Genomic DNA, 116,644 nt, shown 5'->3' with positions numbered 1-116,644 from the left:
AAAAGTTTCTAAAAATTTTGCATGGCCTAGAATAGCAACAGCAATAATTTTTCCAAAGTCTATTTTATTGTAATCCCCACTACCAGTGCACCTCTTAGCTTGTCCTCCATCTTCTGGATTGCTGGACATAATAAGGCTTTTTGCAAGCTGATATTGATGCCTAAAGATTTTAGCATTTTGTATACATCTGTAGTTTTACAGATTTTAATGTGTAGCTGTATAGTTTCTAACTCTTTGTCACTTTAACATAGTAACTGCACTTTCCAAGATAATATGGAATTCTTCTTGGAATTCTGCTTAGTCTTGCTTTTTAGACTAGCAAGAACATTTTGTTTTCCACTATAACTTAAAAGACAAAACAAGAAAGCCCCTGCAACAACTCTATTGGGGCAGAATGCAGGGGAAATTACCTAGTCAAGTGTTCTTCTAATTGGACAATATTTGATAGGTATACAAATCAACTAGCCCAAAAAAAATTGCAGAAGGATTATGTGTGCATATTGTGCACCTTGAAAGCCTTTCAATTAAGGATTTGCTTATATATAATCATTTTAATGCTGTTTGGGAAAGATATATGTTTTATTCCAGGCAACAATAAAGTTTTCCATAGTTGCCTTGTAGAGGTAAGGGGGAGCAGGAGCATTCATCTCACTGTGGCAGAGAAGGTTCAGACAAACATACTGGTAATGACAAAACCTTGAGTAGAAGTCCTAGAAAATGGTACCCTTGGAAAGGAGAGGGAAACTCATTGTGGAGAAAACAATGACAAGACATCCTTATGAGATATACTCATTTACTCACGTAAATGGTTTGTTTCTGGAGTATTGATTGTTGCAGTGTCTGGCAAACTCTTTGTTTACAAGGAAGAGGGAAGAACAATGAGCTTTCCTTGCCTTCCAGAGGTACTAGAGCCACTATTCAAGAGCTTAAATACTTACTTCTAAATACAGCAAAGTAATCCACTTTTCAGAGCAGTAACCTGTTCACAGTGCATTGCAAGAGCTTCAACAGAATTTAAAAGGCTCCTTAAAAGAGATTGGATGGGTATTCTCAATACCTAAATAAGAATGTCTCACCATTACTTTCACTCCAACTGTGAAAGGTTTCATCTAACAACATGAGACAGCAGCTACTGACTTTGGGCTGTTCTTCATCTGTCAGATCTATGACTGTTAATGGGAACTTCAAGAAAGGCATATAGAAGATAAGGGCACGTATTCCTCAGGAGCCATCCAAAAAACACTCTCAAAAAACTTGAAGGGCTCAAAGTCCTTCAACAACAATGTACTGTTAAGAGCCTAGACAGATTTGGCTTTCTTGCATTAGCTTTTCTTCATATTTCCTTATGTCATTCTATAAAGCCTGGTGTGTATGTTTGTCAACAGAATGAACTGAAGCCCTTGGGAGCAGTACAGGATGGGTGGTGGATTTGCTCTTACTAGTGATGCCTTAGGAGGCTGACCTGGAATGAAGACTAGACAGAGATAAAAGAATATATTAGGTATTTATTAAAAGGCCTCAATAGATACACCATGGGCAGTACAAGAGCCTGCCCAGGACTACACCCAAGATGGACCCAACATGGTCACAAAATGGACAACCAGTCACAAGTCTCACACTTTTATATAAACTTTATAATGTTTCGGTCCATTTACATATTGGGGTTAATTGTCCAATTATGGGTTTTTGTCCAATACAGCTTCAGGTTGTGAAGTCCCATCCTCGTTTGATCTCTTCAATTCACTGTTTATGCTTTCTGAGCTTGAGGCTTGTCACAGTTGTCCTTGGTCTCAACCTGGAAAAGGATTGTTTTGTCTGCCTGCCCTGTGAAGAGAACCTGCTAACACTTAATATGAAATTCAGAGTTACACACCAAGGCAACACAGAATCTGAAAAATAGGAAAGATAAAACTTAAGGTATCACAAGCATTACCCAGATTTGGTCCTTTTTTTTTCCTGGTAGCCTCAACCTGACCGATTCCAAAGAAGACTTTGCCAAATAATGGTCAAAAGGAAAAAACTAAAATGTTGATATTATCTACTGTAGTATTTTCTCTATTTTTTTAATAGGGAAATTCTAGACTTTAAATAGAAGTAGATTTACTTTCCATAAAGCCTGCTCCCTAAAGTTCCTTCAAACTATTCATGCCAAGGGGAAGAATTCCTTTTCCACATCTGAGTATATTGCAATAACTATAAAAATATGATTTTTTATCTAGCCATTGCTATTCTGATCTATAAAGACTTTGTCCTTTGTAGATCTTTAAGGATTCAATAAAATGCTAAAAATGTACCAAATTTGTTTCTGCATTACAAGTTACCTTCACCCCCCTCCTTATTCTTTAAACAGTCCCTAAAATAACAATAGGTGTTTCAGCTGCATCTAGATTTATTTCTTCTCTGAGACAAGGTCTTTGGTCTGTGCAAACATCTCCCAGAATCCTACAACACTGAAATCAGGCAAAAATGGCTTCTGCACTATGCTCATTTGTATGTGCTTAGGCAAAAAAAGTATTTTTCAAAGTCTTTGACTCCCAACTAAAATTGCATTAGGTGACCACAATTGGTGAACTGCATTCTTTTCATGCTCTGTGCTTTCCCAGATACATTTGTTATAGTTCTACACAAATCCAGTCAGGTAGTTTACTCATTAGCCATCCAAGAGAGAGAGAGCCTAATACCTGAGAACTATTTGACTTAGCTGCTCTAGTAGTCAATTAAAAAAAACCCCAAAAAACAAAAAAAAAAAAAAAAACCAAAAAAAAACCAACAGAAAAAACCCCAACCAAACAAAAAACCCCCCACATTATCTGACAATCATGAATCTACCAAAGAAAGCTTCCAAATTGAACCAAATTTGATAATGCTGTCCAAAGCAGAGGAGAATGGTAATTCTTCTCCTGGTTTATTTTGGTAGGGGAGATGGAAGAAACCAGTTTTAAAAATACAAGAAATCTTCCATTTGCAGATTATCTTTGTAAATATCGACATTTCAGAGAAAGGAAGTTGAATGCTAAGGTGCTGATACAAGTGACTGAGGAACTATTATGGTGACTCTGGGAACCCTTACTGTTGTCTTTGTAAAACTGATCTCATTTATAATTCTTGGAAGATTCTCTTATGCTTACATGCCTGACATGGTTTCAGCTAGGGTGGAGCTAATTTGCTCTCAGCAGCTGTTACAGTGCTGTGTTTTGGATTCAGAATAAGAGTGGTGTAGATAACACATGCTTTGGGTTTCTGCTAAGTCATGCTTATCCTGAGTCAAGGAATTTTTGTTTCCTGTCTCATGCTCTGCCACTTAGGCCATACACAAAAGAAACTGGGAGAGAGCACAGCTGGTACAGTGGCCTGAATTCACCAAAGGGATATTCCACACCAGTATATAAACTGGGGGAGTCACCAGGAGTCTGTGTGTGGGAACAGGGTCTGGCATCCATCATAGGGAGAGATTAGAGGTTGAGCATGCAAGTGGCTCTGTGTTGCTTAATTTCCATCCGGGCTTAAACTACAACAATGCCACAGAAAATTAAGAAAAAACAAAAATCAAAACACCAAAACACCTGCTACTAAGTGTCTTTTTCCTGATTGTGATAAAATAAGACCATGTTGATGGTATCTGTTCTGTCTGATGGCACTGTTTCTGGCAAAACATGTTCTAATACACAGTTGGTATAATTCTGAGCATATTACTTTATCAGGGACAAGAAACAGGCACTAACCTCCTTTTTAGTCTACATTATGGAAAGAAATAGACCAAACTACAGAGCCTTTTGATCCAATTTTTATGGAGCAAACAGAAGAACATGTGCAGAGCTGAAGGATCACCAGACACTTGTGTGTGAAATGGTGATCATAGAAGCACTACCATAAAGTCAGTACAAATTAGGCAGCCACTAATGATACAATACAGAGCACAATACAAATATGACAGGCCTCTTTCCCTAAGTAAGAGTATGAATGTGTTACACTTGTATATTACTTGTGCAGTGTAGTCCTCAACTGCTGGTAAAACCATATGCTGCAATCAGATAATCTCCTGCTTTTGACAACAGTTAGTGGCCCACTGTTAGGTGTGTATCAGTCAGATCCATTTCTGGCAATGCATAAGATACAAAGGTCTCTTTTATTATCAGAGATGGGCTCGTGGGGCTTTGTTCGCAGCACAGAAAAACACTGCCTCTCGGTGGGTTGCAACTTGAGTTTTATATACATATGTCTTCTGAAGACACTCATATATAGCTGTAGAATCAGTAAGATTATTCAGGGTGAGTATTTTGTTTTAACCAGTCTTAGCCCTGGTCACTTCCCCACAAGTCTAGGTAGACCAGGATTGAGCACATAGGACTCCCATGGTGATGCTGGCATCACCTGTGGGGCCTAAAAACTGTCAGTGAAGGCAAACTTTCAAAGTTTGAAAGTGTTTGTAAAGGGAGAGGATGGGAGGCAATTTTGTCTGGAGGTTTTGTTTGCTTAATTTATAACTAGTCAGCTTGATAATGACCAAAAATGAACGAGTATCTTGATTTTGCACTATCTTGCTCAGCTCTGTGCTACATTGGTTCTATGACTGGTCAAAGAGGTGTAGAAGGCTCTGTGCTAGATCTCTACTGTAAATCAATTTAGGTGCTGCCCTTAGAGCTCTTCTGAAATCAATGTCAGAAGTTATGGAGCTGCCCTTGCTGGAGCACTTCAGCCCACAAGCCCAAAGGAAGTGGTATATTCTTATTATGTGGCAAGGTTTTGGTAGTGAGGGGTTGCATGTTCGACCTTTGCAAGAAAAGACAAGGGCTGTCCACATGTCAGACAGCAAGGTCCAAAATGGACCCACCTTGAAGTCCACATATTTTGTATATGAAAATACCTCCACAGAATGTCTATGTGCAGCTATGGAAAACATTCAGGTTATGAAATTGGTCTGAGTGCCCTAGCAGACTGGACATGAAAAAGAAAACGGTAAACAAATTCCAAGTGCTGTCTATTAATAAAGAGTTAGAAATAACATAAACAAATCTAATGGCAATATTACACTTTATACTATCCCTCTGTCTCACTAGCAATACAGAACAAGCCAGTTTAACAATATTATTTAACAAAAAAAGGGCTACATTAACCAGTCTGACCCCTCTAATTAGTGTGATCATAATCTATGCTATTTTGAGTCTTTAAGGATAAAGTTCTTTTTTTTTTCATTTCAGCTACTTGAGTTGCAATGTGTTCTTGAACGCTAAAACCTGCCTAAAACCTGGTAAAGTCTAAAGAAGGAAAATGACATCTGCAGAGGCAGGCTTTGTTTCTATTCCTGTAGGCATTTCTACAGAGCTCACAGAATTGTTAGGATTGGAAGGGACCTCTGAAGATCACCCACTCCAACACTCCTGCCTAGGCATTTCAATCATGCTGGCACCAGGGCTGCCCTGTGGTTCCACTCCCAAGAAGTTTGGGTGCAACCACAATAGAAGTGACCAAGCTCAGAGCTGCCATGCTGCTGTGAACGTGTTAGAAGAGTTTGGGGACAGTTTTTCAAGCATGTCTCACTTACAGGCAACTTTTATATGCTCATCATCAAACACTTTGCACACTGGCCAGAATGGCCAGAGAGGTCAGAATCCAGAGTCTTGTACATCTGATGCTGAAAGGGGATTTGCACCTCTCCCAAACTGTGTACCAACAGTGTTCCCTGGGTAAGCTTGTCAGAAGACTTTCCATGGAGTTTAGGCTTGTGAGCTGTGGTGGTCTCTGTTGTCAGCCAAGGGTTTTTTTCAAATGTACCTTCCTCATCAGCATTTTTCTACTTAAAAATGGCTTTAAGGTTGCTTCAGTCTGCCAGAGCATTGGAATGCTATGATTCTTCCACAAAGATATGTCAGGAAAGAAAATAATTTTAGAAAACAGCAAACGACCAGCAAGGATGGCATGGGGCATGCAGGATTGAATGAGAAACATTCCCCGGGTTGAGAGGTCCATGTGTACCGCTCATCCATCAGTAATAAAGTATCCTAAAGTATCCTGAAGTATGCCTACTACTCTAGGTAGAGAGTACTGCCTATTTCTCTGGATTTCAGCTCTAGTCAAGGACAAAGCAGCAATTCACAGGATTTCTGGACGAAATGTAAAGCTTTATGCTTTACAATGGAGTTTATTTTAATTATATGCTCTCAATAGATGAATGCTACAATTGAAAAGTCTGAAATTTTCATACTGAAGGATCCTAACCACTAACCCATCATGTGTATGCTTTTAAGCTGTTTCTAGTCATCATTTACTACTCAGATCTGAAAAATCCCCTCTATGCTGTTTACACTGTGAGACTGCAATGATCCATATGGCATTGGTGACATACTGACATATGTTGTAGCATATGTTGTGAAGGCTTCTGAGCATCAATCTTCTCCTGAGGAGTAAGAAGGTGAGGATGCATTAAAGAATGTGCATCACCAAGCACGGAAAGCATAGACGCCTCCTCCTACTTTAGTGTTTGTGGTTTTGGCAGATATTACTTTAAGTCTGTGTCATCTTTTTAAAATTTTCAAATCTCTTTTTTTCCTTCATTTCTGCTCTGACCCTTTGGTGAAGGAGCTTTCCAAAGGTCAGTGGACTCGCTCCCCACCATCCGTGGAATAGGGACTTCCCTGATCCTCTCTCCATTCTTCCTCTGGCCCTTGTCTGTTTCTTTTCTGTTCTCACCTCTGTGGTTCCCTGTGTTTCCTTGTCTCTTCAGAGTGCAGAGTGTGTTGCTGCCTCCCAGTTGACTGCTTTCTCTCTGGAGGACAAGAAGGAGGGCAAAGGGTGCCACAAGGAGGAAGGGGTGTAGGGAAAGGAACTGTGGGACACATGGTGTGGGGTGGGATGGAGGTGAGGGCTTTGACCACATGAGGAGCACCCAATTTCAAAGCTGTCTTTGCAAAACAAGAACCTAAACACTGCTCATGAGCTGAGGACTGTCATACTCCAACAGGACTTTCAGTACTCTGGAAATATGCTGAAATACCTTAAATTTCTCACCAGCCCAAAGGTAAAAGATGGCAGCAGTTAAGAAACCCTGGGAAGTGGACCTGAAATACAAAATTCAAAATAGTAGGAAATTAAAACCTCTGTATATTTTCCATGCAACTATTATTTTCTGAGACAGATTTTTCAGAACACACTTTGGTTTTCCATATGATGGCTGAGACCATCACTCATTTTTTTTTAGTGTTCTGTGTTTGGACTTCCCAACCTGCCACAGTTATTATGTGTTAACAACTGACATATGACATATGATGATTCCTACTAATCAACCAATTTGTTTAAAGCTGTATTTTTTCTGACACAGATGATGGCAAAGGCTTAAATTTAAAATTAGCTTTCGGACCACATTTTAACAATGTGCATGTCCAGAAAAATGTGTAATAACTCCCATCAATGTTGAAAATTTGACACCTCCATCTCTTATTTGTGAATCTCATTGTGAATGTATATATTTAATTTTGTTGTCTGATATTTTCCGCAGTTCTTGTGTCACCTGGTTTCCAAAATATAATTTAAAAAATTCAATAATTAAAAACAGAGGGGTGACTGGAAATGTTTTTCAGAGCTGGAGTTAATTTTTACTTTGTCAACTTCTTTATTTCCTGGATGAGTGTTTGTCTTTTTGTTTATTTGTTTTGTCTACCACAACACCTCTTCACACAGCTAGAGTGTATTTACTGTGATGAGAAACACTCTAGAAAGAGAGGCTTGAAACTGGCTTGTATCCACGGGCCAACCATTTGGTGGGAATGACTGCTCTCACTTTGAGCTTCCTGTTATTGAATTGTAAGTTTTCTGAGCTCGGGTTTGCAAAGCATCAGAGAAGTGACAAGCACAACATTTGAGAGAAGATGACAGAATAGTAAGTACACTCACTTTTCATCAAGTGAGTTTTCTGCAGTAATCATTCTTGAGCCCAAAGAGACCTATTATTTAAAACACCCATCTCTGGAAAACTCTGGACTTCAATGTGAAAATGGCATATTGCAACACTCCAAATTTTGTGTAGACTTTCACAGAGGCATGTTTGCTTTTTTGTCACCTCATCATCTCTGGCTGATAGAAAACTCATCTCTAACCTCTTCATTCTCTGAGAATAATGGGAATTTCATCTACTTTAGAAACTTCTGCCATCTTCTAAAATGTCCTCTTTTTTAAACTATTGCTTCCTTGCTTCTTTTTGCTGGTTTAAGCTGGCTTTGTTCCACTCATGTCCTACTGATTCAGCTGTGTGCTGTTTCTGTAGTTCTCCACTTTTAAAAATACTTTTCTGAGCCCATCAGCTACACTGCATTCTATTTTCTAGTCTCTTCTCACAAACCTGTTGAACAGTTCAGCCTTTCTGACAATTAAGCGTATTAGGACCATCCAGTCACAGTCATTCCTAGGTTCTTGGCTTCCCTCACTCATTGCTGGATTTCATCCTTCTCCTGTTTTCTAGTCTATTTTTGAATAGGGAACAGCTGTAAATATATGTAATTAAATGTCCATGTAACTAATATCTGAGCATAAAAGGGGGAGAAGGCCATGCCAAGCATTAGGAAGTTTTCCGGTCTACTGTTCTGTGAGAGAGTCACACAGTGTAGGCCTGTTTAAAATGCAAGCAGAGTCAGAGGAAGTCACAATAATTTCAGAGTACTTTTGAGTTTGACAGTAGCTGAGGTTATTGTTATATGTTGTAAAATGCTATTGTAAAATGATGAACTAATAGATCTGTATATGTAAAACATTGATTAAGTTACCTGTCATTTTATAACCTGAAGCACATGAATGGAAAAAATATAATGTATGTGAGTTCTTAAGATGCCACTGTCAGGGGAAACTGATGGGAAGGAGATTGCATGTAACAGATACTGTGTAGGCTTAGATGTTTGACACAGTCTTTTCAAGGTCATTCTGAAGTGAGATTGAAAATATCAACAGTAAATATGTGTTCATACAGGACTAAGCAACTAACAAGTTCACTTATATGATTTACATCTGAATTAATGAATGAAACCCTTGGATTTTGCCTCTTTTTCCCGGAAGAAACTTGGAAGAATGACATCAATATCTGAACAATGAAGCTTTTAAAGCTTAAGAGATGCCTATCTAAGGATTTTCAAATGAAATTTTTTCAGAGCATTAATTATATTTTATTGAAAGAGAAAAATCATTACTGGGAGCTGTAGTAATGTAAAATTATACTGAGTTGATTACATGGCAATCATGAGTGACTCTCAAGTGGTTTGCCACATTGGAACCCTGAGGGGCTGAATGTTAGTTACTACCCTCAGTGGCAGTGCAGTTCATGGATTTATGAGTTTTGTCATCCTTGAAAAAGAAATACTTTTCTGTTTTGGTTTCAGCTGGGATAGAGTTAATTTCTTTTCAGCAGCCGTTACAATGCTGTGTTTTGGATTCAGAATGAGAATGGTGTCAATATGACACTGATGTTTTGGTTTTCTACTAAGTTGTGTTCATCCTGATTCAAGGACTTATTCAGTCTCATGCTCTGGTAGTGAGTAGGAGCACAAAAGATACTGGGAGGGAGCACAGCTGGAATAGGTGACTTAAACTGGCAAAGTGTATCATGCCCAGTGTATAAACTGGGGGGACAGAGTATAACTGAGTTACCAGGAAGGGCAGCAGATCTGGGTGTGGGAACAGGGTCTGGCATCCTTCAGTGGTCAGTGAGCAATTGCATTGTTTTTTTCCTTTTTACTACTATTATTATTAACCATTATTACTGTATTTTATTTTCAATTTATTAAATTTCTACTCAGTTAATTAACTGTTCTTATCTCAACCTATAAATTTTACCTTGATTCTCCTCTCCATTTTACAGTGGGAGAGCGAGGAGGAGAGAGTGGAGGCTGAGCAAGTATCTGTGTGGTTCTTAATTTTCAGCAGGGCCTAAAACCACATCTCCCCTCTTCCCTCTAAAATGAGAATGTGAGCTGTAGCTATAATTTCCACAGGTTGATTCATTTGTCTTACTGTACTTTGCTCTTGCTTTCATTTTTAATTCTGTTTGCCAAAGAAACTGAACAGTCTGCTGTCATTTGGGCAGAGATTAGAAAGAAAGGGGTGAATGGATAAGAAACAAAGTAGATGGAGTGAAAGAAAGGTTGCAGAACTGAGTAGAAGCATTGAATTTATAGAACCAGGATGATGAAGTGGAAATAAAAATCAGAGAAGACCCTATTAGGACATTAAATAATTCAAAACCCCAGGAAAGCATGCAAATGCAAGCCACAATTACAGATACCAATTTTTTCCCTATGCATTAAACCTCTTTCTATGGTATATTTCCCTGTGAAGAAAAAAAATGACAAAAGGAGAGCAGATGATCCAGATTAAGAAAATATTGGGCCAGTTCTGGCCTACACAAAGTGGATGAAAACCTTCAGTCCCTTGCTATGAGCAATCTATAGATCTGCTAAGTAAGAAGGCCAGAAGGAGCTGCTTGCCTCAGAGTAACAGAAGTATCTTTCTAAACTGTTAACTGGGAAATACAGTGAAAGGGTTCAGTCTCGATGCCCTGCCCTTCAACTTGGGGACATATTGATTATGGTCGATTAAAGTATTTCTTTGGCATACTTCCTACAATCTATTAAAAACGCCACTATAACTAGTATTTTTCAGACTCAAGAAAAATACTCAATTTTGCATCTTGAAGAGACTTTTCTGATAGTTCTGAAACTTCTCCAAACATTTTTTTGAGCTCAAGAATTTGTTGAAATTATTGTTTCCTCAAAAACATTTTTTTGTTTGAGAAATTTGCATTTTATGGGGGGAAAAGGATGCTTTGAATAATTCCAGGCTCTATATACTTAAGGAACAAAAGCTCTTTTGAAAAATCTAGTGCAATTTGCTAACATGGATGTAGAACCTATTTACCACTGTTTCAAAGTTAAGACTTTGTAACCAAATATTCATCAGTAATGATTCTTGTTACTCACTTTGACTAATACAGGAAAGCCATAAATATGTTTATTATTAAATAAATAATGTCTGTTTAAAAAATTTATCTACTTGTGGTTTTCAGTAATGGGGAAACACAGATTTAAGTCCTCTGGAAATACCTTTGCAGATAGATGACAAGATGTTAGATATGTACAGTCTCAATAAGGATCATGCCAAATGTCTTGGCTTGTCACCATGTTCAGGACCATGGTGAATGCTGCACAGTAAATGGAACTCAGAGTTTCTTTAAATACTTTATAGAATTTATATCGGAAAACATCCAATCCAGCTGTTTTCCTATAATTCAGTGAATTAATGGTCTCCTCAACTAATGCTCCTCAATGTTTGTGTATATAGGCATGTGGGGCACTTGGAGGCTATTAAGGAATGCATTAATTTTATTTTTATGTGCATCAGAGTAGTGATTTTTCAAGTATATATCACCAGAGACCTGCTTAAAGGCTTTATCTTTTTTATTAGTTCAAGTTATTTCTTTTTATCTTGAACTTAAATGGACCTTGCTTTATTATTGCTGCTTTGTTTTCTAAGCGCTGCTGTTTTAAATGCTAATGTACAGCATATTCTACATTGGGACTGGAGACAATTTTTCTGTAGAAGCTATAAAATAGGAGATTTGTCCCTCCACTACAATAATTTGTCCTTGGGTTTTACAATTCACAAATCACAATTTGAGATGGATCAATAATTGTTAGCATTTCTATAACATCCTACATTTCAGGAACTTAAAGCACTTAAAAAATCCCCACGATCAGAGGCCTGAGAATGCCCTGAAAATGTTAGTAATACTGTTATTACTATGGTATGTTATTTTCTCCCACATGCAGGGCTACATGAACTTACTTTAAAACTGAAAGCAGCACAAACAACTCTTTGTACTTTGGCTGCAGTACTAGAACTGGAACAGAAAATGCAGACGTGGTTGTCCACAGCTCCTGAACAGCACCTAAAGAAGACTGAAGGGGTTCATTTGTGGGATTCAGGGGGAGAAGGGATTTACCTGGGTCGGATGAAGAGTTGAGGTTTTTGGATCAGATTTATTATATAACAATAGCAGGGTAAGGAAAAGCAGTTATAGGGGGAAAAAAGCTTGTTATTTGTTTGAACAATACTAATGCAGCAAAAATCCTTGGATTAGACCTTTCTCATTATGTCTATCAATGCAATATGTATGTTATTTTTTAAGGCTCGTCTCCTTTCACTATTTTTTTAGATGCAGCTTCAAGTTACATGGCATTTCTATTTACTTATTTAAGCTCCAAAAGTTTCATTGGAGGCTTTCAAATGAAAGCTGATCCACTGACAAAAAAAAATATGGCTGGAAAAAATCCCAAAAACAAAAACAAAAACAAAAAACACCAAACCAAAACAAAACAAAAAAAAAAAAAAGTAAAGGGAGGAAAAGGTTTTCTTTTTTTTTTAGTTTAAATCCTTGATTTGAAAACAGTTGCTGAAAATATGACTAATAGGGTTCAGACACCCCAAAAACAAAAGTCCTTTTTTGAAGTCTGAGAGACTTGGAAAATCCTGCTGGAATAATTTATTTCATGGTCGTACTTCTATACTTTGAATGATTTAACATATCTGGAATAGAAAGCAGTTGATGAGAAATGTCAGCCCTAGATATGGCAAATAAAAGAAATTAGGATGTTTGCTAAACTGAACTTAGTGATTATGTTCAGGAAATTCACACTTTTGCATTCAAATATATATATTTGCTTCATCCTAATACAAACTATCCTCAATATCTGTTGCTGAGGCTTCTAGGGCAATAATTTCTGCAGCCTTTCTGCTGAACTGAGTTTTCCCTGGAGAATTTACTTGCTTTTGGTACTTGTGCTCCTGCAACTTTGCTGCAGGATGTAAATCAAACAGAACAAAGAGCAAATCTCCAAGTATTTCCTGTGGGTCCAGTGTTTATACACTCCCTGATTTTCTTCTCTTTCAAATAGTACTCTAAGCTGCATCCAGTACTAATACTGACATTGTTCATTCCCCCTTATGAGAACTGTAAGACTGAAGGTTTATCCTCTGTATATTTGTTTATCTGTCAAACAGGGAGATCATTCTCTCTGAAATATATTTTGTAACAACCATCATGCAGGAGAAGCTGTATTTAATGAACCCGCAACTAAGGAGGGACTGAGAAACAGATTACTAAACAAACAGCATCTTGCAAAAATAAAACTTAAAAAATGGAGGAAATTACCACTTTCAAATACTCCACTTCCCAGGAAAATTCCAGCTTTTGATGACTCTTTGTCCAGTAAAATCCATTTACTAAGCAGAGGAGGAGTCTCTCTGCATGCTGTGGCTGTCTATTCCAAATGGCTGACTGCCAGCAGTTTTGCTGGGAGTGGAAGCCATCTGATATAACAGCACAGAGAAAAAGAGTGAGTGCATCAGCAGGACATGGGGATCAGAGAACCAAATGGCATTCAGAGCACAGCCTGTGTTTTCTGTGCAGTTTGAGAGACAGCATAAGTTGAACGAAAGCATGATTTCGTTGGTAACCATCTTTTATCCAATGGACAATTTTTAAGCTCTAAAAAGGTAAAAGATGCACTTGTTAGCTATAGCTTGTTAAATAAGGGCTTGAACAGCTCCAATCTCAGTCAAACAGTCCTTCAACACAAGAGGAAAGAGAAAGACAGAATCACAGAACTAACTAGGTTGGAAAATCACTGCATCCTATGAACCAACACCACCTTGTCACATAGACTGTAGCACCAAGTACCACATCCAGTCTTTCCTTAAACACCTCCATTCCAATGTCCAGCCACCCTCTCTGTGAAGAAGCTTTTCATAATGTCCAACCTAAAGTTCTCCTGATGCAGCTTAAGACTGTGTCCCCTTGTCCTGTAAGTGATTCCCTGGGAGGAGAGACCATTCTTGACCTGGTCGCACCCTCCTTTCTCTAAAGAGACCTTACACATCTTTCTGATGAGGGCCTGTGATGCTGTGTGTTAGCCCCATGTTGCACTTTCCTCAGAGCCAGACTTCAGCACAATGCGCCCACAACACTCCATATTTTCTGTCCTAGATGTACTTTCCAAGTCCACTTGTCTCTGTCTGAGCAGTAGCACAAAAGCTAGCAGAAACTTCAGCCCTACAAACATTAATTGCCATCACATGAATTATCCCTGATAGGCAGTTAAGTACCACACGGCTGTTTTCTCACTTTGCACCCTCCCCCAGTGGAATGGGGGAGGAGCAAAGGAAGTGCATTGGCAAAAAGCCTTTCAGATCCAGCTAAAAATTGTTCAGTAAGTGAAGGAGTGGAAGAAGAAAGGAATACACTGAAGCAAAACAAGTGCTGCAAAACCACTCACCACCTCTCACAGGTAGATTGTAGAAAAATACGGCCAATGTCTCGAAACCCTCTCCTCTTTATTTCATTGCTGCCTGTGGTGTGACACGGTGTGGAATATGTTCTTGGTAAACTAGCTCATCTGCCTTATGTCCCATCTCAACATCCTGCCCACTCCCAGTCCCCTCACTGATATACAATACTGATACTATGCTATCAGTATTGTATTGGCCACAAATCTAGAGCACAGCACTGTGCAAGCTGTTACAAGACCATTAACTATATCCCAACCAGACTCAGTAGTCTTGGGTTTTTTTGTATTATCTCCACTGCAAATTTCCTTGACTGATTTTCCATAGCTGAAAAGGGAGGCACCAACACGTGTTCTCTGACTATAAGGGGATTGCAGTACAAACTGCTTTGGTTCCTCTAGAAGTATGGCACAAGTCCTGCAGTAGCCACAAGACCAAGGCCATGAACAGTAAAACCCATATCATACTCAGAGCTACTTACAGTTCCACAGAGGGTGAGGGATTGGAGTGCAGTGAATTAACCCACAGCTGGTCCCAATCGGCTCAAAAAAACTGAAATGTGCTTTCTGCTGATAACAGCACCTCCAGATTCAGAAAACACCATGTCATTCCCTGGAGGAGGTAGGCCCTGACATAAAGCAGACATTGCTGAACAGTCAGTCTCTAACAGGCAGTAAGAACATCTATTTTCTGTTTAACATAGTATCTTTTATGAGATCACCCCAAGCTGCCAACGTCTGCACACTTTATCAGTGTCATCCCCACGGCTGTTTTCAAACAGGACAAAACCCAGAGGAGAGCATAGTTGCTGGCTGGAGGTCCTACACAAGCATGGGTGGAAACATGTTTAAATATGATAACTGTTTCCCATGAGGAAAGCATCCTTGCAAGAAGGGCCCCAGTAACCTGGACCATTGAGGTGTTTTGTAAGGGCATTCAAGGTTACAAAATTTTGTGCCAAAGTACTAGCCTGTATCCTCACCGTACTGTTGGTCTAATTTTGTTTTCTTTTATATATTTGGTATGAATTTGCATTTTTTTTAGTGAGACATTATCATTTAGGGAGTTTTTGGAATGAAAGCTGAAATTACATATAATGAGGTGGCACTAACAAATGAAAGATGACCCATCACTGAAGCAAGGCAATGCGAGAGTATTCAGGCTCTAGAAATATGTGCTCAGGTAACAAATAATAATACTACTAATAATTACAGTTCGAGAACTTTTGTCTACATTCATCTTAAGTTTTATTTATGTGTCTGTGTGAGTTAATAGGACATAAATCAGTAAGAGTGGCATAATTCTGTCTTCAAATGATTGAATTTGTGTACATATATTCTGCTGAAAGAGACAGAGACAACAAACTTAAAAAAAATGAGCTGGCTTAAATATTGCTTTCAAATTCACTCAAATAATGCCTAGGCATTCATTATTTTATTTGTGACTGACAGGTAGGTGCTTGTAGACAGTTTTGGATTTGGTTTCTCTTCTTAATCAATGAAAAATCATGTTAAAGGCAGAATAAAGAGGATAATTTCAGTGTTTCCATTGACCAAAAAAGCTAGCACCCGCTGATAAGAGAAAAAAAATGGGAGTCTGATTTCTTAAGTACATCTAAATGAACACAAATCACTTAAGATTGGGCCATCAAACACCTTATCAAGTTTCCATACTTTATACTTTTGAACACTAATTGTTGTTAGTATGATACAAGACAGGTTTTCCAAAACTGACCAGTAGGCTATACTAAGGTTTTTCTATTTTGCAAAACAAATTGCTAACATCAACTATTCAAAATGTACAAGTCACTTCATAGTTTCAAAATTATAGTGGGATTTGTGACTTCAAAATGACAGATTTATAAACATAAATTCTCCCAATTTCAAACATGACAAAATGGTTAAGTGCTTTGGTTAACTCTAGGAAACGCTTAGTTTTTCTTAAATCAAAGCCTAATACTATTAGTATCGGATCTTGGTTTTGTTTTTCTTGCAGATGTTTCAATCTGATAAGGAAAGGCAGTTAGTGCCTAACCTTCTGTTCAATTACGATGCTTATCCCCAGTTACCTTTTCCTATTTATGCTAAAAACCAAAATCCTAATAATAGTTTTTGAAACATTATTATATTCCTAAGAGCCAAAGTGAGGTCTATTTGAGTTTACTTTGCTCCTTTTTGTTTGAGAGCACGTGTACATGCTGCATAATTGTGAAACACAATTATGCAGCATGTACACAGCTACTGAAAGAAAGATCATCAGCCTGGGGTTGAAATGGTCTAAAAACTCCAAGTTAGCAACGTGTCTTGTATTTTCACCTTCATTGGCATATATTAAAAGCTACACATACAAAACAAATTCCCCTTTGTGGAGAATGAACTATGTAAATGCAATTTATATCTTAAATTTGGAGTTGAAAATTTAATACATTCAAACATAAAAAGTTTTTCATGCACTGAATATTCCTGAGGTGGTTTAAAATGCTTAAAATAAATATTGAGCAGATGACAGAAAAACTTGTCCTCCATATCACAAAAGCTGTTTTAAAACAATAATTTAAGTGCCTAATGAATATTGACTGCTCTGGGATTCTAAATTATTAATTGTGCAATCTATATCAGTGGCAGGCATTGGTGGAAATAGAATGCAAATGGGCAGGCAAAGATATGTTATAAATTTTGCTGTATTAAGAAGTACTTGCCATGAAACAAAAGAAATTGATACAAAAGAGAGTTTGTTCCGGGTCTTCAGTTCCCAAATTTCCTGAAGGCAAAGGTTGTGTAATTTGCTCAAAAAACCTTTTGTTTGAAAGGATTGTGTCAGTCATACATGGTTAAATGCTTGTTCTCCAAGAGACAAACATACTGTGAGATTGCCACACTGTAGCTGTTTGGGATTGTGCCTTTCTTTTGACCATTAGCTGTTCCAGCTTCCAAGCTGACCCATACATCAGAACTTGTTCAACTCTGCCAGAGGGAACTAACCTGTCTCTATATTTTGTTTTAAAGTTCAAAAAAAAAAAAAAAAAAGCTGGAGTGGGTGAAATAAGGTAAACATCTCAAACAAAGTGTATACCAATTTGTTTTCTAGATAAATGAGGCAGAGAGAAGGAAAAAAGCTCATATCTCTGTAATTACAAGTCCTCTATGATTTTCTGAAGTGCACTTTAGTGTATCTCAGGGATTATAACATGCTCTTATACAATTGTTCATCTTGCCTTACTTTGGCCACTACTCCTTATCCTCAGTAATGGATTAGTTTTCATCTAGACTATAATCAAAACCCTCATGTTATTTTTCTGAGCACTGTATTTACTAAAAATTGTGTTTTGCAACTTCAGCTTAATGCAAAGCTAGTAGCTGCATGATGTTTAACCTTATTATGTGTCCATCCAACTGAATGTGAGTGAGAGGAAATCAAGACCAGAAACATGAGATCCAGGCATAATGAAATTTAACCAAGCTACTGGTGGGGTGACTTTTGTAACCTGATGATGATGCTTTCCAGGCTGAAGGTGCTGGGTCTGCTCATAAAGGAAATTAATTTATTTGAACCAAGGGTTCTGCCATGACCACTGAAAAGATTAAATATAAGAGCTAGAGTGTGGGTAGAAGGTCTGTTAAGTGTTTGACCATCTGGCATTAGCATGTAATGATGTCAGGGCCTGAAGAGAAGAAAATGCTTTGGAAACTTCTTCTGACCTGAAGGAGTGGTCCCGAGGGACATGGTGTATCAGCATCAGTTTGTCTGTATTTATGCACATAACTGGTGCTTCAAGCCAGGCTGAGTGTGGCATGCACTACCAAAAGCTAAGAGCCAAGAGAATTCTCACACTCTCAAGGTATTGATTATTGATTAGTATTGATTGGCCTGACAGTCAAGCTACTATTAAAAATAGAAAGGTGTTGAAGGCAATCAGTGATTTTTAAGTAAATACTGTAGTAATTACCTATATACAGTATGTTCACCCAAGTGTATTAATTTAAAAGAATTAATTTAATATTTTTATTGCACATTCTAACCACAGAAGGCGCATGTGATCTGAAGGTGCAATCATTCATAAACTCTTAATCTCTCTTATTTAGAATGGAAGACAAAAATTACCTGCAGAGGTAATTGTTGTACATTGGCAGCATGTTCTAATTTTCATGCAGTCTTGCCAGGAGGCATAATGTTCCTGTTCCCATATTATTAGATTTGTTTCATATTTCTTGTAAACATAGAAGTTATATAAGTAAACTGCAACTACTTAATAGCTGTTTAGGCTTCTAACACATTTAAGTCAAATCCTGGGTTTTATGTAATCTGTGAAAAAGGAAGAGAAGAAAAGTATTTTCTTTTAAAATGTTTAAAATTTTTAGCAGAAGGCTGTTCCTCACTGAAATAATTTAAGGCTTACTAAATTACTCTTCTGGTAAAACTAAAGCAGAACTTCGTGATTACTCATATTGAGTTTGGATAGGAGCTATAGCAGCTATTGAAAGAGCCTTTTAGTGCTCCAGCAGTGAATTAATTAATTGATAAATTAATTATTTTGGAATAGGGAATTTGCATCTTGCTGAAGTTTTTTTCTGAATCACTGTTGGCTATCTTTTAAGTGGGATTCTTGTTGTATAGGCCACAGTATTTAGGCAAGTTCTGAAAATTCTAGCAAAGAGCATTTTCAAAGACTTTGTAAGTTTACTAACTCTCAATATTTTTAACTACTATTATGTTATGGTAACCATATACTTCTTCTGTACAATCTGTAGCAGGACTGTAATATAGGAAAAATGAGGGAAATTAATTCTAGCAAAGCAGTTTTGTATGCAGCCTACCTTATTTCACTGGTGCAAAAATAAATGGTAATGATACAATGGCAACCAAGTGCAGTGAAACCCAATTCAAGAAATGTTACCAGCTGGCTCTTGAAAGAGTTTCTAGGGTATACATTTCTCCATGTTTTCTCTTTCTGTCTCTGACCTCAAAGCCAATTTTTACAAAGGAGGTTATGTGGTGTAGCTCAGCAACCTTTGGCAGCTCAGACCCTTTCTTCTCCAAAGAGCCTGGGAAGGCTTTTGCTGATAATCAAGAAGACTCTGGTATCCCCTTGTGGCTCTTTCAGTTAAGCATGGGAATAACTGATAGTGGCTTTAAAGATGCCTAGGACTGAGCCTTTTAAGATAATGACTATGAGGAGATGCCACATGATTCTGTTATAAAAATGATCCAGAGTGACACTACAGAAGGTATCACATGGAGAGAAAGCTGGAGTATTAGTTGTCCTCAGTGATGACCTCTAATCCTGCTGGGCTATTTCTTCTGTGGTGAGACAAGGGAGGGCAGAGATCACACATGTCTGTGGTAAACAGGGTCATCATCAGGAGCTCTTGGTGACAGGACAGCAGGATGCAGTGGGGGATACCAAAGAGCAAGACCTCATCTCTGAGTTACAGCCTGTCATGGGAGATGAGGAAACTGATGGTAGGATGGAGGATGAGCACAGTCACAGCAACTAAGTGGAGACTGGGAGACTATTCAAGGGTGAGAGCCCACTCTTTGCCCCAGGGAGGGGGGCGTGCTCACAGAAGGAGTGTGTGAAGGGAGAAAGAAGGGGTTGTCATCATGTTTCTTTTAACTATTACAAATCTGACAATTTTCCTTGTGCAAGAAGGAAACAGATTCTTTCACAGAATGGAACCACTAAGAATTAAGAGTGTGGAAGATCAGATAGCTACAGAAGAGCTGAGCTGGGTAGTGCTGCAGACCTCCTGGCCCTGGCACAGTGGAAGCCATGGGAGAGATAAGCGCAAGGCAAGAACAAGAAATGAAGATGTCATGTCTGGTCACTCTGACTGCTCTGAGAAGAGAAGATATAAGTAAGACAGTGATGGCACAAAAGAATGTAACCAATCTTTATGATAACCATAAAGATTGTGTTGCTAAGGGAACGGGGGCAAAAGGGATCCAAGTGGAAAATTTTGTATGTAAGTTAGAGAACTATAAATACTGGTGATTAGTGTAATAAAGTGATTTTGCTTGCATAATGGTCCGTGTCCTTCAATCCCTGCAGAGGTGCAAGAAAAATTCTGATATGTCAGTTCTGCCACAGACCACATATTTCTTGCCCAAAAACCTGACAGAAAATCTAGTACTATTCTAGTGAACTATCCTAACCACTCCTCTGTGGCATGAGTGACCTCGTAAGTTTGCTGTGCCCAGCAGAGAGTGGCCTGATGCTAGGTTAAAGTGGCTCCTGCGAAGCAGCTGAAAAATGAGGCCATGCAGTACCTCACTGGACCATATCTATGTAACTTATATTCTTCCTCTCATCCCTAGTCTTCACAAGGACCCTTGACCCTCTTTGCCTATAGAGAGCAGCCAGCCTTCTCCGTCCCCACCTTCGCTCATAGGACTCAGAAGTCCAAAGTTGCAGCACTATATTTCAGCTATAACTAACTATATATAATTTTGACATTGACTGTTCCCAGATATTTTTTGTATAAAAGATTGATTTGGAAGATGACTAATATAACTTCTCTCCTTTAGCTGCAGGATTTATAATTTAATTACAAAATTCTCATGTCATTACTATTAGTGTGTCTGTCAGAATTAAAAATTATTATTGTCTTTTACATAGTATGTAAATTTTTCCTGCTATATAATAAGAGCTCTCTTTTACCCTTACAAATTCAACACAAAATTCCCAGCCAGCTTGATTTTAATTTCTTTTAGCTATAAGATATTACCCCAAATATATTACAGATATATTACCTGTAAGAGAGATGAAAATTTGAAAGTTAATACAGTGGTCTTTCAGCATAAATGATTATTAGAAATTAATTAGAGTTTACCTGAAGTAGAAAAGCCATATATTTATTGCTGACAGTGTTTAGCAATTACATCTTGGTTATTTACAACAACAACAACCCCCTTTTTCTGCCTTGGGACGTGACATTGTGCTTCAGAGTGTCTAACAGTGTTGTGGTATAGCTTTGGAATAAAAAATTAAGAATTTTTCTGTCATATCAATAATCACTTACCCACAGGGAGAGCTTGATAGCAGCAGGGTAGACAGAATCCATAATGCAGCTAAATAATTTTATCATTATTCCCAAAATTGTTTACATGTAAGGAAGTTATACAGGACTGTGAATGACAGAAAAGGAGAGTTTCTCCCCATGGATAGGATCTGCTCTAGCCATGGCAAAACCCACAGGACCCTGCCTGATGCTGCACAAACATGTGGTGCCCAGCACCCAAGGGGATGTAAGGTGCTTCTCACTACCTATAATCCTCTTCTTATTCTGTTTTATTAAAGTAGATGCATTATTATGTTGGGTTTTTCTCACTGAGATTCAGAAATATCCCTTCACTGACTCACTCTCACCTCACTCCACTTTCCACCCCTGTGCAGGACAACTCCTTGAGTAGCCAGCCAATATCTCTAGAGAAGATGGCTTGCTACTTCTAAAAGGTATATTTGTCATTAGAACTTCAAGTAAGACTGCCTCAGTTTTTCCCATTAGACAGCCACCCACAAGTTCAGCTCCTGACAGGCTGTACCAGATCCAGCAGGCATACGGAGGGGAACAGATCTACATCCCATCCCAGAGTGTTTCATCTAGCCACTTCTTTTGCACATAAACATTTTTGAGTGCAACAAATCGCCTTGCTCTCAAAGTTGCCAGATGTGCTATATCCTCACTGTGTTGGATGCTTCAAAAGAGGGTAGAAATTGCCCAAATAGGGGTGTCTGATATTTTTGAGGGCAGTGATATTTTGGGAGCAGTCTTTGGCTCAGTAAATCTGTATGCACTCAAATGCATGCAGAAATAGATCTTCAAGTTTAGTAGTACGTTTAAATGCTGAGTATTATTAAGATTTAAAAGAGCACACCTTCAGAAAAAGGGAACCAAAATGATTTTTTCTTCTACATTTTCACGGGCTCTCTTGCTTTCCTGGCTTTCATTTAAGTAATTTATTTGGACGGTGCCAGGGTATGGTGGAAAACAGCTCGGCAGCCATTTCTAGTGTGGGCACTTCAGATGGCCAAGTACTGGCCTTCTGAACTGAGCTCTGTTGCTCTGAAATACTTGAGTGACCACATGAACAATGCTTTTCTTTAGAAGCTTAGCGTTTATGTACGCAAGAAATTATGAAATTCCCACCCCAAAGCTGGTGAAAAAAAGCTTGCCTTGCATAGCATCTGTTGTGGTGCTATTTTGAAGCTAGAAGCCAGAAAGCAGTTTATAGTTATTGTTATTTTCAGATTGTTCTTCAGCTGGCATGATTTGGGCATTATAGGATGGGAGAAAGACATCAAAACAAAGCTAAATATGGGTGTGTTTACTCTGTCTTCAAAAAAAAGAAAGATTTCCTGTAAGGTGTCTTTTTGTGAGGTCCTCAGGACCACAGCAAACGAGTAAACTAAGAACACATCAGTCTTGCTGACACAACTTCCAAAATTCGTTCTTGAGCTGGGAATCCACTTTAGTTTGAAATTTGAAGGCACAGATAACGAGTTATCTTACAGTATATGATTTGCTAATTTTACAGGAACCAAAATCTGCCAATAAAATACAATAGAATATTTATTTTGGAAGAGACCTACACCTATCATCTAGTCCCCTTGCCTGACCACTTCAGGGCTGACTAACAGTTAAAACACATTGTATAAGGACATTGCCCAAATGTCTCCTAAATATTGAGCTTTGGGGCATCAACGATCTCTTTATGAGCCTGTTTCAATGTTTGCCTACCTTCTTGGTAAATAAACATTTTCTAATGTCCAGACTAATTATTCTGAACCTGAACCTACCCTGACATGGCTTCCCATGCATCTTGTCACCAGATCCCAGGCAGAAGAGGTCAGCATCTCCCTCTCCACATGCCCTTGTTAGGAAGCCATACAAATCAATGAGGCTATTCCTCAACCTCCTTCTCTCCAAACCCAGAGCCCTCAGCTGCTCCTCACAGGATATGCCTTCCAGCCTTTTTCTTGGCTGGCTGGTGATGCTGTGTCTGCTGCACCCCGGGATGGGGTTTGCCCTCCTGGATGCCCGGGCACACACTGCTGGCTCACCCTGAGCTGCTGCCCACCAGCACCCCCAGATCCCTTTTGCAGGGCTGCTCTACACACACTCCTCTCCCAGCTTATACTGGTGCCCAGCTTTACTGCATCCCAGGGGCAGAATCTGGATTTGTTCTTGTTTAATTTCTTGCCACTGATAATTACCCAGTGCTCCAATCTATTTCAGATCCCTCTCTGAAAGTCATGCTAGGTTCTTCTGGTGGTCCCAGGGAGGCCACATATTGCCATCAATAGAGGATCTGGTCTGCAACAGGTATTTCCATTCCATACCACAAGGCACCTCCAATACCATACCTTCCTGTTGTTTCTTCTTGCATTGGTCTTAGTGCAGGTCATGTTATATATCTTTAAGAATCACAGTATCACAGCATAGCTGGGGGGCTGTCAGGCAGCTCAGCAGACTGTGCAGCCTAATCCCCTGCTGAAAGAGGGGAGCTGGACTGCTAGAGCAGATTGCCCAACACTCCTGTCCAGTTGAGATTTGAATGAAGCCAGGGATGCAAATGCTACAATATTTCTCAAAACCTCTTCCAGTGTTGATCACCCTTACTAAAAAAAAAAAAAAGGCAGAATTTTCTTTTGCTCAAAAGAAACTTTTTGTATTTAAATGTATGCCCATTGTCCTTTTGCTGTGTGCCACTGAGAAGACTGCTCCCTAATCTTGCTCCTCCCTTGCCCATTGAGCTAGTCATTTTGCTTTAGAAGGTTATCAGGCTGGTCAGACATGGTTCCCCTTCACAAATGGTGAACTGACTACTTCAAGCAGTCATGCTGACTACTCCAAGTCAGCTTCTTGTCCTTCATATACACAGAAATTACTTCCGGCATTATGTTCTCCATCATGTTTCCAAGGACTGAGGTGAGGCTGAGAGTCCTCTGGTGTGCTTGGTCCTCCATTTTGCCCTTTTTGAAGACAGGAATAACACTTTCTCTTTTCCAGTCCTCAACAATCTCTCCCACTTGCCACATCCTCTAAAAGGGAATGGAGAGTGGTCTCATAATGACATCTGCCAGCTCTCACCAGAGTTGTGGGTGCAACCCACCAGGCCTCATGGATTTGCATGTGTCTGCTCTGTTCAAACACCCCCTAAGATGATCCTCTGCAATATTGGAAGTCTTCCTCACTTCCAATATTCCCACAGGTCTCCAGTCCTGGCATTCCTGAAGGAAGCCTTAGTTCCAAAGCCAAGGAACAGGTGGATTTTGGCTTTTCTAATTTCATTCCTGCACATTTGGGCAGTGTCTTGATTCTCTTGAATTCTTCCCTTATGTCCTAGTTCTGTTAATGAGTTCCTCGTTCATCTTTGTAGGTATCCTGCCATCTGTGCTTTAATTCTTTTCTATTCTTGAGGTCCTTGGGCATCAGCCAATATAGCTGTTGTAGTTACCTTGCATACTGTTAGTCTTTGTTGCAGGCATTAGGGTTTTTTTCATTTTAAATAAAGGAAAAAAGAGAAAATGGTCATGGCATTTGAACACCAACAAAATTATTATCCATATCACTATTAAAACAGAAAAAAAAAAAGTCTGCATTTCAGGGTTTTTTTCTTTTTCTTTTTTTTTTTTTACTTGATGCAGTCTAGATTGTTCTTGGCTAAACTTTTTTACATATTTTTAAAAATTTAAAGATTGTAAGGTTTCACCTTTTAAGTTTGTGCAGTATTTTGAGCCTTGTAAAGTTGCCATTTACTAGAAAAATATATTAATCAAGCAGTAAATAAATAAAAAGTTTTCTTCCTGAGTCCAGTTTTCCCCAAGACTCAGTCTTGGGCCAACCCTGTTTAGTATCTTCATCAACAACACGGGTGAGAGGATTGAGTGTACCCTCAGCAAGTTTACAAGTGACACCAAGTTGGGTGGGAGTGTTGATCTGCTGAAGGGCAGGAAGGCTCTGCAGAGGGACCTGGACAGGCTGGATTGATGGGTCAGATGTTTGAGGTTCTACAAGTTGAAGTGTGGGCTCCTGCCTTTGGGTCACAACACCCCCAGGCAGTGCTACAGGCCTGGGGCAGAGTGGCTGGACAGTGCCCGGTGGAAAAGGACCTGGAGCTGCTGATCAGCAGTGGCTGAACATGTTCCAGCTGTGCCCAGGTGGCCAAGAAAGCCAATGGACCTTGGCTTGTATCAGCAGCAGTGCGGCCAGCGGGACCAGAGAAGGGGCTTTTCTCCCGTACTCGGCACTGGTGAGGCCACACCTTGAATGCTGTGTCCAGTTCTGGACCCATCACTTCAGGAAGGTCATTGAGAAGCTGGAGTGAGTCCAGAGAAGAGCAACAAGGCTAGTGAAGGATCTGGAGCACAAATCCTGTGAGGAAGAGCAGCTGGGGGAGCTGGGGTTGTTTTAGCCTGGAGAAAGGAGTTTCAGGGGAGACCTTATTCCTCCAACTCAGAATATTCTGTGATCTGGAAAGATATTAAATTAAATGTTTAAATTCTCTACAACTGCCTGAAAGGAGGGTGTAGTCAGGTGGGGGTTTGTCTTGGTTTGGAAAGACAGGAGTCTGCTAAGGAAGGCAGGAGCCTCCCCTGAAATGGAGAATGTAAACCCTCCCCACCCCTCTGAATTGCTATAAATTTTAAATTAAGGGGCTCTCAGGCAAAAATATGGGAGCAGGAAATAACAGTTCTTTAATAGGGAAAAGAAAAATAAAAAGGATAAAATAAACAACGCAGTACACTAGAGCAACACTGACAGAGTCAGAACCCAACCTGACACCCTGTGGGTCAGGGTGTTGATGGCAGTCCAATTGGAAATGTGGCTGCAGTCCTCCTGAAGTATCAGGTGTGGTTCTGTTGGAGCAAGGGGGATCTGTAGAGAAGGATGTATTCTTCCTCTGGAAGAAGAGACAGCTGCTGTTCCTCTGGGGAATCCCATGGAGAAAGCCAGGCTGGCGTCTCAAAATCTTCTGGATTATATCTGGGCAGCAATGCTTGGCTCCTCCCTCTGGGCAGAGCATCTCACAATGGGATGTTATAGTTCTTATCAGCCATGCAGTGACATACACTAGTCTGTTATCAGCAATGTCCCCTCCCCAGGGAGATGTGAATGTGGTCACTCAGAGAGAGAGATAAAGCAAACTGCCCACTTGACAAAAGCAAATCTGCCATACAGGTGGTAATAGAATACATCTTGCATTGCAATCTGGAACAGGTTTACTATCTTTTCCCAGAACAAAAGGGAATTACCTCAAGTTAAAGCAATGGAGATTGAATATTGAGAAAATGTTGTCAAGCATTGTAACAGACTGCTCATGGAAGTGCTGAGTTACCATACCTGGAAGTGTTTAAAAGATGTGTGGACATCTTTTAGCAGTGAATGTGGTGGTGTTGCTGAGTTGGCAGTTGAACTTAATGGTCTTAAAGGTCTTTTCCAACTTTAACAATTCAATGATTCATGATGCAGTATCAAATAAAAGAACAAGAAATTGAGAGATGGATGAGGTTTTTATGTCACTCCTAATTGAATCTAAGTACTAAGAAACTGTGATGTTGAAAAAAACTGTAAACAGGAAAAGACAATATGTGAAATTTTTGATTTACACCACTACTTAATGATGTAACTATATTTTTAAGGCATCTTGAAGTATCAATTTACATTTTTATTTTTGTGCTGTAAATACAACTCACACATTGAATTGATATTATTATCTTTGGAAGTATTGTTTTGAAGAACATCTGATGAGCAACAAAATTTTTAAGAGAAATTTACATTGTGCATAAATAAACAAATTATTTATAATTAGGGATTAGGATTTGCTAACCTCTCTGCTTCCATGAGCTCAGAAATACCACAGAAAAATCTGCTGTTGCATAAGGGTATTACTCATTCTGGCCACCTGCTTTAAAGACCCTTTGCCAAATCTCTTTATGGTCAGTTTTGAACCTTGAAATGAGCAAGGATTAAGAAGCATCACTTCTTCAAAGGATTTTCATTAAAAAGGTGGAGAAAAAAGTGTTTGCAACTTCATCTCTTGATTTTCACTGTTTAATAGCACATAGCACTTGCAGCTCTTTTTCTGTTCACTCATATAATACCTCACATACTTAGAACTTCTTAAACCCAGGCCATCTTTACTTTTGCAGAGTGAAAAGAACCCAACTATTTGAGCACTTCCCAGAAACCCAGACTTGAAGTCATTGACCACACTAAAATGATTTAAAAGTTTTTTATGTTATAATGGGAATACCTTGCCCAAATGGTTTATCTGAATTGTTTCATCTTTTTACCAGACAGGAACATAGCTGTGTTTCATGATGCAGATAGGTATAGCTCTAAAAATCTTTGGAAAAGAAAAAAAAATAGTTTCTGAGTATTTACTCATTTGTGCCTAATCTCTGTGTATATGACAGCAAGATAGATCCATTTTCAGTGCTTGCACACCACCTTTGATAGACCTTTGATATCAGCTGGGTTTCTGCTCCTATGATGAGGACAGAAAGGTGATAGAGTTACAATCTACTGTTCTGCTCAGCAACAGAGACTGCAGTGCTACCAGTTCCTCTTCTTGTGAAAGTCAGAATTATTTTATCAGGAACTGAAGTAACAGCAGTACTTTGCCCCTTGCAAAGAAAAATGCTGCAAGGCAAGAAAGAAATCTAATAACAGAAAAGACCCAAAGAGTCAACACATAATAATCAATTTTTCAGTAACTTAATCAGCTATACAATATACCATATGGGGATTCCCCTGCCCTTTCCAGTACAGTGCATTAATAAATAGCAAACTCTAAACAAATACAACTAAGATGCACTCCAAGTGCACTCCAGGACTAAGTGGATCTTGTTAATGGAAGACAATGTAGTATAATGTATGCTTGAGAAGTGGTTTACAGTGGTTGTCTGGTTAACCTGTATGTGTATATATTTTAAATGTCATTGGCAAAAAAATTGATTAAATGTACTGCTATAGTAAACAGGAGGCCACAGCACATAGGTCTACAGTAAAACAACAGATGGCTCAGGTTAAATCTATTTATTAGCAGTCACTTGGCAAGGAGACTGGAAAAGAGAAACAAAAGAAACAAACAGATGCCAGGTGTAACATAATAACACTTGATATAACAGTTCCACTAAAACATGTTTAATTTTCTTGTCTCTCTTAGCCTTCCACCAGAAATTCTGAGTCTATTGTTTCTAAATAGGAATCTTTAAAAATATGCACAATGCTTAGTCTAGGATATGCTGAATAGCTGGTTCTCTACTGCTGAAAAACAGGAACACTTTTATTACTTTCGTGGAAAATCAAGGACAAGAAGCAGTGCAAAGCAATCAAACAGTGATGGACAGCTAGTTTGCCATGGCAAAGCTGGATAGCTTAACTGCATTTCTGTCTGTTAACTGCTTTAACACTAAACTCCCTCCCCTCGATTACTGTAACACTGCACTATAGTTCCTTCAGAATTCAGATTCCATTTTCCACAGGCATTATTCTAGTTTTCGCTGTGAAGTTCCTGAAGGGATTAAAAATGGTTTTAGTGTTTTAACTTTGGTTCAAACCTTGAAGACCTAGTGAGCAATACAGTCATTGATGTGTTCTGAAGAAAATTATCCTCTCATTGTTCCCTTTAAAGATAACTAAAATGCCAGCACATTTTTTTTCAGCCAATAAAGCTGTTAACTGGGGTTTTGACAATATGGTGACCATCTCACTGTTTTTTCCCTCCTCTTTTTTTCAAAGGTTTGGAGTTCATGAGAAACAAGCTAGCTTGGTTACTGTTAAATCAAACTCACCTCATACACTTTTGTAAGTGTAACTTTAATTCTGAGTGATAATGATGATAGTAACCGTATCCCAGCCATTGTCAAAGTGAATCTCCATTTCATGTGGTATCACACTCTGTTATTGCTTCCAGGTAATGTGGCCTCTCTTTCACAAGGCATCCTTTTCAGACAGCTCCTTGTTAGTGCATAACAAGAGCTGAAAAAACCTACAAAAATCTCAGATTACCTCTTTTGCATTGTAAAAAAGATACATGGAATAATAAAGACATTAGGATGTGTTACTATCCATTATTCAGTTCTGCAGTTATTGAACATCTGGCATGGGGAAGACGAGATGCTTATTTACTTACCATCTGTATTAATATTGATTTCCAGCAGGCAACACAAGCACACCACTTTCATCTGTTTAAAGGAGGCAAGTGTGAAACAAAAATAATTTAACTAATATTAAGAGATTCATATTTAAATGTTATCTTTAAAGACTGTGTATTACATAACTTTTCCTAAAGTATCATTTATACAACATTTCTTTATGGATTCCAAACAAGACTAACAAGGATTATGAAAGGTCAGTTTATTTCAAGTTTACAGAATAACAAGTATAACACTGCAGGTGAGTATAGCCAGATAAAAATAATTTTGTTTTGTCTATCTGATATTATCCAGTAGAGCTGAATCATGCTGATTTTCAAATATAATTAGAAAAAAAAAAACCAACAAAACACAAAAGCAGCCTCTTCTGTAAATTGCAGTTATGAAAGCCTGATAAGCCAGAGGTTTGTTTGACCTCTGTTGGCTGTTGATTTGTTCTGTCTTTGGCCTCCATAATTAACACCTTTCCATTTTAATGTGCCGACTAAAGGTTTGAAAGAAACATATGGACATGTCATGTTTGGAAATCACCAGTAACTTATAAAGAAATCAAATGTTGAACAGAATTAAGAGGAATAGATTATGTTAAGAACAGCCATAAGAACCTCCATAAATTCACATTTAAGACTGCAAATGAAACAAGTGGCACAGATAAAAATACTAATTAGTAAAGATTATTTAGACTACTATTCATGAAATAAAGGGAGATTATGCATAAATTAGTGGATTATTTTTCTTTAATGTGTGCAGGAGTGTGTTTTTCTCGGCATTTAATGAACTTCTGGATGGTTTACTAAAAACAATGTAACCTTTACATACCAAGTAGCATATTTATCAAGAACAATGAACTTTTGACCCATTTATGTCAAAGTAACCCATAATGCTTTTCAAAAAGAGAAGGCAGAGAAGGAAACTAAAAGAAATTCCTACTAGAAACTACTGAGAAAGAAAAAAGAAAGACATCTAAAGGAATCTGTTTTAAATGCAAATAATATTATGAAATCATCCTTGTTCTGTATCACATGAAAGAGAGGGATTACAATATAACTGGGTGGGGAAGTTGGCTGTAGTTGTTCATCATGAGATGCACATGTGCCCAAGAGTTGGGCTGCTGAAGAACGTTCCAACAATGGACAGTTGGATTGAGCTCTCAAGATTAAAATGTCTCAGGAGGAGCTGGACTGGCAACAAAAAGGTGAATTATTTCTGACTTGGTGTATATTTATATAAATGTATGTGCATATAGTTGGAGGGTGCAGGGTCTAGACATGATGTAAATGGTATAGAATACAGAATGGATAATCTCCTAGTCCCAGCCATGACGGAGTTAATTTCTGCCATAGCCATGAGGGGGTGGAGCCCTGTCATAACCAGAAGGTTGTTCTATGCCACCTCACATCATTGCTGGCAGTGGGGCTAGGGGGCCCTCCAGCTTCTGGGAAGAAGGGCGTGCTTTCCAGATGGAGGAAAGCTGATGTTTCATTGGCAGATGTTTCATTGTCTTGGACGTTGTGAGCATTTTACATGTAAATCACCCTCTCTTTGTACATTTTTCCCATTAATATTGTTGCTGTTACTGCTCATTTTCTTGTCTCATTGCTCCTTCCAGTAGATTGTTCTTAATCTCAATCCATGATCCCTGCCTTTTATGCATTCTTTTGGGGTGTAGGGAGGGGAAGTGAATGGTGGTGTGGTTTTAGCACAGTTACTAAACTGGGGAACACCATTCCTAAACCACAACAGTCTTATTGTCCTGCATCCCAATTCCTATGTTCCTGTCCCCATGTTGAGGATCCCTCATAGAGGAAGATCCTGATGCCATATTAAGTTTTATTTGCACAGAAAAATCACATTATCATATTCTGGCCACCTTAGTTTTCCATTCCCAGTAGATAAACCTCTGCTTTTAATAAGTCATCACAATATTCAGTCTGTGCTCAGTGCCTGGGACCATGTTGCTTTCTGCAGTTCTCATCATTTCAGTTCAATTTCTCGTCCTACTTCACACAAGGTAGTGACAGCTGTGATTGCTGTGTTGCTTTCTACTGGGCTCATATTGGTAAAAAAAAAATGTGTAACAAGACCCTGAAGGACTCACAAATATAATCAGAATCTGAGTTCTTTGTCAGTAAATCTGGTTGCAGCATTTCAAAAAACAGCTTTTTGAGAAAATATCCTGATTGTCCAAGCTGAAGTGCATGTAAGAAATTGTTAGCTCTATGGAGTTTTTGTTAGAAAGGTTTTAAACATCCTGAGTTGAGCAGTTATTTCCACTGAGAGAAGATGAAATTGAAAATCTGAATAATTTTTTCATAAAATGCTATTACAATGCAATTTTCCTTGTGAAAATTCTTTAAAAGTTTTGGTTTTACTCCAGCACAGAAGAGAAACAAACTTGAGAAGTGTGACTGCTATAATGACATGGAATTCTAGCTTTTTACCAGCTGTAATAATATCATTGTTTTCCAGAGGATTACAAAACTAGACTCAAAATATTTATTCAGACAACAGTACTTTTTAGAACCTCTTCTGCCAGGGCATCTCAAGAGCAAATTATTAAGCCTTGCAATATTCCAGCCATGAACAGCACACCTGCATAATACAGAAAATACAGAGATTTAATAATTTCCTGACAAACTGGTAGCCTACCATCATACATGCTAACTGTTCTTTGACCCGAACACAATGAATATTATATTCTAAGAGTTAATGATAATCATTAGCTCCTAGAATATAATATTCATTGTGTTCGGGTCAAAGAACCGAACACAGTGAATATTATATTCTAGGAGCTCCAACAATGAATATTATATTCTAGGAGCTCTATTTAGTTCCAACAAAATACTGCTGTTCACAAAAAAAGTCTCTGTAAGTCTCAGAGGAATATAAGTCAAAAAGAACCCTTATTTAGTAAGAGACTTGCTATCTGTAAGTAGGAAAGTTCAAAATAATTTAGTTTCTTTTTTAAAAAAATAAGACAGTTCAGTGTTGAATCATCATCTTGGGTGATTGGTTCAAGGATCAGGAACTCAGGTTGTGTTTTTCTTGGTCATTCCAGTAGCAAGAAAGAATAACAAAAGGAATAGGCAGAGTGATCAATCCAACACATGGATAGGAGTCTGATGTAACTGGAAAAATGAGCTTTTTGGCTGTGGGATGGTGTTTTTAACATCTGGTCTACCAACATCTGATGGGTTGCACCTTTCTCAGAGAGGGAAATGGGTTCTAACACAGGAACTAGCAGCACTAATTGGTAGAATTTTAAAGTCTTGAAGCAGGTAAGGGACAAAACCAGGCTGGCCAGTGGTAAGGAATGGGATGGCATGCCAAAACTTGAGGAACTGAGTGCTAGAGGCATTCTTCAGTCTGCTCCAGGAGGTGTTAACTACAATGAACCACACGTGAAATGCTTCTACACAATATATGCAGCATAAAGAGTGAGCAAAAAGAGCTCAAAGCCTTGGTCCAGTCCCATCAGTGGTATAAGTGAATCCCAGCGGGATGAGCCCTGTGAGTGTTTTGCCATGTTGGATGGTTACAGGATCTTTAGGAGGGATAGGTAAGTGGTGAAGGTGGGTGACATTGTATGTAATGGAGGACTGGAATGTACGGATCTTGTAGTTGTCACTGGCACAGCTGAGAGCCCTTGGGAAAGGATTAGGGGACAAACAAAAAATGTGGATGTCAGAGTGAGAATCTACTATAGACCTCCTAGCCAGCACGATAATCCAGTGAATTACTCTTCTAGGAACTAACAGACACCTGTAAATCAACCGTCCTTGTCCTGACAGGTGACTTCAGCTTGCCAGATGTTAACTGGGGAAACCACACAGATGGCACAAACAGGTCTAGAAGACTCCTGAACACCTGAATGATTGTTATAGATTGTAAGCTGTAGACAAACCCTGCCTTAGGATCAGATTTTTGGCAGCAACTCTAAATCCCTGTACCTAAATCACTCTGTTTTGCAAGTTCTTAAGGATGCCCAATCAGGTCTGTTATAAAATAAGTTATTTACTGAATAGAAAGGAGATTAGCAGACAAAAGGCCTAATTTAAAGAGTTACCTACTAGACAGGATAAAGCAAAACTAGTACTACTAATGGATTATGTAAAACAGCACATGACATAAAGGTACCTATATTATTGCTAGCAAAAAAAAATAACATAGATTAGGAGTCAATGTAACTTACCACTGAATTGACGATAGGGTACAATAGTGATGATAGTCCTTTCTCTCAGTCCTCACGAGAATAATCACAAAGTAGGCATCCTGACTTCGGGAGAAAGCTCCACACATTTCAGGGAATGTGTGGACTTCTGCTTTGTGAAAGTATGGTGTAGCTTTTATAGTTTTTGAAATGAAATGTCTGTCAGTCAGAAATTCCAGCTCATCTTTCCACATCTGCTTCCACAGCAAGATGTTTACTGTCAGCTGAAAGCATCAATCTGAATGGCACTGAAATAACTCACTACAAGGCAAACTGTCCTGATTGAGTTATTTCACCAAGGCTCATCTTAGGCTTATGTGAGAGAAAGATGTCCTGAGTTATTGCACCAGCTAACAAACAACAGATAAGCTCTCCTGTGGCAGAGGGAGAAACCCTGCTACAATGATAACTTCATGGTACATGTACTAAAGGAGCTGATCAAAGTTCCTTGATGTGTCGCTTGTTAACAGAGAAGGTCTTATGAGCGAAGCACTGATTGGTGCTGTCTTGGCCACAGTGGTCATAAAGCAATCAAGTTCAAAATCTCTGTTGTCAATTGGAGCAAAACTTCAGCTCTGGACAGGGGCAGCGCAGACGTCAGACTGCTCAGAATAATAGTGAGAAAGGTCTTGTGGGGAAAAAGTTTTTGAAGGTGCAGGGGCCCATCAGTGCTGGTCACCTTTTAAGCATCTCCTCTGAAGGGCACAGGAGATGACCAAAGAAAGCCAGTTGTTGTGATGCTTCTGGATTTCAGTAAAGCCTTCAATATTGTCTCTCACAGGATCCTTCTGAAAAAACAATGGGCAGCCCACAGCTGGATAAACACATCACAGGATGTGTGAGCAACTGGGTCACAGGTCACACAGGTCAGGCACAAAAGGTTACAGTGAATGGGGTGACATCAGACTGGGGACCTGTCACTACTGGGGTTCCACAGGGCCCCATCCTTGGCCCTCTGCTCTTCAATATCTTCATAAATGACCTGGACACGGAACTGGAAGGGATACTGAGCAAGTTTGCAGATGATACAAAAATGGGAGGAGCTGTTGACTCCCTCCAGGGCAGGGAGAGGCCCTGCAGAGAGACCTCCACAAATTGGGGGTCTGGGCAATCACCAGCCATATGAAGCTCAGCAGGGGAAAGTGCTGGAATCTGCATCTGGGATGGGGCAACCCTGGATGTATGGACAGACTGGGAATGAGGTGCTGTAAGCAGAGCCATGGGAAGGGACCTGGGGGTCCTGGCAAGTTGAACATGGGTCAGCAGTGCCCTGGCAGCCAGGAGGGCCAACCCTGTCCTGGGGGGCATCAGGCACAGCATCACAGCTGGGCAAGGGAGGGGATTGTCCTGCTCTGCTCTGAGCTGGGGCAGCCTCACCTCGAGTGCTGGGGAGAGTTTTGAGTGCCAAAATATGAGAAGGATCTAAATCTATTAGACTGTGTCCAAAGGAGCCTGCAAAGATGGTGGAGGGCCTTGAGGGGAAGCTGTATGAGGAGCAGCTGAGGCCACTTGATCTGTTCAGCCTGGAGGAGACCGAGGACAGACCTCACTGCAGTTACAACTTCCTTGTGAGGGGAAGAGGAGGGGCAGGAGCAGATCTCTCTTCTGTGGCAATCAGTGACAGGGCCCAAGGGAATGGACTGAAGTTGTGTCAGGATATTAGGAAAGGCTTTTTCCCCAATAGTAGCTGGGCACTGGAACAGGCTCCCCAGGGAGCCTGCATCAGGATTGTAGCATCAGCCTGACAGAATTCAGAAAGCATTTGGACAATGCTTTCAGGCACATGGTGTGACTCTTGGGAATCGTGCTGTGCAGGGCCAGGAGTTGAATTCAACGAACCTTCTGGGTCCCTTCCAACTCAGGGTGTTTTATGATTCTATTCTATGAGTCTATTACTGCAATCAAGAGATGCATCTTTTATTTATTAAATAAGAGACCACTATTACATCTGAAATGTGGAGTAATTATTCTAAATGCATTGATCAATTTGTTAAGAGCTTTTAGGTAAAAATGTAGAGTCTCTGTTGCTGCCACAGTAAGATTTACTTCACATAGCAATATTCTGCTCACTGATACAAATACCACCTCCTTTTAGTTAATTTCAGGAAACATCTCAGAAGTACTCTAGGCCAAAAAGGGATGATAAATGATTTGACATAGAAAATTGAAGTCTGTTGATTAGAAGTAATTTTTTGTATTTTACAATAGAATGATGAACTACATGATTCATGGAGACAATTTGCAGCACAACTTCTTCTCTCTAATTGCTGCTGGTCTAATGTAGGGGCACACTACTAGAAAGTAGAGAAATCCATTTACCCAATCATATAATTTAAGCAGTAAAGAAAAATAGTGGATTTTTCCATTACCTTTTATATTTGCTTTGCTACATTCCATCTGTGACCCTTATTTTGAGAGTGCTATGCTCCTTTAAACAATTCTGTAAGCATAATAAAGTTCCATTTCAGAATTTTTCAAAGTAGACTAAGGACTTTTCAAAAAAACCCATAATTAAGGACATAACCAATCTCACTAATTCCTGATAATCTACTGTAAAACTAAATTATCTGCTAAGAGGTCTAATGAATTCTCATCTTCAGGAGCAGGAAAGAACATTTTCTGTATTTCCTTTGGAATAAAAACTAGATGCTATTCTCTTCTGACTACTTACTCTGTGGTTGTCCCAGGATCTGCAAATTTTGTTTTTAGTATTGTTTGAGGCTTTGGGGTTTTGTAACTGGAAATAGAGAGTCCTATTTAAATCAAGATAGGATTTCTTTTCTTTTAGTACTGTTCATGGGATAATAGATGGCTTTTTGCTACTGGAGAGATAGAAAGCATATCCTTAACTCCACTCATTGCATCAAGTCACAGTGCACAAAATAATTATCTTTGTGTTCCAGATGTCTCCACTCAGAACCATTTCTATTAATCGCTGGAACTGCATTAAAACAAACAACATCAGTAAAAACAACCCTGGAGCAGAAGCTGATTCTGTGTAATGCTTTTAAGTTTTTTTTATTGAAATAAGAACTTGTTTTGAAAGATATTTTTAAAAATACCCAGAAGGAAAAGGCAAACATATTTGAAGTAAGTATTCTTCATTATTTCATATTGAAAACAAACAACATCAGTAGCAGTGTCAGGTTCCCTAGGAAGCTGAAATATTTTTATACATTGTTTTCTGATCATCCCAATGAATGTATGCAGTAAATGCAACGTGTTGTGACACTTCAAAATATTTTCTGTGTTATAGCAATACCAAATTAAAGAATTTATGCAGGAATAACAGCTTGAATTCTGCACTACACATAGAAAGGCCCCAAGAATGTGAAAAAAATGTTGCAGCTTTTATAGTGGGATAATTAAGATCTGTACAGAAAAAAATTGAAGAACTGAAAATGCCAGCTTATTTCTTTTAATTACAGCAGCTCTACTTATAAACATTAATATAACTAATAACAGTCTCATTGCACAATGCTCTGTTTTAAAACATCAGAGAAACCTGCAGCTTCCTGAAATCTGTATTAATGCTAACTGCAGTAATTCAAAACCAATGTTAAATATCAGCTACTTTTCTAAATACTGATTTGAATGCATTATTTAGCTACTGTAGAGCACGGCTAGCATAGATACATCAGTGTTATAGTATTTGCTGATATTTCAGCAGTACCTAGGGTTTTAAAACTGGCCTCAGGATTACTTGATTGGGATGTTAGGGAAAAAGAAAGGAGTTAGTAAATATAAATTTTGCAAAGACACATTTTAGTTAATATATTATACATACCTAAACACGGGAAGTAATTTTTTATAAGTAATTAGTATCTAAAAAAGGGGTCAGTAGTTTTGATCTGTCTGCTGCATGTGCTGGTAATCCCACTACATATAAAGGATTTACTGATGATTTAGATAAAATAGGCTAAGTAAATTGCTCTTGAAAGGACTTCTCCAAACCAAACAGAGCTCATTACCTGCTCCAGGAAAACCAAGGAAAAAGTGAAAAATAGGCTACGATGTCCTTTTTGAACAGCAGGAACTGCATTACCAAAAACTGTCAAGCAAGAACGAACTGGTGAGGAGGAGGAGATGTATTTGTGAAGTTTTCATTTTCCTTGTGTGTTTCTTTTTTTTTTTTCCTTTCCCTTGTGGTTTAGTTAATAATTTTTTTTTTTCTAAGTGGGAGCCTGCTTTGCTTATTCCTGGTCACATCTCACAGCAGAAACCAAGGGAGAGAGTATTCTCATGGAGGCACTGGCATTGTGCCAGTGTCAAACCATGACAAATACTTAAAACCACACAAATCTATGTGGCCAGATGGAATCCACCTGAGGATACTGAGGGAGATCTTGAAAGTGCTATCTGAGCCACATTCTATCATTTATCATTAGCCCTTGTCAAATGAGGGATCTTAGATGACTGAAGGCTGGCCAATGTGATGTTCATCTACAGAAGGGTCAGAAGAAGAATCCAGACAGCTATGGGCCTGTCAGTCTGACCTGGGTGCCAAGGAAAGGCATAGAGTAGATCATCCTGAGTGTCATTGCATGGCATTTGCAGGACAACCCAGTCAGGAGGTAGGTCCTGCTTGAACAACTTGATCTCACCCTATGAAGTGGGTGATCCACTTAACAAATGAGGGAAAGGCTCTGAACATTGTCTGCTTTTTCAACATTTTTCACAGCATTCTCCTGGGGAATCTCGATGTTCATGTCTTGGATGGGTCCACTGCTCACTGGGTTAAAAATTGCCTGGATGACTGGTTGGAGGGCATTGTTGAATGGAGTTACATCCAGTTGGTGGCCAGTAACTACTGGTGTTCTCCAGGGATCAGTATTGGGACCATGCTCTTTGATATCTTGATCAAGGATCTGGATGAGGGGGTTAAGCACATTTAGTAAGTCTGCAGATTAATTAAGTTGGGTAGGAGTGTTGATCTGCTGCAGTTTAGGAAGGCCCTGCAGAGGGATCTGAACTGAGGCTGAGAACAACTGTATGAGGTTCAACAAGTATGACAATGGTGTGGTCAGCAGAACTAGGAACGAGATTGTTTCCCTGTATTTTGCCCTGATGACACTGCACCTTGTTTTGGGTCCCTCACAACAAGAAGAACATTAAGGGGCTGGAGCATGTCCAGAGAAGGGCAATGGAGCTGGTAAAGGGTCTGGATCATAAGTCTAGAACTTGAGGAGTGGCTGAGAGAGCTGGAGGTGTTTAGCCTGGAGAAAAGGAGACTCGGGGGAAACCTTATCACTCCCTACAGCTCCCTGACAGGAAGGTGCAGCCAGGTGGGTGTCAGCCTCTTCTCCCAGGCAACCAAAGACAGGACGAAAGGTAATGGTCTCAAATTGCTCCAGGAGAAGTTTAGATTGGATGTTAGTAAAAATTCCTTCACTGAACAGGCTGTCAGTTGGAACAAATTACCCAAAGAAGTGGTTGAGTCACCATCCTTGGATGCATTTAAAACGTGTAGATGTGGAACTTAGGGACATGGTTTAGTGGTAGATGTGGTAATGCTGCATGAATGGTTGAACCCAATGATCTTGAAGGATCTTTTCTAACTGCACTGAGTCTATTACACTAAGTAAAACATTATTTCATATTTTAGGGTTAGAATTAAGGGTTAGGGATTATGGAGTTTGGTTTAGGGTGTTAACAGTTTTGTATTGAGGTTTATTAGGTTTGATTTATGTCTCCTTGTATTATGTTTTATGTTTTTACTATTACCTACTTAGAAGTTCCAAGTGAGTGTAGAGAAACAGTATAAGACCCTTCGGTTGAAAAAGCACAATTACTAAAATAGTACAAATGATAATGAATTTACAATTCAAGAACAAAAACTGGAAAGAATATGAGAAAAAGTAGTATAAGCAGTGCACACAATGGTAAAGTCAGAAACTGGAGGATAGGATTACATTATTGGTAAGGTTTTTGTGCGATTGAGATACTTTTTCTTAGCAATATACTAGTTCTGTGTATTTATTTCTTTAGCCTAGTGAAGATTTTCCTTAGACTAGCTCTATATATCCTCACTGAATTTATCAGTTATCAAAAAATATTTCAAACAGTACTATAATAGCCACTTCATGTAGCTTTGTTATGAATTCCAAATTATTATTAATTAATACTGTGATGATTAATGTTACTTATAAATGTTAAATTAGTGTTTTAAATCAGTTTTCATACTTTGATTAACTTGTGTGGAGATTTTTGTTTGCTGGGTTTTTTGGTGTTGTTTTTACAGTTTAAGTAATACTAATGGTGTGTGGATTATGGCATAAACTGTACTTGTATTAGATTGTGCACATACCAGGTTTTTTAGAAACAACCTGACTAAGGTTTGTGTGGTAACTGAAAGATGTAAGAATTTCAGAAAACTAGGAATAGATTTTATATTCAAAAAATAGTTTTTCTTTACACATAAGTGTTGCAGTACCTGAATCAGAGATAATAGACAAGAAACACATTTTAACAACATTTTATATTCACTAAAACCTCTGATTATCTGTCTTGGTCTGATTGTCTCATTTTCTTGATTTCCAGCTATTAAGTGCAAAGATACAACCTCTGGCTGAGGATGCCCACAAGCCTAAGATTGCTGAAAGAATCCAGGAGATAACACTTTCCTCTTGCCATGCTACCCTCCACGCCTAGTACTAGACATTTTCAGATAAAATACTCTACTACATGGGTTATTGATATCAATCTTTACAGGCTTTCTTTATTGTTAGTTATTTATTTAAAAAGTATTAAAAATTTCATGTGGCTGCCCTGCTATTCCACCATAAGTTAATATTTGAATTCTTGTGTATGAGTATGTGTTGTTTACAAATGGTTTTCTGTACACCAGAAGTGTGGAAAATCCCATTTTGTGTTTACTGTATCATTGATATACTTTAGTAATATATTCTGAGAACTCATTGGGATACATGGATTGAAAATTCTCATTTAAAGTTGAATAGTTCTTTAGCAACTTTAAAATTTAATCAGAACCTTTTCCTGCATTTCATTATGAGGTTATTTCATAATTACTCAGTAAATAGGTCCTACCTGTTTACTAATGCAGAAATGACAACTCATGACACTGCTGAATTACAACTGCACAGCTGGAGAAGATACTTAGAGAAATAAAGAACAGATTATTTAAAAAGCATCGGGGAAAAGTCAGCATCAAGAATCCTTCCTCAACCTTCACCCATTCTCCCCTTCACTGTTGTAAACAGTGCTACAAAATTCAGCATGGTTGTCTATATTCTAATTAGAGCCAGTTCATTATTTACTTATGCAGCTTAGAGGAATTGGGATATTGATACCTAGAAGAAAGCTATGCTTCTAACCAATGGAAGGATGGGTGAAATGCTGCAACAGACCCTGTACTCACTGCATTGAGTTTAGTCCTGTGAGTGAACAGGATGGTGTAGAATTGGGTTCAAAATATACCAAGACACACCACATTTTGTTTTTCTTTGGGAGTAAAGTCCTAAACATACAATGTCCTTTGCTTGTGTGATACCTGCATTGCATGCTCCTCTGAATTCTGACAGGAAAAAAGAAGTTAGCACCATGATTCAAGACTGTTTAAAGGTTTATTAAAGGTAATGTTTTATTACGATAACAGTTGGACTGATGATCTTAGAGATATTTACCAACCACAACAATTCAATGATTCTGTGTTACTACCTCTCAAAAAGACAAGCATGTTATTATTACTGTAACCTTATTTTTGTAGTCATTCACAAAACTACAGTATATACTTATCACTTCCAAGAAATTAGTTCAGTGGAATACTTATGAGAAAATAATGATTCACTGTGCCTTCCTTTCTCTTTCAGTAGGAAAATTTCAACAAGAACCATACTGTAGATACTAAGCCCTCTCAAATTAAGCAATTTATTCCAATTATTTTGTATACCTTCACTGGTAGCTTTAATCATTATTACCATGTATGTTTTTCATTCTAGGCTGCTTTGCAGTTGAATTGGGCTTTCTACAATTACATACAGATCACATCACAGAATTCTTTGATTTTCTCTTTTCCCCTTCTTTATTATTCTTTTTTGCTCCTAATAAAGACATTCTTTGTTTCATGATAGAAAACAAAGGATACAGTAAGCTCTTTCTCATTTTGATATTCATAGCTCTACCTCTTATCTTCCTTCCCTTCAGTTCTTGACTTCCCTCTTCATATATTTTCATCCTATTTTCTTCCTGCTGACTCCAAAGGATGCCTGTTGCTATCCTTCAGCAGAACAGTGGCTATGGCTCCACACACAAAAAACTGGCATATGCATTCTCCATGTCCCTCCCCCTGCTTCTTCCCACCCCTGCAGTATTTCCTCCTTTTTACCTCGGAGAACTAATTCAAGCTAAAATCCAGCCCAACAACTACAGAGAATTTTTAACCCAGCAGCTAATGGTGATGGTTTTGATTGTTTTTAATGCAGACATGGAAGATGACATGCAAGCATGAAAACTGGGCCAGGAAAGATTTAATACCGTCTTTTAGTGGCTAGTATGGTTTATACAGATCTAAAGCAAATGCAGAACTAAGCTATGAAGTGATCAGGTCATTTTTTCAGTCAGCCAAATTCTACTTAAAGTTTTAGGTGCAACATGGGGCGTTATTTTATTAACTAGGGTTATTACACAACTTTCTTTAAAAATGACATAAATTATATCAGCTTACACATCTTCATACCAATACCACAATGTCCAGCAGTTCTCAGTCTGTGTCAATTGTACCACAAATAATTAATTGCACTAAACCTGTTCCCCATAAAACCCAAACACATTCACTTCCTGTGCCCGAAAAGCATGAGGTTACCAAAGCATCTGAGAGGCTCACAGGCTTCTTCTGTAGAAATAATATACAAATTTTTGATTTCAACAACATTCCAAATGGGTTAAAAGACCCATCGAGCAGCGTGAAGCTTTTGGCAGATAAGTTCTGCCACGAGAGTGTCCAATAAAAGTTTTGGCACTTAATGGTCAGTGCATACCACTAGAGCAGCATCAAGCACACCATATGTGTAAAGCACATTGTTTCCTTGCCTAGGACAGCAACCTTAGTTTATTTAAATAGACTTTTCTACAGAAACCAAATCAAATTAAAACCAGTATATGATGCTTAGGCTTTTTTAAAGTTGTTTTATTTAAGCTTTTGTTTTTCTTCCCTCCAATCAAGTACAGAAGCATCTTGCTAAAATACACTTTCTTTAAGATACCTTTCTTTCCAACCACCCTTTCCTTTTCCACTAAAAAATTCTCCTGCTCTAACAATCCCTTTCACTCCCAAAATGAAGTCAGAAACAGACACACCATTTCCCAATATCAGAATATGCTTCTGTCATGATAAAAATTTGTTTTGTTTACTTCCATCACAAAACATCTTTCTTAAACATTTAAATGCTTGTTATAATACATTATGAAAGTATTTCTCAGGAAGATGTAAATTACACTGAAGACATACTACTGGATTCTTAGATTCAAAACTATTCACGAAATAATGAGTCTTCATAAATAACATAAACTGTGGATTTAAATCAGTTTGTTAAGATTATCAGAAGATTAATATTTTTTCTTAGCACATATTTTCATGTATGTGCTATTCAAATTTTCATGTAGATGAGAAAAACACTTCTGTAAAGAAAGCTTCAAAGAAGCTTTTTGCTGCTACAAAGAAGCAGCAACAGAGGCTTTAATATTTAATGTCTATCTACAAGCAAATGGTTTTGTGAAAGTTCCATCAATACATAGCATATGGTTGAAACATGTCAGATTCTGTGTCACATGGATAAATTACTAGTAAAAAATATGGAAAACATATAAATACGTAGACCTGCTGTGTTTTGTATACTTGTTTCTGTCTTTGCAATGTGATTAACAATCACTACTTATGTATGAAGAAATAGTACTGAGCTGTCAATATTCACTTATGCTACCTGTTTATTTTTGTACATGTACCCAGGGCCTAATTTACTGATTATTATTAAGGCCATTATGAAGATATCATTAGATCAAACTAACTCCCAATTCTATTTTTCAAATAATAGAAATGGAAGAATGGTCACTTAAATGCATTTGGGAAAATGATAGTCACCTATCCTTCTATCAAGTGTCACTTGATAGAAGAAAACCAGACTTTTAGGGCATTTTGGTCTCTTGATTAGTCATCGCCCATCACCAATATTAGACAGTAGATAAAGAACTTGGCTGGAGATTGAGGATTATTTCACACTGTCCTTTCTTATTTTACATTAAAAGATTATAATTCATATTTTACAACACTGGTATTAGAAAATAAGGTCATAGATAAAACATAATGTTGATTTTAAAAATATCATGAGCATTAGCCTTATGTTCTTTCATGAACAGGCCCTGTAAGTAAGACACCTACTTTTCTCCTATTTTGTCTTTGCCTATACTACCCAATGTGATCCCATGGCACTGAACAGCTGATGCTTACCTTTGCATCCGACCACCTCTAAAGTAAAAAGTAAAATATATGTGGAAGTGCTCTTCCATATACTAACATTTATTTTAAAGTAATATATTATTTATACAGGCCCTTACTGCACATAAGCTTGGCAGAATATTCTTGGCTCAAACAAATTTTTCTGTATTTGCATTTGAGTCATCCATTTGTAATAAAAGGTTTAAGACAAAAGACATGTTTTCATAAAAAGGTATCTAATGAAAGATAATTTGAATGTTTTAAGTTGCAAATAGATCCTTATTTACACTTTCTACTTAATGGCACTTACTAGTTCGGAGAAACTGTAAGAGGGAATTACACTAACATTTGGTACAAGGGTGTAAATTACATAAACGTATGCTTAGGCAGTCAGCAGCATTAGACGCTGCTGTATTTCTTTACGATAAATGATAGATTTTTGTTTAATAGCAATAATACTTGCCCAAATTTTATATATAGTACACATCTGTTAAATTATGATTGTACTCTAATTATAAATATAACAAGAGATTGTCCTAGGAGCAGGAAAGTCAGTTGTGAATATTTAGGTTGAAATTACATTTATTTCCTAAATCCTGTTATTGGAGCACAACACTTTCTTTTAATTATCACAAATCACAATCTTTTCCATCACAGATTCTTTCAATATACGTATATTTTCATCTTAGCAATGATGAAAAATTTTCATCTTAGCAATAAATATGTTTATTTTAATTTGAAGAAATGCTTTGTGAAGGTTGTTATTCTGTCAATAATTTAAAACTGAGAAAAGACTTTAATCTTCTGCAGTTAGTGCTACTATTGCATCATTCTTGGACTGTGATTATCAACATCAATAAAATAAATCCTTGACCCTTTAAGTGGAAATAATAATCTGCTTTTCATAGAATAATCATAGAATTGCCAAGGTCACAAGAAGCCTTTAAGATCATCCAGTCCCACCATCCAGCATTACCCCTGCAATAACCCCTAAATCACTAAAGCACACCACCCAGCAACAGATCCAGAATCCTTTTGAGCACCTCCTGGGAAACCTATTTCCTGACCACCCTAACAGTGAAAAAGAATTCTTCTAATATCTGATCTGAATCTCTCCTGTCTCATCTTATGGCCATTTCCTCTGGTCCTCTCCTGCTGGCACAGTAGAGGAAACCAGTCCCCACCTCACTACACCCTCCTTTCAGGGCATGAAGTCCCCCCTGAGCCTCCTCTCCTCCAGACTAAACAAACCCAGATCCCTCAGCCATTCCTCATAAGACAGGTTTTCTAGTCCTTTCACAAGCCTTGTTGGTCTTCTCTGGACACTCTCCAGCACCTCAAAGTCCTTTTTAAAGTGAGGGTCCCAGAACTGAACACAGGATTCAAGGTGTGGCCTCACCAGTGCCAAGTGCAGGGGAACAATCTCTGCCCTGGTCCTGCAGGTCACACTATTCTTGATAGAGGCCAGGGTGCCACAGGGCTTCTTGGCCACCTGGGCACACTGTTGGCTTATATTGAGCTGGCTTCAACCAGCACCCCCAAGCCCCCTGCCGCTGAACAGCTCTCCAGCCACCAGCCATCCTCCCCCAGCCTGTAACACTGCATGGGGTGGTTGTGACCCAAGTGCAGGACACAGCACTTTGCCTTATTGAGCCTCATGAAGCTGTCCTTAGCTTGAGTCTCTCCAGGTCTCTCTGTAGAGATTTTTTCCCCCCTATAGTAAAGACTATGCTCATCCTAGAAGAAAATTCCAACCTACCAAGTATGCAAACAAAAAGTTGTTTAACATGTCAAGGTGGACTATACCAGCTAAATTAACTGTATTGGATATCTCTGAAGTTTATACAAGGAATTAAACTGAAAAAACTAAGTCAGTGTGCAGGGAGATGCTCATTCAGCTACTAAGAAGCATTAAGTATGGAATGTCTCCCAGCTCCAATCTCCAGCTACCATAAAGATGCTCAACAAGGCATCTAGAGGACTAGATGCTCTCTCTCAGTCAATTGGTTTGGAATTCCTACTTCTTTTTGAATAGCCACAGAATTGAGGCAAATTTTCTTTACCACAATGACTCTGTGAGAGCTCCCCTGGTACACAGGGAAATGCCCTTATCCTGAAAAGTCTCTAATCTGTTACTCCTTCTATGAATATCTCTCTCAGTTCACCCAACTCAGCTCATCTCTCTGGTTTATGTTGTATTACCAATTCAGACGGTATTTTTGGAGCCTGCATTTTGCCCTTTTTTATATTAACTGAACTTTGCTGAAGTCAATGTTTGTTTTGTCCATGAAAATAATGTAAAAGATGTTTTGGTATTCACTTGCCACAAAGCAGTAAGTTATATATTACCATGGCTTTTTAAGTAGTATCATCTAGCCAAAAATGTTCTTCCAGCATCTGCAGTGCCACTACAGTAAAACTATTTTAAAGCTAGCATTAATTGTGACTTGTATTACAGTATGAAACCCGTAATACAGCCTAAATAACTTACAGCTTACAGAGGCAACACAGATACTGGAAGAAGCAGGTGATCCATGAGCAGATGACAAGAAGCCTACTAACCTTCCCAAGCCTACTAACAGTATCTGTTGAAGGGTATTACAACCTACGTGAGTAATGGGACAGGGAATGCGGTGATGCTGACCAGAAGATGTTGAGGGGTCAGTGACCCACATCATGTCATGGCTAACTTGAGCAGGCAAGGTCTGTGCTCTGCACAGCCAGTGTGGCCTTCAGACTGTGTTGGGCTGTGCAAATCTCTTGGTGGTGGGACAAGCTCAGGAAGCACAGTGGTGAAGGAGCCAGTAGGCAGCTCTTGACTTGACAAAACTCTTGTACCAGAGCTTATGCCACCTGCATGGCCTTACCTTCATCTGAAAATGTCTTGTGTCCTAATATCCCAATAACTAGTTCTAATAACTAGTTATTGGGATATTAGGACACAAGACAGATTATTGACTTTGGACCTGGTTAGCAAAAGAGATTTGATAACAGGATGCCTTGGCCAGAGCGAACAGAACTTTGAGAATTAAATCAAGATTGCAAGAAGATCAAATCAGACAGATTTACTGAAAAAAAAAGAAAATTACATCAGACTTCTGCAAGCAAGAAATGTTTAAAATGCATAAGTTTGTTTATGTGATTTTTAACCCAATCATTGTAGTAAAACATTTCTTGTGTTCCTAAAATACTATATGAGCAGTTGTACTTCACAATAAATTCGGACTCTTTGACCACCTCAGAGTCTTCCCTGTCTGTCCTTATTGCTGATAACTTTTGTTTTAAATGGTATTTTAGAATCAGAGCGTCTTTCTTACTGAAATAATATGTATCAGCACCTCCTTGTAGCAACAGACAACTCTACCCTGCAAACATGCAACTCCCCAAGGGACCAGAGAGGGTGCTGGCTTATGTCCCACAAGGGCATTCTCGATGACACTGGAAAGATTACAGCAGTACCTGATGAGTGGTAAAAGGCAAGTGTCACACCCATGTACCAGGAGGAGAATCCAGGGAATTACTAACTTGACAGTCTGACCTCAGTCCCAGCAGTTAGAGCAAATCCTCTCTGAATCCATACCTAGGCACATGAAGGTGATGGTATTTTGAAACAGTCAGCACATGTCAAGCCTACAATATCAAGTCATGTCTGCCCAAACTAATTCCCTCTAGAAAGAGGTGTCTGATTGTGTAAATAATGGGAAAGTGGTAGAGAAGCTTCCACACATGGCAGGGAGGGGCAAGAAAAGAAAAGAAAGCAATGAGAGATAGAGAACCAGTACAGCACAGGTTGGACACATGGACTTGTAGAAATGAAATACAAGTTCAACAAAGACAAATACAAATTACTTCATCCTTGCAGAAATAACTCCATGCAACAGTGTGGGCTGGGAAACAGCTGCTTAGGGAGCTTTAGAGTAAGAGCTGTGTGCACCTGTGTGCAGCTTAACAGAAGTCAGCCATGTGACCTTGCGGTGGCAATGACAATCAGAGCCAGCAAGCAGGTCCCAGAAAGAAGCTGCCTCCTGCTGTCAGCACTTGTGAGGCTGCATGTGGAGTGTCGTGTCCTATTTAGCATTCCCCAGCACAAGAACACTGCTGACAGTGAAGCAGGTGACCAGCAGACACTGCCAAGGTGGTCAGGGAGATGGAGCACATGCCATTTCCTGGAAAGGATGAGAGAGCCAAGTTTTTTTAGACTTAAGAAAATAATCAGAGGCTGAACAAATTCTAACATCCACACACTGCAATTTCACCCTGTTAGAAAACCCAGTACAATAAGGAAAGAAGTCCTTAACGAAAAGAGTAAAAGTGATAGACTGTACAATATACATTTAGATGAGCTGCTGATCTGTAAGAAACTTACAAACACTTCTGTGGAATTCACCAGTTGCAATGTCAGTTTACCTTCATCCTCTCATTTGCTGTTATTACTATTGGTATTCTGTTCCTTCTAGGAGCATAACACCAAAGAATTGGATCTAAAATGAGAGGTGTTACCTACATTTTAAAGTCCTTTCTGCCTTTCCCTCTCAGATAAATACCATTTAATTTCCCTTGCCACCAGATAATTCAGAAACATTGTACTATAAATCATTCTTTCCTCCCTATAGCAAAAAGTTTAAAGTTATTACCTTTTTGTTCAAAACAGGAATGTCTGAGATTATTACAACAAGACATCAAGAAATAGATCTTTATATTTAGAACCAAATGTTATGTTTATGGTTCCATCTAATCATGTTGCATAACCATGAAAATTTCTGCTTTTGATATGACCTGAAATATATAATTCTTCTACTGTGAACTTGCATTACTGATCAGTCCAGAATATCTTTTAGGATATTCTAAACATTCTTCACTCATACTTTGAAATTACATTATGTCAACTAGCTGATAACTTCCTGAGAGCACAGCCTGCATTCAACAAGGAGGTTGCTGGGTTATAATGACATGCACATTTGTGGCCAAACTAATATCCATGATTAGACTAGCTCTCAAGCTGTTTTTTCCAGCCTACTCTATTTGAAAACCTGCCATATTTCTTGGGCCAGCCATGGCCTTGTTCTACAGTTTGAAAAGAACTAGGGCACAGCAAAGTTTCTGAGAGCCTTCTGTGTTCTACTAGCTTCCCTTAGTGACAGAGCTTTTAAAGGACATTCTGATGCAGGTACCTGGCACTGCCATAGCACATTCATTGGCTTCATTTTCTTGAATAATGATCAGGCAAGAACTGACTTTCATTGTTAACAGGGTAACATCCATGTCCCTGTGTGAGAATATATATCGACACCGATTTAATTGGATGTTTTTACTGTGCCCTGTGCCTGGTGTTTTTCAACAAAAAAGGAGCTTATTTTCACCATTAAAAGGAAAACATTCTTGAAGAACGCAGACCCTGAAACTGCAGTCAGATATGCTGCAAGTGCAGAAGTCTACTTAACACCTGAAACAAAGATAAGAAGAAGAAGTTAGTTGGTGACATACTGTAAACAAGAGATGACAGAAAGTGCAAAGGCTGCCTTCTGCCAGAAGGCTACATGTAACTTGTGAGAGCAGCTGCCATGACAAGTGCTACAGGAGTGCTGTTGCACTCTACAGAAATGTGGCCATACCTCTGCTGGGGTGACAACCTGTGTTGTGAATTCAGCCTGTAAGAACAGTGGTTATCTGAAGGGCTCTGACACACACCACTGCCGGGTACAGTGAGGCAATATATGCACACCATGCATACACACAGCACCAAATCATTATGAATTTTAAGACAAAAGTTGATTCTGAGAGCGGACAAAGTGGTTAAGGCAAGAACCAATGACTGCTACGCAGAACCACACAAACCATTTTCTGTTTGACATCAGCTCTTAAATAAGCATGTTCTCTCAATATAACTAATTGAATTCCTTTTCTTGTTGGAAAAACTATGCAATATTTCTCATTAATTCTAAAAGCTTGAACACAGATCTGGAAACCTTATACACCAGAAAATTGTACTGAAATATCTGCACAGCAGTCATGCTGTAAACAGCTTTCTTTATTGAGTTCTTCTTGCTTGCACTGGACCACAGGCATTTCAGTGGCTTTCCAGAGATCACATGTTGCAAGTGAAGACAAGGACAATGGGGGAGGAGAAGAAGAAAAAGTCAGACAAGTAACATTGCCTTTAAGATGGGAAGGTGGGGGAGGGAGGAAGATAACAGAAGGTACATGCAATTATTGTAGCAGAGATGGCTAAATATTAATGCAAATGCAAAAAAAGAGGGGCAGGTGTGACTTCATCATCTAAACCAAACACAACACTTAATTTGATTTTGCAGTTTGAATAACATGACTCTTGCTTTGCACAAGCAGAATAAAAAACTATGGATTATTTGTGCTATTTGAAGTCTGAAGACTCCTATCCTCTTACATGCTAAAACAAAAACTTCAAAGGAAGTTTCCTAACTCATTATAGGAGAAATATTTCCACAAAACAGCATTGAAGGTTTACAGTCAGCTCTATTAACATCTACAAGGTTTACATGAAATGAAGCTTGGTCAGTTTCCTACTAACAAGCAATTTTTTCTGAAACTGTAACTCAAGATCCAGTAATGTAGGTTCCAGACAGGCCAAAGCTTTTGCTGTTACAGTTTTAAACAATGTACTGCTCCCAAAATCCTCAGAAAAGAAACCCAGAGGTGGCTCATGAGGTTTTTAATTTCCTCAGGTTCTCTTCAAAGTGGGAGGGGCAAGGAAAGAAAGGGACACAGGGATGGTTGTCTTTATAAAAAAAAAGCCTAAACTCCCTTACACCTCAAGCATAAAAACCCTCAAGATGTCTCATGCTCTACCTTCCTCCATTTTTACCTTACTTGGCAAATCACCTCTAGTTTTCCTTGAGTCTTAAAGCATGGTTCTCAATTTGGGATTGAGCAGTAAGCTATACTGACAACTTGTCACAGCAAATCTCAATGGCCTAACAGACATTGTTCAGAGAAAGAAAAGGCTTTGAAAAAATATAATGACGGGTCATTTAAAAAAAAAAAATTCCTCTCCCAGTCACCAATTTTACATTCTTTGCAAACACTGCCAATGCTGGGCAGACTGCTCCTGTTCCCCTATTCCTGCCAGAATATGAATTCTTCTGAATCGACAGAGAAGGAACCCAACTCAAGCCAACCAACCAAAGGAAAAAACAAACAAAAAACCCCAAGACAAAACAAACCAAAAAATGGGTGAAGGGAAAAGAATGGGAAGAAGCAAATAGAAGAACAAACAACTTAATAAAATAATTTCTTATACTCTATACACTCAATAAAATATTTATTTTTCTTTCAAAGTGACTAAGCAGCATCCACCAAAATTTAAATGAAAACTTTAATATATTATTTTAGAAGCAGAAATTTAAAAAAATCAATCAAAATTAAAACCAGCAATAAGTATACTATACAACATGTGCACAGCAAAAATATTTGACTGCACATGTAGTCAAGTAACTATAAGAGTTAATGAATGAGTTGCCTGTGGTTTCAAAACTACTAGCAATGATTAACATTAATGTGACAAAAATAGAATCCCCATATGTTATAGTAATTTTCTGCTAATAAACACCTTAAAACACTTGGCTTTAAGTTATTTGTAAAAATATGGAGGGTTTTAAAATCTCCTTTTTTCATAGGATTGGATTTTTTTCCCTCACACCTGAATATTTAGAAGACAATCTTTCATGTCTCTATACTTTAGGTTTTTGCACAGTGAATATAGATTTGAGTCTTCAGATTGGCATAGACAGAAGGGACTGTATTTGATTTAAATTTATTAAACTGATTTTCTCCAAGAAAAAACTGAGTCTCCTGTACCTTTCTTTTAAAAATCAGGTAAGTGCCTGAAAAAGTAAAATAGCAAGATGGTTTGTTCATTGTTATACATTTATTGACAAATTCTGCTACTCAAGATTACCAGTCTAGAATGCGCAGGATTTTGCAGAATGAAAAGGTGAAGACACAAATATTCGAAATCTTATTCCAATACTGTCACCATACAAAGCAATCTGCCCAGTTTAGCTCCAATGAGTCATCTCCTTGTCTCACTTTTACATTATAATTACTGATAAAAGACACACCACTTAACTTGAAGTTTAACTTTCAAGAATTCTTCAAGGGAAATCTGACTTTAACATTTCCTAATCTATAGTCTGGAATTTTGCACATATTATTTATTCAAACGTTTCTTCAATTGTTCTAGATGCCTAGCATCAGCATCCTGGAGAATTAATACAGTAGCTTTAGACTGAAATGGATTAAACTCAATGGTCATCAAACAACAAAGATCTATCAGCTGCTTTTGACATTTCTCTAAACCATCCTTAAGTTTTAGACGTAAAGCAGGATCCTTTTTCAACTCATTAATCTCGGGCACTGAAAAGCCAATGAAACTTGTCAGAATATCATTAGCAAAGTCTACTTCAAGATAAGCAGAGCCATCAGAAATTTTTGCCTTTATACCCCAGGACCCATTGCTTTTTGTGAGGTTTCCAGTGAGAGTGACAATAAAACATTTAACTTTCAGAAGTCTAACAGTTTCTGGTTTTTTTGCAAGGAGAAGGGAAATATATGTGAAAGGTGGAGAATCTAAATCTAAACGTGTCTCTACTGCCTTGCAAGGAAACATCTGTGAATCAGGTCTTTGCTGACCTCCTTCTGGATCCATTTTTAAGGAAAATACAGGATCATCATTTAATACCCTGCTGTCAGAAGTGTGTTGGTGTTTACATCTGCTCTCATCTAGGTCTGTATAATTCTGCCTCTCTTCAGGAGGAGTTTCCAAAGAAAATGCTGATGAACTGCAGGTCTGATGTAAGCCCTTGTGCGGCAAAAAGTTACTAATGCTATTTCCATCTTCATCAAATATTGTTCTTCTCATGTTCTTTTCGTTGCTGATAGCTTCCCTGGGCTTATCTCTTTCATTCACATTGTCTTCTTCACCAGTGCCATTTAAAGATGAATTGCAGGAGTTTCTAGATGTATGTGGAAGTCTGCCAGTAATTAAATCGATGTTTCTGTTCATCTCCACTGGTGGCACATCTTCCATCTCTCTTTGCATCTCTTCTTCCAGAAGAAAGTCATCTTCTAAAGGAAAGTCATTTAAAAAGCCATCAGCATATTCTATGGGAGGTGAAACTTGTTCATCTGAGTGAGGCAAAGGACTTCCAGATTTTTGTAGCAAAACATTTCCATTGTGTGGACTCAGTGAACCTGAGGCTGTATTAAAATTGTTGCTTCTACTACAGTATCCACTTTCTAAAGATGTTATTTTGTTTAAAGTAAATTCATTATTTTCATCAAGGCTGGCTAAAAGCTCTTCATCTGAAGGGCCAAGAGTTTGTTCTAACTCATCCACAGGCCTTGAAAAAATCTGTTCATGTCCAGCTTGTCCAACAGAATTAGGGTTTTCAGCTTCTCCAATTAATCTAGCAAGGACTCTTTCCTGACAATAATCTTCAAGAAGAGCATCAACTTCACCACCCAACAGTTTCACATTTTCTGGTTTAAGCAGAAGAACTCCAAGACGATATGCAATATTGCCCTGTACAGTGATTTTTGTTCCAGGAGGAAGATTACTGCAGAGAACGGGCACTGGTTGATACTCCATGCCCTGAATTTGATGTACGCCATCTGTTAATTGCAGCATCAGCATTCGAGTCGGCTTTGCTTCCCAGGGCTTCTGAAATGTCTGAGTACTGGCTGTCACTTCTTCATTTACAGTGCTTTTCCCTCTTAGCTTCTGCAACTGAGAATATGCTGGCTGGCTAACATCCACCAGTGAATCAATCTGTATGGAGAAGCAGCCTGATAACTCTCCTTTGGGAGTATCTAAGATGCAGTTAGGCAAAATGGGATATTCCAAGTCTCTCAGATCAGTAAGAAGCCATTGCTCAAATACCTGCTTGTTAATCTGAGCTTGACTTAAATTACTACCACTATTTTCTTCCTGGATCCAATTAATACATGCTTCCAGCCACGCTAAAGGAACTTTCACGTGCCATGTGGATGAAAGCCAGGTTTCCACTCTTGCAACAATGCTAGACGTAGACATTTTCTTTTATGGTTAGATACGGAATTCCCTAAAATTGAATTCAAAAAGACATTTAATCTTCTGACAAAAACTGAAATTATTACAAGTTTCATGCTTATATTGCATAAAAAAATTTAAATTAAAAACACTTCTACAGACAAGGAAATTCACAGGCATTTCCAACATTTAACGTTTCAATCAGCATAGAACATATGTGCAATTATCAGCATAAAAGTTATGTGCAAAATATAAGAAAAGCATGGAGACTTATACAAGCAACCACACTTTTCTGTTTATTAAACTAGAAACATATAAATGAAACTCTTTTCTTATAGATTGAAAGTGAATGGACAAAAAACCCAAACCATAAGAGCAATAGGTTTTAAAATAGATTTCCTCTTTTTTTATGGTATTCTTTCTGTTAACACACAGCTTACTTTAGAAATTGACCTGGGATGTTACTCTCCCACTTCACCAGCACTGTTAGGAACAGAAGAGGATCTATAGAACCAAGCTGAGGTCTATCAACACCTATGTCAGAGGAGTGACTTTCAGTCCGTGACTGAAAGCTTTGTACCGACAACAGAAAGCTGGCTTTGAAACATTGTTATCTGGAGACCCAGTGCAGGACTTGGCTGCATAAGTGCCAAGTCTTGGCAGCTATCAAGGACATCAGTGGCTAATAAACTCTAACTCCTTGTTAGTTTAGGAAGTAGTTCTGCACAAACAGAGTAGAACAGAAGTATTTCAGTTGGAATGGACTCTGAACGATCATTTAGTCCAAGCACCTGAAAAATTCAGAGCTGACCAAAAGTAAAAGCACGTTAGTAAGGATATTGTCCAGATACATCTTAGAAACTAACAGGTTTAGGGCATCAGCCACTTCTACAGGAAGCCTGTTTCAGTGTTTGATCATGCTCTTAGAACTAGAATAATTCAGATTGGAAAAGACTTCCAAGATCATTGAGTCCAACCTCTGAACACCACTACCATGCCAACTAGATCATGGCACCAAGTGCCATGTCCAATCACTTCTTGAACAATTTCAGGGATGGTGACTCCATCATTGCTTAAACACACATTCTGTGAAAAATTCCTGATGTCCAACCTGAATTTCTCTTGGTACAACCTAAGGCCTATTTCAGAGACTGACCCCCCAGCTTACAACAATTTCCTTTCAAGTAGATTGTGGAGACCAATAACGTCTCCCCTGAGCCTCCTTTTTTCCACCCCTGCTTCCTCAACCACTCCTAACACCACTTACTCTCTCGGCCTTGCACCAGCTTTATTGTCCTTGGTAAAGATATTATTCCTATTGTCAGGACTGAACTTCCCTGATGCAGCTTTGAATCATTCCCACATCTGTTGCTGGATGAGAGGAACACAGCAGCATTCCCTCTCTAGGTCCCCTGCCCAGGGAGCTGTACAGAGCAATGAGGTCACCCCTGAGCCTCCTTCTCTCCAACCCAGACAGACCCAGAGCCCTCAGCCCCTCCTCACAGGATGTGCCTTCCAGCCCTTCCACCAGCTCTATTGTCCTCCTCTGGACCATTCCAGGACCTTCTTCCCACCCTTCTCAGAGTGTGGGGCCCAGCACTGCACACAGGACTCGGGGTGAGGCGCACCAGGGCTGGATCCAGCGGGATGATCCCAATCCCAGCTGGTGATGCTGTGTCTGCTGCACCCCGGGATGGGGTTTGCCCTCCTGGCTGCCCGGGCACACACTGCTGGCTCACCCTGAGCTGCTGCCCACCAGCACCCCCAGATCCCTTTTGCAGGGCTGCTCTACACACACTCCTCTCCCAGCTTATACTGGTGCTCAGCTTTACTGCATCCCAGGGGCAGAATCTGGATTTGTTCTTGTTTAATTTCTTGCCACTGATAATTACCCAGTGCTCCAATCTATTTCAGATCCCTCTGCAAGGCTCTTCTCCATCAAGAAAGTCAGCAGCACCTCCCAACCCAGTATCGCTAGCACACCTGCTAATGATGCATTCAAATCCTGCATCCATGTCACTACTATAAATATTGAAAAGAAACCAAGTTGCCTAACTGCGCATGGATCATATTCAATCCCTTAGAAAGGGCGACCGAGTAGCTCAATCCCTCTACAGGACACAACGAAAACAAAACCTACACTAAGAATATTTAAGAAACCCCAGGTGTGGGTACTGTTGTGTTTATTGGGGTATTTTTGGCCTTTAGAGTGAACAAAAGAACACCCTGCCTCCAAGCTCTCCCCAGACGATCCACCACTCGGAAGATACCGCCTAGTTAGTCCAAGCAAAACCCCAGCTTTCAACAGAGGAGGCGAAAGGGCTGAGGGAGGAAGGGAAGCAGAGGTGGGGGGAGGAGGAAGACCTGAATGAGGACACGCCGCACCTCGCAGCCCCTCGGAGGGGCCGAGAGCTCCAACTCACCGGGGCGAGCGAGCAAACGAGCAAGCGGTGGCAGCGCGGTGGCAGCGCGCCGGCCGCGGCTACCGCCGGCCTGAGGGACCGGGCTGCGCCCGAGCCCGCGCTCCCCGAAACCGCCGCGAGCACCCACCAGCCAATGGGAGGCGTGCGTGGAATCATCGCGAGAGTTTCGCTACAGCCGGCACCAGGGTGCACGCACAAGGCGGGGTTTTAGGGGCCGCCATTTTCTCGCCTCCTGGCCGCAGCCGCTCCCGCTTTTCTGGGCCGCCCGCTCGCTGCCCGCGCCACTCCCGCAGCCCAGGTAGGAAAGGCAGACCAGCCAGCCGCGGCACGGGTCTAGCGGCGCCACCCTTTCCCCGGACCCGTCTCATCCTTTTCCTCACGGAGGGCGGTGCGGGTCGCGGCGCCGCCTCCTGTGCTGACGGGCAGCGGCTTCACCCAACGAGGCGGCGGCGGTGCCGCACGGGGGGCGGTGGCGGGGCCAATCGCGGGTGGCGCTGGTGGATGTGTGCGTCGGAGTCCTAGGCTGCTCCCCTTTCTCTCCCGTACGCGGCGGGGCCGGCGGCGGCCGCAGGTACGCGCAGCCCGCGGCGCCGTGCGGCCGGGGCCGGCGAGGAGGGAAGGGGGGGTGGGAGAAGGACACAGGCCGGTTAAGGCCTTGTCTGGGCCGGTAGAGCCGCCGATGGACTCCGCTTGGCGGCGCGGCGTGACACAGCGGTGCGAGACGGCCTGTCTCCTGTCGTGGGGCCTCAACCGCCGAGGGCTGCCGTGGCCATAGGTCTTTCGTGGGATTGGCGGTAGAGCGAGGAAAACACTGCATGGAGGACAGTGGTGTGTGGCCACTTCGGCTATTGCTGAGGGTCTTAAGGTGGCCTCTGTCCCCGTTGCCCCGCGGAGACAGCGCGCGTTTCGCAGCATCGGCGGGTGCGCTCCAAGGGCAGGGGTGCGGCGGCCGCTGCCGCCTTCCCGCGCCCGCCCCAGGCAACTGTGCCTAGGGAGAGCTTCTGTGGGGGATTATGATGGGGGCAGCGAGGGTGCTCCGGGCCGCGGCCTGCGCGGAAGCGGCCGCAGAGGCGGATCGGGGGGCGGAGGCTCCGCATCGCGGCCGCGCCGCTTTAGGGGAAGGGCGGAGTGCCCGTAGCACTAGGGCTGACCCTGCCCCGCCCGCTGCGCCGGGCTTAGAGCCGCCGGGCACCTCCTTTGTGTCCGCTCGGGCCGGGATGGGTAACGCTCTCCGCGGCCGCGTGGTGGTGGCGGCGGCCCTTCCGCTCCCGGCTCCGCCTCGCAGCGGGTTGGCGGGCGCCATTTCGGAGGGCGCCATTTCCGTTGCTCCTCCGCGGGGGTGCCGCAGCAGCGCCGCCGCGCTCGCCCCTGTCCCCCCCGCGCTGGGCGGGCGGCTGGAGTGGGCGAAGAGAGGGGCAGGCGGGAAGCGCCGCTGCGCCTTGGAGGCGCTCTGACGTTCCTCATCTCTTAGGTCTGTGGTCGCTGGTTCCACCTCTCGTGTGTGCTTTAGCCCTTCGGTGTTCACAGAGAACCTGACTTTATTAGTAATGTGAATGTCCTCGATTTACCTAGCTGAGCAAGATTACTGAGAACACATGACGTATGGGGAAGCTTGACTAGGAGAGACTAAGCCTCGAATGGTAACTGCAGCTGATCACAGTTAGCTCCCCGCCGCCTTAAAATTCTTGGGATAGTTGGAAGTAGATTAGCCGGTGTCTGAAAGGGCTGTTTCACTTTGTCCATGTCTTCCTTACCGCCCGTCCACGTAACAGCGCAATATTGGCAGTGTCTTGTCTGAGATCCCGCTATTACTAAACTTGTGCATGCCCGTTAGTCCGCTTCAAATACGTGGAAATGCCGGCATGTGTTGGGAAGACAGAGCCTGCTTTTAGCCCCTACAAGCCGGGCAGCAATTACATAGTTGTCTGAGAGTACGTTTAATAAATTAGAATCAGCTTCTTCCCCACCCCCATTCCCTCTCCGCCGATTATGGATACAAGAATGAGTGCCTGCTGTTTGTTGAGGCAGTGGAAGTTAATGGAATGCAAAGGGAAATATGTGATTGTTCGGCTGTATTTGTAAATCACATTTTTAATGATAGTAAGTTGAATTTCTTTTAATTTATGCTTCTCGCTAATGTGATTTAGTCACTAAAAGCAGGTCACAGACTGTTTCAGAAAATTGTAGTGAAGTAGAGGTGATTTTGGAGGTTTTGGGGGGGTGTGCATGCAGTGGGTTGTATGTAACTGCAGAGGGTGATATTTTTAAAAAGACGTTATTTTAGTGTAGTTGGAAGTTGTCATTTTATTCATCAATTATAGTTGAGAGGAACACATGCTCAAATGCGTGCTAGTAGAGAATTTGTAAAACAAATGCTGATGATTATCGTAACAGGAATTTTTATTAAGTGTAAATAGTGTTGGCCTAAATAGCAGGACCAGATTTTGGTGTAGTGCCCTTTAGAAAGAGAAACCAAGGCACATATCTTATAATGTTGAGATTATGTGGTTACTTGAAACTTGTGTGTGCCCAAGAAGTGTAATTCAGACATTAAGGGTTTATGTAGGTCTACAGATTTCACCTTCAACTTCTCTTCATGGTGTGTTTGGCTTGGCTATGGTTTTTCTTTTATAAGGAAAAAAATTGCAGCAATAGTTTAGGTCAACCCTTTGGTTTCTGACTGTAGCAGAATCAGACTCACAACGTGGGAAGACTCACAACTGATTTATGCTGTTTTCATAGGCTCTTGAAGCAATAGGCTGTTGGATTTTGATCCCGCCCAGAGTACTTGAGTTTTTGTCAGCAAGGATATATAACAGCGGTAAGTTCTAGCAGCAGGCATTTATTTTTTTCACTTTAGCATGAGGTACAGTTTGTCTTTTTACAAAAAAAATGTACTGTCTTTATTTTTCAACAGGTTTTGCTTGCCTACATAAGAAAAAAAGGCAATGGAGACTGAACAACAGGAGGAGACCTTTACCAACACAGAGACAAATGGTAAATTTTTTAAAGGACTATTCGTTTTTAGAAAGACTCTCTTTAAAATTTCAGTATTTCAAAGAATTTTATAATGATTTACCTTTACTATATATTTGCATCAGCAGTAATTTTGTGTTCTGCATTGTCTTCTATTTTAATTAATGTATCTTTACACATGCTTTTGAAGCATAAATATATAATCTTTCTATTAATATGTTTTAGACATGAGAACTGAAAGTTATTACTAAATGTTGAAAAATATTTCATAGGCGTATGAAGAACGTGAATATGTATGAATGCTATAGGGCATATCTGTTCATTGCATTTTGTTCATTGTAACAGTTACATGCAGGGGTATGAATATATGAAATATTGCTTAAGAGCTTAATGGAAAATTTCTTGGGAATTACCAGGGACGTTTGGGCATTATTGTTGTTGATTCGTGCCATTTTTTCCCAGAACATTTGAAGTGCTACTTTGCTGTTGTTTCACCAGTATTTCAGTGTCGGACAAAATACATTTGAGCTTTATGCCTGAAAGGTTTTCCCCAATTGAAATTTTAAATAAGTACTAAGTGGGTGATGATCCGCTCCTTTGGATGTGTCTAAAATGTCGTGGATTTCTTACTGACTATGTGCAGCATTCTCATTTAAGCCATAGTTCATAGATTTTTAGATGCATTTTCAGTTGTTAATTAGTAAGAAAGCTGTTGACGTGAAGACTGGTTTCTGTGCTGAGGATGCTCAGAATAGAGCATTAACTGTAATTAGTTTTGTGCTAATAGGAATGAATGTATTAATAGTACAGAGCATAAGTTTGGCATGTGTTCCACTTCATTATGACTTAGAAAGTTAAATAAATGTTTATGTTTCCCCCCTATGGACCTCTCTACAGGCAAACGTCCTGCAGAAGATATGGAGGAAGAGCAGGCCTTCAAAAGATCTCGGAACACTGATGAGATGGTTGAACTGCGCATCTTGCTTCAGAGCAAAGTACGCTTTTTTACTTTCTTCGTGTGTAGCATTGTTCAAGATGGTGGTGACAAAATGTGTGGTGAGATGGAAGTGTAGAGAGATTATGTGCTTTTTTTGAAATGAGGTAACAGATTAATTTTCAGTATATAGGAATGGTAGCTGTAGGTGTATTGCAATGGAATTGTCCTCCAGGTTCTCTTAAAAGGGTAAGTCCCTAAGCATCAATACAGGGTTTATTAAAAATATATACTTGCAAAGAAGTAGAGCAGTAAAGAGTCTAAGATACATTTGAGTGGAGGGTAACTATTTTGGGGGGAATGACTGTATATGAGTCTTTGAAGAAGAAGGTTTTTAGAGGATTATAAATAAGTGCTTTTAGATTAAATATGTGAGATGAGAACTTAAGATTTTAGTAATTCTCTCAAATAGATCTACTAAACTTGGTCAACTATATCAACAGGAAGAAATGTGGGAGTAGTTCTTCAGGGATTGCAGTGATTTTGTTGACAAGTGTAAATAATTCAAGTTGCTGTGTATGAATTTTCTCTGGTGTTTCCAGTTGCTACAGATGATTTATATGTTCTGAAGTATCTCAGTCTTTGGTGTTGGTGTGAAAGACTGTTGCCTGAACTCTGTGTAGCATTTCTGACCAATAGCCAAGTTACGTGGAGTGTAACTATTAAATATTAAATATGTGGAGTGTACCATTAAATATTTTGCATCCCTTTAGCATAATGTGTAATAAAAGCAATATTTTTTGTAGAATCCTTGAAAAAACCTGGTAAAAATGTGGTTTTCCAATTCCTACTTTTTACTGTTTGTCAGTTTATTCCTGTTAATGTTGGTGGCTTTAATGAAGTTGGTGGCTGTTAGAATTAATTTCAGCCTTTTTCAGTTTATATTGCTTTGAGAAATTAGTTACTTTACTCATGTGCAAAACAATACTAGCCCTTGAAATTATCAAATGTTTGGAGCTTAAAAGTGGAATTTGCAAACATATTCCGTAAGGGGGAAAAAAAAGATTAGATAATGGAGGAAATAGTTGTCCTGCATTACACTCATTTAGTTTGGTGAGAAGTTCAACATGGGCAGAATTGCCTAAAACTTCTCTTTAGAATTGAAATATTAATGGCAAAGCTGAGTTATCTTTCTTTGTGTGCTGTGTTCTGTGGTTGTAAGAGCTTTTGGTAATTTTTTTTTAATGCCAAAATGATGCCTCCCCCCACCTCTTAAGCCAGCCAAAATAGATCTACTGTTTTTAGTGTTGAGTTCATAAACTTAGTCTGTACTGAGTTGTCATAATGTAACTTCTGAAAACTGTTTTCCAGAATGCTGGAGCAGTGATTGGAAAAGGTGGCAAAAATATTAAAGCACTTCGTACAGACGTGAGTATATATGAGTTTGAACTAATTTAACACTGCTTCTTTCAGAGCACTACATCGAAAACTTTATTGCGTGCATTTCTAGAAATGGGAGCAATTCAACTCTATAGACATCCAAGTTACAATCCATTTGTATTGATTGTCAGAGTAGATAACAGTTCCTCAATTTCTGTTTCAATTAAAATCCAGCCTGATGCATGGGAGGAGAGGTTTATGTTAAATCTCTTCACTTTTTAGTAGGATTCTGCTAAATTACACACTTGAACATGAAGTGAGTTACTATCCTAATTAAAAATATTGACAAAACTTAAACTCTTAATAGTACCATTCCCCATATGTGTGCATCAGTTATAGTACTGCTGAAACCCTTGCAGGTGGTTGGCTTGACCCAGTGATAAAAGAATTCTTTAACTTCCTTCAAAAAAGCAAAATGAAGTCACCCATCCGTTCCTCAACAGCTTGCACATGAAGCACAAAACCATTAATATTAAGGTTTCTTGCTTTAAATATGAGTATAAAACACTAAAGGAACATTGTATTCTATTACTTGGAAGTATTTTTAAATGGTCATGACTTAATGCCTTTTCACATTTTACAGGGGGGTTGACTCTGGTGATTGGACACATGCTCAGCGTTAATGTTGTGTATTTATAAAACTTGGCAACACTTCTTAAATTTCATTCGTTTACACTCCTGTACTTAACATCAGCTACAATTTCAATGGTTTTTCCAATCAAGACTCTGTCCAGCACAAGATTCGGCAGTATATCATTACAAATCAGTTCCAACTGCGTTCATAAACTACTGCAACTAGAGTTGAGATTTTAGTTGAAATGGTCAGGAATCATACATATGCTCTCTAACTTTGGCAACTAGTTGTTCCTCTTTTTTTAGGGTTTTTTTTAGTCGGGTTTTTTGTTTTGATTTTTGTTTTGGTTTGGTTTTTTGAGTAAATCAGTATGTCACCTATGTCCAGATAATTTAGATTGGTCTGGATCACAAACTCCCGATTTGCCCAAGGTTCTAGTACTATCAGTCTCGACAGTTTTTGCGTCTACCCTCAAGAGCCAGCCTGCTACTGGAACATCATTTATTGAAAATAAATAGTAGTTTAGTCAGATCAAGAGACTCATTTTTAAAGTCCATACTGTTAGGCCACAGTCGGTGTAGCAATCCGTTATTGTGTTAGCCTTCAGAACAACTTAAGCTTGTTTCATTAATTGAGAGTAATGAGTATAGTTTGTATTAAATTAAAATTTATTGCTTTTCCCCCTTTTCCCTCTCCTTGTTTTTTTGGCCATATATCTCCGTTGCCCATGTACTGGATCGACTTGCCCCTGCGTTGCCCACCATGACGTTGGCCCATCCGCCCCTGAACGCCCATGTGAAAACCCTGGTTGGCTATGCCCAAAAATGTGCTCGTTGCCAAACGGGTACCATACTTGACAACTTCCGATTGAATACCCATGCCCAATGCCAACATCCACGAACGCCAATGACCAATGCAGTACAATGCCAGTGTTTCAGTCCCAGACAGCAGTGGCCCCGAGCGGTATGTCCCAACAGTTTATGCCTCACTGCCTGAATAGAAAGAGAGAAATGTATTTTATTACCTGCCTTTGATATAATTAAATAGTATCCCCTTATAGACGGTGTATTGTTTTTTTTCAAGTTTTCTGTCTTATTTTCCCCATTAAGTCTTTTTGTCACTGAACTTTTACGTGAGTTGCCCACCCAAACAATCCACTAATTTTATTTCAATGGAAGGAGCACAGCTTCAAGTGTTGCATATTTGCTGCATTGTAAATCAGATTGGTTCAAAATAGTCTCTCGCTCTGTCTTTGTGGCCCACCTTGCTCCCCTCAACATTGCCTGTTCATAATTATTTCTGATGAAGTGCTAATTCCGGTTCGCTTTCCTTCACTTCTCATTTGTTTCGTCTTTTTTTTGTCTTGCATTTGTATTTGTTTTCTTGGAGGCCCCATTAGTAATCTGAGTTCCATAACCTTATTCCAGATACAACGTTCACCACTTGTATATCCTCACATTTAAAATGAGAAGGTGTGCCAGTTCTACGAATGTAATAGCGAGGGTATCCTATTTAGTGGTGGCGGGGAACATGAATATTCACTTCTACTTTTCAGTTCTGCGTCAGTTTCTTGCCCGCTTAATTTGAGCCCTTCCAAAAGCCCATTCTGTCTTTCTCTTTCTGCAAGACCTACCTAATCTTAAATTTCTCATGCATATATACTGGGCATAAACAAAGATGCATGTGTTGTAAATTGAGCAAACAGGTTTACTTTAAATGGGGAATACTTGTAATCTCTTCTTTGTAGTAAATCTTGTTAAAATGTTGTGCGTGATGATAAAAAGAATTTACTTCTATTTTTCTTTTCTACCTTCTCCATATTGTCTGTCATTGTGGCTTCCAACAGCATCTTGAGTATAAGTGCAGATATAGAGACAATTGGAGAAATCTTGAAGAAGATTATCCCTACTTTAGAAGAGGTATTTATCTTGAAATTTTCTTCTGTTTAGAATGAAAAGATTAATTTTTGAATAAGATTGTTCTAGAGTATTTACTACTTTTTAAACACAGGAAATTAGAAAAGTGAAAAACGCCAAAAGCCTTTTAAAGAAGGATTATGGCTGTCATGTTGGCATTTTTTGAGTAGAGGGCAAAGTCTGTCATTGTTTATTAAACTAACATTTTTAACATTTCCCGTTTTCCAAATAATAAGTGTTGCACTTTTTGATGCCTTCTTAAGTCATTATAGCAAGCGGTGCAGTGTAATTTAATAAATAATGTAAAAAATAGGGAAAAGTGATACTTCACATTGAGGTGAGGTGTTTAAATTGTTGTGGTTGTATCAAAAGAAATACACAACTACAATTCGGCAATAAATTAAATTGCCCCATTCTGTTTATAAAGAAGAAGCTTAAAACCCCAAATGTTGAATTTTTGTGAATCATCTTTATTTGCTTCTCCCTATATGCATCGTATTTACAGTATCAACACTACAAAGGCAGTGACTTCGACTGCGAACTTCGACTTCTTATTCACCAGAGTTTGGCAGGAGGCATTATTGGTGTCAAAGGTGCTAAAATTAAAGAACTCAGAGAGGTACTTGCTTTCTGTTATTCTGAGATTACATTTTGTTCAATAAGCAATGTTTTCTGTTAATAAAGGGTACATCTAAGTATCTGCTGTGTGGTAATTCCTTCTCAATGTGTTGCATACATGCTTTTGATGTTGTGGGGCAGAGAAGTTGCAATTTCTGTGGGAAGTTGCAATTTTCTTGCAGACCCTCAGAAGTAATGTCAGTGGTAGGGCAAGGAGTTGGTTAAACATATTTTTGGTAGAGTACTGTTTTTAAAGAAAGTATTTTTACTTCATTTTATTACAATTGTATTCATTTCTCCTTTTAGACCAAACTGCTGCATAGTGTAGAATTATTTGTGTGGTTGAACACACAAAACAGCTGAGAATGAAACCATCTCCACAGCAGATATACTGTGGAAAGACTTCATGCTTGCTTTTGTATTTTTTCATTCTAACTCCTGGAAGACCATATTTTTTTAAGTGAAAGAGTAAGATTCTAAAAACTTTATGGTCTCTATGAACTGAAAACCCATGGTTGAGTATCTTTGCATTGTGTCAGGCAGTTTCAGGTCAGTTCAGGTATAAGCCAATACTTGTTTGCATGGATTAAGACAAGACAACTAGACATAATCCTAGCAACATTGCTGTCTTAGCATTCAGAGCATGTTTAATTTGGAAGCTAATACAGCCTGTAAGCTCACAATGGTTATGTGGTCCTTTTTCTAATACTTAATTAAAAGATGCATCATAGCTGCATCATAATTAAAATAGGAGAAAATTGGGTTTTTTTTCTTCTTAATACAAAACTTAGAGCAGTGAGATCTTTAAAATAGGTAATCTTGAAATTTTGTGTGGTAACTCAAAAGCGAGCATGCAAAATGAAGTGGGTAGGAACTTAATTGTATTTTGAATCTATTTTTAAAATATTGTAATGGTTTTATAAAGTTTTTAAAAATATATTTGATAATCTTGGTTTTTTTTCTTCTGCAGAACACTCAGACCACCATTAAGCTCTTTCAGGAGTGTTGTCCTCATTCGACTGACAGAGTGGTGCTTATTGGTGGGAAACCTGATAGAGTTGTTGAGTGCATCAAGATTATCTTGGATCTTATCTCTGAGGTAATGTTTATTAAATTTATTCTTTCACTGGCATTCATGAATGTTTTAGACGTTAATGGGATGAAAAATGGTGTCTTTCAGTTTCTGGTTTAAATTTAGTACCTCATGCTTTCCCAGCAGCAAATGATGGACAGTTACGAACCTTGGGATCTGTTCCTGTTGTTTAGAATTGGGGTACACCTCATGAGCAATTTTGGTGGTACTGGGCCATTTATGCTTTGCATGTGATCAGAATGAAAAATTCGAAGAGGAAGAAAAACAAAATGTGTCTGCCACATCTAAGTAGTTTTACTGTCATAGTTAAGTTCACAGGAAGCACATCAACATCTCCTTTCTTGGCAGCATTGTGAAATCAAGAACATGTTCCAAATGCATTGTGTTAGTAATTAAATATGCCAGTTGTAATATAAATATCTGATTTGGGGAATTCTTTTGTTTGTTTATATTAGTCTCCAATTAAAGGACGGGCCCAGCCTTACGATCCCAATTTCTATGATGAAACGTATGACTATGGTGGCTTCACAATGATGTTTGATGATAGAAGGGGACGGCCAGTGGGCTTTCCAATGCGTGGAAGAGGAGGTTTTGATCGAATGCCCCCTGGTCGTGGTGGACGACCTATGCCTCCCTCAAGAAGAGATTATGATGATATGAGCCCTCGCAGAGGACCTCCACCACCTCCACCAGGTCGTGGTGTTAGAGGTGGCAGCAGAGCTCGTAATCTTCCTCTTCCTCCTCCACCACCTCCTCGTGGCGGGTAAGTTGTTGGATAATTATAAATATAAAATATAGGAGATAATAGAACTCATGTTCTATATCTGAGTCATATTCATATTTTCAGTGATTTTTCCATGCTTCTATATTGGTAGTGATTATGCAGGATTGAGCCTGTATTAGACAAGAGTATTTTGAAGTATACTGAAATTTAATTACCTGCTGTGATGTAGTAAGTTGCCAGGACTATAGTCAGTAGTTCTGAAACTTCTCTTATTCAGTACTTGATTAGAGTAGTTTGATACTAAGTTTATGTGAACCCTGAATGGGAAAATTCAGATAAGAATAAACAAGCTAGCTTATAATACACGTAACACAATTAAAATACTACTGTCTTTCTCGTTTTAGAGATCTGATGTCCTATGACCGAAGGGGCAGACCAGGAGACCGTTACGATGGCATGGTATGAGTTTAAAATTTGCTCTGTTGTGTTCCTAAATACAGTTAGCATGCTGAACTACGTGCACTTTCATGCGGGACATAGGTGGTTCTTATAGTAAAACCATATGTTTTGTCCATACAAATGGTCCTCCTGTGGATGAATATTTGAGATGTAAATGGTACTCTTTTGTTTTCTTTCTTTCTCCCTGTCATCAAAAAGATTCAGTGATTTTGATTGTGCTCAGGTCTGTAGGTTTTCTTGAACTGGCCATCTTTCAGATTTTTTTAATCAGTATGACATTCATTCTTGTCAGTTACTAAACTGTTCTTATCTCAAGCTGTAAGTTTAACTTTTGATTCTTGTCCAGTTCCACTGGGGTTTGGTTGTGGGTGTGTGAGCAAGCAGCTCTGTAGTGCTTAGTTACCAGCTGCTCTTAAATCACAACAGAGGTGGATATCTATAGTAGCAATATTCTTTTCTCCTCTGGCTTTGTTTGGCACCTTCTTTAAGATAACAGGTGACACATTTTTTTTTTCTTCAAAATCAGTGTAGAAGGTAAAAATGAAAAAGAGCTATGAAGTGAGCTACCTAAATGGGCTTCATATGAACTCCTTGGGAGTTACTGGAACTAAGAGTTACTGGAGCTCCAGATTGCAAGAATGCCATATGCTTATTAGTAATAATAAAAGGAAAGATTTGCAGTTACAAATATTTGCAGTCACAAAAAAAAACCCTGTTTCCCATGCTAATCTACATGCTAAGAAACTGGAAGAATGGAGAAGTACCTCTCCAAGATTCCTTATCTGTAATGACATGTTTTCAGGGCTAAGGTATTGTGTTCTTCTGTTAGCAGCTTATAAAGCCTGTGCTAGAGTACATAAACTTAACAGCCTGCCCTTCTTTGGGTATTTGGATGAGCACAGTCTTACTTAGCTTGACTCTTGGGCAGTAGTTTGTTCTAATTTTGTTCTATTTTTATTCAGTTCAGCTAGAAAATCCATTTTAACTTAGGCTTAGCCTGTCAGGTTGACCTTCATTTTATTGCTATGAGTTTCTATACACAAGGGAGGGAATTTCTACTAGCTTGGTTTCTTTCATGGGAAAAAAAACCAATTTCATTTCTTTTCATAGTGAAGCTGCTTATAACTTTGGCTCCTTTGTAACCAAGTGTTATAGCCATTGAAGTGAGGACTACTTCCCAGCAAAGATAGAATTTAATTTCTAGTTTTAGTTAATCATGATCCTAATATCCTAAATTGTGTAGGCAGAAATTTCCACACTGAGCACGACATCACAGTTTCAAGCATTATGCCAAAAAGTAATGTCCTCCTGTGCTACAAGCATCAAAAATTGTTGTGTAGCTAAAAGTTTAAATGAAACCAATATTACTGTGGTTTGTGATGGAAAAAACTGCTCTTAAAGAGTAGAAATGCTGTTTTCACATGAATTCTGTCCTACATAGGTGTAATGAAAGGCAACAATTGATGAACATCTCAAAAATACTGGAAAAACTTACTGTACAAAACCAATTTTTTTTTGCCAGTTCTCTTTTTCACTAAAGGCAGAAAGATGGAACAGTTGACAGTCTTTAAGACTGGATGCTGAACTGTGGTTTTTCCTGTTCCAGAGATATGACAGAGCATTGACAGCTTTGTAAATGCTGAGATGAGAAAAACCCATTTTGATTTTAAAAGATGCGTAAATTTCTCTTGGCATACAGATTTAATCACTTAAGATGCTCCTTGTCTGTTAGCCTGGCTTAAAGTTGTAGTATAAGTACATACTGCTGTTTAAATGCTCATTTGACTTACAGTCTGTTCTGAAGCTTTTTCTCCAAAGTACAGACTTGTTTATCAGCATATAGAAATGTAACTACTACAGTGTGTAACACTCCAGATCGAGTCCTGCGTACCATAAGGGCTATGGTGATCTGAAAAATCCTGAGTTCTGTGTATTTTTTAACACCCTCATTATCAGGAGCATGTAAAAATTAGTAAAGGAAGAATGTATGACAACTCTTCTATTTATTAGTGCAGATGCCGGAAGGAAGTAACAAAATTTCACTTTCCTAGGTCACTCTTAAAAACTAGAAAAACTTAGTACAAAAAAATTTGACATCAGTTAGGACTCCATGCAGGGGTTTTTATTATATGTCAAAGTTAAGCTCTTTGCCTTATCCAGCCCATCTGTCATCTGGTTTCTGTTCCAGTTCTGAGTAGTGACTAGCACTACTCAGTGCTGGTCTGCAACGTGAAATATTATGTATGCCAAGACACCCTGGTTCAGAAACTTATTTTGCACAAATAAACATCACTTGTTGAAAGGGTAAAATTCTGAAGAAAGAAATGCCATATATCATCACTTGTTGAAACGGTAAAATTCTGAAGAAAGAAATGCCATATATCATATGTTTTAGAAACATAGTTAAGTTTCTAATGTGGTTAGGCAGTGGTAGATTGTTAGTCTACTTGCTAACAGGATGAGGTATATTACAGTAAAACATAAGAAGCAGTGTCCTTCCTGCTTAACCTGCAGTTGGCATAATCACTTGCAGTTACTTGTTTCAATCTTACTAAACCTTTTTTAGTAGATAGCAGAATTAATACATGTAAAAATATAAAAAGTCTTTCTGGAAGAAAAAAGAAGGCTTAAGTTTTGCCTTGCTTCTGAGTGAGAGGAAAAAGTTTCTGAGCTTCTTAGTGAGAGGAAAAATCTGCTAATACCATAGAAAGAGAAGGAAAACAAAAGTTGCCCATTTAGAGTTGCCCCAAAGTAAAATTAAAAGCCAGTGAGTTCTGAAAGTAGTCTAAATCACATAATTTCAAGTCTTTGTTAATGGTATAAGGGTTTCTTTATACCACTTTGCATTCTGTTTGGCTGCAACATTCTCTAAAAGTCTGTATGACCTGGATTTCCTTTCTTCCTCTAATGTTGCGTCTGGAAGATGATGCAGTGTCATGTGGATGCCTGTGATGACATGCAGCCACCAGAGCTGGTGAGTGTTTTCAGCCTGTTTTGGAAAACTGCTTTATTGAATGAATTCAGTGATAAAGCAAATTTAAGAGATTTTGAGTGTAGTCCATGGCAACTTGTGCCTATTAAAATTTATAAAGCCATTCTTCTGACTCTGAATTTAGGGGCAGACTTAATGATGTGTCCTTTGATGGCAGGTAATGTTAATAGAAATACAGAATTATGAAGCAGCCTGGTGAGAATAGAGGAGCTTCTCTGTGCCTCTTTTGCCTCCTTTACACAGTATTTTCATTTGGGTAAATGGTAACTTTCTCCGTAACTGATGCACTGTAGATGCATCAATTTATGATTTATGTTTTGTTTTACTTCCATAATGTTGTGGGATTTTATTTCAAGCAGCAAATATTTAAAATAGCTTCTCAATTATTTGTGAATCAACTATGTTTACCTATCAATCTATTTGAAAATGTGTCATTTGACTGGATAGGTTTTGGGATGTTATTGCAGAATTATAGCATGATTTTGGTTGGAAGTAACCTTAAAGATCATCTAATTCCAGCCTGCCATGGGTAGAGAACCTTGAACTAGTCTGGGATGCTCAGGGGTCCATTGAACCTGGCTTTGAACACTTCCAGTAATTGGGAGTCCACAGATTTCTGGGCAACCTGTTCCAGTGCCTCATCACCCTTGCAGTGAAAAATTTCTTTCCAACACTTAAGCTAAACCAACGCTCTTGCACTTTAAAGTTGTTGCCCCTTGTCCTTCCTCTACATACCTGTGTGAAAATTCCTCTCCAGCCTTCTAGTAGGCTGCCTTTTGGAGCTAGAAGGCCACAATAAGGTCACCCTGGAGCCTTCTCCTCTCCAAGGTGAACAATTCCAGCTCTCAGACTCTCTTACAGGAGAGGTGCTGCATCCCTCTAATAATCCTTGTGGTCCTCCTCCAGACTTAATCCAGTTGATCCATGCCCTTAATGTTGAGGGCCCCAGAGCTGGATGCAGTACTCCTATTGGGATCTCAAGGCTTGACCTTTTGATGCAGCCCAGAGTAGCAACCATGCCCTGAGCTGCAAAGTACTCATTGCTGGGTCATGTCCCACCTTTCACTCGCCAGCATCCCCAAGTTCTTCTGGGCAGGGCTGCTCTCCATCTTTTCCTCCCCCAGCCTGTATTGGTACTGGAGGTTGCATCCGCTCAGGTGAAGCACCTTGCTCGTAGTCTTGTTAAATTGAATGATATTTCCTATGCGCTCACTTTCGGAGCTTGATGAGGTTCCTCTGGATGCCATCCAGTCTTTCAGGTCTGTCAACAGCACCACTCAGTTTGCATACTTGCTGCAGGTGTACCTAAGCTGTTTGTGTCATTGATGAAGACATTGAATAGTCTGCACTGCTCCTTCCTCTCTGCACTGGTCCCAGTGGAGGCCAATCTCTGAGGGACACCACTTAATGTCTGTTGAAACTCTGAGCCATTGACACTGTCCCCTGGATGTAACTATCGCTATTCAATAAGCAGTCTACAGTCTACCCGTGGACTCCATCCCTCTCCAGTTTGGAGGGAAGGATGTGGGGACTATGTCAAAGCCTTTACAGAAGTCCAAGTACATGGTACCTGTAGCCCTTTTCTTGTTTACCGATGTAGTCACTCCATTGTAGAAATTAGAGAATACATCAGGTGTTGCCACTGTCTTGAAGATGGCAAAATGCTGCCAAATTAATACTTTTTATTAATTCATGTGTAAAGTCAATTCTTAGCTTATGTACATGGCAACTGCTATAAAATTCTATTATTTTGTGGTGTGGAGAGGCAGATGTGATCAAGGAAAGGTATTTTCTTTAAAAGAAGTTAGTCCAAAAAGGTATCCTATGGCAAATACCAGCAGCAATATGTGTGTGTATGCAGTATGCTATGTGATCAGCCACTCAGTTTAACCTTTAGCAGAGCCCTTCATTGTCTTGTATTTTGGACTTGTGAGCTCTGTTACGTTGTCTTATAATATGTATTGCTTAGTAACATGATTAGGCAATACAGGTTGCTTAGAGACAGAGGATAAGCTCAACACTTTGATCTGAATAGCTTCCTTTTTGATGCAAAAAGAAATGTGATAAGGAATATTTTTTGGGAAAGTTGTTACATTATAACTTCTATGGGCCCCTCCTTGTGAGTGGATGAACTTGACTGATTACCAAGGGCCTACCCAGCTGCTCTCATGTCCCTTCCTTAGTAGAGTGAGGGGAGAAAGTAAGACAGAAAAGTCTGGCTCACGATGGAGACAGGCAGATCACTTGCTAATTAACATCATAAGCAAAACAGAGTTGGCTTGAGTAGGTTTACTGCCACTTTGAGTAACATGGTGAGAAACAGAAAAACACCTTCACCCACTTCACTTCTTCACAGACTCAGCTTTCACTCCTTCATTCCTTACTCTGCTATTTCTCTGCCGTGAATGGTGCAGGGGTGGTAGGGAATGGTAGGTTCCCAGTCAGTTTGTTGTACCTGTCACTGCTCCTTCCTCTCTGCACTGTTCCCCTTCTGCAGTGTAGGGTTCCTTTCATGGAATGATACAGCTGGAGCTGCTCAAATGATCTGTTTCCAGTGGACTGCAGTTCTTAGGGAACTGTTCCAATGTGGGTCCCCTTTGTGTGGTACAGTTCTTCAGGAACAGACTAATTTGGTGTTAGTCCTCTCACAGGGCACAAGTATTTGCCTGTGTGGCTTCCTTCTGGGCATTTCTTCCTGCTCTCAGCATAGCATCCCTCAGTGGGCTACAGTGTAATGATCCTTTCCAGTGTGGTTTTCTCCATGGGCTGTAGGGTAGTCTCCATGCCAGTTCCTGGAGCACTTTTTTCATCCTTGCTCTCTCTTGCAGTCAGTGCACATTGGGTATTTTTTACTCTTTTCTTAAATATTATCACTGAGATGTCATCAGCTTGGCTGATAGTTTCAGCTTTAGGTAGCCCCAGCCTCCTCTCAGATACCCCAGGAGTTCCTTCAGAAGTTGAATTTGAGAGAACCACATATATTTATTCTCTGCTTCTGTAGCAAAGTATAAATACATGGTTTTGCACACTTAGAACACATTAGATGAAATGAGAATTTGATGTCAAATGCAAGTTTACAAATCCTAAAAATAACAGAGCCAGGAGTGCTTGTTGCAGTCATTTACATTCGGTGTATGGTAGATCAAATGTAACAGAAGTAATTATTGTCCTGATTGTTTATTCTAAGATGTAAAGGGTTTGTAGCATGGTCAGAATCAAAGGTGTAGATGTAGTCGGACAATTTGCTGGGCAGACTTCTAGCCCCGTAACTGGAGACTGGAATGTCTTTTGAGCTGTATTTGTAGTATTAATAAGGTGGCTCTACCCTGATTTTGTATTCTAATGTTTAGTACAGATGTCACAAGTAGTTCAGCATCAGCAGCTGTCTGCAAGAAGCTGAGATGGTGAGACTGCCTTGGTAAACTGGCATGGCGGAATTCTTTGTCGTTTTATGTGTTATTCTTAGAGGATTTGATAGGGCAGGATAAGAATCACAGAATATCTGGAGTTGGATGGGACCTACAAGAATCATTGCATCCAACTTGTGGTCCTGCATGAGATGGCCTTTGGTCCAAATTGGACAGAGATTAATGAGATCTCTCCCAGCCACCCTTTTTGTTTCTGGTCTTCCATCTTTGCCTCAGGATGCCCTTGATGGCATAACACTGTTGTATTTCTATCAGATTGAGGGTTGTGATGTTTGATTAAATGGGCTCAAAGTTAACCATATAATGCTTAAGGTAAAAATGTGTTAATGAAACGTGGCTGTTCACATTGTTTTTTTCTCTTTTCTCTTACAGTTTGAGGGTGGCTCTGGTTATGGTAAGTGTTCATGTAGAACGTTTGCGTGTAGTTCATTATATAGTTACTAAAGGGCTTGATGCATACACTTAAATCAGATTATTCTTATGCAGGGGGGCGTGGTTCATATGGAGATCTTGGTGGACCCATCATCACAACACAAGTAACGATTCCCAAAGATGTAAGTAAAGTTGAGTTGCTTTCAAGTCAGGCTTTCTCTTAAAAAAGAAGTCACAGCCATTTTTCAGAATACTTAAAATGCTTGATTAAGTACTTCTAATACAAAACAAGTGTTTCTAAATTGCCAACAGTGTAATGCTTGACTGTTTGGTTTCTGTCTTCAGAGACACGTTAAAGAATTCTACTTGTGGTTAATACTCGGTAATAGATATGGTCCTTGTAACCCATGTTTTGCAAACGAGAGCTGGTTCTCCCAGTTTAATCTCATCTGTGTTTATACAATTAATACCACAGGGGATATTTTTAGGCTATAAAGAAATAAGCTCCCATTGCAGCACTTAAAACTGAATTTGTGGAAACTACTCAAATGGTGGTGTAATTTTCTAGCTTTTGGAAAGGCAGTTGTATCAGGAAATTAATGTTTTTGCTTTCTTCCTAGTTGGCAGGATCTATTATTGGAAAGGGAGGCCAGAGAATCAAACAAATACGTCATGAGTCAGGAGCTTCGATCAAAATTGATGAACCACTAGAAGGCTCAGAAGATCGGATAATAACTATTACAGGAACACAGGACCAGATACAAAATGCACAGTATTTGCTGCAGAACAGGCAAGTTAAAGCTTATTGTTGTCCTAACTGTCAAATTGACATGTATATTATAAAACTGCTCTCCTCTGTGAATCATTCTTTTAAGAAGGCAGGTTTTAAGTAACTATTTGAACCTAACTTCTCTAGTGGTAGTTCTGCCTTGATTCTCTTCTGCTCTCCATTCTAATTAAAATGAAGACACCCTCAAAACTAATCTTGCTGGAAGACATCTTAACCAAGCAGTCCTCTCATTTCTGTGGTGAAAACTGCTGCAAAAATACTACTTGTAATAAATTACATAGAGCCTGTAGAAAATATAGAAGATTTCAGTGGATGTTGGCCTAGTTCTGTGTGGAAGACTAGTGATTTTGTTGTTTTTAGATAACTAAATTGACAACAAATCACAGTCTGCCATATGGCACAGACCATGCCTCTACAGGACAAGTTGAAATCGATTTGGGGCTGTTATGCAGCATTTCACACCTTCCTGACAGTACTTTGCCTTTTCTGCCAAATATTAACAGCTACAGATAGCATTTGCTGTATTAACATTCTGGCTGCTATAGCAGTTTTAATATCTTAACTGGAATGTTTGGCTTTAGATTACTAATATTTAACTATGCCTGAAATACACTAATATAATTGTTAGCCATTGACATTTTAAAATTATGTATTTTTAAATGTGTTAGTAATTTGTAATTTAATATGCTTTATGAATGTTGATGCAAGATGTATGGTCCATCATTCTAATACATGCTTTTTTCTTTTTCTTTTATAGTGTGAAGCAGTATGCAGATGTTGAAGGATTCTAATGCAAGATTATTTTTTCTTTTTTATAGTGTGAAGCAGTATTCTGGAAAGTTTTTCTAAGACTAGTGAAGAACTGAAGGAGTCCTGCACCCTTTTTTTTTTTATCTGCTTCTGTTTAAAAAGCCAACATTCCTCTGCTTCATAGGTGTTCTGCATTTGAGGTGTAGTGGAATCTTTGCTGTACACCAGATGTAATGTTTTAGTTCCTTACAGATACATGGGGGGGGAAGGGCGCACGAGACTAACATTGAAATTTTGAAGTGGCAGAGAGAATGAATTCTATTTTTGTTCATTGTTGGTGGTAAATTGTACTGTTTTTCTGTAATTGTTGTGAACACCCTGCTTTATGTACACTGTATCTTACTTTGAAGGGGGAGAATGTGGTAGGTCCCATGTCCCTGGCATTTGTTGAGAGCAGTGTGCAGAATGAAACGCATTTTTGTAAGAAACATTTTAGGATTTTTAAATAAATTTAGTGAACCTATTCTTGGTGGTCATTTTTCTTCAGGTCTACATAAGGTCATAACTAAAATGGATACACCTAGTTTGGTTTTTTTTCCCTTATAAGTTAGAGTTGCTGTTAAGCTTGCTCTTCAATTTCCTTGATATATAGATGGAGTTATGTGGGGTTTTTTTGACAAATTAAAGAGATCGTGTGAAAACAATGACTGCTTTGCTGTTTGGGGGGCAGAAAGGTGAAAATATGCAAATGTGTAAAACTTGACATTTTTGCAAGTGTTTGGCCCTCTTTGCAATACCTATATATATTGGTGACGGTATATAAATAAAATACTTCAAACCTTTGTGATGTCACTGAGTAAACAGTTGTAAAGTACACCTGGTTTTAGACAGCTTGCTTCATGCAGAGTTGCTCTTACCATTACTGAAAAAATTATACCTGTTTCCTGAGCTTTTGTTTGTATGAGGTAGGAGTTGCAAATTGGCAAGATGAGATATAACTGTGTAACTTGTTTTCCATTGTATGCAAAACTTCAACTTGTTTCCCAGATGTATGTTGAGTTCCCTAAGAATTATTTGTGAGAAATTAAAAAAAATATAACGCCTCTGGATATCTCATGTAATACCTTGGCATTTGTATTTATAGTTTAAAGTTTTAATTTCACTTCCTGAATAAAAACAGATTAAAAAGTTTAAAGGTGTGTGGCACATAGAGATATGATGGATCCAGACTAAGTGAAGATTATTTTATTGTCTTTGGTTGGTTGGTTTGTGGTGTCTCCCCCTCCTCCCCCAATTTGTGGTTGATGAACTTGGCCTTTTTAATACAGCTGCTCTTTAAAATAGCATGGTAAAGGCGAGGAGCCTGAAATGTTATGCATAAGGCTGGCTCCCTTGGCAAAGTGATACTGAATTCTGTAGAAGGAAATGCCATCACTCTGGTTAAGTCAGTGGGAAGTCAGCCAGCTTGGTACCTAAATTCTAGAGTCTGCAATGGAAGCTAAGGTTTTGGGCAAAATGCAAGTTAACTAAAACAGGCTCAATTTCTCTGGGTGCTTCCAACTTGTGTATGTATTCAAAAGGGGTTTTGGACTGTCTTTCGTGGGGTGCTTTTCTGTTTTGATCGAGAAAAAGAGCTCAACAACTCAACAGCACATTTTTGTTCGTTCCTCAGTCAGGTTTTTTTTCTTTTTATCCGACTCTTTTTCAACGATTGGAATCTTCCGGAAAACTTCGCTGCTATGAAGCTGGGTCTGCCCACCGCTCGCGCCTGGCGGGATTTCACGGGGCTACTCTCAACATGAGCGCGCCGGCCCAAGCGCTCCCGGGCCTGGCCTCCGTGCTCGGCCCCGCCCCCGAGCACCGCCCGGGCCCCGCCTCCGCCCGCGCCTGCGCGCAGCGGCAGCACCGGGGAGCGGGGCGGGGAGCAGGGCGGAGCCGAGCAGCCGGAGCCGCTGCGCGGGCGCGCCCCGCGGGAAGCGCGGCGGAGAGACTGACCTCGGCAGTGTGCGTGTTTCCTGCCAAGCATGGAGGTGTTCCCGTCCCCCCTGGAGTCCGCCAAGTTCATAGCCGAGCACAGCAAAGATGTCTCCGTGGACGAGGAGGGAGCGCGACGGGTGGCGGAGAGCCTGTTCGACAAAGCCGCGGCAGCGGAGTTCGGGGTGGCGGGGTGGAAAAGCCTACACGAACTGAACCCCCGGTCCGCCGACAAGGAGGCTGTAGACTGGGTGTTCCTGGTGGACACCCTCAACTTCTCCTTCTGGTCCGAGCAGGAGGAGCGCAAGTACCTTGTGAAGTACAAGGATAAAACCTACAGCGGCTACTGGTCGCTGTGCGCCGCCGTCAATAGAGCCCTGGACGACGGTCAGTGAGCGCCGGGGAAGCGTGGCCGGGCCGGGGCTGCGGGCGGGGGGCGTCGGAAGCCGAGCGTCGTGTATTAAATGAAAGCGGCGCCTCGGAACTGGGACACGCTCTTGGGAACTGCTGCTCCCCGTGTCAGTAGCTGTGTGTGTGCAGGCGTCCCGTTGAGCTTGGGGAAGGGAACCAGAAGTGCTTTCAAAATACCCTTGTACTGAAACTACCTAACTCTTGGCTGTATTTCTTCCATTCAAGAGACTTTAAGGATTGCCAGGAGTCAGCTGTGCGTGACTTGGGTTATTTCACATGTGCTCTTAAGTTAAGTTGCGTATTTCCATGGCAAATGAATAAATGAGGCATAAAGTGAGAATCCTCTGGACTAATCAAATGCCAGTGTCTAAAGTAAATCTGAAAACCCATGTGCCCCTCAAACCAGTATTTTAAAACCAGTATTTTAAAGTTTCGTATTTAAACCTAGTACTTTAGCACTCACTCTTTTTGCTGTTCTCAGAAAAAAAACCCAGCCGTTAGTAGACACAGATGAAGGTTTTAATTAATTTTCTGCGTAGTTATTTAGCAAATTAAGGGGGTATTAGCATTAAGACGCTTTTTGTAAATGCACAGCATGATTAGGATTCATGGGAAAACAGGCCTATTCTGACTAAACTAGCTATATACTGACTATATTTGCTAGTGTGCTATGTAAACATCACACTTAAAATATGAAAATTAAGCAGTTGGGGAAATTACATACAAAAAGTAACAACAGTTCTGTGGTTGTATATTGGAAGTTTGCTGTAGAAGAAAACATTTTATGCACTCATAAATTTAATTGTGAGCAGCTCTGTGGATGCGGTTATTGCTGAAAGCAAAGGTGGGTTTAAGAGTTGATGGACTTAGATCTTTCTATAGAAGTTCTTTCCTTTAGCAGACCACTGCACTAGGTCTATATGTTATGTTATGTGATAGCCTAAATATCTTATTTTCACTTTTCTGAAGGAATACCTATCACCAGTGCGTCCTATTTTGCCACCATGACGGTTGACCAGGTTAGGCACGTATTTCGCTCTGACACAGAAGTGCCTTTGCCCTTGATTGAAGAAAGACACCGGGTGCTGAATGAAAGTGGAATAGTTCTGTTAGAGAAGTTTGGAGGATCCTTCCTCACCTGCGTTAAAATGAGTGAGAAGAGTGCTCAGAAACTGCTACATCTCATACTGGAAAATTTTCCTTCTTACAGAGATGAAGCTGTATTTGAGGTAAGCTAATTCTAAAGCTCTGGAAAAAAAAATCCTTCTATTTAGTAACAGTAAAAGACACTTGATAGTCCACAACTAGTCAGGACAAGAGTCCTTTTCTTTTTCCCACCAGAGGAGTACCTTTTTCTCATATGCTGTCTCTTTATCACTTTACTCTAATTTATTTTGGTATACTCTGAGTTCCCAGTTAGATCACACTTCCTTTGTACTCCTTAAAAATGCATAGTATTTGAGATAATTCCTGCCTGAAAAATGGGAATCCTTAACCTTCCTCCCACCATCTTGTTTTTCTTTTACCTTAAGGGTCTCTGCAGCTAATGAAGGAAGTGAAACTCTGGTAGAATTAATGCACAGCTACTGAGACTCCACCCTCTAACGGCTGTTGATTCAACAGGCATTGCTCAAATCACTATAGATTAGAAGTAACCCACATTTTTACAAATTTTGACAGTATACTGAAGCATTTACTGAAAGAAACTGATGGGAATTAAGCAGGGATCATATGATATTTTGTCTCCCAGTTTTCACCTATACAGGCATGGTTTTCATTTAGCACCTGTGACTTATGTAGCAGCTCGTGTGCTCAGTTGCATGTGAAGTAGTACTCTGCTGTTACATCATTAAATCGAGAAGACTTTGTTAGTGACAGTACAGCCTATACTACTGGTCTGTGCAGTCTTTTCAGCTTCTTGGAATACCAGTCACTGAAGCTTTGACCCTATTGCATTTATTGCCCTTCAGTAGGAGGTGTCATTTTATTTTCTTCTGTCTCCTGCTGTGAAGCGAAATATATTTACATAAAAAATCAGAGGTTCTTTTGAATTAATCTTTGAAGCTACTGGTTTTGTTTATTTGGGTTTTTTTAACATAAAAGTATTTTTTGACAATTTTTATGATCAAAAAGGGAATATTTTCTAAGTAAAGTGATATTTTCTTATCTTTATAGTGACTGTATTCACTGATGTTATATCTTTCATGAGATGATGATGAGTGCTTTATAAAGCAAGCCTCCTTAAAAGCAGCAGCAGACTACAGAATGAAAAGCTGTTCCCTAAATGATCTCAGACCGTAAGCACTGACTTAGTAATAAAGCCTGTTGCATGAATATGGAAGCTTTTTTCTGCTTTCGCTAAGCAAGATATGTATTTTGAAGTGGTGACATGGATCATTATTTTTATGGCAGCAGGTTGAGCTCTCACAAGTAAGACTTCTAAAGGGTTAGGAGGGAACTGGAAAGATGGTGAAATATCCAACAGCAAACCAGTGCTTTTCAGTAACTCTCCAAAGGAGAAATAGATATAAGTTAAGTCATACATTAGAATCATACTATCAGACTGCTACAGCTGACCTTCTAGGGAAGCTTTTAAAATTAGCACAATTATTTGACTGTATGTTTTTCCAAATACATATACAAAATACTTTTAATAATTACATATGTAATCCTAGAAATTGCCAGCGTTAGTTTTCCTGAAAAAGAAAATGCAAACCAAGACCAAAATCTCCAAAACATTTTTTTCTCTTTGGTGGATAATTCATATTTAGATGCTGTGCTGCATTTGATTCCCAACAGCAGTTTCAGTTTTAGACTATATTGTACTCATATATCAGGGTTTTTGTGTTCTGACAGAGACTTAGTGGAGTCCTTTTTGATCTTCCCCTATATTGCATGTTTTCATCTTTTACTTACCATCCATCTCCGGGAACTGAGGTTGTAAAATTCTCATAATCCTATTCTTTGCTTTTTTTTTTTAATTGCTGTGCTATCACATTTTTCTCTTTGCCAACACAATACTTCTCCTTTCTTTTAATGCCAGTAGGTCATAATTAGGTATATTCCTTAATATTAGCACATTGTACTGCAGAGAAGATGCAAATGTTCCTGTACATGGTACTGTTTCCTGAAAGGCAAAGTGTTGCAGAAAAAAAGATAAAAGAGATATAGTTGTATTGCCATGTTGAAAAAAGTTCCATTTTTGATAAATTGAACTATCTTTACAATCTTTCACAGACAGAATCAGAGACTAGGTAAGGGTTTAAAGGACTATACCATAAGTGGGTCCAACCTCCCTGCTCAAGCAGGGTCATCCCCAGAGCACATGGTACACGATTGTGTCCAGACAGTTCATGTGCATTTCCCAGGAGGGAGACTCCACAATCTCTCTAAACAATCTGTGCCAGTGCAGTCACTTGCACAGTAAAGAAGTTTTTAAGTTCTTCCAATTTGACATGTAGTATCATCCACCTAGTGATTTTCCCTGCTTTCTGATAAATAGTGGGAAAATTTACTCAAAATGCTTCATAGTCCTTTTCACATTGAGATTTTTTGTATAAACTTAATGTGTTCTGTACAACAACAAAGTTAACAATGAAACAATGAAATTATAAATTTATCTGCTCAGCCATGAGTCCCAATATTTTTTTCCTAATTAAGCTACAGCATGAAATGAAAAGTCCGTTCTAATTCCACCTTCCTCTTCTCTTGTGAAATGGTGTGGTGCTAGAGACAATCAGTACTTTACTACTGGAAAATTCCTAATGCTATGAAAGAATGACACTCTTGCTTTGGGACATAGGAGCTATGATAAAATTTGGTCTGTTAATTATTTACTTCTTGTTACCACTTCTTGTGTGATGTTTAAGGTGGTGTTTTGTTGTTTAAGGTACAAAATCATGTATGTTCTCTAGAAGAAAGTTTGTGCATCTATGTCAAGTATAGAATGAGGCATATGGAAGGCAGGAGTTTTGAGGATGTTTTGGAAGTTGTTCTATGAAATGTAGTTGAACTTCCCAGTATTTTTGGAGAATATCATTCAAGGACAAAAAATCTGATTTGCTGTCAGGAATAGTTACAGCATCTTGGCAGTAAACAAAGAGGAGCATTCACTAAGTTTTCGCCAGAATTCTATTTCTTTAAGAATAAAGATAAATGGATTAACAAAATGTTTTAATTGTCTAGTACAATACATGCCTATTATGCCTCTCTTGTCAAATTAAAAGGTTGGATGTACTGTAGAGTTTCTGAAAATTAATGTTGCTGTTGTTCAACTACAGTGTTTACCAAGTGGCAGTAAACAACTGTGAATGTGTTCTGAGATCCAGGCATATTCTAAACAATTTTTATTTGCTGCAGTAACTTTTATTATGTTATTCATTTATTTCAGTTTATTTATGAGCATTCCACATAATCCATGTTTGCAGTTTGATATTGTTTAGATTTCAAGATATTTAAGAGTGTTGCAGTTTTATTCTGTTCTAGTTAACTAATGTTTGCTTAACAATATGAAATGGTTAATGTGTTATTTGCTATATTTATTGATCAGGCACTTAAACAATCCATAAATTTCTTTCTTTAGAAAAAGAAGGTGTCTTTCTACAAACGGGCACAAATACTTGTGGCTGACACATGGAGTGTTTTAGAAGGCAAAGGAGATGGCGCTTTTGATGATATATCCAGTCTGACAATATTTGCTGACTACAGAATTCCACAAGTTCTTGTTCACTTAAAAGCAATGAAGTATTCTGAAAAATTAATGAAGAAACTACGTGAAGGTTTGTCCTTGCGAATATCAAGTAATCTTACTGCTCGATATTGTAGACTAAAGCTAGTTCTAAAATGTAATATGTTGTCCATGTAAGGGTTATGTGTCACTTTTTTCCCTCCAGGGATTTCTTAGGTACTGGAAGGAACTTTATCTCTAACCATGATCTTGGGTGAGATGTCAAGGTTACTTTTTTTATAAAGACCTAACTGTTTTGTGGATTAAACATTGATAAGGGAGGGATTAAAGAGATTCAAAGATAATTTGAGTTTCTGAATGAATTTCTGAAAAGCTGCTGTTGTAAAACCACTTTTCAGAATAAGAATAGTTAGAATTTTTGAAGTTTACATAAAATAAACAATGATTTTTGTCATTAATTCAAATTTGTAAAAGCATGGGAATTCCTCTGAACTGCTAGTTAATAAGCGAAGTAGTAATAATAATAATAATAATAGTATATTATTATAATTATAACATATATATAGGATTTAGTTTTTTAAGCATGGTTTCATCTTCCCAATACCTACTAACCATGAATTTTAGTGAATAAAAATAAGCCAATCTCTTTTGCACTGCAAAATGACTGTCTTTAGATGTAGAAGTGCTATTATGCAATTTCAGAAATACTCGGGAAGATAAACAGATTAATGCAGTCGCCCATGAACTTTAAAAGAATGGCCGTACATGTATTTATCTCTTTATGCATATCTATATAACTAAATAGACCTCACAGACATTCTATCCTTCCATGAATCCTAATGAAAAGATTCCCGTTTAAACAATTCCACTGTTTCTCTTTACATTCAGTTCCTTTGGGGGGTTGTTTGTTTTCAATTTTAAAATCTAAGTCTTCAGTCATCCTGGTAGAAAATACACTATGAAGTATAATAATTATATACTAAAAAGAATACTATAATAAAAGACTATTTTTTTTTGTCTCTGTAAGCAAAGAAATAATCATATGATTTGCAGTACACACTGCTCCTAAAGCAGTTCCTTAGAATACAGGCTGTTGCTTGAATTGAATGGGAAGGAAGCTTCTAAGTGCAATATGGTAAAATTAAAGTAACCATTAGAAAATGTGTAGCAACACTGTTAACAGTTGCTGGGTAAGTCGTGAGAACTAGAACCCTAGAACAGAATAAATGTGAAGGGGAAAAAAATTCACTTGGCCTCCTGTCTGCTCCGTATAAATGGATTGCTGTCTCTTGTGTCTGCAGGAACACTTTTCCAATCTGGAGACAAAGAAGAGGTAGAGATCCGTGGCTGTTCTATTTGGTGTTGTGCATTGATTTGTAAGCACCTTCAGGAGCTCTATCAGAAGAAGGGTCAGGATATGCATGAAAAAATCAATGCAGTTTTACTCGATTATTATCTTTGGGATTATGCCAGAGATCACAGGGCAGAGATGAAAGATATCCCGTTCCACCGAGTACGGTGTATATATTACTAAGTCCAATCCAACAGCTCTTGTATTGCTGCCTTATCTTTTGAACTTGCTTTTTCATATGGTGATTTGTCATGCACTAATTTGGAACTGTTAAATCAAATGCTTGTTTTCTAGTGATGTAGTAACAATGGACCTTTTTTTCCGCATTGTTTTATTATGTTTTTATTACCTTTTTTTTAATCTTTTGCTTGCCCTGATTGGAATTAACAGTGTAAACTTTGCAGGCAATTGATGTTAAGGTAGGGTTTATTACTCCTGCTTTGACCTTTGTATTGGTGTACGTGGCTACCTGTGTGCACAGCCAGATGTGTGTGCAGATCCTGTGGTGTACCTTGGTGTACCTCAGCCCCTCCCTGTTCCTGCCTGTCCCCTGTCATACCTGCACAGAGGTGGCAGGTGCCTGGCAGATGTTTTACTGCTCAGAGATGGAAGTGTAACCCGTCCAGTTGTCCAATAAACAATGCGGTGACAGACGTGCCATGGGGGTGTGTCTGTGTTTTTACTGCTAGGGGTGAGATGGCGGGGCTCAGTCCATGCAGTGAGGGAGGTGGGAAGGGAGGGGAGGAATCACAGAATCACATAGGTTGGAAAAGATCTCTGGGATCATCAAGTCCAACCCGTGACCGAACACGAGTTTGTCTGCCAGTGAGTGCCATGTCCAGTCTTTCCTTAAACATCTCCAAGGACTGTGATTCCATCACCTGACTAGGCAGCCTGTTCCAATATTTAATCACCCTTTTTGTGAAGAAATTTTTCCGGATGTCCAACCTGAACCTTCTCTATCACAGCTTGAAGCTATTTCCTTTTGTACTGGCACCTGTTGCCTGTGAGGAGAGGCTGAACGCCATCTTGCTACTCCTACCTTTCAGGCAGTTGTAGAGAGCAGTAAGGTCACCCTGAGCGTCCTCCAGGCTGAACAGCCCCAGCTCTCTCAGCCGCTCCTAACACCACTTGTGCTCCAGACCCTTCCCCAGCTCCGCTGCGCTTCTCTGGACACACACACCTCACCGTCCTTCCCGCACAGAGGGGCCGAGTCCCGCACAGAGGGGCAGGGCGGGAAGAAGGGCCGGGGCTCGCGCCGGTCCCGCCGCTGGGGGCGCTGTGCGCGCGGCGGGCGGCCGGCATGGCGGCCGTTGCCTAGCGAGGGTCGCAAACAGCGCGGGCCGCTCGCCGCCGCCTGCCCTCGCTGCGGCCCGGGCCCACGGCACGGCACGGCACGGCACGGCACGGCACGGCACGGCACGGCACGGCACGGCACGGCACGGCACGGCGGCCTCTGCGGCGCTCCAGCGGCTCCCGACCCTCACGCGTGATACGATCCCGGCCGCTCCTTAGGTTTGGAGGCGTTGCAAACACGGAAAATCCGCTGGGCCGCACGCAGAACATCCCTGCAAGAGAAAAGGTTGCCAGTATGTTTGCCTCTGCCCTGTGGCAGCCGCGGGCGTCGACACCCGAGTGTCTCTCTTGCCTTGATGTTTTAGGAATGTTTCATATTCCCACGTTCTTTTACTAAGTAGATTCTTAGGAAATACGGTTTCCCTGCCACACCCGGGACATGGTTTGTTTTTTGTTTGTTTAGGAATATAACTTTAAAAAGAGAGTAAGAAATGTTGGCACTTAAGAGCAGCACTTGCTAGGGGGCAAAAAAATAATGCACCCAGATAACTAAACTCAGTTATCAATCAAAACGTGTTTTCAATCTGTAGTTAGTACGTTTATGTATCTGTTTCTGATTGGCCATGTCCCTAATGATACAAGTCATTCTCATGCTTTGTTTATTTGTTCTTGTGCTCAGTCAAAAAAATGAGGCTTTTCTTTTTTCAAAGTTCAGCCAAATCTACAAATTAAAAGGAGTAAAATGAAATGCAAAAGCTCTTCTCTTCACTGCCATGAGATAATACTGTTTTAAGCTATTAGTTTTCAACAAACTTGAATTTTGGGAGCTTAGATGATTTCTGCCAGTTCAGTAATGCAGCTTTCTTGAAGACAATGTGTGTGAGAGCACAAAGTTCAGCAAACTTTACCTTTCATGACAAAAATTCTCAGAGTTAGCAACAACAACAGAAAATATGTGTGTGGGATCCCATGCAGATTTTTGAATTCTAGTGAAAAATAGCTATAAAGAAAGGCAATTCCTTAATATTTACAAGTGTGCTACTGTACAATGCCTATGCTGTAAGAATGAATATGCACCAGGCAGTATAAGGAACCATGCATGTTAAAATTATAATTATTAATTTAATAATTACATATGTGCCTAAAGTTTCAGATCAAAATCGGAGGAATGTTCTACATGTAGTAAATAGATACATTTAAAACCACACTTCCTTGTGCTTGTTGAGTTAGAAATGTTTGGTGCTTAATAAGTGGAAGAGGGTATGTATATACAACTTTTGGAGAAAAAGGTTTTGTTTGACTGATTTGGGTTGCCTATGCAATATGAATGCAGGAACAGGAAAATGAGAGGATCCATTGTAAGCCTTTGCTTTACCAATAGTGTTTATTAAAACTCTTGCAATATTGTTGCTTTGTATGACTGTGTTATATTCAAATAGGAAATCAGGCAACTTTCAGACTTAAGTCTGCTAACCTGGAAATAAATAGTTGCAAAAATAATTTATTAATTTATTATATAGTTATTAATAGAGCTGCATTTATATCAGGTAGTTTTCAAGATTGTAATAGTGCTTACATGTTCCTTAGGAAATCTCAGCTTTTCACTTCAGGAGATACATTCTTTTGTATTATATAACATGGAAAACTTTTTTTCTTAGTTGCAGACAGCTGTGAATGAAGTGAACAGAGCTGTGGTAACAGATTTCTTCTTGACTATGTGAATACTGAGTGGGAAGCACAGTGGTGGAGTCTGGCATGGAGGAGATCCCAGTTAAAGTTGCAGTCCGAGTCAGACCTCTGCTTTCCAAAGAAATACTTCATAACCACCAAGTGTGTGTCAGATTAGTGCCAAATGCTAAACAAATTATCATTGGAAAGGACCATGTCTTCACTTTTGATTTTGTATTTGGCAAAAACTCAACCCAAGAAGAAGTTTATGCTGTTTGTATTAAGCCTCTTCTAGTGTCTCTGACTGAAGGATACAATGCTACGGTGTTTGCCTATGGACAGACTGGTTCTGGGAAGACTTACACCATCGGTGGTGACCACATTGGTAGGTTATAGAAAGGTTTTTGGTTTATGGAAATTTTTTAATTGGTAAAGAGTGCATCTATGCAAGTTAAATATTTATAACATAGCAGATAATGCTGCATAATTTTAAGGACCAAGGCAAAAACCTGTAGTAAAAAAACCCCAAGCTTCCAAAGTTTATGTGACAATTAAGGTTCTAAAAACTTCTCCATAAATTAGACTATACCAAAAATATATAAGAAAAACACAATTTGTTAAGTGTTCTTTCACATTCCACATTTTAACATGCAGTTTATATTAGAACTTTTTTTTCTGAGATATAGTGGTTTTGAAAATTTTTACTACATTTATCTTACCTTGCAAATGTCTTCATTAGGCGTTTAATTGTTTACTTGCTCATTCTGTGTTGGATTTGTTTGCTTTTTTGGGGCTTTTGAGGGAAATTTCTGTGGCATCTGAGAAATTTATGCTTTAATTCTTCCAAATTGATATAAATAGAGTATTGTAAATATCTTGGTAGAGTCTTCCTTTTATTTAGAATCATAGGATCACTGAACTGTGTAGGTTTGAAAAGACCCCTAAGATCTTAAAGTCCAACCATTAACCCTGCATTTCCAGGTCCACAACTAGGCCCATTCCATTGGTTGACCACCAGTGAAGAAATTCTTCCTAATATCAAATCTAAACCTCCTCCCCAGGTGCAGCCTGAGGTCATTTTTTTCTTGTGCTGTCACTTTTTACGTGGGAGAGGAGACTGACCCCCCTCCCCCAGTTACACCCTCCTGTCAGATGGTAGTAGAGAGCACTACGGTCTATCCTGGGTCTGCTTTTCTCCAGCTTAAACAACCCCAGCTCCCTCATCTGCTCCTCCAGACCCTGCCTCAGTTCTGTTGCCCTTCTTTGGACACACTCCAGCTCCTCAATGTCCTTACAGTGGTGGGCCCAGAACTGAATACGACACTGGAGGTGTAACCTCGCCAGTGCCCAGCACAGGGGGACAATCACTGCCCTGGTCCTGCTGGCCACGCAACTGCTGGTACTCCTCAGGATGCCATTGGCCTTCTTGGCCACCTGGGCACATGGCTGACCCGTGATCAGCTGCTGTCAACCAGCACCCACAGGTCCCTTCTGGCTGAGCATCTTTCCAGCCACTCTGCCCCCACCCAACCTGTGGTGCTTAAGGGGATTTTTGTGCCTCAAGGGCAGGACCCCACAGCTGGCTTTGTTGAACCTCATACCACTGGCCTCTTCTGCTTATTGTTGTAGTGTTATCACTTCTATTCCCTTCACTAGTAGTTATTTAATGTTCCTATAAATATCGTTGCTAGCTAAATTGTTTTGGTAGTAGATGTCACAGTCTAAGGATGATCATAGCTCTGCAATTACAACCTTTTAGTTTAATGAATATATTTACTAAATTAATACTTAGATGTGAGCAACCCGTTAGTCTTTTGGTAAAAGAGATTCTTTTTGTTGTCTCATAGGCAAACAGCTTCCATAGTTTTGGATAAAGAGCACAGATGATTAATGGAAACATTGTCCTATGCTGACTATGTAAAGAAATGTAGAGTTTGGCACCAGTGTTCCATGTTTATGAAGAAATAGGAAATTACTGTTAATGTTGGTCATAAATCTTGTCTCGCTATGTTACTGATGATTTTGCTTTATATAAGTAGAATTTATAGTTTCTCAAACCCTTGAGATGTCATTGCTAACCATACTGAGTAGGGATAAAGAAGAAACCTGTACTCTGAGAAATACAGAAAAAAGCAGAATCCATATTTTTCATAACTTTCTTAACTATAAAATTATGTAATTTAAATCCTCGTACTGGATTTGAATCCTAGTACTGGATGCAAACAAAACTTCTGACACACACAGGAGAAAAAATTACAAAAATCCTTGTGAACAAGGAGCTCTTCAGATTCCTTAGTGTGTTGCATACTAAATTTGCAGGCTTCTCTCAAATTTCAGTCTTTGTAATTTATGTTACAGAATGACTGCAGTTTTCTATGACATTTGTGCTTATATTTTAGCATCAGTTGCAGTGGATGAAAGGGGCATAATCCCACGGGCTATTCAGGAATTATTTCATCATATTTCTGAACATCGTAATATTAACTTCCGTGTGAAGGTATCCTATATAGAGGTTTACAAGGAAGAACTTCGAGATTTGTTGGATTTGGAGACCTCTGTGAAATATCTACATATTCGAGAAGATGAGAAGGGAAATACAGGTAGGATTCCAGCTCTCAAATTTGGTGTTTTGTGTTTCAGTTTGTGTCCAAATTATTCTTGCTTTCTCTTGAAAGTGCTTATTCACTGCTAATGAATAAAAGGAAAAAAAATATTAAAGTTTCAGAATATAAGCTCAGTTCAGCTGTTTGGAAACAGTTTGGGGTTTAGATGCTTGTCAGCAATATAGATGTTCTATTATATGGATGGAAGTGGCAACAAATGATAAAGTAAATAACACAATTATTGTTTCTGCAAGTTCTGTCTAGAAACAAAATAGTATGTGATTATTCACTTGAATAAATATTTTAAGATTAAACCATTGCTTCTTCCTTCAAAATTACAATTGTTAAGTCAATTATATTGTATATATCTGCTCCCCTTTTACAATTAAATGAGTGGAAGAGACCACTTCATTAAGAGAAGGGGAAGCAGATATTTTTAGAGGCTTTGAGATTAATACTTGCCCTGTAGGTATCCTGCTCACCCCATGAAAATGCTAGAAGAATCCACATCAGAGTTATTTTATTCTGAAAGTACCTAATCTGGTTTAGGTTTGGATTTTTTTTCTTTATATTCTAATTGTTGTGTTTAGTCTAGTATTCTTAAACTGTTATATTAAGCTGTCATGGGTTTTTTGTCTGTAGCTGGGAGAAAGCACTAGTTCAGCACAAATCTTGCAGACAATATCGTTGCTTCAAAAGGATCCCTCAATACATTTTAAATTATTTATTTTCTTCAGTACAGTTAGAGTAATCTTCTTGTTCTAGGACGCTTTCCATTTCTCATTAAAAGAAAAATATGATAAAAAATATTATTAGTAAGAGTACTTGGTAGAAGTACACTTACACTTTATTAGATTACTAACATACCTGTCCCAAAGGCCCAACTATCTGCCCTATTCAGAATAGAAATTATTTTCTTAGTACAGGCTTGGAATAAGTTTTAGTAAAAACTTTATAGTTCTTAGTCTTTTTTTTTAACTGGCAGAATATCCTTTGAGCTGATTTTGCTCATATTTTTTCTAGGTAGCACCACACTGTAAATTGTAAAGGTAATGTGCAGTGTGCAATGTGTAAATGAGTTGTGTCTTATGTCTAAGATACTGTTTCAAATGTTATGGCACAATAGACCCCTACATTAAATATCTGCAGGTTTCAGATGTGTTATACCTCATGCTTTGCACATATTGTATCTTCTATTTCTATGGCTATATGCCATGACCTCATAGGTAGGTCATAGCCATAGCAGGCTTGTATGTTTCTCTAATGCACTATTATAGGTATTGCTGTAAACTATTGCTGAAGAATTATTATTGTAAACTATTGCTATTTAGAATTTATTAAATTATTCTTATTTTCATCTGGTTTGGTGTTTGAAGTGATTGTCGGTGCTAAGGAATTCCAAGTAGAATGTGCAGATGAAGTAATAAGCCTGCTGGAAAGTGGCAATGCAGCTCGTCACACAGGCACAACACAGATGAATGAGCACTCTAGTCGATCTCATGCCATTTTTACCATCAGTATTCATCAGAAGCAGTCTGCAGAGTATCAGAATGCTGCACAGGATTCAATCGCTTCAAAGTTTCATTTTGTGGATTTGGCAGGATCAGAGAGGGTAGCAAAGACTGGAAATACTGGTGAGCGCTTCAAAGAATCAGTTCAGATCAATAGTGGTCTCTTGGCCTTGGGAAATGTCATCAGTGCCCTTGGAGACCCAAAAAGAAAAAGTGTACATATTCCATACAGGGATGCTAAAATCACTCGTATTCTGAAAGACTCCCTAGGAGGAAATGCCAAGACTGTTATGATAACATGTATAAGTCCATCCTCACTGGACTTTGATGAATCTTTAAATTCCCTCAAATATGCCAACAGAGCAAAAAACATTAGAAATAAACCAGTAGTAAATTACAACCCAGAAAAAGACCGAATTGATGAAATGGAACTTGAAATCAGATTGCTTCGGGAAGCTTTGCAGAGCCAGCAGGCCCGTAATCACCAGTTACATGACTTAAATGAAGAAAAAGCCCGTATCAGTTCACTTGAGGAGCAGCTCACTCGCCTTCAGGTTCAATATTTCAGTTACAGAAATTGTGTAGATGAAGCCTTACCTTTTCTGGTTGATTTGTATGATGATGTTAGCTTAAGAAGAAGTCAGCGGGACAGGTTGCAGAGCTGGATCACTATGGTACAGAAAGTAAGGAAGGAAGCTCTCACCATCCAGGAGGCTGACACAGGCACTGAGACCAGCCCAGTACCACATCACATTACAATACTTCAGCTGAAGAGGGAACTAAAGAAATGCCAGGTATTTAATTATAAGCTGTTTATTTAAATGACTAAGTAGAAAAGCAATCTGCCAAAATTTGAGCTATATTTTGAAAGATGGATAAAATTGTCACCTGTACTTAATTTGACAGTTAAATTTAATTTCCAGCTTTGTAGAATTTCCTTTGGCCAATCCCTGGGATGTAGGTGTTTTGTAATGGATGTTTGAATACACAATCAGTGACAACAGTCACAATGAGTTGAAGTAATGTTATATTTTCTCTAGTCAGTTTCAAGATGATTCTTGAGGCTGAGCTGTTTTATCTGTTAGATATTTGGTTTTCGCTATGCTAGTATGCTAGGTTTGGCTGAGATGAAGGTAGTTGTCTGTATAGCATCCCCGAGGGTGCTGTGTTTTACATTTGTGACGAATACGATTGTAATAAGACATTAATGTTTTTGCTCTTTCTGAACGGTGTTTTGTATAGTGACAGGCCTTCTGTTTTTCTGCCTGCACCCGCCCCCAGTAAATAGATCAGAGGATGCATGAATAGTTAGAGACACAAACATGAAACAAAGCAGATGACCTGAACTAATCAGAGAGATTTCATACCACATAATGGGATGCTCAGCAATAAAAAGGGAGAGGAGGAGGTATAGGTAGACTTAGCTGTATTTTGCCCAGAACTGGCTCAGCATTAGTCAGCCTTGGGAGGTGGTAGGCAATAGCTTTTGCATCATCTCTTTTGTTTTATTTTCTTTCTCTCTTGCACTTCATTATCACTTACTGATCAGTTTCTATCTTGACTCACAAATTTTCTTGCTTTCACTTTCCCTTTGCTCTTCCTCTGTGCTCCTAGGAGTTGGGGGTAGGGGGATCTGAAGAGATAGCTCTTGTGCTTAGCTACCTCCTTGGGTAACCCATAACAGTCTATTTTGGAACCCAACCCATGGCTCAAGGCTTTCAAGATAATAACAGATTTGATTATAGTGTGCTAGAGTAAACTTATTAATGCCTGTTTGGTTAAGATGTTTAAGGACTGTTGCAGGTCATGAAGCTGCATATTTGCTTTGGGTGCTGATTTGTATGTGTCCTTGAATATTTAGATGCTTGATTCCTTTCTAGCTGTAAAACAGCCTCCAAGAATCATTAAGGACTATTTTGAGATTTTGCTATTTTCTTTTTGCTCTTTATCACTTGGTTTTCCTTTGCTTGGGAGTGCTATGACAAAACCACTGTCCATCAGCCTAATCTGGTACTTGGGTCTTACATTGTGGATGTCCCAGCACTCCAAGAACCACGTCATGAATAAAATCAGCAACTATACTTTTCCCCTCTTCTTCCCTGAGAGACGTTTTGCAGAGAGAGGGGGAAAAGTGGTACCTATCCCTTCCTCTCCTCCAGAACAGTTTTTTATAGTTTTGATGTAGTGGCTTCTGAGTTCCTTCAGTATCCTTATGTAATCAGACTGTTCATACAAATGTGTTGTGATCCCAACATTGATTATTGCTCATAAGGTTAAACAGCTATTTGGGGTTGCCACATGATTTGAGCATGCCAGGAACATGCTCTAAGGAACATGATTGATCCCTGGTGTGTCAGTATGTCTGGGAGGAGATGGGCAGGAGCACAGGGCCATTGCTGCCCCTGACAGCTTGTGATTTCATATCTGAACAGGCTCATTAACCCCTCAAACTAATACATTATTTGAAGAAGTGAAGGTGAAACACAGTGACTTCTATAGCTGTGTTGGATGTGCCCCATGCCTATAAAGTCAGCATCCAGTGCCCTTAGAAATGCAAGACAGTCTGGTCTAAAAGCCCACAAACAGGCTTGTAGTGGTCTGAGACTCAGAAGATGTCTTGGTCTGAGGCCACAGAGACACTAAACCAGAGACTGAACCCTCAAGTGTAATAGCTGACCTTAAGAAACAGTGGAAGCAGAGATCAAGTTAATAAGAGAAGAGGCAGCTCATACTCAGAGGAGGAGAGAGGAAGAATCAGAACAGGTAGCCTGTTCCACAGCAGGATAGGAAAGCAAAGAGACAAAAATCATGAGAGGCAGAAGCTACCTGGTCCCTATCCATGGTCTAGCTGCAAGATAATGTGTAAAGATTTTGCCTGACAAGATGAACTAATTGCTACCTGGTTGCTCCAGAGCTGGAATAGTAGGGCTAACAGTCTGGAACTAAAAGGTAGGGGAACACAGTAGCTAGGATTCTTTGCTAGAGATTGTGGGACTGACAGAGGGATTGGAAGAGGGTCAGCCACCTCCAGCTTCCAGAGGTGACTCCTATTGAGCATGAAGACAAAGTACTCTCTTAAGGAAGATATTGTCATCCAGTGAGGCATGTGGACTGCCACAGCGGAATATATTTAATTAGGGAATTAGAGGTGGTGGAGGTAATCTTCAGCGACATGGACAATAATCAGGCCTCGAAAGATCCAAATAATGTACAGTCCACACAATCTGAGTGTCTGAAATCTATACAGAACACACAGACATCATATGACAGCAACCTAGTAAGGCTGAATTAGGCTTACTCTGTGGTACCAACTTTGTATAGAACAGTTTGCCAGCCCTAGAGATTTACTGAAAATCTCTATTCCCTCTCCTTGATATGGGCCTACATCTCAGCTGTGGAAAGATTGTTACACAAGGTCTAGCAACTCAAAAGATAATGTGGATAATCTCTTTACCCCCTTGCTTGGGCAGGCCAGCATATTGGCTACCATGACCAGGAATTACTCTGCTTAAGGGAAAGGGAGCCATGGGCCCATGACAAATCCCACCCTACAGTTCTATCTGCATGACTGTGAAATGGATATGAGAAGTGGGGCAGTGCACCTATTTTGGTCCTGGAACTTTGCACATAAAGCAGTCTGTACATAAAGGGGGAAGAGGCAGTTTAAAAGGGTCTTCCAGGAAGATTACTGTTCCAGTTGCTGTCAACCAATTCCTGAGATGCAGTAGACCCCTTCCTCTTTCTGATACTGATTCAGTGGACTTACAGCTCTGTGGGTTTGAACCTCATGCTTCTACAATGTGTTACAATCTGCTCTATTCATAAAGGAGCAAAGAAAGAAAGAAAGAAAGAAAGAAAGAAAGAAAGAGAAGGAAGGAAAGGAGAAAAAGGAAGGAAAGGAGGGATAGGAAGAACGACAGAGAGATTAAGTAGAAACATACCACCCCTCCATGCATCTTAATAATGTCTCATAGATCCTCTCCATCTGGTCTTCTTGGTGGTGAGGGTCCCCTGCCAAAAGCATAGTATCCAATGGATTAGCATACATTTGGGCCAAATGGGAATGCCCAGGTGCCTCTCCTGAGGGGAGGCCATGTTTGACACTGTCCCTTGAAAGACTTTGGGTCAGCTGCATCATTTTGTATCATGAACAGTCCTCTGGCACAGGGTCTCAGGAACCCTTCAGGGGGCCTTTGATGAACCTTGATGCCCCCTTAGCTCCCACTCATGCGAATGTCCCATAGATTTGATTTTCTGGGGTGAGGGGCCCCACAGCTGAGCTAACCTGCACAGTGGAGGATGTGTGTTCAATGCCTCTGACCAGAAGTTTTCACATGCACCCAAAACCCTCCTCCCCCACCCTTTGGTGGGAGGAATTTTCTTCAAACCTGGCAATAGACAAGCCTGGGGCCATGGCCTCCACCCTGAACCCACTGGGCTTGGGTCTTCGTGAATGCTCTCCCAGCCTTATCCATTACTTCCCAGGCCTGAGATGCTTTAACCAATTTTCTTTTTTTTTTCACTTTTCTTCTCTCGAATAGCCTTAGTCACAGAAGGCTATTGAACTCACAGAGTTTCCATCGGGAGGCACATTCACTCTGGGCTTTGGTGGTGCTGCTTCGTTGTACAGTTTTGCCATAACAGGCAAAAAATCATTATGACAATGTTTAAGCCATGAGTGATAACATTTCAGTCTCTGACACCATGGAAGGACTGTGCTGGTCTGTTGTAGGATCATACAAATATTCTTGTAGCATAACCTGGCTGTCTGTCCTGAGTGATCACTGTAACCAGACAGAACCCACATCATGGACTATATAAATTCAGTGGACATTTTATGGGTATTTTACAGGACTAGTCTATAGACTAAAGGAATGATATCTGTGCATGAGTCAAAGGATGAGAAGGGAAGAAAGGATGGTTAATAAGGTTGCATTGGATAGTGTGGGGCTTGAGCATGACATAAATGGTGTGGAGTATGAAGTGGGGGTTGTACTAAGTCTGGCCAAGATGGAGTTAATATTCTTCATAAATGCTTGCAGGGTGCCATGTTTTACATTTCTGACTAGTACAATTCTGATAAAAGACCAGTGTTTTAGGTCTTGCTGCAGAGTGTTTGCACAGCATCAACGGGCTGACTCTGTCTATGACACCAGTGAATAGATAGGCCGGTGTGCCCAGGGACAGGAGGAGCACAACCAGGCAGATGACCCAAGTCAACCAAAGAGATATTTCACATCATATGATGTACTCAGAAACTGAAAGGGGAAGGAGGGGGATTTAGTTATGTTAGCTGTCTTTTTGCGCAGGAGCTAATGGACATCAGTCTGCCCTTTGGAGGCAGAGAGTAATTGGTTTTGCATTAATTAACTACCTTTGTGTTATTTTCTCTGTTCTTTCACTTCACCTTCACTTACTGTACAATTTCTGTCTTGACCCACAAGTTTTCTTACTTTTACTCCTCCTTGGGACTGGGGGCTTGGAAGTGAGGGAGTGTACTTAGTTAGGTAAGTTTGTTTTCCTCTTAGTTAGGGGGAGAAAGAAGAGAAAGAGAGAGAGAGAGAAAGAGAACTTTCCTATCTCTTGGAAGTGTGTACTTAGGTGCATATCCTCAGCAGCTGTCCTGTGAACCCAGAAATTGTTTTGAATCTTGGGAAGATATTACTTCGTCAGAAGCATTACAGATATAATTACAATACAGATATTTTCAAAGCTATCAGTGAATTTACAGATAACCCAGGGACTAATTTTTACAAGTTGTGTCTCATATTATCTAATACTATGTATGTAATATGCTAGTCTGTCTAATATTACAAAGTTAGAGTCTCATCTCTTATCTCTTAGCAATTTCCTAAACTGTATTTCTTCAGCTATGGTCTCACAAAACCTCCTATATTTCCTTTTCCATTACTATGCCTTTAGCTAACAGAGTTTCTAAACTATTTGCAGATTTCTTTGTCTAATCACTTTCTAACATTTGCTTTTGTGTTAAACATCAACTTTTGCTTTTTGGTGACATCATACTTCTTTATGGTTTTCCAAATAAGGTGAAAACTTCAAAACATCTGGGAGTCTTAGCATGCAGATACACCATGAGGATCCTGTCATATCACTAGTGCTGATCAGCTGTTTCTCTCACAGTAGATAATAATCCTAGAGACGACCCATGGGGAGAAGAGCTCTCAGCCTTCTGAGAGCATGTCTCCTAACAGAACTGACACATGATCAAATAAATAATTCTTTTTGGAAACATCCCCATATACATTTAGGAAGTACTTATATTGGATGTGCTGAGTTAAAATGTTGACTGTGAACATCAAAAGAAAAGAAATGCAGGTTATTGTACAGTGAAAATCATCTCAAATCAAAATTAATAACAGATTTTATTTCTTAAAACAACTATACACCAGTTGGATTCTGAGTGAAGTTCTGATGCCAGACAAACACCTCAGAAAAACTAATTTGAGTTTTGTCACGTGTGGAAGGAGGCAGTGCTCCAATAAGTTAGAATTTTGTAACATCAACCCATTTTTAAGTTTGCTACCAAATTGATAAAGCTATAGATCATTGTCAGGCAATTGCATAAACAAATTTTGTCTTTTCTTTGTTCTCAAGAAATCTAAATCACAGCTTGTTTTCTTCCTTCTTGATTTTCTTCTGTGACTTGTTTGAAACCTCTGTTTCCCTGGTTCAAAACAGTGTAAAAGCTGAACTTAAACTTAGCTTGAACTCTCTTCCCCCAGGGAGTATGCCATCCACAGCCAAGTTAGAGGAAGGCTAAAATAAATGGGACACTACAGACTCCAGAGCAGGGTTTGCATATGGACAGATTTAATAACTAGTAGAGGACCTGTTCTTGTCTTTACATACACATTTCTTTGCTAGCAGCTATTGTTTCTTGGATAATGCTGTCTTGCATGATATTAAAATACTGAATTGGCTGTAGCTAACACCCAAACTCATTCATATGTCCACCACCAGGACTCTTGGAGAAAAAAATAGGAAGGGCAGGAATGAGAAGGTTTGTGGGTTGATGTAATGTTTCAGTACTGTCTTTGGCTTCTGCAAGCTTTCTAGAAGACTAATAACATTTGGAAGCCTACATCCATCAGTATAAATTCATTCACAAGAACATATGAACAAGCATTCTTGTGTTTTCTTTAATCTTTAAACTGTTATCCAAGTTGCAGATTGAGGACAGCTGTTCTTATTTTTTCATTAGAGAAGTATATTAATCACAAGATGCTGTGATCTTGTAGCTACATATAACAGCATACTAAAGATAATAATTGAATTTAATATATACTTCAATAAATTAGGTTTGGTTGTGAGTACATTATCGCCTTGGGAAGAATGAAACTTGTCAGAACAAAATCAATAGATGGAACAGAAGTGAAGAAATAGCTGCTAGAAACTGCAGATAACCACTTAGAAAATTTGCTATACATACTTCAAGACTTTGCAGTGCTGGTCATGTCTTTTAACAACAAATGAGGTTTTATTTTATTGTAGGAATAATAAAGTCCCTTTTGCCAAGCTGAACTTTTCTTTTATTATCTAGCAGGTACTAGTTATGGATGAAGAACTATTTAGCCAGAAGAATCATGAAGTGCAGATACTGCAGAATCAGATAAAGACATTACTACAAGAAAAGAAACAACAACAGGAACTTTTAAAGGAGGCTCAAGAAACACAAAGATTACAGGTATTTTCCCACTGGCACACATTTATCTGCATTGAACCATCCTTCTACCATGTGAATGCATTCAACAGTCCCTCAGAATTTTTTTTACTTATTACCAGTCAATACTGGGGACATTTTGTTTTAATTAGAGCTGTTTTGCAGAATGAGTTGGGTGCTTCTAGTGGATGTATCACAGTAATATGGTATCTGGAGACTGTATATGAACCTAGCTGTGCCAGGAGCCTCCTGAATAACTAGAAGTGAACCATTCATGCTCTCCATGCTTCCTGAAGCATAACACACAAGTCTCTCCCCAGATTTGTATCATTGTTAAGGAGTTTCAGGACAATTAATAGATTAGGATTTGAAAGATGATTTTAAGACTTTGAAAGATGCTTTAGAATTGAAAAACGATTATATGGATCCTATAGAATGCTTGAATTGAAAAGTTGTGTAGAAACTTATTTTGTTATAGCTTTATTAAGAGTTAGAGTATTGGCTCCTTTTGACTTTATAAGACAGAATTCCATCCTGATGTTCTGATCATTTACCATTAGAGAAAACTGAGTGACACAATGGAAAGTGAGGTAATGACAAAAATATCGCTTGCCTCTTTCCTTCCGTAGATCTTGAATTTGCTAATGAAATTACAGTGGCTAGTACGTGCATAACGTGCATCTAGAATAGTTAATATTCTGCTGGTGTTGCCAGACATGCAGATTACAGATAATTTATTATATGAATTTTTAAAAGAGAAAAGCATAAACATGGATAGCTAGTGCTCTTCTCCTTATCATACTTTTTCTCCTTTTTCCATTTCCTTTCTGATGGCTTGGGGAGAGTCAGTGCATTAAAGGTAAGTAAACTAGTCATGATCTTTTTCTTCCTTCTGTACTTTCTTTCTTTTCTGTCACTTCTGGCTAGATTTTTTTTTAGCCTGCACACCATAGTGTCAACTTACACTGTGATAATGCTTATATAAATTTTGGAGGATACAAGGTAGCTATCACAGTGTAGATAGAAGGTTCTTTCAGTATCAGAGACAGGAAGGAAGCTTGAGAGCTTTCAGGCACCATTTTGGCATTTAGTTCACTAAACTGCCACTTCTGTTTAAAAACATACAATGTAAAGCAAGTGCTTCTGTCAAATTTACATTGTGTTCACAGGTATATATAATTTAATGGTACATGATAGAATAAGGACTTCTAGAGTAGCAGGTATGAGGTAGGAGGTAATAAATGTTTATACACATATGTATTCATGCAATGGGTATTACACTGTGGAGTTGTATGTGAAATTTTATCAGGGACAAATAGTTTCGAGGTGGATCAGTTAGTTCTTAATATGATATTCATTATATATTCTATTTTCTATGGCATACGAATAATATGTATTGTATTCCAACACAATGTCAACTTGTAAAGCATTGTTTGTGTTTGGAAGGAACTTTCAATCTAAGACAACAACATAAAGAATGAATAAAAATGTGTTACTCAAAGTAGAAGAATGTAGAATGTATCGTGAGCTATATTTCAACTTCCCTGTTGTTGCTAGGCCAGATTTTAACCATATTCAAAAAGAGTCAAAAATGATAGAGTGAGTTGAATAATGGATATAATCTTGGCCTTATGGACGAATCAGTTTAGATAACATAAGTTATCTAAGTACTAAGTAAGTACTTTTGAACCATGTATGGAGAATGCTGTAGGAAAAGCAGTTAAGGTCTCCAAACTAGCATTATCAACAAACCTGAGGCTGGGTGGAAGAAAAAGTAGGAAGTGAACCTGGATCATGTACATGTTTAGTTTGTTAATACAAGTAATCTTTTAAGTGGAATTGTACAAAGTGGAAGAGGAAGCCCATATACATGTTTAATTAATAAGACTCAGACCATAAGTTAATTTGAAAATATTTGTTTAATTCTCATTTTATTTCTCCATAAACATACATATAAAGCAAGCATGAGCTCCTAATTATGTCATCCACTTCTCACTAGATGCCTGGATAGGCTAACGTATCTAAACCAGGTGTGCTGAGAGAGAGATTTCAGGTCAGAGTCACAATTTAATAGAAAGGTTAATATAAATGTAGTGATACACATTAAAACTGGCTTAGACCCACAAAGTCAGATTACAACCTGCCATCCTATTGGCCAAGGTGGTGGTTGCAGTCCTATCAAGTGGTGATTGCAGTCCTGTTGAAATGATGGTTGCAATCAAAAGTGGTGGTCCTGTGGAAGTTCTGGGCCTTGTCTGGATCTGTCCAGGTGTGATGGGGGTTCCAAGTTCCCAGTTATGTATGGTGAGGTTCAAGGAAGAGTATTCAGCACCTCTCCCAGGGTGGACATTTGCACAATGGGAATGATGTAATCCTGAAAGTCATAGGATATTTTTGGGAATCCTTGGTGGTCTAAGTTGTTACAGCTGTCCATTATGGTGGTGCTGGTGAGCCATTATGGGCCATTGGCAGAGGTGACCCCCTCAGGATGGGGGAGGGTCATCGGTGGGACTGTGCTGGTGTTTCCCCAGAAGGAGTTAGCACTGCAGTCATTTGTGAAGAAAAAGAAACACTCCACTCCTCAGAGGGTTTGGCTCTTCTCCCTTATCTCATTTAACACCCAGCTTGTAGCCTGAGGTGTCAGCTGGTGAACTGCTGGGCATCTACTGCAAACGACCCATCATTAACAGTTTGTCAGAAATGACATAGAATACTCAATTCGGTTACACCCCACACTGGCACTCTCTCTGCAACCCAGGACACTCAGGTAGGTCGTTCTGAACAAAAAAAGTGTCTAAACTTTATTGGATTGGGGAGTGGGAGCAGGGAGGGGATTCTGAGACTGATGATATGTCATAGAATTCCCAGTTCGTTGCAGAATTTGCCTGTGCCTTGTGCAATAATTTAGGGTCAGTGGGTGATTTACAAGATTCATGACCTTTGTGAGGAAGTTGAGAATATGATACAGTGCTCAGTTTTGCTTTTGCTTTATTTTTTTTCCCCATGAGATTGAGAAAATGGTGGAACAGCACATAGTCATTGATCAGCTAAAATTGAAATTAGAGAAGTTTACAGATGTGAAAGCTTTAGATTTCCCAAGTGCTTATGAAGATGGGCCAGCTGTCATGGCATTTGCTAAGAGGGGCTATGGCGTCCCAGTAACAAAAAACCTGCCTTCAGAGACAGAGATCCAAAAGGTAAGGTCTACCCAGATTTTCCCCTTTTTACTTTGTAATGATTATAGGCCAATCATTAGACATGACATGATAATATATGATGTCTTCCTCAGATACTGCTGCTTAACTTCCCACTGAAAAACTAGTTTTGTAATATTTGTTTATGCCACAATTATCCAAAATGTTTAGTCTTAAAGTTTCCACCTACAAGTGCTATGGCTGATGTTTTCACCCCCCCAGCTGGTTTTCTAGGGGCTTTGAGGGTTCAAGTTTGAAACATTATAAAAAATGAATTTTATTCTTACCAATATGTTGAGTACATGGGATAATGAATTGCTACCAGTTCCCTCTTTCACATTTGGAATGAATGACTCCTCTAGGTTCTTGCAAAATGTTTTGTTACAAAGGTACTCAGAGTTATTATAGAAAACCTATGTAATTGCTTACAAGCTCAGGTGGTGAAACATTTTTTAAAATATGAGTAATGAATTGCTAAACTATTGCAAGTATTTTTACCCATCACTATTTTTGTGCGCTTTTTGACAGGGGTATACCAGGCTCCCCATCTTGTCTCTGGCCCAGATAATAGCAGAATTCCATATTCGCAGGCAGATTAGACTGACCGAGTTAGAAGATCAAGATAAAGTCCTTCACTGCCACCCCTCTGATCAGAGTGATGAAGAGGAAGACAATACAGGCAGCGAAGAGAAAACCTCCTATAAGTAATTTTTTTGTTGTTCTTTAACTTTTGTTACAGAAAAATGTATAGCAAAGGTAGTACTAGTGCCTAATCCTTCCATGATACTCTTACAGTGAACCTGTGGGACCTGGGCATACTGCAAAATAAGTTTAATATATGTAGGTTTAGAAAAGATTGCATAATCCTTGCTTGTGGGTAAGAATCTACCTTGAATACTGGGGGATTGGGTGATGGTGTGTGTGGGAGTGGTGTGGATGAGGAAGAAGGTAAGAATGCTTTTGTATGTTTGAGCTTCTTCTCTGTTAAGATCATCTACTTTGCATGATGCTTAAAGAAAAAAAAATCCCTGTGCATTTGCAGAGTAGTATGTTTATTGTTCTTTCATAGGTGTTCCATAAACCAAACATGGACACAAAATCATACTTCTCTGTGCTTCCTTCCTGATGTAAGTGACATGAAATGTCCAGTAGACAAGCCTGGTGTGTCCAATAAATCTGCGCTACAAACCGACACAACTACAGGTATGATGGGAGTCATTAGAGCAAAACTTACTACAGTATCAGAATATGCAATAATGGCTTTAGCACATGTAATTAGTTTTCCCAGAAAAATACTGCATTTGTTACAAATATTTTTTGGTTATAATTCAATGTAGGTTTTCCAATTTCTGTTTTTCTTTCCCATTCTGAAACTGATGTTAGTAACCTCTAAGTAATGCCTACTAGCCAGAAAGCAGTTCACTTATCAAAAAGCTAGTCACATATAAATCTTTAGTACTGCTTCAATGAAAGAAAATGGATGCTATTATCTTACCAAAAATACTGAAGTGGTTTCTGGAATATTTTCCAGACTTAAGGTCCTGAAATGCAAGTGCATAGCATCCTTTTTTTTTTTTCCTGTTTACACACATGGCAGGGTAGAATACCCTGCTTTCTTCTCTCTTTTTGATTCTTGTACTTCATATGGAAGAACTGCACACAGTCGATATTGCAGAGCACTCCTTTTGAGTACAGCATCTATTCCAGATTTTATAACTCTATTTTGCTTTGGTTTTTTCAAGGTGAAGAGATTGACAGCCTCCAGAAAATCCATGTTTTTAACATGCAGAAGTTAAAGAATTCAGAGTTGAGACTTGCTAAGGCTGAGCAAAAAATAAGAGAACTTGCACTTAATATCAAAAGGAAAGAGGAACTTATTAAGGAGTTAGTAAGAACAGGTAACTATCTACTGTAGGAATACTGGATACTATAGGCAATTAAGATGTTCTGAAATAAAGGAAAAGGCACTGAAAACCAAAAGTCCTGTATGTCTTAGTTTTTACATAATCATCTTAGACAAAAATACTTTTAACAACCTAAAAATCAATAGATTTTGCTAATTACTTGCTGTGATCACACTGAAAATTTTGATTACAGCCTACTCTACTATGAAGATTGATTGTTAAATATTTTTTGTGCTTTGTTGATTATTGCTTTTATCCAACAATAGCATAATTTTTAATGTATGGTTAGTGCTATCTCTTTGTAGATGTGTATTTGTGACATAGTATCTGGGATTGGAGAAAAGATACATGATTGTATCTTCTATATGCTATAACAGTAGAGAAATGGGAGTCAGAAGTGGATAAAGGAAAAAATCAGAGACCCTGGTAGCATACATCCCTTACACATCTGTCCTGATAGAGAAACTAGCCTTGTGATGACAGGAAGGATCTCTTTCCTCAGCCCCTTCAATCACACTCTTTTTTTTTATTTACCTTCTCTTGAGGTGATCTGAGAAAGGTTCTGTGCCATCCCAGATTGTCCGAATGGGACACGTCACAGAGTAGAAACACAATCCAAGATCATATACTAATTATTAAGCTGAAAGTTGAGTAATAAATTAATGGCATATTTTTCTGGGGGAAAAACAAAATTATTAAATACAGGATAGCCATTTTGCCAAAATATACAGTAGGCAGAAGAATTTAACTCTGGCACTCAGATGGCACTTTATTTGGTGGCATGAGGTGACTCATGAAATGTTCAGATTTAGCACTCTCTTTATGGCCATTTCAGAGTTAGAAGGGAACTGCAGGTTCCTTTAGTGTTGGAAAATGTATCAGAAATTACTGACTTAGCCAGAACAAAGTAAGTAATATTTCCACTCCAGACATATTACATTTCAGCTCATTATCATGTTGGTTTTAAACTATTTGTATATGCTGTCTTTAAGGTAAGGATGCTCAGTCTGTAAGCAGGCAGTATTCTTTGAAGATAAGTATACTGGAGCAAGAAATTGAGCAGGCCAAAAGAGAACTGGCTGAAACACAAAAGCAGCTTCAGGAGCTGGACAGTAAAGAGCTGAGAGATATTCCTGAGAAAGTCATGTTACAGAAAGAGTGCCAGAAGAAGATGGAGGCAGCTAAGTTGAAAGTGCAGGTATTTCTGATCTGATTATGATGATTTGCAAATCTCTGTCTCACTGTGTGAACTTTAACACTCTGTAAAATTTTTACCTGTTTTACATGCTGGAAGCTGGTCAGATTGAAGTAGCTAGTGAGAAACTTAATACTATTACACTCAAAATGCTGGTTAACATCTACTTGGTTAGAAACATAAAATACCTTCTTGGTATGTAAGAGGCTAAGAAAGTATTGAGAGGTATGAGATTTCCATACATCATTGTATATAGTCCAATAGAGGAATTTATCCAAGAGTGGGCATTACAAATATATTACTTGCCTTAAATAAAATTAATGTTTTATGGAAATACTATATAAATTGTAGGTCTGAGCAAATCCCTGTGATGCCTTGCAAGATCAGGCCCACACAGGCATATTTGTTTGACACTGACCTTCTATTTTTAAGTTCTGTTATATCTAAGTTAGTATTCTGTATAGGGTCAGCTTAGGTGCTCTGTGCCTCTCAATCCTAGAATGACAGGTCAGAAAAGTTCCATACAGAAAGAGGGAGTTTGCTTATTGACTTGAGCTCAGGACCAGCATTCTGACCACCACTATTCTGGCACCAGCATTCTGACACCATTGTGTCTTGCAAATTTTCCACAACTGTGGTGTCTGCTAGATTTTAATACTTTTACTGTATTGCCAAGCATGAACTGTACCTTTGCATGTTTAATTCAGCCTGTGCCAACTCCACCAGATAGCTCAAAACTACAGTAATAACAAGTGATTGTTTGGGCAGAAGTTAGTAAATCTTGGTGACCCTAAGAATTCAGTGAAATAAAGAATGAAGCTGAGTCATATTTTAGTTACAAGTTTTCCTGCTCTTAAGCTGAAATTTGACATGAACATTCAGACCTTACAGAAGAAGCAGCAAGATACCAAGAATTTGGCTTCATTATCTAATCAAAGTGAGAGAGAAGCAAGAGAACTTGAGCAGAAAGTGGCTCAGATGAAGCATCAGCAATCCCAGATGCAAAAGAGACTGTGTGAGGAGAGTGAAAAGAAGAAGCAACTGGAAGCAGAGCTTCAGCAGGACCAGCAACAAATTAAAGTAGGATTCTTCCTGTTTCCCTATGACAAAGATTAGGATGAATAATTTTTGCCCCTGCTTCCCCAATAAACTACACTACCAGGCTTTCCCTTATTTTCAATAATGCCTTAATGAATTTCTTGATAAATGCACCAAAGAAATTGTCTACAAACAATTTACATTAATCTCCATTTTACCTTTCTCTTTCAGCTTTTTTTTTCATTTTATTACCTGGTGTCTAGTTCTGAATTGCAATTTTATAAATAAATTTAGAGTCAGTATTTCAGATTATATCTTGGGGGGACTGTCACATGAAATGTATTTGACTGACTGATGTAGGAAGAATGGTGCTTTTTGTTTGTTCAAAGGAACTTCAGCTTAAGATGGAGCAACAACAGAAGATCCTTAAAATTAAGGATAAAGAAATTGCTGCTTTTAAAAAGAAGAAAAAAAATTCAGTGGGAGCTCCACAGAAACTCCAGGTAGTTAATCTATTCCAAATATGCGTGACCCCTGAAATAAAAAAATCTTTCTTCATCTCTAGTCATCTATTTCTGTAAACTATTTGAATGAAGAGTATTCCATCATAGTTTTGTCTTTTTTTTCTTGCTCTAGAAAAAATAGGGAGTAGAGCCTAGCAGCTCTTGTACTGTACTCTTTTTGAATGAAAGAAAGGAGGGCCTTTAGTGTCTTCTCTTTTTTTCGCCTCCTATAATTTGTCAAAAATACTGATTCAGAAACCTGTGAATTCAGCAGATTTGGTTATCCAGCAGGTTTGAGGGTGACCTTGATGTGCTGTGTTTTAATTGTTCTGTGCATTGTTCAGGTGTTTTATTTTGTTTTGGTTTCTACTCTGACATAAATTACAGTGGTTTCTGGTTTTGATTGTTGATAACAGGGTCAGAAAAGTATGTACCCTATGTAGCAGTGTCACCTACATTATTTCAGATGTGGACACTGAAATATGAATTACCCTTAGTCTTTAAAGGTGAAAAGAAATTGTAAAAGTTAAATAAAAGAAACTTTTAATGCCTTACAGGAATATATCCTCTGATAAACTCTGGCTTCAGAATAAATTTATAATGGACCATGCTTGCAGGTCCAACAAAGAGCTGGTTTTGCATTTTAAAATGCAATGAGGATGGGCTAGCTGAATTTTTGTGGGACCATCTAAACCTAGTTACTGTGCTAGGGTAGATGACATCTATTTATGTAAATAGTGTAGAAAATACATTCTTTAGAAAAGATACTGCATCTGATACAAGTTTGTTTATATGAAATGTAGCAATGTAATATCGCTGGGGCCCCTTTTAAGTCAATCCAGTTTCTGTATTATTCTGAGTAAGGATTCTGTGGCAGAATTAATACTGATGTTAGAAATGTTAATGTCTTCTACAGTTTTATCAGTAATTCTGAGGAAAGGTACAGCATAAACATAACATTCTGAGTCAAAATATCCTGGTTAATACTCTCTGGATCTCTCTTGAAACTTTAGAAGTTAGAAGAGCAGAAGAAGTGGCTGGATGAAGAAATGGAAAGAATTCTTCAACAGCACCAACAGTTAGCAGAACTAGAAGAAGATTTAAAGAAAAGAGAAGCCATTGTATCAAAAAAAGAAGCATATATGCAAGAGAAAAGCTACCTGGAAATCAAGAAACTGAGATCTAGCCAGGTAATTCAAGAAAAAAACCCACAAAACTCACCACAGTCATAAGGCTAACTCAAAGAGTGGTGTTGTGGGAGGGCAGATAACATAGCAGAGGAGGCTCAAGGGACTTCCTGTGTCTATACCACTGTGATGCAAGTACTCTGTAGCTTGACCAATTGACATTTAAATTGTAATTAACACAGACAATCATTTTAATTCAGTTTTCCCCCTAAAATTGCAACAATGAAACAAACCCCAAAACCAAACAATTCTGAACTGTGGAATTGTTATTGAAGAGTATTAACTTATATTATAGGATATTTTTGATATATTATTTATGAATCTGACCAAATCTTTCTGCTTTCTAGAGAACACAGCAGGGAAATGTCTTGCAATATTTACTTTCCAGTAGAAAGAGTGAATGCAAAGTATCATTGTCACATATAATGACTAGTGCCTTTAATTTTTATTATGTAGAAAACTACATGTTGAACTTTTTTTTTTAATGCTATCTGTCCACTCAAAGTAAATGAGGTCCCATTACAAGAAACAAGCAATTTTTTCACTTCAGAAGGTGACAGTGTCACCTACTTTTTTCTTACTGGAAAGGAATATCTCATTTTTATATCTGTGGTTGTTGTGGTTTTTTTTAGGCTTTGAACAAAGATAGTATGAAATTGTCTGCCCGCTTAAGTATTCTGGATCAGGAGCTGTGTGATAAAAGTATGCAGCTTCAGGGCAGCACCACTGACAAGTCAGACATTTTGGAAAAAATTCGGGCTCTCCAAATGGAAAGGGATCAGCTGCTCAGAAGGAGAAATAGTATGGATGAGAAACTGAAAGATGGTAAAGTGTTGTCAACTGAAGTAAGTAAGCACCTCTGAGATAAATACAGGTTTTAGGTATTGTTTGATAATAAAGAATTCCAGTCAGAACCTAAAATGTCTCCAAATATCAGGTAAGCTAGAAATAAGGAGCAGAAGTTGGATACTTTTGTAAATAGCAATTTTAGTAGAGGTGCTACGATCGCACCAATTATGTACTGGTGAATGAAGTTTAAGATCAGAGGAACGTAAGTCAGATTGTGTCTTGCCAAACTCTATTGGTCTAAGAGTCATATAATGAGAAGTAAGGGAAACAGAAGTTAATCAGTTTATCACAGCGAGGAATTTTAATGTCAGGATACAGAACAAGCGAGGTATTCACATAGTCACACCCCTTGATTTTTTTCATAGAATCTTGTGAAAAAAGCAAACTTTACCTGAAGGACTACATAGTCCTACAGTGGAAATAAGTCATATTACCTGGATGGCCCATCACTTGGAGTTGATCAGTATCATTATGTTGAACATAAAATAAAATCATAGAAAATGCACTGATTACTTTTAGGTCTTGAGAAGCCATATGAGACTATGGCTGAGTGATACTGTTCCGGAAGGACCCCTACTTGTCTCACTCATCAATGTCTGCTGTGCTTCAGGCCAGGCATTTCTGCCACTTCCATACACAAATCATGGTCACCAAACTCTTTACTGACTGACTGATTAATTCATTAATCTAACAGAAAACTAGCACATAAAAAAATAAAATAGCAGAAGTCAAACTTTGGAGAGGATGAGGGAAGGATAGAAAGAGAAACATGACTTCTAGTTTTGTGATGAGCCAATTGATCAACTTCTGTATTGTGACAGGAAAAGACAAAAGTTCTAGATTTGCACTCTACATCTTGTTTTCCCCTCCACTGTCTGTGCTACAACTAGTTCATCTTACCATAACGTTTAGGTTTGCTCTTGAGAATAAAGTTAAAGATGTTTTGAAAGATTAATTCTAAGCTTTCTTTTTGTAAAGATCTCACTCATGTGTTCCTCTGTAGGAAGAACATATTCTTTTCCAGCTAGAAGAAGGAATTGAAGCCCTTGTAGCTGCAATTGATTACAAGAATGAAAGTATTCATAATCGCCAGCACTTACTTTGGTCATCTTCTCAGAATCTTTCACAGAGCAACCATAATGTAATAGGGAAACTAGTTTCCCTGTCTGCTGCTGAACTCAGAGCTATCATCATCAGTTATTTCAACAAGGTTTGTTTTGGCTAATGAATACTATTTTATCCCACTTTCTATTACTATTCTAGATATTGAGATGGTGGCAGGAAATAAAAATAAATTTAAGAAGCTTAAGCTTTTCTTTAATATATCTTCAGGTTACATAGATCTGTATTAAATTGTTTTTAATTTTTATGTTAACTTAAATAGGATACTTGTGGGTTAACTGTGTACATCTTGTTTTGATAGATTAGCTAGAAATGTGCTACAAATCTGGAAATTACCTTGCCCTTTTCCAGTGCTCTGTGTTGCTAACTTAAGGAGAAACAACATGTTTAAATAGTGTTATTGTATTCAAATTCTTCCTGACTGCAGAATTTCAGAAAGTTTCATAAAGCTCAGGCTGCTATTCTTATTGTATTTTTCCTAAATCTGGTTGTGTTGGTTTAACACAGCCTGGCTTTTAGAGGGGGCAGAGGAAGCCACAGAAGCAGCTTCTGGGAGAGAAAGCTGCTCGAAGTTTCTGCTATGTTCAGCAGAGCCAATCTCTGAAGGCTCTGACAATGGACATGTTGCTGGCCCAATTAGAGAAGTTTGTGATGCCTCTTTGATGACATATTTAAGAAGGAAAAAAAATGCGTGCAGTTCTTCTTTTCTGAGGGCTGGGGGGCGCCGGGGTGGCCATGTGGCTGCTGTGGCCGTGTGGCTGCTGCCACCTCAGCTTGGCCAGCAGTGAACTGTGCCTGCCTGGCCACTTCTAGCCTGCCGTGCCACCGACAGAAAGGCAGGGGCAGCAGCAGCAGCTTCTCTTTCCCTCATAGCCACAGCTATCTTGGCACAGTCCACAGGAAACTGTGCCTGCTTGGCCCCTTCTAGTCAGCTGTGCTGCAAGCAGAAGGGCAGGGACAGTGGTAGTGGCGTCTCCTTGCTGGTGCCCCACATCAAGAGAGGAGCTGAATGGTGCCAGCACCACAGTGGCTGGCATTGCCCATGTGGCCAACAGTGAGGGGCATGGCGAGCATTTCCCCAATACTGAGCCAAGACGAGATCAGCATTTTAGCACTGCAAAACCCCATAAGAACTTTTCAAAGGGTAGAACTTGAGAACAAACAAACCTGCAGACAACAATTTTCTTCTGAGTCAGATAAAAGGAGGTGAAGACACATGAAGAGAACAACATGGTGACACTAAGGTCAGTGGAAAACCTCCTCCAGGAAGAGGAGGTGCTCCAAACATCAGAGCTGAGAGTTTTCTACAAGCCGTGGTGAGGACTATAATACAACAAACTTTCCCAGTACTTCCATGAAATGCATAGGGAGATGCAGAGATCCACTCACAGCCCATGAGAAAAGGTGCTCATGCTGGAGTAAGTAGATGCTGAAAAGCTGTAATTTAGTTGGAAACTTGAACAGAGAGAGAAGATAGAGAAAGAGAGCCCTTGCTTTCAAACTAGAACAGTTTATCCTTAAAAGACTATACCCCATGAACTAAAATGACCCACGCTATGCAGTTTTGGGAAGGCTGCATTAACCGTGGGAGGGACTCATGTTACAGCAGGTCAGGTGGGACTGCTACTCGTGAAAATTAGAACCACACTAGAAAAGTTCACAGAGAATTGTCTCCTATGGGAAGGACCCCAGAGCATAGTAAAAGAAAATCTCCCTAAGTGAACTGAAGAAAAATTTCAAGTGAAAAAACTGAGCAAAACTCTCACACCCTGTCTCTCTGTGCTGTCAGTGGGAAGGAAGGAGGGGCTGGAGGGGGAGAAAAACAGTGTTCTAAAACTTTTATTTTAGTTCTCATTATCCTCTTTTAATTCTGTTAATAAATTTTCCATTGTACCATTTAAATTTGAGCCTGTTTTGCCCTTCGAGTGATTCCTTCTGGGCCTTATCTCAACTCATAAGCCCTTTAGTTTTTCTTTCCCCCTCCTCTGCTAAACTTAGCAGGGGAATATGAGCGAATAGTTTTTTGTGAGTGCCCAGCTTTTAGGCATATCAAACCACAACACCAGTATAAACTGATACTTTGCAGTGTGTGCAGCTATGTGCTTAGGAATCATACTGACATCTGGAAACATAAATATTAAATGCATTATGACATGGTGTCTTTGTGACCTTGGGTGAAACTTTGGTAATTTTGTAAAAAAGTTGTCTGTGGGATGCAAGTTGGAAGTCTGGAAAACAATGTTCTTTCAGTTTAAATTTTGCATAGGGTATTGAAAAAATCCACTAGTCCATGTGATCAAAATGTATGTGTTTTAGTTCTGAAGAGTCAACATGTAGCAGTGGCAAGTCTATTTCCAGTATAAGATTAATTACTTGTAGAGATCCAGTGCTTTTGTATGTTTTAATCTATTAGGCTGAAGGGTAAAAGATTTTCTTAAAATCTCTTGTTAAATCAAAATAAGTGTGTTTCTTTCTAAGATTGTTGGCCTGCGTGAGTCTGAACGAAAATTACGAGTGCAGATTGAAGAACAAGAAATGAAGTCCATACACCAGAAAAACATGATGCATGAATTAGAATCTGCAATTGAACACATCAAGTTGCAGTGTGACAGGCAGCTGACTCACCAGCGCCAAGAACATGAGAAAAAAATACAGTTTATACTGAATAATTTCAAAGGTATTTTTTTTTGGGTGGGGATTATACACCAAGTATTTTCTTTGGTCATTAACAGAGAAATACTGTATTCCAGCTGAAAAAACGAATAAGGTTCAGAGATATATTTTGGCTGTCACTAATTCTATTGCTATGTAAGATGTCAAGGATAGACACATGATGTCCATATGAATGCAAAACAGATTATTTTTTTAAAGCAGTATCAGAATTGTTGTATTTTCATATTGAATTTACAGGTATTGAAAAGTCATGAGATACTGGTTCTGTTGATCTTGATCTTCTAAATACTATTACAACTAAAAGGTGGGATTGGCACAGCCTTTTGGATCATATTTCATGTTAGTTAAAACATGCACATTGCAAGCAAAATGCCATCAAGATACTCTGCCTAGTTGGGCATCTTGATTTTTGACACAGATACTTGGTTCTTAAACTGATTTTATTTCTCCTAGAACAAACTAGTGAAGGTATTGCAGAAGCCCTGAAAGGGTATGAAGTAAAAATCCAGCAACTGGAAAAAGATTTATTTTTCTATAAGAAAACCAGCAGAGAGCTGAAGAAGAAATTAAAGGGTCTTCTTGGAGAGTCATCTGAATAATTATTGTCATCCAGTAAATGTAAGCATATTATCTGATAATGTTTATGCAATTGTCAGTAGACTGTTTGAAGAGTGGTGAACACACAGAACTATGTCAGATAGCTGTTAAACATCATATTTTTACTGTATTAACTGTTCTTCAGGAATATATTCTACCTCTACCCCCATTTCAAGTGAGAGACATTTGTTTATATCTGTAGCTGTAGCTGTAGCAGTGGTGTGCCAATGGTTTAAATTATTGTTCTGCTTTCTCCAGATTCTAACAATTTCAGCATCTACAACCTCAAACTGTTATGGTTAAGGCAAAGGAATTTTGTTCTCTGAAAGCCTCTGAAATCTATTGTTGCTAACGGCTTTGCTATATGCCATGCATTTGATTTCTTAAAAGTTTCTGGGAGGTTGTGAATGAAAAGTGCCACACTTCCAGTTACTAACTTATTTTAACTATTTACTTACTAAAGCTGAAAGAGCATTTACACATTTGAAGGGGAAAAAGAAGTGGTCTCTCTTGCAACTCTGTGCTTTGACATAAAAAAACCCCAACCAACTGAACAAAAAAACCACAACAACCAACTGTTAGTATAAGTTTTTAATTGTTTCATGTCCTTCTTGCCAGAATCCAGATGTACAACAAAGCTATTCATGTGGAGGAGAAAAGAAGGTTCAGTTTCATCACTGTTTCTGTTGTCTCATACCTCTCAATGCCAGCACAGTACCTCCCATACCCAATATATCCTTCTTGGCCTGTTGGTGTTTCTTTTTGAGGCTCAGCAAGACTGGTTCTTCCTCCCAATGGATGCTTCTGTTTCTTTCCACTCAGTGCCATGCCTTCCTACAGAGAGATGCTGATCACACACCTCTACTCCCAGAGTGAATTAGGGCTCAGCCCTTTCTCTCTAGGCAAGATAATGAGCCTGCACATTCATTACTATAAAGTACACCATCAAACTGTGAACATGAAGATTCCAGAGACTGGATAATAAAAGAGGATGGGAAAGACTATTCTGTGTCTAGCATACACAGAAGCATGTAGTTTAGGATATGTATCTATGTGGGCAAACACTTATCCTTGGCAAATTGTCACAGTGGGAAGAAGGGAGAAGGTCCCTGTAAATTTCCAACTTTTTTCCAATTCATATATTTGCAAATTTTATAAGAGATACTCCACATCTAGTTATTTTTCTTTTTAATACATTATGAAACATGTTGCTCTACAATGCAATAAAACCATAATTTGTTACTGGGCTTTAGAAATAATAAAATTCCTGTTTGTATATTGCAGTCAAATTTGTTGAATGTCTTTTGTGTGTTGTACTAGTATAGTTGCTGACTGTTTTTCAATATATGAATAATTTCATATTTGTCATGGTTCAGTTGTTTTTAGACTGCTTACTAGGATACATGACAAGTTAGAATGGTGAGCCTTGTATTAACAGCACCTTCTCAGATGAGATTAATGGCAAGTACCTCCTATGTTCTTGTAGATGGTGAACTTTTTTAATAGAAAGGGCAAAATGTGAGGTGCTGATAACTTTTTACCATATTTATGCAGTAAAACCATGTTGCCTACCTGAGACAAGCACTCAGAGAAGTTGCAAGTTTTAGTTATTTATCTGCTGATAATTTCATTTTAGGTAACAGTATTGGTGTTGTTATCCAGTCAAGAGGAAGCAGAAGTTACTTCTGATGAATTCAAGCGAAAACAGCCATTAACAAAGTTCATGTCTTTACTAACTACAAGTAAAAGTACTTTTTGAAGTATCAGAAAATTCCCACTCTGTCAGTCTGCTCAGTGTACTTTAAGCAATGAATATCAATAGTAATAAAATAATTAAAAATAATTCTATAGTGCTTTACTGGATTTTGTTATGTGCCAATTCCTCATGGAAATTTTTTGGGTTTTGCTTTAGATACTATCTAGACAATGGTAACACAGACTGAAAACGGGGAGGGAAGGCAATTTTCCTTAGCCACTGTAGTGGCTAAGGTGGCTATTCACTGTGGTACTGTGTAATTATTAACAAGCAAATCTTTTCTTCCGGGTGGTGAATCAGATTTCCAATTTCAGTTATAAGTAATAGGAAAAAATATAGCAAAGTACAGGTCTGTATTCTTGTTATACTGCAGCTTTGAAGAAACTTCTCTTAAACCTGAGAAAATACTGATTTTTTTAACTACTTCAGTATTGAACTTAATGTACAGAAATATTCCCAACAATATGTAGCTCTTAAATGCGAGAAAGTCTGAATAGAATTTAGGAAAACAAATAGGTTGGAAATAGGTTTTGGATAACAATACATTTTGGATGCCCCATTCATGGAAGTGTTCAATGTCAGGCTGAACCGGGCTTTGAGCACCTTCACCTAGTGAAAGACATCCCTGCCCTTGGCATTGGACTGCCAAGACAGTACATAACAGACTTAGATGTTTAAAGGTCCCTTCTGACCCAAAGCATTCTGTGATTCTAAAATTTTATGGTCTGTGTCTTGTTTATACCTACCTGACTTTCACCTGGAAAATGCAGATGCCAGCATGTGCAACTACCACAGAAAAAGCTCTTCCATGCCTGCTAAGTGTTAAGGAAAGTGCCATTCTCCAGAGCCAGCCTAGTAATAAACAATTCCTCTGATACTACAAACACAAAGCTCAAGCATTTATTTTGTCCCATGTTAACTCTCAATGCACTAGAGCTATAAAAACGCAGAATTGTTTTTGTGTTTGTGCAGCACTGAATGTGGTACTAAATCCTGGGATCTTAGTGATAGTTGCTGAAGTTGAACATTACAAAATGTTAAACTATGAGTAGGAGCTGGCTGATTAGAAGCAGATTAGAAAACCTCTGTCAGTTACCTGGGAAAAATACAGAGAACACAGATATTAGAGGGAAAGAACCAGAGAAGAGACCAAATGTCGTGAACGGTGGAAGAAATGCCTCACACAATATGCGTGAATAGCAAATCTCAAAGTTTATTGAAAGCTCACACATATTTATATTAGTGTTAATGAAGCTTATACATATTGCAAAAGCTGAGCTCATTATTGGCTAAAGCACACTTAGATCAACCACACCTACTTCTATGCTCTAATGATTATTTTATTTCTATGTTTGCATTCTTATAGCTACTCTACCTAGGCTATCTTCATTTTCTGGCAAGCGATTTTCTCCCCCATCTTCCCGTTTCAGCGAAGGTCACTATGACCTTTGTCAGTGATTGGACACTGGTTGCATAATCCCCAGCTTGTTTCCCCTATCCTTATCCAACGGTATCACATCGAAGTGGCCTTTCTCAGCTAGCCAATTATCCACAAAGCTCTCCACATTTCCCCCGTTTTTCTGTTGAACAAGCATGGTTTGATTAAATGCGGTAGCTATCATCTTTCGCACCATATTCTGTAAGCATATACAAAAACATGGCAAAATTAATACTAACAACAAAGCTACAATAGCTACTACAATGCCAACCTTAACAATAGAGCGTAACTATGATCCTAAGTTTAAAGATTTGAGCCATCCATCAATAC

General features: G+C 39.0%; 4 protein-coding genes across 9 annotated transcripts; 3 read left to right on the top strand and 1 right to left on the bottom strand.

Moving 5' to 3' along the window:
- Nucleotides 1-51,396: 51,396 nt before the first annotated feature.
- Nucleotides 51,397-56,867, bottom strand: RMI1 (RecQ mediated genome instability 1). Of its 2 annotated transcripts, none has more exons than XM_036402740.2 (2): nt 56,738-56,867; nt 51,397-54,239 (listed from the first exon to the last, which is right to left on the bottom strand). In XM_036402740.2, the coding sequence occupies exon 2, from the start codon at nt 54,209-54,211 to the stop codon at nt 52,328-52,330; it is 1,884 nt and encodes a 627-aa protein (XP_036258633.1). In that variant the 5' UTR covers nt 54,212-54,239; nt 56,738-56,867; the 3' UTR covers nt 51,397-52,327. The 2 variants fall into 2 exon arrangements, with proteins under 2 accessions (XP_036258633.1, XP_036258632.1); XM_036402739.2 differs by lacking the exon at nt 56,738-56,867 and adding an exon at nt 56,611-56,717.
- HNRNPK (heterogeneous nuclear ribonucleoprotein K) lies at nt 56,802-76,871 on the top strand. 5 transcript variants are annotated; one of them, XM_054517847.1, is made up of 16 exons: nt 56,802-56,908; nt 59,353-59,431; nt 59,528-59,607; nt 60,472-60,581; nt 61,892-61,948; nt 63,454-63,497; nt 64,381-64,453; nt 64,956-65,069; nt 66,039-66,167; nt 66,617-66,924; nt 67,290-67,344; nt 70,268-70,318; nt 74,137-74,158; nt 74,236-74,318; nt 74,757-74,926; nt 75,684-76,871. In XM_054517847.1, the coding sequence occupies exons 3-16, from the start codon at nt 59,559-59,561 to the stop codon at nt 75,715-75,717; spliced, it is 1,299 nt and encodes a 432-aa protein (XP_054373822.1). In that variant the 5' UTR covers nt 56,802-56,908; nt 59,353-59,431; nt 59,528-59,558; the 3' UTR covers nt 75,718-76,871. The 5 variants fall into 5 exon arrangements, with proteins under 5 accessions (XP_054373822.1, XP_036258640.1, XP_036258639.1 ...); XM_036402747.1 differs by lacking the exon at nt 56,802-56,908 and adding an exon at nt 57,082-57,181 and having other exon boundaries at nt 60,484-60,581; nt 75,745-76,871; XM_036402746.1 differs by lacking the exon at nt 56,802-56,908 and adding an exon at nt 57,082-57,181 and having other exon boundaries at nt 60,484-60,581.
- A 759-nt stretch (nt 76,872-77,630) lies between these two features.
- Nucleotides 77,631-84,757, top strand: QNG1 (Q-nucleotide N-glycosylase 1). Its single transcript, XM_036403887.2, has 4 exons — nt 77,631-78,037; nt 79,031-79,290; nt 82,644-82,839; nt 84,050-84,757. The coding sequence occupies exons 1-4, from the start codon at nt 77,701-77,703 to the stop codon at nt 84,280-84,282; spliced, it is 1,026 nt and encodes a 341-aa protein (XP_036259780.1). The 5' UTR covers nt 77,631-77,700; the 3' UTR covers nt 84,283-84,757.
- Nucleotides 84,758-85,611: 854 nt separating this feature from the next.
- KIF27 (kinesin family member 27) lies at nt 85,612-114,963 on the top strand. The gene is made up of 18 exons (XM_054517943.1): nt 85,612-85,688; nt 87,054-87,448; nt 89,463-89,663; nt 91,043-91,971; nt 98,739-98,882; nt 101,867-102,055; nt 102,581-102,756; nt 103,122-103,255; nt 103,795-103,950; nt 104,949-105,154; nt 106,034-106,231; nt 106,579-106,692; nt 107,706-107,882; nt 108,512-108,724; nt 109,732-109,938; nt 112,329-112,527; nt 112,977-113,141; nt 113,739-114,963. Exons 2-17 carry the CDS (start codon nt 87,151-87,153, stop codon nt 113,120-113,122), a joined length of 3,687 nt encoding a protein of 1,228 aa, XP_054373918.1. The 5' UTR covers nt 85,612-85,688; nt 87,054-87,150; the 3' UTR covers nt 113,123-113,141; nt 113,739-114,963.
- Nucleotides 114,964-116,644: the final 1,681 nt, after the last annotated feature.

The sequence above is a fragment of the Molothrus ater genome, chromosome Z (assembly GCF_012460135.2).
Source record: "Molothrus ater isolate BHLD 08-10-18 breed brown headed cowbird chromosome Z, BPBGC_Mater_1.1, whole genome shotgun sequence".
Lineage (NCBI taxonomy): Eukaryota > Metazoa > Chordata > Aves > Passeriformes > Icteridae > Molothrus > Molothrus ater.
Note: the sequence above shows the minus strand (reverse complement) of the source record. Positions and strands in the feature narration are given on the sequence as shown.

Bases quoted from the DNA above. Each gene is read 5' to 3' on its own strand.
- QNG1 (XM_036403887.2), top strand. From the start codon at position 77,701: ATGGAGGTGTTCCCGTCCCCCCTGGAGTCCGCCAAGTTCATAGCCGAG. The intron at 78,038-79,030 runs GTCAGTGAGCGC...ACTTTTCTGAAG, and splicing joins CAATAGAGCCCTGGACGACG to GAATACCTATCACCAGTGCG. The intron at 82,840-84,049 runs GTTTGTCCTTGC...TTGTGTCTGCAG, and splicing joins AATGAAGAAACTACGTGAAG to GAACACTTTTCCAATCTGGA.
- RMI1 (XM_036402740.2), bottom strand. From the start codon at position 54,211: ATGTCTACGTCTAGCATTGTTGCAAGAGTGGAAACCTGGCTTTCATCC.
- HNRNPK (XM_054517847.1), top strand. From the start codon at position 59,559: ATGGAGACTGAACAACAGGAGGAGACCTTTACCAACACAGAGACAAAT. The intron at 74,319-74,756 runs GTAAGTAAAGTT...CTTTCTTCCTAG, and splicing joins AAGTAACGATTCCCAAAGAT to TTGGCAGGATCTATTATTGG. The intron at 74,927-75,683 runs GCAAGTTAAAGC...TTTCTTTTATAG, and splicing joins CAGTATTTGCTGCAGAACAG to TGTGAAGCAGTATGCAGATG.
- KIF27 (XM_054517943.1), top strand. From the start codon at position 87,151: ATGGAGGAGATCCCAGTTAAAGTTGCAGTCCGAGTCAGACCTCTGCTT. The intron at 107,883-108,511 runs GTAATTCAAGAA...GGTTTTTTTTAG, and splicing joins AGAAACTGAGATCTAGCCAG to GCTTTGAACAAAGATAGTAT. The intron at 109,939-112,328 runs GTTTGTTTTGGC...TTTCTTTCTAAG, and splicing joins TCATCAGTTATTTCAACAAG to ATTGTTGGCCTGCGTGAGTC.